Source organism: Salvia hispanica, chromosome 3 (assembly GCF_023119035.1).
Source record: "Salvia hispanica cultivar TCC Black 2014 chromosome 3, UniMelb_Shisp_WGS_1.0, whole genome shotgun sequence".
In the NCBI taxonomy this organism is placed as follows: domain Eukaryota; kingdom Viridiplantae; phylum Streptophyta; class Magnoliopsida; order Lamiales; family Lamiaceae; genus Salvia; species Salvia hispanica.
The window spans coordinates 51,432,942-51,571,834 of NC_062967.1; the positions used below are offsets into that span (position 1 = coordinate 51,432,942).

The 138,893-nt window shown below is 35.6% G+C and overlaps 18 protein-coding genes, 1 long non-coding RNA gene and 2 other non-coding genes across 36 annotated transcripts in view; 15 read left to right on the forward strand and 6 right to left on the reverse strand.

Annotated features, from left to right (window-relative positions):
* Positions 1-834, reverse strand: part of LOC125208914 (germin-like protein subfamily 1 member 11) — a 965-nt gene extending 131 nt beyond the window's left edge. The window contains exons 1-2 of the mRNA XM_048108440.1: positions 676-834; positions 1-566 (exon numbers count right to left, since the gene is read on the reverse strand). The exon at positions 1-566 is cut by the window's left edge and continues 131 nt beyond it. Of these exons, the coding sequence (XP_047964397.1) occupies positions 1-566; positions 676-805 (696 nt within the window). The 5' untranslated portion in view covers positions 806-834. The remainder of the gene's footprint in view (positions 567-675) is intronic.
* A 3,096-nt stretch (positions 835-3,930) lies between these two features.
* Positions 3,931-4,873, forward strand: LOC125217155 (germin-like protein subfamily 1 member 11). The gene is made up of 2 exons (XM_048118990.1): positions 3,931-4,082; positions 4,176-4,873. The coding sequence occupies exons 1-2, from the start codon at positions 3,953-3,955 to the stop codon at positions 4,754-4,756; spliced, it is 711 nt and encodes a 236-aa protein (XP_047974947.1). The 5' UTR covers positions 3,931-3,952; the 3' UTR covers positions 4,757-4,873.
* A 2,481-nt stretch (positions 4,874-7,354) lies between these two features.
* On the forward strand, positions 7,355-17,129 carry LOC125213773 (protein MODIFIED TRANSPORT TO THE VACUOLE 1-like). Of its 2 annotated transcripts, none has more exons than XM_048114505.1 (5): positions 7,355-7,686; positions 8,449-9,201; positions 9,332-9,487; positions 10,015-10,965; positions 16,818-17,129. In XM_048114505.1, the coding sequence occupies exons 1-5, from the start codon at positions 7,480-7,482 to the stop codon at positions 16,836-16,838; spliced, it is 2,088 nt and encodes a 695-aa protein (XP_047970462.1). In that variant the 5' UTR covers positions 7,355-7,479; the 3' UTR covers positions 16,839-17,129. The 2 variants fall into 2 exon arrangements, with proteins under 2 accessions (XP_047970462.1, XP_047970461.1); XM_048114504.1 differs by lacking the exon at positions 16,818-17,129 and adding an exon at positions 12,713-13,492.
* Positions 17,130-25,841: 8,712 nt separating this feature from the next.
* LOC125210454 (phenylalanine N-monooxygenase-like) lies at positions 25,842-27,499 on the forward strand. The gene is made up of 2 exons (XM_048110008.1): positions 25,842-26,750; positions 26,876-27,499. Exons 1-2 carry the CDS (start codon positions 25,842-25,844, stop codon positions 27,497-27,499), a joined length of 1,533 nt encoding a protein of 510 aa, XP_047965965.1.
* A 4,102-nt stretch (positions 27,500-31,601) lies between these two features.
* On the forward strand, positions 31,602-35,905 carry LOC125211066 (protein phosphatase 2C 70). 3 transcript variants are annotated; one of them, XM_048110747.1, is made up of 13 exons: positions 31,602-31,645; positions 31,724-31,938; positions 32,751-32,934; positions 33,017-33,190; positions 33,292-33,467; positions 33,544-33,702; positions 33,838-33,981; positions 34,062-34,123; positions 34,323-34,458; positions 34,678-34,772; positions 35,120-35,235; positions 35,320-35,449; positions 35,530-35,905. In XM_048110747.1, exons 2-13 carry the CDS (start codon positions 31,753-31,755, stop codon positions 35,747-35,749), a joined length of 1,782 nt encoding a protein of 593 aa, XP_047966704.1. In that variant the 5' UTR covers positions 31,602-31,645; positions 31,724-31,752; the 3' UTR covers positions 35,750-35,905. The 3 variants fall into 3 exon arrangements, with proteins under 3 accessions (XP_047966704.1, XP_047966705.1, XP_047966706.1); XM_048110748.1 differs by having other exon boundaries at positions 31,627-31,641; XM_048110749.1 differs by lacking the exon at positions 31,602-31,645 and having other exon boundaries at positions 31,668-31,938; positions 33,053-33,190.
* Positions 35,906-39,646: 3,741 nt separating this feature from the next.
* LOC125212515 lies at positions 39,647-41,685 on the forward strand. Of its 2 annotated transcripts, none has more exons than XM_048112713.1 (3): positions 39,647-40,045; positions 40,369-40,567; positions 41,400-41,685. In XM_048112713.1, the coding sequence occupies exons 1-3, from the start codon at positions 39,854-39,856 to the stop codon at positions 41,570-41,572; spliced, it is 564 nt and encodes a 187-aa protein (XP_047968670.1). In that variant the 5' UTR covers positions 39,647-39,853; the 3' UTR covers positions 41,573-41,685. The 2 variants fall into 2 exon arrangements, with proteins under 2 accessions (XP_047968670.1, XP_047968669.1); XM_048112712.1 differs by having other exon boundaries at positions 39,654-40,045; positions 41,244-41,685.
* A 2,886-nt stretch (positions 41,686-44,571) lies between these two features.
* LOC125209031 (non-lysosomal glucosylceramidase-like) lies at positions 44,572-49,387 on the forward strand. Of its 2 annotated transcripts, none has more exons than XM_048108613.1 (19): positions 44,572-44,686; positions 44,789-44,868; positions 44,931-45,035; positions 45,159-45,215; positions 45,292-45,362; positions 45,438-45,537; positions 45,607-45,677; positions 45,761-45,861; positions 45,947-46,050; positions 46,136-46,189; positions 46,273-46,328; positions 46,397-46,435; positions 46,520-46,667; positions 46,745-46,926; positions 46,997-47,064; positions 47,159-47,231; positions 47,367-47,428; positions 47,516-48,722; positions 48,914-49,387. In XM_048108613.1, exons 2-19 carry the CDS (start codon positions 44,818-44,820, stop codon positions 49,194-49,196), a joined length of 2,832 nt encoding a protein of 943 aa, XP_047964570.1. In that variant the 5' UTR covers positions 44,572-44,686; positions 44,789-44,817; the 3' UTR covers positions 49,197-49,387. The 2 variants fall into 2 exon arrangements, with proteins under 2 accessions (XP_047964570.1, XP_047964572.1); XM_048108615.1 differs by having other exon boundaries at positions 44,615-44,686; positions 44,792-44,868.
* A 3,411-nt stretch (positions 49,388-52,798) lies between these two features.
* On the forward strand, positions 52,799-56,471 carry LOC125214424 (putative methyltransferase C9orf114 homolog). The gene is made up of 10 exons (XM_048115447.1): positions 52,799-53,064; positions 53,410-53,457; positions 53,636-53,812; positions 53,907-53,973; positions 54,988-55,052; positions 55,371-55,449; positions 55,521-55,633; positions 55,710-55,859; positions 55,956-56,033; positions 56,125-56,471. The coding sequence occupies exons 1-10, from the start codon at positions 52,855-52,857 to the stop codon at positions 56,203-56,205; spliced, it is 1,068 nt and encodes a 355-aa protein (XP_047971404.1). The 5' UTR covers positions 52,799-52,854; the 3' UTR covers positions 56,206-56,471.
* Positions 54,320-54,383, forward strand: LOC125217229. The gene has a single exon (XR_007175647.1). It is a non-coding gene; the product is annotated as a small nucleolar RNA snoR101 (small nucleolar RNA).
* Positions 54,588-54,649, forward strand: LOC125217227. The gene has a single exon (XR_007175645.1). It is a non-coding gene; the product is annotated as a small nucleolar RNA snoR101 (small nucleolar RNA).
* Positions 56,472-56,726: 255 nt separating the features above from the next.
* Positions 56,727-58,397, reverse strand: LOC125214425. Of its 2 annotated transcripts, none has more exons than XM_048115448.1 (2): positions 58,341-58,397; positions 56,727-57,355 (listed from the first exon to the last, which is right to left on the reverse strand). In XM_048115448.1, the coding sequence occupies exon 2, from the start codon at positions 57,282-57,284 to the stop codon at positions 56,880-56,882; it is 405 nt and encodes a 134-aa protein (XP_047971405.1). In that variant the 5' UTR covers positions 57,285-57,355; positions 58,341-58,397; the 3' UTR covers positions 56,727-56,879. The 2 variants fall into 2 exon arrangements, with proteins under 2 accessions (XP_047971405.1, XP_047971406.1); XM_048115449.1 differs by having other exon boundaries at positions 56,727-57,427; positions 58,341-58,366.
* A 7,856-nt stretch (positions 58,398-66,253) lies between these two features.
* LOC125214063 (probable aquaporin NIP5-1) lies at positions 66,254-69,728 on the forward strand. Its single transcript, XM_048114932.1, has 2 exons — positions 66,254-67,128; positions 68,849-69,728. Exons 1-2 carry the CDS (start codon positions 66,910-66,912, stop codon positions 69,524-69,526), a joined length of 897 nt encoding a protein of 298 aa, XP_047970889.1. The 5' UTR covers positions 66,254-66,909; the 3' UTR covers positions 69,527-69,728.
* Positions 69,729-71,648: 1,920 nt separating this feature from the next.
* Positions 71,649-79,992, reverse strand: LOC125216268. 3 transcript variants are annotated; one of them, XM_048117940.1, is made up of 13 exons: positions 79,842-79,992; positions 79,236-79,319; positions 78,023-79,106; positions 76,045-76,052; positions 75,484-75,659; positions 74,814-74,874; positions 74,584-74,682; positions 73,790-73,884; positions 73,319-73,432; positions 73,083-73,150; positions 72,586-72,696; positions 72,125-72,347; positions 71,649-71,896 (listed from the first exon to the last, which is right to left on the reverse strand). In XM_048117940.1, the coding sequence occupies exons 2-13, from the start codon at positions 79,297-79,299 to the stop codon at positions 71,786-71,788; spliced, it is 2,214 nt and encodes a 737-aa protein (XP_047973897.1). In that variant the 5' UTR covers positions 79,300-79,319; positions 79,842-79,992; the 3' UTR covers positions 71,649-71,785. The 3 variants fall into 3 exon arrangements, with proteins under 3 accessions (XP_047973897.1, XP_047973896.1, XP_047973895.1); XM_048117939.1 differs by having other exon boundaries at positions 78,023-79,163; XM_048117938.1 differs by having other exon boundaries at positions 78,023-79,319.
* A 104-nt stretch (positions 79,993-80,096) lies between these two features.
* LOC125216269 (membralin-like protein At1g60995) lies at positions 80,097-85,426 on the forward strand. 2 transcript variants are annotated; one of them, XM_048117941.1, is made up of 15 exons: positions 80,097-80,344; positions 80,538-80,600; positions 80,728-81,156; positions 81,315-81,396; positions 81,688-81,749; positions 81,939-82,033; positions 82,617-82,696; positions 83,015-83,098; positions 83,213-83,329; positions 83,617-83,702; positions 83,788-83,894; positions 84,333-84,424; positions 84,505-84,581; positions 84,716-85,175; positions 85,253-85,426. In XM_048117941.1, the coding sequence occupies exons 1-14, from the start codon at positions 80,192-80,194 to the stop codon at positions 85,172-85,174; spliced, it is 1,986 nt and encodes a 661-aa protein (XP_047973898.1). In that variant the 5' UTR covers positions 80,097-80,191; the 3' UTR covers position 85,175; positions 85,253-85,426. The 2 variants fall into 2 exon arrangements, with proteins under 2 accessions (XP_047973898.1, XP_047973899.1); XM_048117942.1 differs by having other exon boundaries at positions 83,282-83,329; positions 84,716-85,426.
* An 18,646-nt stretch (positions 85,427-104,072) lies between these two features.
* On the forward strand, positions 104,073-106,730 carry LOC125211517 (deoxyuridine 5'-triphosphate nucleotidohydrolase). 2 transcript variants are annotated; one of them, XM_048111346.1, is made up of 5 exons: positions 104,073-104,234; positions 105,514-105,556; positions 105,924-106,048; positions 106,147-106,238; positions 106,313-106,730. In XM_048111346.1, the coding sequence occupies exons 3-5, from the start codon at positions 105,945-105,947 to the stop codon at positions 106,555-106,557; spliced, it is 441 nt and encodes a 146-aa protein (XP_047967303.1). In that variant the 5' UTR covers positions 104,073-104,234; positions 105,514-105,556; positions 105,924-105,944; the 3' UTR covers positions 106,558-106,730. The 2 variants fall into 2 exon arrangements, with proteins under 2 accessions (XP_047967303.1, XP_047967302.1); XM_048111345.1 differs by lacking the exon at positions 105,514-105,556 and having other exon boundaries at positions 104,074-104,234.
* Positions 106,731-120,179: 13,449 nt separating this feature from the next.
* Positions 120,180-124,007, reverse strand: LOC125212012. Of its 6 annotated transcripts, none has more exons than XR_007174596.1 (6): positions 123,803-124,007; positions 122,980-123,069; positions 122,755-122,827; positions 121,052-121,109; positions 120,753-120,954; positions 120,180-120,356 (listed from the first exon to the last, which is right to left on the reverse strand). XR_007174596.1 is itself a non-coding variant. In XM_048112013.1 (5 exons), exons 1-5 carry the CDS (start codon positions 123,849-123,851, stop codon positions 120,898-120,900), a joined length of 327 nt encoding a protein of 108 aa, XP_047967970.1. In that variant the 5' UTR covers positions 123,852-124,007; the 3' UTR covers positions 120,531-120,897. The 6 variants fall into 6 exon arrangements, 4 of the variants coding, with proteins under 4 accessions (XP_047967970.1, XP_047967971.1, XP_047967972.1 ...); XR_007174595.1 differs by having other exon boundaries at positions 120,181-120,323; XM_048112013.1 differs by lacking the exon at positions 120,180-120,356 and having other exon boundaries at positions 120,531-120,954.
* A 1,745-nt stretch (positions 124,008-125,752) lies between these two features.
* LOC125210456 (glutathione S-transferase T2-like) lies at positions 125,753-126,772 on the forward strand. Its single transcript, XM_048110010.1, has one exon. The coding sequence runs from the start codon at positions 125,753-125,755 to the stop codon at positions 126,770-126,772; it is 1,020 nt and encodes a 339-aa protein (XP_047965967.1).
* A 4,560-nt stretch (positions 126,773-131,332) lies between these two features.
* LOC125214569 (vesicle transport protein SFT2B-like) lies at positions 131,333-133,522 on the reverse strand. The gene is made up of 6 exons (XM_048115653.1): positions 133,287-133,522; positions 133,137-133,190; positions 132,921-132,994; positions 132,220-132,337; positions 132,058-132,116; positions 131,333-131,645 (listed from the first exon to the last, which is right to left on the reverse strand). The coding sequence occupies exons 1-6, from the start codon at positions 133,470-133,472 to the stop codon at positions 131,567-131,569; spliced, it is 570 nt and encodes a 189-aa protein (XP_047971610.1). The 5' UTR covers positions 133,473-133,522; the 3' UTR covers positions 131,333-131,566.
* Positions 133,523-133,551: 29 nt separating this feature from the next.
* LOC125214571 (caltractin-like) lies at positions 133,552-136,630 on the forward strand. Its single transcript, XM_048115654.1, has 7 exons — positions 133,552-133,682; positions 135,058-135,178; positions 135,267-135,303; positions 135,402-135,429; positions 136,009-136,161; positions 136,235-136,337; positions 136,445-136,630. Exons 1-7 carry the CDS (start codon positions 133,680-133,682, stop codon positions 136,507-136,509), a joined length of 510 nt encoding a protein of 169 aa, XP_047971611.1. The 5' UTR covers positions 133,552-133,679; the 3' UTR covers positions 136,510-136,630.
* A 56-nt stretch (positions 136,631-136,686) lies between these two features.
* Positions 136,687-138,180, reverse strand: LOC125214568 (peroxidase 47-like). Its single transcript, XM_048115652.1, has 4 exons — positions 137,905-138,180; positions 137,626-137,814; positions 137,253-137,415; positions 136,687-137,172 (listed from the first exon to the last, which is right to left on the reverse strand). The coding sequence occupies exons 1-4, from the start codon at positions 138,127-138,129 to the stop codon at positions 136,793-136,795; spliced, it is 957 nt and encodes a 318-aa protein (XP_047971609.1). The 5' UTR covers positions 138,130-138,180; the 3' UTR covers positions 136,687-136,792.
* LOC125214572 lies at positions 137,086-137,715 on the forward strand. Its single transcript, XR_007175137.1, has 3 exons — positions 137,086-137,196; positions 137,280-137,533; positions 137,629-137,715. It is a non-coding gene; the product is annotated as an uncharacterized LOC125214572 (long non-coding RNA).
* Positions 138,181-138,893: the final 713 nt, after the last annotated feature.

Consider the following 138,893-nt stretch of genomic DNA (forward strand, 5'->3'; position numbering starts at 1 on the left):
AGTCCAGGTGAGTGATTGTAGATGCTCAACAAGTTTATCATCATCATCACCAAGTTGGAATGCTTTAGCAAGAATATGAGGAGGAACGGATGGCTCAGATCCGAAGATGGATTTAGCAATAGTCATGACTCCTGGATTTTGGCTATTGAAAGCAGCAATCGCAACTGCTTTGGTTTTCCCAATGTTGTACTGGAAATGAATCATACCCCGAGGGAACACGAAGATGTCACCCGCATTCAAGATCTTGGCGAAGAACGGGTTCTTTCCGTTGGGATCAACCGGGTTTGAGTTGATGAGACCCGCGTAAAGAGTGCCTTCCAACACAAGGAATATTTCAGCTCCACGTGGATGTAGGTGGGGCGGATTGAGGCCTTCGAGATCAAAGTCAAGACGGGCAATTGCGACTCCCTGTGTGTTGAGACCTGATAGAATCTCATCGTAAACTAATGTTATTTTCGACCCCAGTGGATTTGTCACTTGTCTCGACTCGTTCAGCCCTCCCGCATAGTAGAAGTCGTCTGCTGTCACGCTTTTCGGGTCCTTGCATATCTTTCCATTCACAAATACTGCATGCACGACCGGCACAACATACACATATATATTTAGAGACTAGAGTTTGCATTTGATTACATCCCTATATATGAATATATTACTCAAATAAACACAATTGATTACCTGCCGCTTCAGTGTCATCGACTGCAATGCAGAAATCTTGCAATGGGGCAGGGTCGTATGCTTCCACACACAATGAAGCAATAGTAAGAAAGGCGAAAAATAATAAAATCTGAACTCCCGATGTATTCATCTTATAACTCTGTAATTTCTCTTGGTAGATGTTTGTTAGATACTTACTACTAAGATATCTCAGCTCCTATATTTATAGTCAAATGTTTAGACAGAAATTAATGAATAGCGTTTTCCAGTCCAACAAAGCCGTCTCAATTATTATTCGCGGTTTCTATTGGCGAGGTTGGTATTTACACGATTCTGCTCCATAATTGAGATTACCACTTTGAACATATATATGAAATCAAGCACATTTTAAATTCTCTCTATTGATATACCATTTTCTATGTTACGTAGCAAATTTTTGTTTTGTCTCCCACATATTATAGTTCATAAATTAATTAACTTTGTTTTTTATATATTTCATGTAGTTAATAAAATTCACCATCTAATTTTTTATCTAGTTATCAAATTAAGTTTGTTTTTCATCATTTATATTTTATCTGTCATCGTTCTCTAATATATACTTCATCTGTCATAGTTCTCAAATACTCCTTTGAGCTCCTATTCAATGTGTGTGCATGGGGTTGGACCTTGCCGTCCATCCTAAGTCCTAACACGAGAATCCAAAATGCAATCTCGATCTAATCCATTTTAATTTTTATGTTCGAAATTTTATTTTCTAAAACTTTTTGTTTGAGATTAGTTCTAAATGAGATGTTTGTCGGACCATAGTCGAAACAAAGCCACAATGGATTACATCTAGTTTCCTTTTATTTTTGTAGACTTATTTTACTCAATAGAGATAGAAAAACTAACTGAACGGAGAAACTAACTGAACGGAGAAGAAATTAAGAGAAGAAATTAAGAGTTTGTAGACTTGGTTAATATCATTGAGCTCCTATTCAATGTGCGTTCACGGGGGTTGACTCACAAAAAATATCATATCTAGCACCTAAATGTGAAAGTCCAAAATTGCCCTTTATGTCTTGGGGGCATTTTTGGTGCAAAATTGTGATGAATAGTAAAAAAGTACCATAAATGTGATTACACCTTAATTCAATGACTACTCATGATATTTTTAAAGTTCAAGTATCGTTTCCGTGCGAACGCATAGTTCATTAGGATGAAATTATTTCATACTCCCTCTGTCCTATTCAAATAGTCTATATTTAGTTTTTGTTTGTTTCATAGTAATAGTCTATATCTAAATATGTTAACCTTTTTTTTTCTTTCTCTTTTACTTTATCGTTTATGGGCCCCACTATTCAGTATAAAATTTCAATTATTTCTTCTCGTTCTCTCTTACTTTATCAAGTATGCATTAAAACTCGTGTCAACCTAAATGATATATTTCTATACAATGGATGAAGTACTATAATCAATTGAAGGAATACTATTATTTTGCATCTCTCTCCGCAACTCATCATGCACATAATTTCTACTTTAATTTATTTTTATCAATTATCTTTTCAATAAGTTGTTGTCAATTACTTCATCAATTAAACTTAATTATTAATTTGAATTTTCCTTTTTAGAATCATGTTTAAATATTCGCTTAGAAAATTATTTCCAGAGCAATAATAGGAGCATGTTTCCATTAATTCTACATAACAGAAGTGTGAGTACATGATTGTTCAAGGACATTTTATTCTAATATAATGTTAGTGTATGATATAAATGTGATGAAAGATCAATGTGTTGTTCGAGTATATATGCTCACAGTTTTAATAAAGTATCACAAATTTATTATAATAATAAGTCAATTTTTTAGTAGTGGTAGACAAACACAATTCATCTTCTATATATTGGTACCAATAACCATGATGCATATATTTGGTATTTATTAATATTTTTATTTCAAATCGTCTTACCGCTAATATAAGATAGAATGATTATGCAAATTCGATCAACCCAAAGGTAGAATTATTTTTTCAGAAGGAAGTAATACAAGAAACACATATATTACGATAAATAATGTAATAGTAATATAGGGTAGAGTTCTTATTAAAAACTTGGACTCGAATTCTAAAACTTACAAAGTTTGTGTTTTTAACCAAAATTATTTAATTAGTTAATAAATTTGCAAACATACCGAGGATTCAAAATAATCCCTATACCATGTATTATGATAGAATTTGGCAACCAAACATCATCTAAAGGACGAAATATATACTATAGTATTTATGCCATTTTATTTTCTTTTAAGATCCTAGAATTTCCTAACTACTTATAAATAATGAATAAGATTTATGTTAATTAATAGAAAATGAGGACCACAGAAAAAAAACTATCCAAAATAAAAATGGAATATTTTTATGAGATGGACCAAAATTTTAAAAAAAATATTTTTATGGGACAACGAGAGTTTGGATAGGAGCTCAATGATATTAACCAAGTCTACAAACTCTGAATTTCTTCTTCGTTCAGTCAGTTTCTCCGTTCAGTCAGTTTCTCCGTTCAGTTAGTTTTTCTATCTCTATTGAGTATTGGATACTAACTCAATGATATTAACTAAGTCTACAAAAATAAAAGGAAACTAGATGTGATCCATTGTGGCTTTGTTTCGACTATGGTCCGACAAACATCTCATTTAGAACTAATCTCAAACAAAAAGTGTAAGAAAATGACATTTCGAACATTAAAGATAAAATGGATTAGATCGAGATTGCATCTCAGATTCTCGGGTTAGGACTTAGGACGGACGACAAGGTCCAACCCCCATGCATGCACATTCAATCGGAGCTCAATGGAGTATTTTGAGAACTATGACACATGAAATATAGTATTAGAGAACGATGACGGAAAAAATATAAATGATGAAAAACAAAGTTAATTTGATAACTAGATGAAAATTAGAAGGTGGAAAATAAACTTAATTTAATAACTCTACATGAAATATAGATGGTGAAAAACAAAGTTAATTAATATGAACTATAATATGTGGGAGACAAAACAAAAATTTGCTACGTAATATAGAATTTGGTATATCAATAGAGAGAATTTAAAATGTGCTTGATTTCATATATATGTTCAAAGTTATGGAACAGAATCGTGCAAATACCAAACTCACCAATAGAAGCTGGGAATAATAATAGAGACGGCTTTGTTGGACTGGAAAACGCAATTCATTAATTTATGTCTAAACATTTAACTATAAATATAAGAGTTGAGATATCATAGTAGTACCTCACAAACATCTACCAAAAGAAATTAAAATATTAAGATGAATACATCTGGAGTTCAAATTTTGCTATTTTTTGCATTTCTTACTATTGCTTCATTGTCTGTGGAAGCATACGACCCTGATCCATTGCAAGATTTCTGCATTGCAGTTAATGACACTGAAGCCGCAGGTAATCAATTGTGTTTATTTGAGTAATATATATGTAGAGATGTAATCAAATGCAAATTCTAAATACATGTGTACGTAATGCTGGTGCATGCAGTATTTGTGAATGGAAAGATATGCAAGGACCCGAAAAGCGTGACAGCAGACGACTTCTACTACGCGGGAGGGTTGAACGAGTCGAGACAAGTGACAAATCCACTCGGGTCAAAAATAACGTTGGTTTACGATGAGATTCTATCAGGTCTCAACACACAGGGAGTTGCCATTGCTCGTCTTGACTTTGATCTCGAAGGCCTCAATCCGCCCCACCTACATCCACGTGGAGCTGAAATATTCCTTGTGTTGGAAGGCACTCTTTACGCGGGTCTCATCAATTCAAACCCGGCTGATCCCAACGGAAAGAATCCGTTCTTCGCCAAGATCTTGAATGCGGGAGACATCTTCGTGTTCCCTCGGGGTATGATTCATTTCCAGTACAACATTGGGAAAACCAAAGCAGTTGCGATTGCTGCTTTCAATAGCCAAAATCCAGGAGTCATGACTATTGCTAAATCCATCTTCGGATCTGAGCCATCCGTTCCTCCTCATATTCTTGCTAAAGCATTCCAACTTGGTGATGATGATGAAAAACTTGTTGAGCATCTACAATCACTCACCTGGACTGGAAACGTCAATTAGTTTTCTTGTATTTTCTATGCATCCATAAATAAATGTGAGCTTCACATGTGTGCTCAAATCTAATAAAAATTGTTGTAACAAGTCCAATTTTATTTCCCGATAATATTAATTTCCTTTTTTGTGTTTTGCTTTAAATTTATTTATTTGATTTTTTTGGTTTAAGTATTTTTTACAATTTCAAGTTCAAGTTGTAATATTATTATATGAAGAAATAGGATAATTAAATAAAGCAAAAATGATCAGAGACGAACGGTAACTTTTGCTCTCTTTGCGGTCAATAGACTCGTAAAATTGTGGCCATAACTTACACACACTATATTTAGAAGATGTATGCACTTTCAAAGACAAAAGGAAATAGGAATGGACTTGCCATTCAGATCACAGGAGAGAACAACATCAAACACGAAGAAGGCGAGACGACACAGAGTTTAACATGCTTCCATGAAAAAAAACTAAAGAAAACTCTTTGCATTGTTCGTTTTCGCCTTCGATCGATCCTCGTCCCAGATCAAACATGGCAGACAAAGAGAAGAAGAAATCATTGCCAAAGTTTGGATCATGGGATGTCAAGAATCCAGCGGCCGCGGGGCAGTACTCGATGGTATTTGATCGGGCCCGCAACGAGAAGCGGGCGGGCCAGGACAAGCAAGACGCTTCGCCCCGCCTCAGCACCGATAAGGCGTCTTTCGCTAGCAAGGATAGGGCCAATTCGAAGCCTTCTTCTGGCAAGAAGTGGCTATGCTGCTCTAGCATCAATTATGCGGAGTCATGAGATTGGTTTTTGTATTTGTTAATACTCGATCCAAACATGCGTACAATGAATTGATCAAAGGGATCAATTCCTTTGTTTCTTTCTCTTTTTGTGTATATGTCGTGGAATGTTTTAAGAGGTGAATGTTCAGTTCACTGAAAAATAATGATAACATTTTGATGGTTATTCTTTATGTTTTGCTCTTCTTTTTATTCTCTCTATTGATTCAGAGGGAACTTTACCATTTCATAATTTATGGCGTAATAATATATGCCTTTCAATACGATTAAATTATAGAGAGCACCCTAAATGCTCAGGAGATTTGCGAGCACTTTGCAAGCACCGAGTACAATAGCGAGCACAACTGAGTATTCTGTCGCATGACCAATTTGCGAGCATAGTCGTTGTCGTTAAAATGTTTTGGTGCACTCGGTGCTCACAAACGGTTTCTGATAAAAAAAAATAGTGATTCTCGTGCGCTTTGGTCGATATTATCGAGCACTAGTAGTAGCAAATTGATGGTCACTCATTTTTTTTTCATTTTTGCCAAGAGAATAAAAATATTTTACACTGTGGAAGACATTTTTTGGGGCTAATTGGCTAGGTTATCAGTTCGGGATCTCCCTTATTGATGGTCATGGGTTGGATTTAGATGCATTCTTCACTCTTCCATAATACTCCCTCCGTCCCAGAAAGATTGTCCCAGTTCATTTTTTACACTCGTTTTGCAAAAATAATAATAAATAGGTAAAGTTGAAAGAGAATAAAATAAGAGAAAGAATAATGTAGGTAAGACTATTCTCTACATTATCCTATCTTTTAATTTACTCTCTCTTTACTTTAACTATTTATTATTATTTTTGCAAAACGGGTATGAAAAAGAAAATGGGACAATCTTTCTGGGACGGAGGGAGTAATTTTTTTAAAATAAATAATTACTCCCTTATTCTCCATTCAAGTGAATCATTTGTTCTGAGCACAAGATTTAAGAAAAAGATACTCACTCCGTCCCTAATAAACATGAGCATTTGATTTGACATAAATTTTAATATATAATTGGTGCAATAAAAGAGAGGGAAATAAAAGATAGTATAAGTAGTGTTAATGGGAATAAGCTCAACATCGTTAGTAATGTAGTATAACAGCATAAGTTGTAAATAAAATGATTATATGGATAATGTATTGTTTAACAATTCCAAAATTAGAAAGTTCATACTTTAAGGTACATACTAATAAAAAATTAGTTCATACTTTCTAGAAACATACAAAGTATCATTTTTATTTTCAATAGCCCCATAAATATATTCAGTATTCATTTATGGAAAGTTTTTTTCTCCAACACAATCACTCCCTATAACTCTATCCGTCCAAAAAAAATATATAAAATTGTAAATGACACGAATTTTAATGTGCAATTGGTAAAATAAGAGAAATAAGAAATGATAAGAGAGAGAAAAAGGGAAAATGAAATGAGAATAGTGTTAGTAGATCGTGAGATTCTCATTATTAATGATGCGTAATTGATTAAAATCTTTCTTATTTAGGCTTAGTTTAATTTTGGGAAATGTTCTAAAATAATAAAACTAGTCTATTTTTTTTTAGGATAGACGAGTATCTATTTTTATGAAACGAATTGAGATTTTTTAAAATTCGGATAGTTCCTATTTCTAATTTAGCAGAACCACTTACATTTATGTTGGCGCTATTAGCGAAATTAAGCTGTTGGGACATACCGACGGCGCCGCCCAATTATCTGCCACCGCACCCACATGTTTAATTATTCCCATTATTTTTCAATCAGTTAAATTAAAATTAAATTAAATTGAATATTGTGCACATTTCTCATATCATAAAAATTAGTAAAACAAAAACCCAGCCCCATCGATCATCGATTTGTTCAGGAAGACAGAATTCCACCCAAAATTAATTGATTAATTATTGGAGCTGCCGAGTTCTGATCGTGAGGAGGAGAATGAAGCAGAGCAGGAGGGCGGTAGAGTCGTATTGGAGGTCTAGAATGGTGGACGACGCTACCTCCGACGAGGATAAGGTGACTCCGGTTTACAAATTGGAAGAAATTTGCGATTTGCTGAGGTCTTCCCACCCCTCCATCGTTAAGGAAGTCTCACACTTCATTCTCAAGCGCCTTGACCACAAATCGCCAATCGTTAAGCAGAAGGTCTCCATTTATTACTCCCTTTCTTTCTTTCTTTCTCCCCAATTGCTTATTGTTATATTTTTTAGGGAAATTGAAACTTTTCTTTTGGACTGTTGTTTGATCTGCTATAGATGGTAGGTGTTGTTGTGGTATTGGTGCATTTACTTGCGAGTTAGTCTCAGCAAAACACGCTCTTCTGAAAATCAAACCAAATGTAGCTATAATTTTGAGAACTCATCTGTGATAACAACGTATTAGATGTATTGCCTTGAGAGTTTATAAGCTAGAGAGAGAATTGTGAGTTAGAGAGGAAAAGGAAATTAATTGAAGATAGATGATACTGATAGAGTATTTTTTTATTTTAAATAAAAAAGTACTATCAAACTATGTTAGGGTTATTTTTATAAAATAGTTGGTGCTTCTAAGATTATGAAGAAATGAGATGGGGTTAAAGAGTTTAGTTTTAGAGAAGCTTATAAGGTGTTGGAGCTTATTTTTACACCTTATAAGTTGTTTACGGGCTTATTTTGCCAAACTCTTATCAAGATGTGATTTATCTGCATTACTTTTATATGGAACTGAGTAGAGCTGCTAATCTGTGCCCAATATTTCCATTGAATTTCGGTATATTGTTCCTCTTCATGACCTGTATTATACACTTATAGTATACAAATTATAAGTGTCCACATCAATCAGAGTGCCCCTTCTGTAGTTGTTAACTCTTAACTTTATCTTGAAGCATATAAGTTATCTCAGTTTACTTTATGGATATTGTGTTTTCAGGCACTAAGAATCATCAAATATGCAGTAGGGAAGTCAGGTGCTGAGTTCAGACGAGAGATGCAAAGGAATTCTGTTGCCGTACGCCAATTAATCCATTACAGGGGCCAGCCAGATCCTTTGAAAGGGGATGCACTGAACAAGGCTGTTAGGGAAACAGCACAGGAAACACTATCTGCTTTATTCACATCGGATGAGAGCAAAGCTGCACCCATAGAAAGTAAACTTGGTAGTCGAATTCAAGGATTTGGAAATACCAACTATGAATTGCCTTCCGAAGAAAAAAAGTCCTTCATGAATGAAATTGTTGACCTTGGAAGTGCCACAATCAAACATGGACTGAGTAGTTTGGCACAGTCTCCATCTCTTAGAACAAACAATGAAACTGGGAGTTACAGAAGTCCAACTCTTCAGCGATCTTTCAGTCAGGAAAGTGATCACTCTAAAAGACATGAAGCAGTTGATTATAATGCTCAAACGCAAACCTCTTCTCGATTCTCCAAAAATGCTGGTTCTGGAAATTGGGGCCAAGATTTCAGTACGTCCGAGGCAGACACTACTAATGGAGCCTATGAATCAACTTATAGCAAAAAGACTCGTGAGGAGAAACTGTTAGAGACAATTGTAACATCTGGTGGTGTCCGTTTACAGCCTACTCGAGATGCACTTCATGGCTTCTTGAACGATGCTTCAAAGTTAGATGCTTTGTCTTTAGCACATGCAATCGAAACAAAGCTGAAAGTACCTATGTGGCAGGTATGTTACCTTATGTTTCCTTATAAAATACTTTTGGAGCCTTTCTTTCTGTGTGAATTGCATGTATCATATTCTTCCCCAAACAATTCTCATCCAAACTTCAGCTGAACTATTGACACTACTCATTCAGGTTCGCATGAAAGCTATTTGCGTTCTTGAGGCAGTGCTGAGGAAGAAAAATGATGGGAATTTTTATGTCATATCTTCTTATTTTAGCGATAACAGCAATGCAGTGATACAGTGTTCGGAATCTCCCCAAGCATCTCTAAGGGAGAAGGCAAATAAGGTAAGTACATTATTTTTATAGTTGCCTTGTTAGTGGTGAGGAAAGAGTTGTCCAAACTGTTATTAGGAGGTGATCGGTATGCAATAATGTGATACAAATAATATTCCATTCATATTATTAGTTTTGTTTGGGATCGGCAGTCTCCATTCTCGAAGAAATCAATCTTATAGCATAAAGAATTATATTAATTCTCTTCAGGCCAGCCAAATACCCTCTTTTTTGTTTTTAATTTATACACATTATGTTTCACTATCACATGACAGCTACTTATGGATGGGGGCCACTCCAGTTAAAGGTAGCTGTAACCTGCAGATGAAACTATCTTAATCCTGCATAAAAGCCTTAGGAGGATGCATATACTGCAGTAGCATAGATAGATAATCTTTGCTGCTTTACGAATTAAAAAAATAGGTTCTAAATAAATGCTGTAGTTGTTGAGATGCAAGCTTATTTTCTTTATCCTCCAGTTTGGTCCTTGTTTGTTTATATTTCACGTAGAATAAATATTTAATTGAGTGTCCTTGTAGGTATTGAGTCTTCTGAGTGGTGAAAAAGGTGGTGGAGAAAATAATCAAGTTGAAAGATCGGCAAAGACACCCCAGCCTTCAATGATTCCTGACTTGCTAGATACCATTGATTCCCACGATCTTATGGGGGTGGAAGATTCTCAGAAGGCCGAGACCGAGCCTAGTACTTCAACTGCTGGACCTTCTACTGCTCCAATGATTAATGACTTATTGGGGGACAGTTTTGGTGGTGGTGATAGCACCAACGGGCAGAAGGTCGATGATGACCCATTTGCAGATGTCTCCTTCCATACCAGTCTTGATAAGGGCCATGAAAATGATTTCTTCTCTGGTATGGTGATAAACAAGTCGGAAATTAAGGATGCCCGTGTAGCAGCTAGTAGAACTGAATCTGAACCATTTGACCTTTTCAACTCAAGGTCCCAGGAGCTTGAAAATGCTGGAAAAGATTTTAATGACTTGATGGGCGATTTGTCTATACATGGAAACGAACCATTTAAGAAGCAAAATGGAAGTATTACTGAGAAGAGCCCACAACATATTCTTTCAGCATCCAGTATTCCCCAAGAAAACAACGTTCATAACAACATCTTGAATAGGGAATCTGCTTCTCAAGCTGCAGGGATCAATGCAGCTCCCATGTTCCCTATGGGTGCTATGGGTTATAATTTTCCACCAGGGTTGATGTTCAATCCTGCATTAGCTTCTCATGCAATGAATAATGTTTCCATGGAGAATCTCTTTGCTCAACCCCAGTTCCTTGCTGCAATGTCCAACTTTCAGCAGCTAGGGCATCTGCAATCAAGCACAGGTTTTAGTGCTGCTGGGTCGGTTGTAGGAAATTCTTCAGCCTTCCCAGATGTTTTTAATTCTACCATTGCTGCCCAACCTCCGACTTCACTAATGAACGACTCGAAAAGAGAGGACACTAGAGCATTTGATTTTATCTCTGTAAGTTTGCACTTTACTCTCCATTGTTACTTATTGCTTTTTAGTCGAGCAGTTCAAATCTTTGACCTTCTTGGGGTTTACAATCTTTGCCGTATATTCTCTCTTTCAAAGTTACAGTCTTGCTTTGCAAGTGTATGCGTTAAGTACCCACACATCTTCAAATCGCATTCCTTCATTTGTAGCATGTTGGCAGGATTTAGAAATAGCTACTATAATTCTATGAAAACTGGCCATCCTTCCTAATGAAGTTTCTGGTGCACATATGTTTCATACTTTCTATTTTTTATGAAAGTGAGCTTCTGTGAATCTACTTAGAGATGTGTACAAAATTGTTCTGGAACTATCTGATCTTTGATTGGAAATTACTGATAGAGATGGGGTTATTACGGTGGCTTAGCCTAGGATGAGCTTTTCTGCTTTGCTACATGGACTAGCTCGACTTTTCGTTCATAATTATCATGTTGTTTTGCAAATGATGTGAATTGAGGCTAAAGCCAGATCCTTAGTTTCTTGTCATCTTGTTCCCTTTTCCATTCATCCCTTTTCTTTTTATTCCCATTTTCCCTTCTTCCTGAAAGGCCATCAGACAAAGTGTATCTATTGACAATGGCACATTAATATCTTTTCAAGACTGTGAGACAAGATGCGAACTTATTTGAGACTTGATTTGTGGATGTCCTTTACTTTGGACCTACTCATCTAATTATCCAAGATAGAAATTGTGGTTTCTGGCAACAAATTTTAAAAAATTGTCCGAATGCTCAAAAGATGCAAACTTTTGCATCCAGCTGCAGCAACCTTTAATTTGCTTGTGGTGCAAGCTGTGTGCCAGTGAGCACATAGGCCACAATTAATAGTTTTGTTAAGAAATTGATGTCAGGACATGTTAGAGATTCTTGTAAAATGAAGGCTATCTAATATTCAAACAGGTATAGTTGACATGACCTTGATGACAGCTTAGAGATCTAATCGACTTGCTTGAGGTAGCTCATTGTTTGAAATTCTAATTCACATCCAGCTCAAGAAACATAAAAAAAAAAGATATATTTTGTGTTGGATCAATCAGTGTTCAGCTCATGGAGCTGAATCATCCAACTGTAGCACTATTAGAACTTGCAAAAACCTTTATCTTGGGAAACTTGTTGAGAACATATTAAAAATGACTAAAAAGTGAAAATTAACAAAGTTAAATAAATGGTTTCCCTTATAATTGGTAAAAGATGCATCTTTAGAAATATCTTTGTTAGATGAGGAGAGCACTCGAACTTCATGTTATTACTTTTGGGTAGTATCAAATGATGGCCTGTGATAACAATAATTTAGATGAATTTTTTTCACATCTTAGTGGTGTGGAGTAATTCATGATATTTGAAACTTTCATAAAGTTGTAGGGTTCTTAGAGTAGAGCGTGCTACGATGATGACACTGGTTTTAGTTTCATTAAGCTAGCTTTTATTATTTGATGAGAGTTCACTATGGATGATAGATTATACTCATAATACATAAGATTAAGTATTCGAGGGATTACATGTTCAAACATAAGCCAAATATTATTCTAACTATTAGAGTATGTAGTGGGCCATCTATTTTTACTTTTTGTCTAAGCCATCTATCACCCAAAGTAAATACCCCCTTATACTTTGATAAATACTAGTATGATTGTACATGACATTCTTCACATTAAATATTATGCATCTAGTTCAGAGTTGATGGTGTAATGCGGGGTAGCCTTTTGTTCATATTGCAGGATCATCTGGCTGCAGCTCGTGACCCCAAGCATGTAAATTAAGCATTTCTGTTACTGTCTCACATTGGTACAGTCTGGAATGGAGTAATCATTGATGTGGTTAATCTTGAAATTTGAATTGAGAAAAATAGTGGAGATGTTTCTACTTTTGGTAAAAGGTCACGGTCAGAATGTGGGTGAAATCTTGCTAGCGTATAGCAGGTGGAAAAGTTCACTGGCAGCAACCTGCAACGTTCAATGGAAATACGAAAAGGTTTTGGTAACTTTGCAAGATGTGCTTTTATGTTCCTTGTTTTTGAAAAAACGGAGTAAAATTCCAATGAGTTGCTCTCTCCGATTGCGATTCCTGAGTTTTTCCAAGGTAAAAAGCCGTTACTGTGTGATACACATTCTTCTCTCGAGAATGGATAAATCATGGGACAATTATTGGAGGCTCCAAAATTTCTGATTTATTGATGTCATATGGCCTGACCATTTCGTGTATGTTTGCCCGAGTTTGAAAGTGCTTCCATGATGGTACATTACATTCCCTTCTCCTGTCTTGCACTATGTCTGGAATCCAGATCAAGGTAAACAGGTTGTTCATACATTTTTCCATTTGAAATGCTGTTATTTTCTAAATTGGTATTGAATTTTATCACTGCATACAAGTTGCAAGGATATTCGGCACCTTAGGTAGGACTGGGATTGGTTTAGAATGCTTATATTTTCCCCCATTACCTGCATATTTGTGTTATAAACATCATTTTGTGACAGAGTTATATGAGGCTTTTTTGTTCATGCAAAAGTGTGTGTAAGTTCACGATTCATCGCTATGCTAATTATGTTGTTTTAATCTTATGATGTAATAATATGGAAGTTAGATGATACCTCATGTCTTCTTCTCTGCGACCCCCCCATTCACCCACCCCTTCTCTCGAACATGCCGCCCCTTACTCCAATGGAGCGCACCGCCTTCCCCCCTTCCTATTGCGGATGCCCTAAGGGATTTATTATTTTATTTTATTTATTTTTTATTTATTTATTGCTAGCATGGGTTTTGTGGATATTTTTCTTTAATACTGTCTCCATTTTTGCTGGTTGCATGGGCGGATAGGATATAGTGGGGCAAATGTCTATCCTAAAAAATTTGCATCTATATTAATTTTTCTTCAAATTTGAATATTTATTTGAATTCCTTCTTAAACGCTCCTTCTCAATTCTTCAAATTATTTGCTTATGTTTTTGCCCCTCCAGAGTTTAATTCTAAGCTCTGCCCCGGCTGGCCGTAATTGTTCAAAATGGAATTATTTTCATTGCAACATCTTTTTCAATTCCCCATGTCCACAAAGAGTGCCCTTGTATATTGTTATTTTTGTTCGTTCACTAAAATTGTAAGTATGGTGTTTTCATTTTAGAAAATAACTTTATATGATGAGTTAATACCAAACTATTTATTACAAATCCCTCCGTCTCACAAAAATATACGTTTTGGGTTGGATATGAGTTTTAATGCACAATTGATAAAATAAGAGAGATATAGAAAGAAAAAGTAATTCAAGTATTGTTAGTGGAGAATGAGTTTCACCTCAATGCATTTTGGGTTGGGTACGAGTTTTAAATAGTTATAAATTACATATCTATGCACATAGTATGTTCCCGGAGCAAGTTCATCTATCGTGCTTCAAAGCACATCATTAGATGTACACAAAATACAATATTAAATGAATATAACTATCTTCATTTAAATTATTTTTATACAGTGTATGTCAAATTAAAGATAATTTTATGAGGATTTCAATAAGATCCAACATGTATATGTTTTGAGGTCAAAGTTTGATAAAATTTTCATAATCGTTCATATATTTTGTAAAGCAGTCTTATATCAATACAACTTACATAATATGTCGATAAAATGCTTATGCAATGTCAATATGAAATTGTGTTGACATTGTCGTGTGTTCATGTTGATATATTTAACAGAGAAAAGATATGCTGCATAATGAATATGGGCGATTGTGAGCGACTAAATCACACGTAGGTCCACTTTCCTTACTTTTAGAAATTTACTAACAAAATATAATTTCCTTTCATCTATTTCCATGTCAGCAAAATTATTTATTTTCTTTAATAGCTTTTCTTTATGGATTCGTCCCTTTTCATTATTTATCTTTCTACCAGCGCATGAATACTATTTCTAATTAACTTTCTTCTTCACCTAAACTAGACTATGTCATGGTTAGTTTCTGTTCAAATAAAATAGCTTCGTTTTTTTTGTTTTACTCTTTAGTTTTGATGATCTTAAAAAATAGTGCTACATTTTTTTAATTTAATAATTTAAATGAGATTTAATTTCTCAATGTAAAACTACGTTTCCAATTACTTTTAACTAGTATTTCAAAAGTTTTGGAAGAAAATCATTAAGGACTCAGATTTTGAATACAATAGGCTTTGAAAGGATGAAATTAATTAGATGCACGAAGTACTATGAAAAAAATAAGATGTATTCTTATAAAATCTGTTTCAAAACAATAAAACCATCAAAAGATTAAAATATTGTCATAGCAACACTAAGCGAACAGAATTAAAAAAATCACTAGCTATGGACATCAAGCTTTTTCATTTTTCGTTGATGTCGTGATGGTCATCTGCAACTGATCTGAAATATAAAGATGAGAGCAAAAACAGTAAATTAAATTTATTGGTCATTAAAACAACTAAACAATGTAAATAATGGGTCCTAACAATAATTCACATACCTGTCTTGCAACTTTGGGCAATTACGTTTATCATGTGATGCACCACGTAGTCCACAGCCACGACAAGCCCTAGTCTTTAAAATTGACTTCTCTTTTGATGATAACATTCGCTTACCACATCCTTTTGATCTTATCTTAGAAGGATCACCAATGTTTTTGGTTTTATCTAAGCTCTTCCTTGTTTGACTTCCGTGCATAGTTGTTGGACTAATATCCATCTCCTTGATTTTACCATGTATGTAATCAAGTTGTTCATCCAAAAACTTTGTCCCCTCGTCAGTCAAAGATGCATAATCAATTAGTGTTGAGGCCTTATAAGATAACTTGGCTCGTCGTGAGATCAAAAATCTTGTTGGATCATCATTGCAGTTTTCATCATCTAATATATAAGCAACACCACTCTTTGCTTCTCGTGTCCATCGCTTAAGGATATACTTATCAGGTAGTTCAAATATTTGGTTGACACGGAAGAAAGCTAGCATATGTCTGCACGGAATACCATCAAACTCAAATTTCCCACAATTACATGAGATATGGTCACTATTTTTATCATGCATCAGTAGCCTTGGTTTTGAGGACGAACTACTTTGGAAACTCATCACATTGTAAATCACAATATCATCTCTGATAGAGGTCTGTTGCACAAAGTAACCATGACTTCGACTCATTTCATCTTGAAATTCCGTCCATTTTTTTCGTGTACACTTTAACCATTTGAGCTTCCATCGGCCAATTTGTTTTGATTTTTGGTTGCTCATTCATGTCAACATGGTCTGCAACTAACTCATTGTGTCTTTGGCGTCTTAGTGCCCGATTGAATCGTGTGATAAAATCCATCAATGAGTTCTTGTGAGAGACATACTTTTAAAAAAATTAATGCGAACTCTCTGATCTCTGACTACTTGACATCCCTGCAAAAAAAACATGACTAAAATATGTCGGAACCCACTTATGCCGCAGTCCATACATCAACAATATCCAACTATTTTGTTCCAAGTTAGCACATCTAATAACCTCTTTCCATCCATTCTCAAATTCCTCAGGAGATGTTGAATTTTTAATAACATTCCTTATGCTCTGATAATGATCTCGGAAAGTCACTGGAGAAATCTTCTCTGGAAATTTGTTCAATATGTGTCACAAACAATAACGATGCACTGTTTCTGGCAGAACTTGTGCAAGTGCTTTCGTCATAGCAGGATCTTGATCAGTAATGATTGCTTTTGGTGCATCACTTGGCATAGCTTCCATAAACTTATTAAGCAACCAAATATATGATTCTGTCTTTGATAAGGCTAATTTCATGCATCGGTAATGTGCAAAAAAATGTTATAAATTGCTGAGGTCTAACACGTTTCCTAAGCCAGGTGTGTGAAGAAAATCGCTAGATCAAGGAAGTAAGGAAGGAGATGGTCTAGCGAAAGAAAAGGACGAAATGAGCAGGATTTACAAGGAAAATTGGCGTGACGGGGGAGTCTACAGCTGAGGACAACAAAGTCATTATCAATACCTCGCTGGACCCACTAAAGCGCCTATAAATAGAGAGGAGCATGCAGCGTAATGGATATAGTTTTCACTCTTCTTAGCTCATACATTTTACACACACTTGGGAAACATTCTGGGGGATAATCGTGATAGGGGGGGTACTTTCTAGAGATCTCGAGTTTGGTAACACCGTCCCAGTGAGGGCGAAGATACATTTGTTTTAATTTCAGTTGTTTTTGCTAGTTTCCACCGTCGAACTTCACTTTTGGGAGTCGACTTTGATGTTGATGATGTTTAACTGTTTATCGCTCATGGATCTGAGTTTAGCTGTTTAATTTCAAGTTACTTTTGCTTAGATCTCTCTACTGTTAGCGTAATTCTTAAATTGCTATGTCGATCTCTGTTTATTTCGTTATTGAGGTGTTTGATGTGGAATTGGGTGACAGATCTGTGGTTGATTGAGTGTTCGGAGCTTAAATTTGTAAATCTGACGTGATGGAGAATTTCTTCTGTTTGGAGTCCGTGTCGGACGCTTGGATCCGGAGTGGATTTAGCGTCTGAAGTTGGTTTTGGCGTGTGAAAGAAACAGTAGTGGATAGACTTGTTTTATTTCCTTTGTTTTCTATTTCCCTTCGTCTAGGTATGCAGATCTGTAAGTTTTTCGTTATTTATGCATAGATTTGATTCCAAGTTAGTAGCTCTGTGTTTTATTTGCTTATGTGTTTTCCCAAGAAGTTTTATGCGAATGTGGTTGTAGAAGACGATGTCACTGTCAGTTAGTACTAGAGTTAGTTATTCTGCCACTTTCCAGTCGTACTCTGCTTTTTTTTAGAGGTGGTCCCATCGTAGAATTATTTCCTAGGTCTAGCTGTTAGGTTAAGTTTCTTTCTAATATTCCCAAGTCAAGTTAATTTTAATTTTTCCTCAACCCAAGAAAATGCGTGGCAGCAGCCAACACCAAAAATACTCCCAAATCCTTGATTACGATTCTTACGCATCCTTCTCTGTGGGATCGATCCCTACTTCCCTATACTAGGTTTAGTAAAGTGGTTGAGGGTTTTTGAAGCGGGGAAGTACTTGTGTGTCCGACGACCGGGATTCCACGCAACCTACGAGTTCCTAGACCAAGTGATCTAGTGGACTTGCTGGATCTGGGGAACCTGCCTTATTTGAATATCGCAACACTGCACACACACCACACTTGTACTGTCACAACCAAGAGATAGGTAGCTTCAGTCTTCTCATCACTTAGAAATCCACATCCAAAAACTATCGTTTGATGATGATGATTAACCCCTACGAAAGGTGTAAAAATCATTCCGTACTTATTAGTGTTATAAGTGGAATCAAACACAACAACATCACCAAATGCTCCATAAGCCCTCCTTGATTTAGGATCTGCCCAAAAACATCTTTTGAATATATTCTCTGAATCTTGTCTCATAGTCAAAGAAAAATGATGAATTTTTCTCCTTCTCGGAAGTAAAGAATTCTATAAGAGTTTCAGCATCAATCCCCTTTTGTTCATCCCTTAATTCTCTCTCTAAATTCCTGATATCTCTTTCTGTGCAACCTACACTTTCGGGCCCCCCAGACTCCATCTCCAATAGTTGCATTTGTTGACAGGTTGGTATATTAGCTTCTGAAAATTGTTGAGTCAACAATCTCTTCACAGCAGAAACACTACGGTGTGATCGGAGTAAATGCACCTTTGACGGAGTAGAGAGTCCATGATTATGACCTTCCATAAAGACGCTAACACTCCAGTCAGATCCAGTTTGTTGCTTGACAATGGAGATCTTTGCCTTACAATTAGTTCTAACTTCACCACGAGCTCTTATTTGAATTGGGCCACCAGGTGGTGCTCGATTTTTTGAACGAGCTTCATCAGTTTGACCAGCTTTAAAGCATACAAATTGTTTCCAAACAACTTCATTTGTCATCTTATTCTTTCTACTATTGCTATATCTTGCACTAAAACCAGCTTCACGTGCATACTGATTGTAGAATTCAAACGCATCATCTATTGATCCAAATTTCATTCCAATTTCCGGCTTTCGATCATTTGCAACTTCAGGAATATATAATTGATCGTTCATATTTTCACTCAAAACACTAAGAAAATACATTCAAAATATTAATATAAGCAAACAAAATAATAGAAATAATTAAAAAATACAAATTGATAATTTTATGATAAGCCGGAGGTTCTTAATTGGAGGTTCTTAATTGGTATTATTACAAGTATAGATTCAGTCAAGAGACTATTAAAACACGAAATTATTTTTAAAAAATTAATCAAGCATATAATATAAACAAGTAAAACTAAAAAACATGTAAATTATGTAAGAAATTCCAAGCATATATGAAGATTAAGGCTTAAAACTAACCTTATGCTAGCACTCCTTGAGAGAGACGGCACTTTGAAAGTTGTGGAGAAATAAAAACCTAGGAGAAAACATGTAGTATATAAAACAAACAAAGATACGATAACTAAAAAGAGAAAAAAGGAAAGTTAAAAAAGAAAATAAATAATATTGCTGACATGGAGATAGATGAAAGGGAATTATATTCGGTTAGTAAATTTCTAAAAATAAGGAAAGTGGCCTACGTGTGATTTAATCGCTCACAATCGCCCATATTCATTATGCAGCAGATCTTTTCTCATATTTAACATAGTACTAAATTAAAAATGTGTTCCTAACTCTAAATTTGATCATTGTCAGAATATTAAAAAATAAATAATTAAATTACTTATGGCAATTTATAGACCATTCATCTTTAAAATCATATGGTCTTAAATTAGTTATAGTTAGTAATTAATGAGTAAGTTAGCAATTGATCAAGCAATCTACTATACATAAGCAAGCAAGTCTGCCACGTGGCAGACTAAGATTGAATCTGCTCCGAAATCTAATGGTTGTCTTTGATGATACGGTGTCATCTTAAATGGTGTTGTCATTTTAACACAAATCAATATATATACGGAGGATAATGGTTATCACCAAAAAAATGATAGTGATGTGATTATAAAGTCTCTATAAGCCAAATGTGGTTATACATTTTATTTTAGTGTAGTTAGATTTTATTGCTGGTTGAATAAATAAATCAATAACTATTTAAATTCGGAATATTATATATTAAATTTAAATATAATAGGAAAATAACTTTTTTTTTATAAATTTAGTGATATTAGACGTTAATATCCCAAATTATAAAGCTGTGAATTAACCCTATCTCATAATAATATAGATACAAGCAGTTGGATTTAAAACTAGTAAAATATTTTGGGAACTGTGATTGGAAGAAAATGATTTCTTTGTAGTTAGAAGACGTGTCCCATTTTTGCTACACTAAATAAGACTAATGTATTCAGAAAAAGGTATGGGTATTGAATCTTTGCGCATTAAGTCGGTTGCTGCATTTTAAAAAGGAAGTAGATGGTAGAGAGACTGATTTCAAATAAATATATATACATGAAACTAAAAGAATGGAGAGAGATCAGAGAAGTCCAACAGATAGCAATCGAGAACTCCAATGAGGTTAGTCGAAATCCACTAATATGCCCAAAGCACACACCCTTTTGTATTAAGTACTAATACTAGTTTTTGCACTAATTATTTACTTTGATACTAATGCATTTGTTTATGGACTTGGATCCCCTGCTGTGGCAAAATGCACGGTAGGGGATGTTGTGCACATCATCACCCTTTATTTGTTTTTATGAAGTTATACAATTTTCTTTTATTCACAAATCAATAGTGGTAATATGCACAGCATCCCCTGCTGTGCATTTTGTCACAGCAGGGGATCATGCACAGCAGGGGATCCAAATCCATTTGTTTATATACATTCATGTTAGTTTGCAGTACGTGAGTATTTTTTTTTCTGAACATAAATAAGATATGTTAATCGAATCTATATGTTGATACAGGAAAGAGTGTAATCAAATGTAGTAAATTATACTACCTCCGTCCCAAGGAAGATGATCCATTTCTTGGGCGGCACGAGATTTTATGCAGTTATATTTTATGTGTTAAGAGGGAAGAGTAAAGTAAAAGGTGTTTCTAATGGGTCATCTTAGTTGGGACAAACTAAAAAGGAAAGTGGGTCATCTTCAATGGGACGGAGGAAGTAATATACAAAACTTTAAACTATAATCTAGATAATTAGATGTTGTGATTTAACGTCAATAAATAAGAAATAACGTCAATAAAAAAATATTTGTCAATACGTTGGGTTGACAATTTTTATTGATGTCATTTGTCATCTATTAACATCAAATAAGAAAATCTAATGGTTCATATGTTAATTTGTACTACCTTCGTCCCACTCAAGATGTCCACATTCTTGACTGACACAGAGTTTTAGGAGAAATTATTTTAAGTAATAAAGCGGAGAAAGAAAAAATAGTTGAGTGTTTTAATAAAGAGAAATGGGAGAGGAATTTGTTTCCAAATACGGAAAATAGACATCTTTAAGTGAGACAAACTAAAAATGAAAGATGGATATCATGAATGAGACCGACAGAGTAGTTTTTAGTGGTATTGGGAAATCACTACTTGAATGTATAACTAGATATCAAAACACTGAGTTCCCTATATGAGCGTCTTAATTTACTATAAAGACATTTTAATTCATTAACATGAATTTAAAAATATGGAATGGGGCCAGAACACCATTATAATAAAGTATTTAGGATTTAGTTCACTATAAGAATGTTTTAGTTTACTATAAACATGTTTAGTTCATTACACGGATTTAAAAACTTAAAGTGAATCAAACCGTCATCATAGGAAACTTGTGTTTTCAATTCATATATTCTCATCCTTCGATTTTTCAGTATATGTAATTGAGATTTAATCTTTAACTATGCATTAAAAATTTGTTATACATTAGTCATCATTTTTCTGTTTACTTATATAAAAATATTGTATAAGCCAAAAGCTTAATTATAATTATACGTATAATATAGTTATGCATTACTTACGCTGTAACTAACCTAGAATTCTTAATAAAACAAAGAAATGGTAAGTAGGCCTCTCCTTCTACTAACTCATTTTACTCACATTTTATAATAAAAAAATTAATGTACAAAAGTAAGACTTATATTCCACTATCTTTCTCAACCAATTTTCCTTTATATTACTTAAACTCATACCGAAATCAAAATGATAATTATTAGGGTACAGAAGGTGTACATAGGATCAAGGGTTAGTAGCTCGATAAACAACTAACAAAGAATGTGAACTTGACCAAATTACCTATCATATATTATCAGTGTTTATAAATTATATTTTTAATTTTATATGAACTGTGCAATTCTTAGCTATGTGTTTATTAATTATATATGAATTATTAGGGCACGGAGGGAGTACATAGGATCAAGGGTAGTAGCTCGAGAAACAAGAATGTGAACTTGACCAAATTACCTATTATAAATTATATTTTTAATTGATTCTTAGCTATGTGTTTATTAAGTGAATCAATAAACTACTTCCTCCGTCCCGGATAAATTATATTTTTAATTGATTCTTAGCTATGTGTTTATTAAGTGAATCAATAAACTACTCCCTCCGTCCCGATTAAGATGAAATATTTTTAGACCGGCATGGAATTTTAGGAGTTATTGGTAAAAGTGTGTAATTGATGAGTAACGACAGACCCAGGTGGGGTCGCCCGAGGTCGGCCGACCCCACCGCATGTCCATGAATGTCACCGTGAAGCTCAAGAATCGGCCACCAACTGAGGGCAACTCCGCCTCCCGACCCCACGAAAAGTAGCTTCATCTCCATTGAAGAGAAATGAGGAAGAGTGTAACTGGAGAAAATTAAAGAAAATAGAAAGGAGATGAGAGAAATACAGAGAAAGTATTATTGTGGAAGTGAAAAAGAAGAATAAATTTGAAGAGAAAGATAAATTCAAGAGAAGAGCTTGATGAGAAAGAGTTGCAGAATTAGGGAAAGACAATTGTATAAGAAGATAGGGAGCCGCTGTTTTGTGGCATTGGATTTTATTTATTAATTTAATTTATGTTATGACTAGGAGTACTATATTTAGTGGAGTATGTGCTAATTTAATTTTTGTGTAGTTAATTTGTAGATCTCGTGTAAAATATTTTAAAAACTTTAGTTAGTGTAGTTAACAGATATTTTTTTTATTTTTAGTTGTAGTTAAAAGCAATAATAATATTTGTAAAATAACAAATAAATTAAATAATATGCACAACATATCAGAAATTAAAAATAAATTGAAATATTAAAAAGTTTAGCACACACTAAATAATTAAATTATACGAAGTTGTATGATGTGTTCATTATTTCAACATACATATTTATTATTATAATTATTTTAAAAAATAGTAGGAGTAGTATATATTTATTAATAATAATAATTTAAATATTATATACTATATATTATAAATTCTTTTATTCGACCCCACGAATTCTATTTTTTGGGTCTGTCATTGTTTGTGAGAGAAAATGTGGGTGGAAGTATTAAAATGGAGAGAGAAAAAGAGATGAATATTTTAATTGGAGTGAAAAAAAGTGGCTGATCTGGAGAGAGAAAGTTTCTAGAAATGTGTCGTCTTATTTGGGACAGACTTAAAAGGAAAACGTATCATCTTAGCTACGATGGAGGGAGTATAATGTCAATCTAATAGGATTATGTGTGATTCAATTGATATGTATTCACATGGTATTAAAATTATTTAAATCATTAGTTTAGTGAGGCTCTGTTGCAGTTTTACTTTGGATCTGATATCATTGGTCATATAAAATGAAAATAGACCTTCGAGTTAAAGAAAAAAAATGCAAAGATGGAGCTCTGTGGAAAGCTCAAATCAGTGAGGAACCTTTTGTGAAACAAATGACATATTATACAGTGAAACATATGCCATATTATTCAAAGAGGGGTCTTTGAATACCTTCATCTTCGTCTTATTGCAGGACACAAAACATGGCTGTGGTTTGTAACGGATATGAGGATGGGATGTTGGCGTCAAAAAATAGTGCTAGTTCTGGATGACGGTACTATCATTGTACAAACTAGAAGGTGCGTAAACAAAGCTAAATCCTTATGTTCGAGTTAAGAATATTGAACCCTATCTGCAACGCTCTTAATATAGACTCATTATCATCCAGCATATCATTTCCATAGAGTAGTAAATTGCAAACCTATCTGCAATGCTCTTAATATAGACCCATTATCATCCAGCATATCACTTCCATAGAGTAGTAAATTGCAAAATTCTTACCGCAGAATAAAGATAAAGGTCAATTTTGGTCCTAAACATATGATCAAAATATGAATTTGGTACAAAACATTCACTTTTTGAATAACATGTCCATAACAAACGAAAATGTCGTCGAAGTAGTCCTTTTTTCAACAGTTCCGTAAAAAAACTAATGGTCATCACTAATTGCACAGTGGCATGACCGTTAGTTTTTTTACGGAACTGACAAAAAAGGACCACTCCGACAAGAATTTCATTTGTTGTGGACCTATTTTTTTAAAAGTGAATGTTTTAGATCAAATTCGTATTTTGGTCATATGTTTATGATCAAAATTGACCTTTACTCTAAAATAAATTACCAAAAGTCGGAATTTAAATAGATAAATTAATCAAAACAATTAAAATATATGGTTTTCGCACGAATCTCAAACAGACAGTAAATTCCAAGGTTAACTAATCTTTTTTTTTTTAATTAAAAATTTCACAGCATATCATATGGACGTTTTCAAGTTCAAAACTATTGTAAAGTGAGCAGTTGAGACAAAGAACAATATTTACCTTGGTACTAGATAACAAGAGATGATCAAATGGGAAAACCAAAACCCTGTTCGAATCCAATCACTAAAGAAAACAAAATATATATAATGCAAAAATTTATATTAAATACTTGTAAGTTTTCATTAAAAAAAGCTTTAGTAAGGGCTTCAGCCACTTGAAGTAGTCACTTGAGCTTGTCAATAAGTATAGACTAAAATACGTTTGAATAAGTAATGGCCACATATGATTTATTCTATTGAAAACATTATTTATTGGAAATCTCAAACACAATCAAATGATTATTTATAACCAAATTCTAAGTTTATGAGAAAATCTTATAGTTCGTGGTATTAATGACCAATAGTCCTATATCAAATTAAAATTATTTATACTTCATAAATTAAGGGCTTGTTTGCTTTGCTAGTTATGTCAAGAAAATAAGTTTTAGATGAATTTTACACGTGTTTAATTTGCAAGTTATAATTTCTAATGGCCCTTATAAGCAACTTAAGTCTGAGAATTTGTCATATACTAATTCATAGTTAGCATTTCTCACTAAAAAGATAAGTTTATATACTCCAAACATAGTCATAAAATCTATCCATATCTATCTAGTCATTCAAAGTTTACATACACCGACAGTCCACAACTCTTCAATAAATGTTGTAACGCATGTTTACAAATTAAAGAGTGATAGTCTAGGTTTAACAATCTTTTTTCCTTTTTCTTTAAAATGGCAAAGATAAGTGATAAGTCGTCCATTGACTCCATTCCTCCACTATAATTAACTCCTCTTGGATAAATCTTGTAAAATTTATTCACCCACAACAACTCTTTAATAAATGTTGTCATCCACAACTCTTGTAAAAGTTCCCTTTTCCTTCAAATGGCAAATATATGTCATCCATAGCCCCCACTAAAGGTAAAACACTTGGATAAGCCAAGTCAAACAAGTTTCCTATATAAAAATTGGTAATTTAGCTTTAACAATTTTTTTTCCTTTGTTTTGAATTGGCAATGAAACGTAGTCCATTCCTCCCACTATAAAAACCAACTCGATATCACATTCTTCAATCTACTAATTTGATTTCAATCATATTCAAAAAAGAAAAAAACAAATATTTTCTCAGGCATGGCGAATGAACTCATAATACTAGGGTTTGCTCTATTAACAATCTTGTTGCACAAATGGAGTCGAAGAATAAGAAAGCACCCTCTTCCACCGGGCCCGACGGCCTACCCGATCGTCGGCTGCCTTCCACAGATGATGAGAAACAAGCCAGCATTCCGGTGGATGCACAACTACATGCAAACATTCAAAACCGAAATCGCATGCTTCCGCCTTGGCAACGTCCACGTCATCACCGTCACCTCTCCTCAGCTTGCTCGAGAGTTCTTCAAGGAGCATGATGCCATTTTCTCCTCGAGGCCGGAGACCATGTCGACGAGACTCACAACTAACGGCTACCTCACGGCGGTTCTCACCCCTGCCGGTGATCAGTGGAAGAAGATGAAGAGAATAGTAGTTTCTGAGGTGCTCAAGAATGATGTCTACCAATCATTCCATTCAAAGAGATGCGAAGAGGCTGATCACCTCGTTCGATATGTCCACAACCGGAGCCAGGGCAATGGGGTTTTGAATGTGAGGGAGACGGCGCAGCTCTACTGTGGCGGCCTGATTAGGAAGCTGGTGTTTGGGGAGAGGTTTTTCGGGTGTGGGATGGAGGACGGAGGGCAGGGAGTGGAAGAGTCGAAACACATGGATGCGTTATGGACTGTTCTTATGCACACTTATGGATTTGCAATTAGTGATTTTGTTCCTTTCTTGGAGGTGTTTGATTTGGATGGACATAAAAAGATTGTTACAAATGCACTTGCTTGCATGAAAAAGTATCAAGATCCAAGAATTGATAAAAGGGTTGAGATGTGGAGGAATGGTAGTAGATACACCAAAGAAGATATTCTTGATATTTTGATTAACCTCAAAGACTCCAACGACGATCCGTTGCTATCTAAGCAAGAGATCAAAGCTCAGGTTAATGTAAGTACGAGAGTGTCTTTCAGTCTGTCTGACCTAAAATATGTGTTCTTAATTCTTATCATGCTTTATTTATCTTTTCTACCAAACTGTCCCGCTACTAACATTAGTTGTTGATTTGATGATAGGAAATAATCCTTGCGGCGATTGACAATCCAGCAAGTGCAGTTGAGTGGGCCCTGGCAGAGATGATGATTGAGCCCAGTCTTCTTGATTTGGCCGCAAAGGAGCTAGATGAAGTCGTGGGGCGAAACAGACTAGTCCAAGAATCGGATTTGCCTCAACTTAACTTTATAAAGGCTTGTGTGAAGGAGGCATTTAGATTGCACCCTGTGACGGCTTTCAACCTTCCGCATGTATCGACCGTTGATAGTGTTGTAGGCGGTTATCACATACCGAAAGGAAGCCATGTCATGTTAAGTCGTCCTGGCCTAGGACGGAACCCTAACACATGGGACGAGCCGCTTAAGTTTAAACCCCAGCGCCACACGGGACAAGTAGTGCTTCATGATCCTCAACTACAAATCTTGTCATTTAGTACAGGGTTACGAGGTTGTCCAGCTGTTAAGCTTGGTTCTACTATGGTAACCATGCTTTTAGCTAGACTTATTCAGGGTTTTACTTGGACTCCATCGTCTCATACCTCCCTTGATCATCTCATCGAGGCAGATTCTCATATCTTATTGGCTCAACCATTGATTGCTCATGTCACACCGCGCTTGGACCCACAACTTTATCATCAAATTGCCTAAAATGTAAGTTATCATATCAAAATATTTATGCTTTTTTTTTCTTAAAAAGCAAGATCAATAATAGTTACATTTCTTATCTTACTCAAATCTATAATATAGTATTAATTGAAATGGAAACATTTAATTAGATTGTACTTCATCGTTATATGATGCAGGTGCAGCAAATGAAGCCCATGCAAGAAGAGACTTTGTTTGGTTACTTTAATTTCAATATGTTTTCATGTTTATTTATTAATAATACATTGTAATTTTGAGCATATTATAAGCTTCCTGCCTAATTTTCTTTGTCAGTTCTTTCCTGGGTTGTAATAATAAAGTTGAACAGCATAAAATCTAAAGAATATTGGGAAGAAAATATAATTTTATTATCCTAGAACTCTTATCTTTCTCGCTCACGATCCACAATAGGAGTCACATTTGGTGTGGGCACGAGTTTTATAAAATGTAAAGAATAGTGGGTTGGAAAAGTTTGTGAAATATGAGTCCACTTTTTTATATTTGTTTTATAATAGAATGTGAATGAGACGAGTTAGTGGAATGTGAGACTTACTTACCATTTATGGTAAAAGTAAAAATGTGACTCTTATTATGGGACGGGCCGAAATTGAACAATGTGACTCAAAATGTGTCTCACATCATTAGGGAGACAAAACTTACTGTAAATAGACAATTTTTGCGGATGACACAAAATGAAAAAACATGACTATTTTTTTTGAACGGATGTAGTATATATAAAAGTGAAACTGACATTTCATTATTTTTTTTAATCTTATTTCTTCATATTTTTAAAAATGTGTGTGAATCCTAAATCAGATAATTAATGGCATATGTTAATAATAATTGAACATTGAAGAATTTATATACTTTAAAATGAAATAATAATGTAATTAGACAAACTCAATCAACCACAACATAGTCAATTTTTAAATTAAAAAAATACATGTATTAAAATAATTTTCTAAGTATTATAATTAGATTGATAAATTCTAATTATAAATTAATAAAAAAACACAAAACTTTGTGAAAGTTTAAGTATAATCTTTTAAAGTTTTAATGGGATGTATGTGATATGGGCCTTCCTTCGATTGATCCATCACCTGATCGTCAAACGAAGATTAGTGACTTTATTGGAAAGTAAGATAGGAGATATTTGGAGATAAGTTTGACAAAAATTTTATCTTAGTTCAACAAAAATTTCATTGTTTATGCGTGATGAATGATATGCTACATATCTTATATGAGTATCACTCTCGTATAACACACGTGTAATGTTGTTCATTTTGATTTATATATTCATTTTTATTCTAATTCATTAAAAAATGTTATTGATAAAAATTTTAATTTCACAAAATTCATAAAAAAAACAAAGCTTAATTTGCTCGTTTTCTCCATAATTTCAAATAAATTAATAAAATAAGAAATCAATCTTTGATTTTTATGATTTTTATGATTTTTGTGAAATTAAAATTTTCAACAACATTTTATAGTGTATTAGAATCAAACTAAATATAAATCAAAACGAATAACATTAAATGTGCGTCAAATGAGAATGATGCTCCCATAAGATATATAGAATATCATTTCTATTTTTCATACAGAGTTGAAGATATTATTGTTAGTTCCACAATTGTGTGGGTACTCCGTATAAAAAAATTATTAATTGCTGCAAAAACTTTCACACAACTTTGAGATTTTAATAAGATATTTGAAATTTTGTAATAATGTGATTATATATCTTTTAAATAATTTAAAATTTAATACATTTGACATTATGATCATTGTACACAATACCAAAGGGATTGAAGGTTATGCGGCCTCACATTGTTATTGTTGTTGTCATTTATGTGATGGACATATTTGAATTCTGTATGGTTTTAGAGGATAATTTTATATTTTTTCGTCTCATTTAAATTGTTCGCCTTTTCTTTTTAGTTTCTCTCATTCAAGATGTCCATTTTTTATTTTTAAAAATAGATATCTCTCTCATTGAAATATTCAATCACCTCTTTTTACTCTATTTTGTCACACTCAACTACTCCACATAAAATCTCGTGCCATTCAAGAATGTTCGACATCTTGAATGCGGCGGAGGGAGTATGAATTTGATCATATTTTGTCTATTATTGGCGTGTTTATATATATTATTATGTTGGTACTTTGACCATTTTGTAAAGAAGGTGTAGAAAGGTACAAAATATGTGGATGTGCAGCAGTCTTGGTTCAAGATAATATTTTTGGCGATTTTGAAGTCCAATTAGTCGTTAATACATATCATTCTCTTCCTCTCGAAAGAGCTTGGCGTGGGTATCTTAAAAGCCAATTGAAGTCCCGTAGAATAAGTTATAGTCGTTAGACGAACATTGCACTGTCCAGAAAATCCCAAAGTGAAAAAAAAATGAACAGCACTTAGATAATATGCACTCGAGAGAGGGGATAGGAAGGGCTTGGGTGTTTTGTTTCTTGGAGTTAATCTAGACATATTAGAAGAAGACTTCAATATTAAGGGTTAATCAACATGGTGAGTGCACTCGAGAGAGGACTCAACCTAGACTAGCGACTTTCCTAGTAATCCTAGAGACGTAAAATGAGTAATTGAAGTTGTTGAATTAATTGCATGATGTTTCCATTGTAGGTGGATTCACAACTCTACATTTTTCTTTCTGATACATTTCTATTGTGATATATTTCATATTTGTTACTTTTAATTCTCTTTGTTTATGCTTTGAGTATTTCATACTCCCTCCGTCCCATTAAAGATGACTCACTTTCCTTTTTAGTTTGTCTCAACTAAGATGACCCATTACTTAAAATGGAAACACATTTATCTCTACTTTATTCCCTCTCTCTTACTTTACTCTCTCCTCTCAACACACAAAATAAATTTGCATAAAATCCCGTGCCGCCCAAGAAAGGAGTCATCTTCCTTGGGACGGAGGGAGTATTTGATTTGTCTAGATAGTAGTTAAAATTTGTTTGTGATACTTAAGTTGATACAAATTTGTCTCTGTGGAATACAATACTCTTGCTTGCTATTGACTATAGTAGTCTCGTACACTTGTGGATATATTTGTATTTAAAACAAGTTGAGTCAATAACACCAATGGCAATGCTGCATGCCACATCAACTATCATAATTTATAGGACTATCAAAATGGATACTGGATACCCGATATTCAAACTTGAAAAATCGGATAATTAGATACTCGATATCCGATTTTTTGGATTTGGGATCAGGTTCGGGTATGGAATTTTTGGATTATCGGGTACCGGGTTACCCGATCAGTATATTATTGAATTTTTGAATTTTTTTAAAATTTAATAAATTATGCATTTACTTTGTTATTTAAAAAAACAAATAATTATTCTCAAAACCCTTAACTCTTAAGTCACATTTAGGGTTAATGTATAAATTGTGATGTTTATTATGGATGGATGATATAACTTATAAATTTTGTATTTCTAAAGTTTGTAGTTATTTTTTCTTCTTTTTTTTTTCATCGAACACCTTCATGGTGGAGGGTTGAGTAGGACCCTCATCCCATATATATCATGTCAAAAAAAGTTAGTACAATCCGGCTCACCCAAAAGTGGAAAGCCCAAAATCAAGAGTATTACAAAATCCTACTCTCTCTGAAATCCCTCTATGCTATCACAACCAGAAAAAAAAGAAAAAGCAATCAGCCAAAACTAAAATTAGGCATGCCCATTTGATCTAGTCTAGCCAAAGCTTGTATTTCTAAAAGCTTGTCGTTAATTTTCTTTAAAACTTTTAAATCGGAATTGGATATCCAAGTCGGGTATTTGGGTACCCAAAATTATTTTCAAATCAAGTATCGGGTATCGGGTATTAAGTTTTGGAAAATTTTGGATCGGGTACCCGAAATTTTAGATCATAAATCGCATAAGTTACACGAGTAACAAAAAAAATTAAGGTTTAATTTTTCCATTAGTTAAAATTTAAATTAATTGTAATATTTCAAATGTCATGTTAGAACAACAAAATAAATAAAATTATCCCATCTAAACTTTGTGTTTGTTTATTATGATAGATTTGGAAGAGAAAATAAGAAGAAGAAAAGATGCGACCATTTCAAGCGGCCTTCTCGCAGAGGGTATACAGAAACAGACACGAAGTATTGTTGGTTGGTATGGTTGGTTGCAAATCCAATTCCCATTAAAAATAATAATGAAAATGTCTTAATTTTCTCTCCCATCGATTTCTAGTGAGAGAAAGCCATCTCAGTAACACTCCGATGGAGAAGGCGATGCGCTTTACCAGCATTTTCTTATCGTCATCGGCGTTGCCTATTGCTTTGCTCATTCTTATGCTTTTGCTCGTCCTAATCCTCATCTTCATAGCCTGCAAGTTCCGACCATGGACCCGCTTCCTCTCCGCCTCCACCGCCGCTGCCCGCCGCCGTGCTCCGGCCTCGATCAGGGTCTGCCTCGGGATTGATCTTATGTGTGTTTTCGGATTTGATTTGTCAGCAAGATTGTATTTTATTTTCCTGATTAGGTTTTTCCATGGGGATTGATTGTTAGTTGTGCTTCTTCGTGATTGGATTTCGATTTTAGTTTTTAAGGATTTGCGTTATTTTGCAGATCGGATTGTTTTATTTCATTATGATGCCTCATTTTCCTGTGCGATTGTGTGAATTTGTATTGGCGTGGAGAATTTTTTAGCTTATTTCACTTTGTTGTTGCTAAGTTTCCCCCATTTTCTGATGAATGTGAGTGTTGAAAATGGATCGAGTAATCAGCTCTGATTTTAGGGCAAGTTTTTCACACATTTAAAGTGGATTGTAGTGAACTTCTGATGTTTTGGGGGTTCATTTACCTTTTTTTTAATTTATGTAGCTATCATGATATTTGTTTTTGCTTTTCTTTCAGCTTAGCACTGGAGTTTAGTCAAAAAAATTTTCTAGTTTTCTCTTAAATTTGAAAATGGATAGTCATGTTTTTTACTCTCATGGTGCCCCGGGTTTGAACTCGATAGATGTCGAAAGTTCGAATCATTCTAGCATTTCAGTGACTCTGAATTATGGATCTGAAATGTCTTGCTGCTTGGCAAAACCTATGCTAAGTAATTGTTTGTGGATTTGGTTTCGTAGTGAATGGCAATTTGAATTCCAAATGGTTGATCTAGAAATATACTATCTGCATTTACCAGCAATTCGATGTTCCTGCTTTCGATTCTTAAGTATCTGTGATTTCTGTTATGTACCCTTTAACCGTTCTGTTCCAAATGTAGGTTGATGACATTGAACGCCCTCTTGTTTCGGGAGATCTTAGTTCTGTTGAAAGTGACGAGTCTACGTTATGCCATCCCAATGAGCAGGCTGCTCGTCAAACTCAGGGTAGTTATACTTCATCACATGCTATTTTGGCAACACCAAAACAAAGGCTCCCACCAGCATCCTCCCAGCTGACCCACGGTAAATAGATTCTACTGCTCTTCATGTTTATAGTTTCCTGTGAATCTTAGGAGAAGAAAATCTTACTGATTGCTTGTTCCAGATGATATTATTGTTCTTGACATTCCAAATACTTCAGAGAATCCTTTGGTGGACCAGACGCTTCAGCATCCTCATTTCCCTGAAGACCGGAGAAATGAAAAAAGAGGAGATAATTATAACCAGAAATACAGTACAAATATCAGAGAGCCTATTCCCAGTTACACTGCAAACCAGGGTAATACTCTTCTTGTCGATTGCATGATGTTAATATTTTTGACATCTGTTATCTGCTGAATATGTAAAACGTGTGATCATGTTTTCCTCTTAGTAGTGCAGGAAGTATTCTCAAGCTGGAGGTAGTATCTGGCCCTGCTCGCGGGCTTCAGTATTCTGTAAAGTCGACCAACACAACAGAGCTTCCAGTGACTATTGGGAGAGTGTCACCTGGTGATTTAATACTTAAGGACTCGGAGGTCTCTGGAAAGCACGCAATGATAAATTGGAATGCTAATGTAAGTTTTGAACTATATTATGCAATACTGTATATGCAACTTATCCTTTATGCTATCTAACTTCATATTGTTGTAGAAATTAAAGTGGGAGCTCGTCGACATGGGTAGCTTGAACGGAACAATGTTGAACTCCCAGGCAGTCCTTCCAGCCCAATCAGGAAATAGGCATTGGAGTAACCCAGTTGAGCTCTCAAGTGGTGACACAGTAACATTTGGCACAAGTTCAAAAATTTCGGTACATAAAAGCAACTTTGTGGAATTTCAGTGCACCCAGTGGGTTACTTTGCTGCGTGATCCCCATCTACATGTTTGCTGATACTGCAGTTATTGTGTAAAATTCTGATTGCTAATCCCTCGTCTAACGTGGCAGGTTAATATTACATCACAAACAGAATGCAAGATCCCTTTCAGGATCGGTATAGCATCAGATCCTATGGCTTTGCGTCGAGGAGGGAAAAAGTTGGCCATGGAAGATGTCTGCTATTACCAGTGGCCTCTTCATGGACTAGATCAGGTTTTGAACTGCAACCATGTCTTAATTGTCGACGTGTGTATCTGAGATGCATAAAAGGTTTTTGAATATTTATTTTGCAGTTTGGGATGTTCGGTATATGTGATGGACATGGAGGAGCAGATGCGGCCACATCTGTTAGCAAGTTAGTTTTTGACGTGTATTAATCTAAAATGGTCGTTTCGTTTTACAAAACCCAGGATAATGTTTCTGTCCCACGACCTTGTTCGAATACTATATGGACCTAGATTTTACTTCTGATATTCCCATTCTTAATTGTTAATTCCAAGATTCTTCACCTGCTGCTCTAACACAATACTTACCTAGCTCTGTTTACTATCCAGAATAATGCCTGAAGTAATTACTGGAATCTTGTCAGATTCATTCAGACGAGAGAAAGTTCTGTCTCAGTGCGACGCTTCTGAGGTCCTCAGAGAAGCATTTTACCAGACAGAGGCGCGCATTAACCATTACTATGAGGTTAACACTCGTAATTCCTTTCCTAGTTTTGGTTTCTTCATAGAAGCCATATAATTTTGACCAATATATGCTGAATTATATACTGTATAGATCAGGTTGTTTTGGTAGTCTAGTAAAAAAAATATGAAGTTCATTAAAATGGCTCGGCACTGATGTTCCTTATACTGTTACTCATCACTTGTGATATTTGGAAAATTCATATACGATTAATTATTTCAGGGCTGTACTGCGACACTGCTACTGGTGTGGGCTGATGGTCATCAAAATTTCTATGCACAATGTGCAAATGTTGGAGACTCGGCTTGTGTTGCAAAGTAGGTCCTGATATACCATACTTATTTTGTATTGGATATCTGCAGCATATCATTTCTAAGAAGCTCCATAACCGTTACCCTATTGGTGTTTTTAATACTATTGATAGTAATTATCCCCAATTTTCTTATTGAAGATTACCACTACTATATCTATAATGCTAATGCGATAATTTTGTGCAATTTACCATGATAGGTCTACATATTGGATTCTCTTACAATTTAGCATAATTTGTCTTTTCTTGAGTATCTTCATGTCAGATTATAATTTAAAAAGCTATACATCCATTTCTTTAATTTTGTGAAATCCATTTCTCTGCATTTGCCTGATTCAAACTTTATTTTGCCAGTATTGGTGGAAAGCAGATAAAGATGACCGAAGACCACAGGGTAACTAGTCAATCCGAAAGGCTCCGTATTCAGGCAATAGGAACGCCTCTGAGAGATGGGGAAAGTCGGATATGTGGTAAGGTTGCAATTTGTCACTGATAGTTTCCTCTCAAGTCCCAACTCGTGTGCTCTCATATGTTGGAAAACTGTCTCTATCCAGGTATTAACCTGGCCAGAATGCTCGGGGATAAATTTTTGAAGGAGCAGGATGCTCGTTTCAGCGCAGAACCTTATATTAGTGAAGTCGTATGCATAGACCAATCAAGTGAGGGCTTTGCCCTTCTAGCCAGGTTAGTTTGCTTCTTCTAACTTCATACAATTCATGAAGTTATTGCTACGTTGTGCTAACGTGATGTGATTTTGTATGCAGTGATGGTTTCTGGGATGTAATTAATATGAAGAAGGCATTTCAGCTTGTGCATCAGGCAATGGAGAGGAATGCGATGGAGAGAGAGAGCTCCGCGGAGAAGATAGCTAAGTATTTGTTGAGTGAGGCAAGAACACTGCGTACAAAAGATAACACATCGATAATTTTCCTAGATTTTACCAACAGCAGCAGCCATGGCGGATCGTGTAAAGCTGACAGCTAGAGATGAAAGAAATTTGTTAGTTAGGCTTCAACGTATACAAACATTCTATTATTTTTGTTTCCATCATTTGAAGGTCAAGTGCAAGTGGGATTTGGTGTCCCCTTTGCTTGTGTTATGCTGAATCTTGATGATAATGTACAGAAATTGTTGCCATGAGCTGATTAATATTAGAATATATTTGTAGTTGAAAATGTGCTGATGTTATGCTGAATCTTGATGATAATGTTCGTTGGGCGAAAGTGTGGTTAGGCCACGATTAATCTAGCTCGACTGACGAGGAGGAGAGGTTGAATTCCGTATGCCCTTGTCTCCGATGAGTAGTCAGCATCCGAGAGCCTGGCCGGGCCAACGATTTTGATTCCAAATCTTCACTGAACTGCCTTATTTGGATTTATTTTCTCTTTTGCTCACATGATCGCCTGATCGCCTCCCCCATCCACGTGGCCCGTGCCGCACAATCACAGTTATTACCACACCCTCACCACAACATGTTTGAGGAATATGCTGAGAAAATTAAGGTACATGTTGCATCAATTTTATTTGGTTGAATGGGAAACTCATGTAGTATTTCACACAGGGCAAATGCAAGTGTATTTGATTCGGAGGCAAAAAGAGCATAGTGCCTTACTTGTCATATATAGGGATATCAATCGGGCAGGCCCAGCAGGTTTCGGCCAACCCTACTGGAGTTGCAGGTCAATCGGGTTGTATTTTTTCGGGTTATAAAAATTCAACCTTAACCTAAAATGTCGGGTTTCGGACTAGCCCAACGGGTTAATCGGGTTGCTAACGATAAAATTAACATGCGACCAATCTAATAAATAATGATGAAAATTAGTTATATTTATAAAATGTAAAACATTTAATTATGATAAATTTGAGATATATGCTTAAACTCAACGTAAACATGATCAATAATATTTAAGATTTGTGAAAATCAACATAATCATATTTCGAGGAATTTTTAAGCATGTGTTAAAAATTGAAATATTTTTCTTAGTAAAATTGAAGTTTCTAATTTATTTATCTATCATTATATTAATAAAAATTTAATATAATTTTCATAAAATTGAAATTTATTTTTTAGTTATTTATATTATAAAAATAATCAATGAAGTGTCGTATTATGAATCAAACAAATAGAACAATAGAAATTTTATCGGTTTTCGGGCCAGCCCATCCGATTTTCGGATTTTGCCCTAACGGGTTATAATTTTATCGGGCTAGAAATTTTCAGCCCTAACCCTATAAATTTGGTGGGCTTTTTCGGGCCAACCTACGGATTGCGGGCTGCATTGATATCGATAAAGAATGTTGTACGAATGTTGCGATGTCTAAAATTTTATTTTTTAATATTTTAATTAATTTGTATAATCTTATTTATGTATAATTATATTTTCGAATATTCTTCTTGAGCACTAATCACATTACTATTTTTGAGATATATCCAAAAAACTTGTTGACATGTGATAAAAGTCAGCCGGAGCTAGAGCAGAATGACACGATAAGTGATGAGTGAAGACGAAGAGGAAGAAACGACACCTTCGGAGACAGAAGAACCCATTGTCTGGAGGACATGGGCCGTTTTTTTGTTTAATTAGTGTTAATACATGTATTTCATTTTAAGTTGACTTGGACCTAAAAGCTCCATCCAGTTTTTTTTTTTACGTTTTTTTCCCAGATCAAATAGGAGGTCGAACCGTTAGGATAGGTTATAAATAATACTTCATCCGTCCCCAATAATAGACTAGTTACACTAGACCAAGTCTAAATTTGAATTTTTTTTTAACCAATTACATACCACTAATAATGTGATCACACAATTCACTAACACTACAATTTTCTCTCTCTTTTATTTTTTTCTCATCTCTATCTTACTTTACCAATTGCATATTAAAACTCGTGTCATTTATAAGTTTGTTCATTTTTTAAGGATGAATGGAATACTTTTAGTTTCATTGTTTGTCTAGAAATCTAATAAGAGTACTATAAAGATATAATCAAAAGTCAGCCGTGAAAACCTAAAATTTGGGGAGGCCGAACTGAAATAGGACTCAAATGGAAATCCAACAGTAGAGAGAGTAAGTACCAAACAAGAATGATTATATGAGAAGAAGATATGATATCTTTTTTAATCTAACACTATAGCAAATATGGTCTCTATTTATAAATGATGAAAAATATGAGTTTTGGTGTAATTTTTTAAAAAATTTAATATAATACTCCCTCCGTCCCAAGAGAGATGATCCCTTCCTTAAGTGGCACAATATTTTATGCAATTTTATTTTATGTGTTAGGTAGAGAGAATAAAGTAAGAAAGATAGAATAAAATATAGATTTTTTTTATTAAGGAGAAATACTCAAACCAAAAAAATGACGAGCCAAAAAAGTACGTTAAAAAGACAAAGGACCAAATAAAATAAAGGAAACAAACACAACAACACCAACCCCCACAACTCACAAACACTCCCCAAAGTCACGAGATCCATATTCCTACCGAAACCACAAAACACAACACCTAACTCCCTCAACTCACCAACACTCCCCAAAGTCACAAGCTCCATATTCCTACCGAAACCACAAAACACAACACCCAACTCCCTCAACGGCTCAACCCATACAACTATACCTAAAAATAAAAACAAACAAACAACCAACACTAGTCCACACAGAGCGCACAAAAAGAAAAGCTAGAAAACATGCCAACACCTCAAGCGGCGGGAGGGAGTATATAAAAGATATACTCCATCCGTTCCATAGTAGTGGAGATATTTCTTTTTGGCACGCGATTAAAGAAAAATTGTGATAAGTAAATTAAGTAAATGAAAAATAAAGTAGGAAATGAAAAAGGTAGAGAATACTTTTTTCCTTTCTACTTTATCCCACATTGCAAACCTATCACACATCGGACGAGTGAGAGAAGTTGGATTTGTGTGTTCCCGATGTGGTCTCGGTTTGAGGAGAGGTTTGTTGGGTGCAAACCTATCCCACATTGCAAACCTATCACACATCGGACGAGTGAGAGAAGTTGGATTTGTGTGTTCCCGATGTGGTCTCGGTTTGAGGGGAGGTTTGTTGGGTGCAAACCTATCCCACATTGCAAACCTATCACACATCGGACGAGTGAGAAAAGTTGGATTAGTATGTAAGTGCTATTCATCCCTAATTAGTTTTTAGGGGTGAACCAAAAATAAATCCGTGCGGACTTGGCTCGACCGAAAGCGGTAACATCAAACTAATGTGCAGTCGGCGATCCCAACAAGATATGTGTTACATGAGTTAAGGGTAAAGAGAATAAAATAAAGAGATGAATAGAGAATAAAGTAAAAGAAATTAGATATATTATTATTTTATCTAAAAAGGAAATTACCCAGCCGCTATAATAGGAACATCTAAGAATAAATACGACTCAGTGAGATGGAACGATGGATTACCGTTTATATATTCTCAGATAGTACTACAACTAGATTATGGACGGCCATGATTGTATGATGTTTTCATCAGTTGGCAAAATATAATTTAATGGATGAGAACACAGTAGATTTCTGACCTCAAAACTATTTTGATATTGACAATGAGATATATGCGTAATAAAAATCATGCAAGTTTAGTCAATTCTGATTGTGAATGATGATATATTCTTTCGTGGTCACACAAAAGACGATTGTGATATGTGGCATATGAGACCACATAAATTATTATAATATCTCCTTATTTACTAAATTTGAAATAATTTTATCATTTTTACTGTACTTAAGATAACACGCATATACGTGACATTATTATGCCATTAATTGGCAGAAAAAGATGGCTCAATGATATTATATACAAATACATTTGATTAAAGGTATATATGATACATTAATTTGATGAAAGTAATTACATCTATGATCTTTATATGGCCTAGACAACTCAGAGATAAGAAACACTAAATCACACACAAAATACCAATATATGTCGTTTTCATATCAATTGTGAGGGAGAGAGTGTTATACCATACATAGATATTACAAAAATGAAAGAAGCTATGTAAGTATACTTATATAGCTTTTTTTGTAGTGGTAGTAGAGAGGTAACAAATTAATAGTGTGTGATCTTCCAATTATGGGGGCGGAGAGATTTTTGGGGTGCAGGGTTGATCGGAAGAGTGGCGAGGACGAAGATGATGATTTTAGTTTGGAAGGATTTCATCATGAGCTGGATGATGAGCAAGAGGATCCAATTTCCGACGACGACTGTGGCGGCGAGGCGGAGGAGCGAAGAATATACTGGGAATCACAACACTTGTTGCTTCAGGTACCACCGACGCTTCAAAAAATGTCCTTATTGTTGGTGTTCCAATTAAAATTAGAGGTCGTCGGTCGCAAATGAAAGTGTCCTAGAAAAAGCAAAGATTTAATTAATCTGCCCTTAATTTAGAGATTCTTTCTTTTGGATTATAAATTGTTGTTATTTTTAAATATTTTTCAACGCAAGTAACTGCGTCTCAATTTTTATGTCCAAAAAATGATGGTCTAGCTAGAGTTAATCTTGTTCTGTGTTGTTAGTTTTTTTTTTCCAAAAAGAAGTAGGTAGAGTATTTACAATGTTATTGTATTATGGAATGTTTAAATGGGCAGGAAATAGTGGAGCAATATAACGCAGTTGGATGGAAGCTGAGGGAAGAAATGAAGAGACAAATAGAGATAGCAAGAGAGAGTAGCAGAAGCACATTATTATGCAGCCTAAGGCGAGCAGCTGTGAATCAGCTTTGCAGCAAGGGCCTCAATGCAGCCCTCTGTTTATCCCACTGGAAGCCAACTCACAACACTCCAGCAGGTATATATTGGGCTCAATTTTGTTTTGGCGTTGGGCCGGGCCGCTACTATCTAATCTTTATTTATAATAAGCCTAGTTAGTGTCAATGCATTCATATCTTAACTCTAAATATATGCAAAACACAAAACACATGTCAGTACATTGAATCTTATTTCTAACAGTTAGTTAGATTAATTAATGTGATGTGTCATCTAATAATATACTCCGTCCGTTCTTTAGTAATGAAGACATTTCTTTTTGGCACGAAGTTTAAAAAAAAAATATGTGTAATGTATTAAATAAAAAGATAATAAAGTTCAAAAGAGAAAAAAGTAGAGAGAATAAGATAAGAAAGGGAAAAATAAGTGATAAGAAATGTGTTTACTTTTACTAAAAGGGGAACGTACACCAAAATAACAACATGACACCAAAATGACACTAAAAAGAGAACGTACATCAAAATAACAAAATGATTCCATTACTATGGAAATGATGAAGTTGATTTTTAGTCTAATAATACACTAGTAGATTTTTATTCTAATAATGTAGATTTTTTTAGCTAGTTTAATAATGTAGCTCGACTATTATTATCACAATCATCCAATTCAAGGATCCAAAAACTATGATTTGTGTTGTGTTTTACACTAAGAAGGTTTAAGGACCCTATTACACCCCCTGACGTATATAATATGTCCAGGGTGGCACGAGTACATAGAGGTGAGGGTGAACACACAGGGAAAGAAGAAGCAGATCCCATTTGTAGTAGAAGTAGGGTTTAGGGAAGAGTTTAGAATGGCAAAAGCCAGTGAGGAATACAAGAAACTAATAAAGCAAGTGCCGGAGATGTATATAGGCAAGTGGGAGCATATGAAGGCCATCATCCGCCTGTTGTGCGAAGCCGCCAAGAAATCAGCGCAGGAGCAGAACATCCACATCGGTCCATGGAGGAACAAGACTTTCATGCAGATGAAATGGTCTCCTTCTTCCTCTTCCAACCACTTGCCAACAACTTCCAAGCTTGCTTAGTCTTTTTCAATATTATGGACCATAGATTTTTGTACAAGAGAGTATATTGTAGTATGCTTTTATGCAACAATTAAATAATACCAAGTTCAATAATAATTTGTTCCTGATGTTCACCTTTGTTTCATATTATACATTGTATAATGTTTTTGAAATTTGCATAAATCACATTAAATTAAAGTTTCATACGCGTTTCAGTTCAATACATTCCATCATATGGCTAGCTAGATAACATCCAAGTGAACTTTAACTTGATATTCTTCTATTTCATCGTTCGATTGTTACAATAGCAACTTTTGGACTTGTTGATGTGTTATATGTTGGTTTCTGGATTACAAAAGATAAAACCAGGCGTAAAACAATCCAAAAGAAGGAATACAGAAGAAAAGACTGCAACTTAATTACAAGGAAAATTGAAACAATAAACCGTAAAGAGTAGTTTAGCCGAGTCGATGAGTCCTCTTTCTGCAAGACGAGATACGCCCCGATAGTGCTATCGGATTGACGTTTCGTCCACAAAGATAAAACGGCTACGTCTCTGATGAAGCAACACCGCTATCAGCAGATCTCAGGCGAATTGGATGGAGGAGGGGGCAGAGCTTTCAACAGAAAAAACAATGCACAGAGGGAGAGAGCTTATGATGCAGAATGCTTGTGAAATGGTGTGGATAATGCATGGAATGACTAGCCTATTTATAGACTCAGTCCACTGTAGGGGTCAACCAGCCATAATGTCTGTCATCATTGCGAGGCTGTACGTGGAAACGGTGGTACTGGTCTAAAAAGAACTAGACCAGCCTCGGGTCGAACCCCACGACCAGGCCCAAAGACCAATTGCCAAGGACACGGGCTCGGGCTTGCAGCGGCGGCGCGCGCGTGTGGGTTCTACCGCCCATCTTAGTCCATTATACTCCCTCCGTCCCAGATAATTTGGGACACTTTGACCCGGCACATGTTTTAAGAAATGTAATGGAAAGTGAGTTGAAAAAGTTGGTGGGATGTGAGTCCTACTTTTAAAGTATTAGTTTTATAATAAAATGTGAGTAAGAATGAGTTAGTGGAATATGGGGTCCACTACCAAAAATGGAAAAAGTGAAATGGGACAAATTATGTGGGACGGCCCGAAATGGAATACTGGGTCGAATTATCTCAGACGGAGGGAGTAATTATTACATGTAATAATCATTCTTATTAAATACTCCCTCCGTCCTACAAAAGATGTCACACTTTCCTTTTTAGTTTGTCCCACAAAAGATGTCACATTTTCCTTTTTGGAAAAAGTTCTCTCTCACATGAATATAAAAATTATATTTTCTCTCTCCATTTAACACACAAAACAAAATCTCCTAAAATCTCATGCCGTCTCACAAGTGTGACATCTTTTGTGGGACGGGGGGAATACTTATTTAATAAGGTTGTTATTTTCAATGTCAGATAATTAACTCTCTTAATTACTCTCATGACTTCTCTCATAGCTCATTCAATTAGTTCGCAATTTTGCACTAACTCTAATCCATTATTTCTCACTCACTAGGAATCGGATTTGAGAAAATGAATATACTACGGTCATCTACTCCAAACGTAGATCAACGCTATATCATTTAATTTCACAAAATTAAATATCTTATTGAAATTATTCTTGGTCAAAATCTTCTGATCGGCCATGAGATTCCAACATTATAGAGACTATAGGATTATTGCCGTCCATCATATGTTAAACTAACAAAATGGTTGCTATCTAAGCAAGCTCAAGCATTTAAAACAAATATAGTTGGTGATGTTACAAAAATAAATAATATAGTACGTACTAATCACTTTACTGTATTCATTGTCTGCCACCCATATTTTTAAATCTTATCGCTCTACCAACTTCTTTGGTTATTTTAATATATATTCATCCGTTATTAAAAGTTTCATTTATAGGCGGCAAGGATTTTAAGAAATATTAAAAAAATGGATGAAGAAAAGTTAATGGGATAGAGGTCTCACTTGTATATACGAAGTATTAGTTTTAAATAAAATGTGAGTAGAATGAGTTAGTGGAATGTGTGACCCTATTATCATATATGATAAAAGTGAATCAGGACTCCTATTCGCGGATGGGCTAAAATGAAAAAACGAAATTCATATTCGCAGACAGAGTGAGTAAAAATGTACTCCCTCCGTCCCATAAAGATTGTCTCACTTTGACTGACACGGAGTTTTAAGAAATATAATAGAAAGTGAGCTGAAAAAGTCAGTGGAACGAGAATCCTACTTTTATATATTAGTTTTATAATAAAATGTGAATATGAATGAGTTACTAAAATATGAGATATAGTGATATACTATCAAAAATGATAAAAAATGAAATGAGATAAATTTTATGGACGGATAAAAATGAAAAAAATGGGATAATCTTTATGGATCAGGGAGTAATGCATAGTAAATTTGTTGTATACGCGAAATTCGACTTTTCTACCCAACCCAAATGGACATGCTAGTTGCCACACCTACAGTAAACAAGGAATTTCGAAATGATCTTGCACACAGTCAATCACCGTTAATTGGTGTAATTGTAACAAAAAAAAATTACTCCATACTATAAATTTTAGATCTTTTTTCGACCCAAATTAAATATATACGTGTCTCGTAATGGTTATTGGTTAATAATATGTCCATCTATCGTTTCACTTAGCATTTTTTATTTTAGATCGTAAATTTGTGATTATTTATTTAATAATTAAATTAGCATTTTAAGTGTAATAAAAAATTATTTAATAAAAAAATACTTAATTAATTATAATACAGTATATAAATTAAATATCGTAATTCTTATTTCAAATATAAATAATATAAGTAATTTGAGATGAGTCAAAATAGGAAAGTATGAGTAACATGGGCCGGAGAGAGTACTGGTGTTTGAAAATTTATCACAAAAGTCATACAAATGCTGCGACAAATAGAGTAGGTTAAATGTGATTAATTACGACAAAATAGTGATTAATGTAAAAAACTTTGACTTTGATAAACACGTTTTATAAGTTAGGTGCAACTTTCCTATCAAGGCAAGTGATCATTTCCCTAAATCAACTTATTAGCAGGAGCTTACATGAGTTTGGTGGTGTTTTTGTGCTGGTTAGTTATGTTGTCTGAATCAAATATTCTGTCCCACTTAAAGAAAAAGGTTCTTGATTGATATCTCTTTGAATGATCATGAACACATAGTTTTGTTTGCAGTAGTTTCTTTGAGTTGCTGAGATAGCTTGATGATGGAGAATGATGAGGGAAAAGGGATTCATTCTGATTCACCAGAAAAGGTATAGTAATAAAAAATGATTCTTGATTTCCAAACACAAAAAATTCTCATTTATACTTTTAGGGTGCTACTGGAAAACCTCCTGAGCTGACGTGGCAGAGGAAGCTCAATCACACTTCTCCTCTACCCAAAGAGTACTCTGTTAGAATTGGAGAGATTTTGAATTTGGTGAGTATCATTTACTTTCCTCACACTAGCTAGTGTTTGTACACTTAGAATTAAGATATTATTGCATTTGCAAAATGTTGTTTGGTATGTTTATTAAGAGTTGATTTGTGTACTTGTGATAAGCTTCCGTTGGGAGTGAGGTTGTTCCGGCATATTAAGGAAGAAGCAGACAAGGGAACGGTATAACTCGTCTAGTAATTTGCTATGCCTTTGATTACTACTTTGTTAGTGATTAGCTTCTTCTTTGTCCATCCAGCCTTCAGTAGTTGATCCTTATCATAAGCGCCTGCTCACGTGTTGCCACGGTGTTCCTTTAGGTGGCATTGGGTAAATCTTGTTCCTGAATTAACAAGATTAATGCTGTAGTTGGTGTTCAATGTAGCTTCTTTTTACCTACTTTAGGTGTGGAAGCATTGGGAGAAGCTTGAGAGGCGAGTTCCAACGCTTTCAGCTCTTCCCGACAGTATGTGAAGACACCCCAATTCTAGCAAACCAGTTTTCAGTAAGTACTTCTCATCATTCTTTAGTACTCCATATGTTTACTTGATGTCTGACGTTGGCTTTGTTCTAGGCTTTCATTTCACGCTCGAATGGACGCCAATGTAGCACAGTTTTGTGCTCCACAAGTCCAACTATCAAGGGGTGAGCCTAAGCCATACAGTTTACACCATTACTTCATCGAATTTTGTTGTGTCGAGTTAGCTTATAGCAAGTGATGGGTTCAGAAAGGAGAAAGGAGAGGGCATTGAATCATGGGACTGGAACCTTGATGGAGAGAAATGCACCTATCATGCTTTATTTCCAAGAGCTTGGACAATATATGATGGTATATATCTATCTATCTATCTATCTATCTAGCTTCCAAATTTCATTATTTTTATCCTCCGGTTTTGATTCTAATACGCGTATAGGTTTACCTGATCCTGAGATCAGCATCACCTGCCGTCAGATCTCACCATTTATACCACATAACTATAGAGACAGCAGCTTCCCTGTTGCTGTATTTACATTTACGGTATGTAAAAGCCTCCTCCAATCCAGTCCGTACACTAGACTATTGTTTTTGAAATTATAGTAATGTTGTGGTAATGTTTTTTCAGATCAAAAACTCAGGGACGACTTCCGCTGATGCAACGCTGCTTTTCACATGGGCCGTATGTTATCGCATTTCGTAATAAACTCCATCACAATATGACGAATTGCTTTTCTAATTTAACTTATTGCATCTGTTGTGCAGAACTCAGTGGGTGGAGATTCCGGATCTAGTGGTGGCCATCTTAATGAATGCAGCATGTATAAAGTTTTCAAATTTGTATATATACTCGTGTCATATTGTCGTGACTGTTGAGAATTTCTTGCAGGATGGAACGAGGTGTGCATAGTGTGCTTCTGCATCACAAGTAAGTTATGTTCTACTTCTACTACTATAATAATTTTACTCGGACAGACTTTGTAATGCGTACAACATGGTGTGATTATTTCAGCACATCCGACCAACGCCCTCCCGTGACTTTTGCTATTGCTGCTCAGGAGACAAATGAGGTTCATGTGTCGGAATACCCTTGTTTTCTGATATCAGGGACTACTTCACAGATAATGACAGCAAAAAGAGTTTGGGAAAATATTAAAGAGGTCTGTTGTTGTGATGAGCCTAAGCAAGAGTGCATAATCTAACTCATTCATTCAACTATAATTTCCTTTTTTTGCAGCATGGTTCCTTAGACAGAATTAAAGATGATGCGAAACAATTACCTTCCCAAGTAGGTTCATCCATTGGAGCTGCCCTATCGGCTTCTGTGAATGTCCCACCAAGCTCGTCTAGAGTTGTAACGTTTTCTTTGGCATGGGATTGCCCTGAAGTAAGATTTTCAAGTGGAAAGACTTACCACAGGTTAGCAAAATAAACAAGATAATCCAAATATTCGCTCTTTCTCGCTGAAATTTGTGTTGGTGGTCTGCAGAAGGTATACAAAGTTTTACGGTGCAAATGGTGATGCTGCAGCGAGAATCGCATCAGATGCTATTCTAGGTAACATCTGATCTTAATTGGTCGAGTTCTGCTTGAAATATTAATATTCCAAGTATATGATGTTCTTGATCCAATCTAATTTGTCTTGAACTAGAACATACAAAGTGGGAGCACCAGATTGAAGAATGGCAAAGACCAATCTTGGAAGATAAAAGGCTTCCAGAATGGTAAAATGAAACTTATTTTATATACTGCTTTATTGCGTATGAAACATGTATGCGCGTATAAAACACGATTATTCGCAATAGTATCGATGGATATTTTTTCATGATAGTTACTAGAAAAGTGAACTCACACTACAGGTACCCAATCACTCTTTTCAATGAGCTCTACTATCTTAATGCAGGGAGCACAATCTGGACAGGTATTTACATATATGAGTAAATCGAAATCCTTGTCTATAGATACATCGTCTCTTGAATCATCCGCATTCCACTTTTGTTCTTGCCAGATGGATCCTTACCAATCCAAAACCTCTCCTGCATTCTGCAACAGAGATTTTCCATAGGCAAAGAATCTGTGGAGTTTAGCCATAAAAAAGATGAAGATATGTCAAGTAATATTCTTGAAAGAATGAGAGCTATTGTCGAGGATGTGCAACCTCCGTTGACATCAAATTCTGCTTTTGGACCTTGTTTGCTGGCGCCCGAAGAAGAGAACGTAGGGCAGTTTTTATATCTGGAAGGGATAGAGTATCACATGTGGAATACTTACGATGTCCATTTCTATTCATCTTTCGCTATGCTGATGCTGTTCCCGAAGCTGGAGCTGAGCATCCAGAGAGACTTTGCCATGGCAGTGATGATGCATGATCCGCGCAAGATGAAGATAATGAGTGATGGCACATGGGTTCCGAAGAAAGTTCTTGGTGCTGTCCCACATGATATTGGGCTTAACGATCCATGGTTTGAAGTGAACGCGTATAACCTCTTTAACACAGACAGATGGAAAGATTTGAACTCCAAATTTGTTCTTCAAGTGTACAGAGATATGGTTGCGACCGGAGATAAAAGTTTTGCAAAGGCTGTTTGGCCTGCAGTGTTTGTGGCCATAGCCTTCATGGATCAATTTGATAAAGACGGTGATGGAATGATTGAGAACGAAGGCTTCCCCGACATGACATATGATGCTTGGACTGTTACAGGAGTGAGCTCGTATTGTGGAGGGCTCTGGGCTGCAGCACTTGAAGCTGCCTCAGAAATGGCGCGCGAGCTTGGCGATGAGCCATCTGCTGAATTCTTGTGGTTCAAGTTTGAGAAGGCGAAATCTGCGTACGAAAAGCTATGGAATGGTTCCTACTTCAGTTATGACAGTGGTGCAACCAAAAGTAGCGCGTCGATTCAAGCAGACCAGCTGGCTGGGCAGTGGTACGCTAGGGCGTGTGGGCTTTCGCCTATAGCGGATGAGCAAAAGGTGAGAAGTGCCCTTCGGAAAATATACGAGTTCAACGTTATGAAAGTGAAAGGAGGCACGCGTGGCGCTGTGAATGGAATGAGGCCTAATGGAGAAGTGGACACATCAGCTTTGCAGTCTAGGGAGATTTGGACAGGGGTTACTTATTCAGTTGCTGCTGCTATGTTGCAAGAGGGCATGTCTGATATGGCATTTAAGACAGCATTTGGTATCTATGAATCTGCATGGTCTGAAAAAGGTTTTGGGTAAGTCACAACACTGATAGACACCAACAGGAGAACTCAGTCCAAAAGACTAGCATGTTAGGAGAGATAGCCCATTTAGTCTATATACCCCACACCAGTTGTTCTCACACCTTGGGACAATGAGTCCGTAACACACACACACACTAATAAGTAACATGTACAAGTGAACTAATTTGTTAGTAATTTGGCAGGTTTTCATTCCAAACTCCGGAGGGATGGGATGCGGGGGGAGAATACCGGTCGTTGTGTTACATGAGGCCGTTGGCGATATGGAGCATGCAATGGGCCTTGTCGACTCATCAAGGGCCGGGTAAGAGGGTCGGGATGAGTGGTGATAATAAAATAAAGAGGCATGCTGGATTTGAAAGGGTTGCAAAGCAGCTCATGTTGCCCAAACAAGAGCCTTCCAAGAGTTGGACACAATTGTTCCATGAGTTTCTTTGCAGAAAAGTGTTTGTGTATCTTCCATCATAAGATATGCATTATAGATATGCATGCTGCTGAGCTCTCTCTAATTATGAAAAACTAATTGTTCCTCTTGCATACCAACCATGTACACAAATAATTGAGTTATATAAATTGCTGAGACAAATTGCAAAGGGTAGTTATATAATATTGTTAAAAAACTACTCCCTTCGTCCAATAATAATTGTCACTCTTTTCCATTTCGGTTCGTCCGACAATAAGTGTCACACTTTTTACCATAAATGTTAAGCAGGTCTCACATTCTACTAACTCACTTCACTCACTTTTTATTATAAAACCAATATAAAAAAGTGGATCTCACATTCCACAAACTTTTTCAACCAATTTTTTTTTACGTTTCTTTATTCCCGTGCCCATAATAAAAGTGACAATTATTGTAGAACGAAGGGAGTATTATATTACACGTATTATGAAGGGATGTCAATATAAACTAATAATGATATCACAAAAAGTAGAAGAATGTACAACAAAAATGGTTTCTGGAAAATGTGGTACATCGTATCTGGACAAAAGTTTTAAATCATTTGAGCTATATTTAACTTAGAGCATTCACCCATTCACGAGACAGACGAAAATTAAAAGAGTGTCTATTTTTATAAGACAAAGGGAGTATATTTTAAAAAAGAATTTAAAAATATGTCCCATTTTACAAGATTAAATTTATAGTACTAGTAGATATTTTCAAAGGTACATTAAAACTTAAAATAGAATAGGCAATTAGCTCCAATGATACTCCAAAACCAGTCTCATTTTTTGTATTTGGGTAAAATATACACACACTTATTTTTAGATTTTACACTAAAATAAATCCAAATTATTTTTTCAAATTTTGTGGGTAAAAAAGTACTCCCTCCGTCTCAATGCCACACTTTCCTTTTTAGTTTGTCCCACAAAAGATTTCACATTTCCTTTTTTGGATAAAATTTCCTCTCACATTAATATAAATATACTATTATTTTCTCTCTCCACCTAACACACTAAACTACATTACCTAAAATCTCATGCCAATCTCCAAGTGTGTCATCTATTATGGGACGGAAGGAGTAGTAAATATTCTTTTGAAGTTTCACTTTAATATAAATAAATGGTAAAATTTCTGATTGATGCTACATTTATACTAAAATGATGGTAAATGTTTGAAGTAAAATTACTAAACCACGAGAAATGTCTTAGAGCATCCGCTATGGCGGATGTCCCGGAGGATGTCGGACCGCCGTCCCGACGTCTGCGCGGACGTCCGCCATTAGGCTATCAAGGGACGGACACGGACGTTAGGTGTGGACATCGGATATCCGCGGCGTTCCCGGGACGTCCGTCGGGATATCCGCGCGACGTCCGCCATTGCGGAGAACCGACAGACGTCCCGATTTCTTAATTTAATTTAACAAAAAAAAACTCTATATATACGGCTCGTTGAAGTTCATTCCATTCACACCACCTGTTTTACTAAACGAGTTTCTCTCTCTCTACGTTTCTTTTATTTTTAGTATATCCAAAATGGCCAGTGGTAGTGGTAGTGGTAGTGGTGCGGGTGGTAGTGGAGGGGGTGATGATGACGTACGCCGACGAATGAAAGAACAGTTGCGGGCCATTACATTGAGGGAGATAAATCGCGTGTTACAAGCGGCCTTACAGCGGTAGCAGCAGCCGGCGGTACCTCGACCCATCCATCGTCGATCTATAGTCCCCCGGGACCACATCACTGGACACCATCAGTTGTACGAGGACTACTTCGCACCGGAGCCGCGGTTTGGGGGGAACATGTTCCGGCGACGTTTTAGGATGCGTCGTTCGTTTTCCTGTGTATCGTGGGCGCTTTGGAGCGTCGATACAAATGTTTCAGGATCAGAGAGGATGCGGTTGGTAAACCCGACTACACACCCATATAGAAGTGCACTGCCGCAATCAGGCAGCTCGCATACGGAGGTACGGCCGACATGTTCGGCGAATACCTCCACATCCGCGAGACAAGTGCCTGCGATTGCCTGAAGTATTTTTGTCAGGGTGTTAGGGAGATATTCGGTGATGAGTATCTTCGGAAGCCTACCTCCGAAGACTCCAGGCCCTGATGGATATGCACGGGACTTAGCACGGGTTCCGGGAATGTTGGGCAGAATAGATTGTATGCATTAGGAGTGGAAGAACTGTCCTGCCGCCTGAAAAGGGATGTACACTACCGGTTTCAAGGGCAAGAATCTCACGATGATCCTTGAAGCGGTAGCTGACTACCGGCTGTGGATTTGACATGCGTACTTTGGAGTAACCGGTTCGAACAACGATATCAACGTCCTCCAGTCGTCGCCCCTTTTCAACGACCAGTGCTTGGGCGTCGGTCCCACTGACAGTTTCGTCGTCAACGGCAATCAGCATGACATGGGCTATTATTTGGCGGATGGGATATACCCTATGTGGCCCGTCTTCGTAAAGACGATCAGATGCGCAACAGAAGAAAAGAAGATCTATTTTGCGAGTCGTCAGGAGCGCTCAAGGATGTGGAGCGGGCATTTGGTGTGCTCCAGGCTCGATGGCGGCAGTGAAGGATCCATCACGGCTATGGTATATTGACTGCATCACTGATGTCATGTACGCATGCATTATCATGCACAACATGATTGTTGAAGATGAAGGTGAAGTCCTGACTGATTGGGCCAGTGATGATGTTGATGTTGTCGGTCCAAGCCACGGTGTGGCCACGCCAATGTACGTATGGGGGTACCCCATGGAGACGCCAATCGGATCTGTGCATTTGCCGACATGCGCCAACGACAAGCCCATATTTGACTCCAGAATGATATAATTGAAGAGCTATGGACGTGGAGGGGTCGTCGTTATTAATATTTATAATGTAATTTGTTTAGTAACCTTTTGATTTTGAAATGTACTTTTTTTTTTTAATGAAATTATCATTGTTGAAATTTATCCGTTCGTATTCGTGTCGAAAATTAAATTCCGTAAAATTTATTAAATTATGTAAATTGATTAATTTGGTGAATTGGTGAATTTTTATTGTGGATGTCCGCGCGGGTAGGGGTGGGTCGATACGATATATCGTATCGAAAACGTTGTATCGTGTATCGTATCGAAAATATCGATATGAAAGAATTTCATATCGTTATCGTATCGAAAGTTTCGATATATCGAACTTTTGATATAAAAAAATTTCATATCGTTATCGTATCGATATTTCGATATATCGTACCGAAATTCGATATATAGTTAAATATCGATATATATCGAAAATAAAATATCGAAAATAAAATATCGATATATCGAAAATTTTCGATATATATCGTATTTTCGATATAAAACGATATATCGCGACATAAGAAATTCATATCGTTATCGTATCGTATCGAAAATTACGATATATCGAAAATTCGATAATTTTTCGATATTTTTCAATACGATACGAGCGATATATCATTTTTTCGGTATTTTTCCCCAGTCCTACGCGCCGGACATGTGCAGTGCCGCAGTGGGATGTCCGCGTGCAGTGGAATGTTCTTATGACGTGGCAGTAAGGTGTTCGGTCCTTATGACATGGCAAAAATTTCATAATTACCGATATACTCTTGCAACAAAACCCTAATTGCTTCAAACTATAATTAAAGGTGAAGAATAGAGTCGAAGGCCAACTTTGAGTGAGATGGGGAAGAAGATGAAGACCGAGAGAGCTGAAAACACAGAGGCCTTGCAAAACGGCGGTCTCGAATCAAGCGAAAAGCGTTCCAAAAAGAAGAGGAAAAACGTAGGTGAAGTTGTAGATCAGCCATCGCCTACTGAAACACCCACCATTACCGTAGCTCTTCCCGGCTCCATAATCAATAATACCCAATCCCTCGAACTCGCTACTCGTGTAATCTTCTTTTATTCCTTCAAAGCTTACTTGTTTTTATATAATCTGTTAATGAACTCATTGTTTTTTGGTTCAAACTCTTGTTTCTAATTGAGGCTGCTTATTCTATTAAGCTTTTTACTCTTTGATTAACTGATTATATTGATTGAGTTGAATGAGAGAATTAATGCGGGTTTTTTTGGGATTTGCTGTTCCATTTTTAATGATTGCATTCCTTTGTTTTGCACTATGTATGTTTATCGAGATGAAATTCGATGGAAGTGATTCACAACATTTTATTTACAATTAAATGGAAATGTATTTGTGTTGCCTCTCTTCTGATTTTGAGTTTTTACTTCCTTGCAGTTGGCTGGGCAGGTTGCGCGAGCTGCTGCGATCTTCCGAATCGATGAGGTTCGTCTCTGCTTGTTTCTCTATAGTGAAATCAAGTTATTGTTTAAGGCCCCTTTTGAATTTTATACCTATTTTGTGGATTTTGTTTTTCTTTTAATGACTGAAGTCTCGGAAATGCCCAGACAGGTCTTGAAATGTGCTTCCAACTGCAACATTTTTGTTCTTGCTTTGTTAACAGGTGGTTGTTTTTGATAGCAAGAATACATCGGAGGATACTTCAATTGACATGATCGGAGATGGTTCAGACAAGAATGATAGTGATGCTGCTTTCCTTATGAGAATATTGAGGTATCTCGAGACACCACAGTATCTGAGGAAGAGCCTTTTCCCAATGCATAGCAGTTTAAGAGTTGTGGTGAGTATCTTCTAGCATTATGTTCTTCTGGGGAAAACAGTATACTCTTCTGGTGCTCATTAATACTTATAAACATCTTTTTGTGTTTCTGCAGGGTTTGTTGCCCCCACTTGACGCCCCACATCATTTGCGCAAGCACGAATGGGCTACATACAGGGAAGGTAGCATGCTATAATCCTCTATAAAAGTTGATTTTTTGCACACTGCTTGCCTGCTAGTTTGACTAGTATAGTTGATGTGGTTTTGCAATGTAGTTGTGACATTGAAATTATTTTGAATTTTTCTGATAGCTTGCTACTCATATTTGCTCTTTATCTCATTTTGATGCTAATTTTGATGGTTCCATAATGTGGAGTCTGTGGACGACCGTAAATGTTTGTGTATGTGAAACATATAGGCCCTACTATGTTTCGATTTCACGGCTCTTGTAGTCACTGTAGTAAATCATCTTTCTATACGGTATATACAAATGATTCACCTGTTTGGTGCAAAGTTTGGGCATATGATGCCTTACACTTGATCTCTGAAATCTCAGGTAAGTTTCCTGTAGACATCTTGAATTGCTGATGCCCACAACTTTGCACCCTCTAAGCTGTTCAGGAATTGGATGTCAACAATTTGATTGTTCTATGACCAATAGAAGTAATTATCATCCACATGTTTGCATATAGTTGAACAGATTTAAATGCATTGATATGTGTTCATCGAGTTACACTTATACCTTTAGCCATGTCTGCCTTTATTTTTTTAAACAATTTTGAGTTGGGCAAATGATGGCTTACACTTGATCTCTGAACTTCAGGTAAGTTTTATGTCGACAATCAATTTCCTGATGCCCTCGGTTCCTTTTTTTTGGTACCTGGATATGTGTTCTCATCCTTATTGTGTTCTCCCCATTTTTCTCCAGGAATCCTAACATTTTTCTGATAAAAAGTGTAACTTCGTAGATTGTTCTCTTTCATTAATCACTAGCAGTGCCAATAATAGCAGTTTTATCTCTTTGCAATAAATTGTTAGTCTTGGGAGTATCCTTTTGTAATTCATAACTGCACTCTTTGAACATCTATTTCTTTAATAGTCAAGATTTATTTTATTTTCTTTGTGTGTTCATCACTTGGGACAGAAAATCTTAAATGCTTATTTTGTTTAACTAGAGAGTGCACGTATCTTTGTAGGTATTGCACGAGAAAAACTAGAGCAAGGTTCTGCGGGGACGCTCGTTGATGTGGGTCTAAGCAAGGTATAATTCATTTGTTGATAACCATTCCACCTTTCTTGAATCCCCATTTCCATTTCCACTTAGAGGTTTATTCACCACAAGAGTAATTTCTTTAATTTGAGGCCTTGGTATTATAGGAGTATATGTTTCCTGCAAGGTCTTTAATCATTTAAAATTTATAATCACAAACTCTACTTCATCATTTCAAATGAATATTCCCTGTTGTGAGACAACACACGTAGAAGGATTAAATGACTAAGCTTTTTCACTACAAAAGTAGCTTAATTTACTGGCTTATTGGATCCATATTGGTTGTAATTTAGAGACCCTATTCTGCAGAATATCAAGGTTGATCAAGTTCTTGAACCTGGAACGAGAGTAACTGTAGAGATGGGAACAGACCGTAATCTGGATGCAGGTCAGTGAAACCTTTCTAATTCGGACAAATTCATGCAAGAACAATGAGTTCTATGGAACAAAAATTTTCAGGTCCACGGAAAGTCGTCCCTTCTTCAAGGCCTCGAGATGAAGGAATGTATTGGGGATATAAAGTGCGATATGCTCCAAACATCAGTTCTGTGTTTAAGAACTGTCCATACCAGGTTCTGTTTTTGTTTCAATCACCTTTAGATTTGTCTAGAGAGTTAGATTGACTGAACTTTTTACTCTCCTTAACAGGGAGGATATGATCATCGGATTGGTACCTCTGAACATGGTTTAGTTATCAATTCTTCGGAGCTCACTCTACCATCATTCAGGCACCTGCTGATCGCCTTTGGTGGACTTGCGGGACTGGAAGAATGTGTTGAAGAAGATGCAACTTTGAAGGTATTTTCAAGCTCTGGGCTCAATTCTTTACCTTCTTTATACCCGCATTCACAATTTTGATGGATTGGTAAGACGAATGGTGCTGTATGATTTTAGGGAAAAACTGTGAGGGACATATTTGACTCTTATCTAAATACTTGCCCTCATCAAGGAAGCCGCACTATCCGGACAGAGGTACGTACACCCTACCATTCCTCGCTTCCCTCTGAGCTGTTCGCCCTCCCATCTATTACGCCTACCCCTAAAATTGCTCGTCTGAAAGCAGGAAGCTATCCTTATATCACTCCAATATTTTCAAGAGCCGATAAATCGGGTTTCACAGAAATATCAACAGCGAACCCAATAATTTGAACTCGGCAAAGACAGCAAAATGGCGAGAGTCTCAATGTATCTACAGACTTCTACAACAAGTTGCTAAGCCTTTTCATTGTTGAAGTTGGCCTTTTGTACAGAGTCGCACCTCTACTTTGCTGCTGTAACCAAATTGACTAGTCTGTTATCAATTGTACTGTAACTTGTAAGAACCTCATTATTAGCTGGTATTATCATTAAATATTTGTCAGGAAAATTCAATTTAAGAAAAATTAAAGGTTTTTTGCATTTATTTACTAATTTAAAATGTTGTACTCCCTCCAACCCATAAGAACAAAAGTGAGTACCAGGTACAGGAGAATGGGGTTTGAGACTGAATAGATTATGGTACTGTTGTTATTTATTTAATGCTGTTTCATACAGCATCCTACAAGTGTTCAACTTAATGAAAGCATAAGTGCATGAATAAATTAGTGTTGCTCCAAGACTTTTGACCTCTTCAACGTAACATAGCATCGCATGGTTTAATAGTGCTAACATAATAATCATGGCTACTGAATCATAAAACTAAATCATGTTCAGAAATGCTAACCTTGTAAATGTACAGCAGATCCACATTAAACCAACTAGGCTACTGTAAGAGTAGATATCTAAACATGACCATCTATAATGCAGTACTAAATCAGCTGACACTAGTTCACATCATAGTCAGGCTGATGAACTTGTAGATGCTCTAAATTTCCCCTGCATCCATGCTAACCGCCTCTCGCTTTTAAGCGATATGAAAGTTTCTCTTGCTGAAGGATTTTCGAATAAATCCAAAGCAAAAAAGTATACATTTTGATCAACACCTTGCATCTCGTCCAATATTCTTATACACTTGCTTATGGTGAATCGTTCCTCAGTTCTCATGATTGCAGCAGCTCTCATCTTTGAGGCTGCAGCGATCTCCAGCATAGCATCCACAATAGCATCCCCTGTTGCCTTACGGCTTCTCTTGTGCCTCCCTGAATGGGGAACAGTATGGTGTTTATTATGGCCATCTAACATGTTTGCTTCCTCGCCAGACCCAGAAGAAACGTCCCCATCAACGAAAGTCCGGTCACCAGACATACTTGACTTCACAACAAGCCAAATGAGGGAGGAATAAGGTTCCAGTTGCCTTCCAGAATAGCTAAGATGACCTGGATCAGAGCAATGGTAGAATCCTCTTAAATGAAAGCACCAGAGCACAACAGACAATAGCAGCAATTGACCTAATTAAAGGAATATCACATGTATTCGGTCAAAACTTGAACATACTTATTTTGTTTCAAAGGAGTAATACATCCTATCTATAACCCCATCAGAACTAAATGCAGACATATATGCATGGTTAATCCCAATTACACTAAAAAGGGAAGAGAAGGATACTGGATGTATGTTGATGGAGATGGCATTATGTGGAATTGATGGCTAAAATAAGCACGAAGGCTTCATACATGGACAGGCTCCAAATGAGAATGCTATCCGAATATCAGTAAGTAGATATACACTCAATTTTTCTCGGTTGGGACATGCATATTCCAAATGTTCTCAGAATTTAAGCACTTGAGAAACACTCATCTCAACAGAAGTAGTAAAACAAAATACAAAAACACAAGAGATAGATCATTTAAGCACAGAATTCAAAAGAATGAATACTAAAGCATCTCAATTGGAATTAACAGCCAGGAAAAGTGCCAATTCATATAAAAATTAAACATTTTTTGAGCAAGGAGGAGCCTAAGCCTAAACAAGTTCCGATCTCGAAGTGTGAGATGCAGCAACAACAATAATGATTGTAAAATAGAATAAACATAGAATGAAAGTAGATAGAGTCGGGGTTTCCAGCTGCACATATACATGTAATTTTCGGTTAATTAATCCTGGAGTGAAGATCGAGAACTACGCCATAGGCTATGAGTTAAGCTCACGCCTCAAAGTCATATGCAAACAATAATCAAATACAGAGACACATTCACAAAAAAGAGAAGATTGGGTGAAAATTGAAAATCAGAAAGAGCAGTTGCATAATGAAATCGACCATATAAAATTAATTCAGAAGAAACGAGTATGATCAGACACAGAAAATATGCATGAAAAAGTGAAGCGTAGAAAGGATTCAATAATTATTAACCGGGAGAAAACCTGAGAGAATGAAACACCACAGTCAGAACTGGAAGAAGAAGAAGAAGAAGATTAAATGAATTAAAAGGGGCCTATTATTATTTGAATACTACTCCCTCCGTCCCCGATTAAGAGTCACACTTTTCCATTTCGATCCATCCCCGATTAAGAGTCACACTTTTCTATTTTGGTCCGTTCCTGATTAAGAGTCACACTTCATTTTTACCATAAATAGTAATTAGGTCTCATATTCCACTAACTCAATTCACTCACATTTTATTACAAAACCAATATAAAAAAATGGGTAACACATTCCACTAACTTTTTCAACCAACTTTTCTTTACATTTCTTAAAATTCGTGCCCGGTCAAAATGTGACTCCTAATAGGGGACGGAGGGAGTATTAAAATTACTTGTTTCTTTGTTAATGAGCGGAGGTTGTAAACTGGTAGGCCCAACCCAAAGCCCATCTTCTTGGTCACCAATTGTTGTATTTTGATTGGGCCTTATGGGACTTCCGATATTTCACAATTGTCATTCTATTAATAGGCTTTAATATTCAACAAGATACTACTCCTAGTAGTAGTTATTGCACTAGTATTTATTAGGGACGACACTCTTACTCCTTTTGAATAAAATAAATAAATAAATTTTCACATGACATCATTTTAAGTAATTATCATCTTGCTGATATTTAGTTTTTGTTACAGTATTTAGATCCTAGTTGCTATTCCTTCTTAGGGGCTAAAATGAGACTCTTCTATTATAGTGGAGTAAAAAATGAGGAAGGGGACTTTTGAAATGACATGGGTTTTAATGCAAAATTAGTAAAATATGAGAGAGATAGATAGAAAAATATGTTAGTGGAAAATGAGTGTCACCTCATTAGAGAGAAAGAAAATTTCCTTAAATAGAAAGTTTCTATTTTCTGGGACGCACCAAAAAGGAAAGAGATTTTTATTTTTAGGGGACGGATGAATATAATAAAGTATGGAGAAAAAAGAGAATGAAATAGAATAAACTAAAAGAGAGAATGAAGTTAATTATTGCCGGAAAATGAGATGTCTCGCTTAGTTCGGAACATCTCGAAAAGATATAGGTCTTACTTAGTATAGGATGGAGAGAGTATTCGATTACGTTTCATATTCTATCTTTGTTCATAAAAAAAGTACTACTAGTTGACAATAGAGTCTTAATACAAATTGGATAAAGTGAGACAGATTGAGATCATGACATGTATCGTACACAGTACTGAAAAATGAGACCCATTTGTCAGATTAAAATTTATCATAAATATAGAGACTAATTTTGATAGATAGACCAAATTAAATTGAATATCATATGTATTTTTCATGGATGTGCAGTGTTACTATATATTTTCTTCTTTTCGTTTCCGCTCTTTATACTTTGTATCATTACAATTCCTCCATCCATTTTTTTGGGGAGGGATTAGTAATAATCAAAGCACTAATTAATGAACTAAGACAGTATTATTATATGGAGTGTCATTAATTATGATCATGAATGATAGTGCATCTTAAGCATTGATTTGTCATTATTAATATTGGAAATGAAGAGGTGAATGGAAGCGAAGGTTCTGGACGAAAGAATGATTGAAAAGAAGAGCCATTAGAAATGCAAAAGAATGGTCGAAATTAAGTGAGCGGTGAAGCTCAACTGGAAAGCAAAATTATAATCATGCATGTCTAGTAGTGATGGATCATGTTTGACTATGATTGTGGGGAAGATGCACCTTACATTCACACAAATATTCAAATATTCTTTCAAGTACAAAAAGTGCAAATTAAATATAAAATAATTATTCGAAAATTTTGATAATAAAACATCGAAACTGAGCTATAGGATGCTTCCTTTCCTCTTCTTCAAACATTTCGTGACTTGGATGAATGATGTACACAAATTAAAAGTAAAATCAATTGCATAGTGGTGATCATTACAATTCCAATCGATACAATGAATTTTATTAATGTGCACAACCTACTCACTACTAGTCTCTATATGGCCATGTTAGCATCGAGTATAGACTTAATTAGTTTATTTCTTACACAATTAAGCATTTTCAATTTATTAAAGTTAATAAAAATCATATACTAATGAAGCAGACTATTGATGAAAAAAATGAATAAAATTATTCTTGGCTGCTAGTTATATATACTCCATATTTTACCATGTGATGTGTGAATAAATTCTAAAACACTAGTATGAATTTAAATTCGTTGGGTGTTTGTGGAATGTCATCGTCCAGTCCTGTTAATTTGCTGTTTGTGAGTCCACTGCTTTACACTCCACTCCAAATCTCCCATATTTTCAACCCTTCAATTCTCATCATTACTCCCACTCCAATTTCTTCGATTCATTTCATCTCCACATATCAAATCTCTCTATATAATCATTTTTACTTTTAGGGCAATTTATGTCCTCATTTTCTTTATAAGCTAACTTCAGAAATCGGAATAGAATTCTTCGATCTTCGCACAAATTCCAGACTTTAATTAGTATTTAATTTGTGTGTTGGAGAGTGTGCAACTATGTGCATGTGTTTAATTAACTTGGGAGGCAGGCATTCTCTATGATGGCATGTGATTATATGCTAATTCCTTGTTGCTTCCGCTTAACTTGGAATAATTCAAGTCAGAAACTCTAATAACTAAACTTGGATGTTAATTAAAGTTCATAAAACTATACTAAGCCGACGTCATTATATTTTTAATTGTTAATTAAATTAAAATCCCAATTTATTACCTAAATAACGTGGTTTTATTGTCATATAATATTTAATTTTGTCACATCAGTTTCGATTTTGACCTATCATAGGACATTTGTGAAAAAATGAAATATTATGATTTTATATTTTAATTTCAAAAGATGTGGAATTAATCAAAAGTCAACACAAAGTTGTTAGTATTAAATGACAATTATTACATATTTATTAAGTTATATTCAATTTCTCTGATCATGCATCCATATATATTCGGCAATACTACAATATTACTCAATTGGTTATATGGCTAGCTGCATCCACTAGAATGGGGCTGTTATTATATTTCTTTAATCCAATTAATATATGTTAATCGACATGATGTAAAGCTAAGCAAACTCCACCAATGCATGTTTGGCAACACTATTTATTGTATTCTATATTTACTATAGATTCTACCTTGTATAACCACTAAAGTTTGGTGAAGAGATTCTTCCCCTCTATAAAATACATTAACTTAATTTCCACTTTTTAATGATCAAACCACTAAAGTTTATAAAATATAATAAACAAAACGCTATTGTATATTGCTTTTTGTAATTACTGATTTTATTACTTTATTTTATATTGAGATCGATCCTATAATTAACAGATCGAATTCAGCTACTCATCATCATGCATTAGAAATATTGAAATTGGTGTAGCCACATATATTTGTTTTTTGTCATAATTGTAGATGGACTCATGCATGCTTGGAAAGCGAGCGCAATGAAAGGGAATCATAATTATAGTACTTACTTTACAAAATACAATCTTTTTGTAGTATAGCACAATAAAATGTTCACACTCTTCACATTTACTTGATCACCGAATGACATTAGTGAACATACAATAATTCTTATGTAAATATGTAATGATATATAGCTCGCTAATTATACTGATTAATGATTATATACACTGCTTTTGACCTTACTTTAATTAATTTCTTTAAAATTTATTGATTAAATAACTGTATGTTTAAATACAGAAGCCTTAAGTAATTATTAAAATCTATGCATACTTAATGATCTGATGAAAAAAACAAAAATAAACATATGTAGTAATTAGCATTAAAGTGGTAAAACTCAATTTAGACACATATTCATGCTTTAGGTGTTTATCATATAATCCTACCGTTTAATTTTGTTTGAGTTGATATAATCTTACCACTGAATTAAGAGTCGCGGATAGTTAACTTGGCAACTTTTAGTTTAACCACAAATGAATCTGGTAAGTTCCTATTTTGCAAAAAATGGGGACGTAGTGGATCCCTTATGTTTTCAACGACATAACCTAATGCTGCTTTATTTCAATGATAGAAACAAATCCTACAATATTAAAAATAAAATAAAATAATATAAGATGGCCACTACACTTTTGATTGATGGCAAGTATACTAGTACCTCACATGGTATGGATTGAATAGACAAATATATATATATATCTTAGGTTCATCAAATTAACACACATCTCTTTTTCGTACGTATTTTGAAAAAAATCATAATAAATAGTTTACAGTGGAGAAAAAACAAAATAAAAAAGAGAATAATATAGATAAAACACTCCTGTACATTATCTCTCTTATTAAATTTTCCTTTCATTTTGACTATTTATTTCTATGATTTTTTCGAAACACATGCGAAAAAGTAACATGGGAGTATTAATCAATTCCACAACAAAAGAAAACCTATATCCATGCAATTTAATGATTTTTTATAGAACATGCGAGAATAATACATACTGCCAATATAAATAGATTACTAGGTGTAGTATATATTAATATATATAGTCGGTAGTTTGATGATTATTTTAATGAATTATTATTGTACTTGTAGGGGCCGGGTTTGGGAGGGGGGGTGATTTTTTATTAATATCTTGTAAGTTGAAAAATACATAAAAAGACGTTACATATTAAGTAGTATAGTATACTACAAGATATATATTCAAGGCAGATGGGTTGTAGCAGCACGTCTCTTCCACCAAATAATTACGCCTTACACATTTCATTATCAACATAATTATGTGTTCGTGTCGCTTTTCTAATACTATACAATTGTATTTGTAGATGAAATTACTTGCTTAATAACTTATATATGTACAAGTAATAGTAAAATCTTTTCAAAGGGTCAATTCCGGCTTATAGATTGATAAATCTATGTGATATTTCATGAGGACCTTCTTCAATCTCAACAATTTTTTTATGCCAAAATATTTATTTGCGCATTGTGAGACACAATTGTGAAGCTGCAAGTTTATAAAAATTGGGATGCTGAAATCTGAATATATATTCAGTGATTCTAAGTTAGTAGTTGCTTAAGACTAGGCTATTAATTAATGCAAGTTATGCATAAAATAACGAATGCAAAAAATATGATCACAACTAAAAAAAATAAACTCATGCTGTTAAAAACTAATTAGTTTGACTCACTAATCCTCCTTTTTCTCTCTCTGAGTTATATATGTTATTTAAATTAAGGCCTAAGGGGCATCACATATAAATATGTTAGTGGTTTGACTTTATAAACTGGAGACAGTATGATTCGTTGAATATATATGGTCCTATACTCCTATCTATAATCAATGCAATATTTGAGAGGAGAAAAAAGAATAATTAAACATATAGTAACAAATATACATTGAATGAAAAATAGAAATGGTAGACAAATTAATCAAGAGGGGGTGGATTGGGAATAAGCAATATTTATCAATATATTATTTAAACAGTTTATGAAACATCAAAATATAAAATATTCAATATATAGTATATCATGCATGTGGCTGCAATATTAACCTCGTTGTTATAATCTGAAGATCATGTAGTTTATAAATGAACACATTACTAAACAACACACATAATTAATGAATACATCAAATATAAGGACAACTTAAATGAAACATCAATGTAAATAGTTCAACATCAATTAATGTCATACATAATTTACATATGTAGTTTTTATATTATTAAATTGTTTGACACATATTTGATGTGAACCCAATTCCATTGATGTTAATGCTGTAGCAGTACCTTAACTTTTGTTAATGAGTGATGTAGGAGAAACTATTTTGTTTTCAACTTTGTTCTGAAAAAATCAATTAATGATTTTAATAAGGGTTTTTGGCCTTTTAAACCAAAACATTTTCCCAAATTCCGGTTTTTCCCATGAACTATGAGATTTGTTTCTAAAATCACAAACTTTCATTTCGTTAGGATTTTCCCCCGGCGGGTCATCGACGAAACCCGGGTTGTCTACGTGTCAATTTTAATCCTATTTGTCACTAAATTGATTACTTGGATCCTATTTGGCACAATAAATTATTACATAACAAATGACAACTTTTGAATAAACAAAACACCACTTTAACATTTTGAATTATGCTATTCGGGTCGGAAATGTGCTATTCGGGTCGGGTCGGGAAAATCCTAGCGAAAGGAAAGTTCGTGGTTTTAAAAACAAATCTCATAGTTCATGGAAAAAACCAGAATTCGGGGAAAGGTTTTGGTTTAAAAAGCCAAAAACCCTTTTAAAAACTAGTACTACTTCGTACGTCTCTATTCCTGATGGGTTGTATTCTTTTTTAGATCGTCTAATTATAATGGGTCGTATTCTTTTTTTAGATCGTCTGGATATAGCTGAGTCATTTTATTTTTCGAAAAAATCCAACACACTTAATCCGTGTTACTTTACTCTCATTGTGAACTTGATATCAAAAAGAAATGTTTATATTACTAATAGGACAAAAGGAGTAATTAGTTTGATAATCCTTCTCTTTCCCTTCGTTTCTCTCTCCGAGTTAAGTGAAGGCCTATGAGGTCATTCATATATGAATAAGTTAGCGGTTTGACTTTATAAACTACAAACATGATTCGTTGAATAATGTATATGGTCCTATCTATAATCAATGGAGGAAAGCAATTAATATTGAAAGGAGAAAAAAGAATAATTAATCATGTAACAAATTAAATAGAGTGAAAGAAAATAGAAATGGTGGACAAATTGATGAGGGGGGTGGGAGGGAGGTGGGTTAGGAATAAGCAGTAGGCTAGATAACATGTAATAATGCATAAAGTAGAATAAAATAATTCAGCTTGGCTGGTCATTGACTTTCTTTTTATTATTTTAATTTCCTGACGTTTTGTTTTATTAAATGATTAATACTAAAATATAAATTTGGTCCTATACAGTGACTCTAAAAAACTTTTAGGTCCTTTACATTACATTTATTATCTTTTTACATTTATTATCTTTTGATCCTAAACAATATATCTTAGTCAAAATTAACATTTTTTTCGTTAAATGTAACGATCAATTATAATTTGACCAAATTAGTGACTTAATTATAATCCAACTAACCGATTAACCTAAATAATTCAATATTAAAAATTTTAAAATATTTTTCACTTATATCAAAATATATTAATAATCATAAATGTTTAATACAAATTTAATAACATTAAAATTGAATTATAATTTATAAAATATTCAAAAAATTAATAATACTCCATTTGTCCCAAGAGTCCTGTTTTGCCATTTCGATCAGTCCCACAATAAGAGTCTTATTTCAATTTTACCATAAATGGTAGGTAGGCCCCACATTCCACCAACTTATTCCACTCACATTTTATTATAAAACGAATATATATAAGTCGGACTCATATTCCACTAACTTATTCAACCCACTTTTCTTTACATTTCTTAAAACCCGTGCCATAACCAACTATTCCGGGACGGATGGAGTATTAAAATTTATTAAATATTTTTTTACCTATAATAAAAATTAAATTAAATTAAATTTTCACAAATTTTATTTTTATTATAGGTAAATATTTCATAAGTTTTAATTTAATTAAATTTTTATCAAATACTTTATATATTGTAAGTTAATTTTTATTATAGGTAAAAATATTTATAAATTTTAATATTAAATTAATTAGATTAATCTAACTAATTAGATTTAAAATTAAGTTATTTTTTTTTTGTTAAATTATTTTCGACCGTTAAGTTAAACAAAAAAATGTTAATTTTGGATGAAAAAAATATTATTTAGGTCCAAAAATAACAAACTTAATATAAATAATCAAAAAGTTTTTTAAGGAAATGTAAAGGAGCAAATTTAAATATTAGTGAATGATTAATAATGAAGCCACGAACACACCCTCTCGCTTTCTACCTCGTTATATTCAGTTGCATTTCCCCTCCCTTCTTCACTCACTCCATCTCAAACAAATTTCTCATTCCTCTCTCTTTCTCTCATAGCTATTCATATCATCACCATCATCATCATCTTCTTCGTCGATTAATCCTGGATCAATTTCTCGGATTTTCAATTCCTTAATCCTACTTTTATAAAAACCTTTCCGAGTATGTAATCTTGTGTTTTTCAGGTTTCTAGCTTCAAAATTCTCTTACCAAAAAAAAGAAAAAAAATTCATTTCTACTGAATTCTATGCATCCATCTCTTATTTGCTAGTTGCAGATTAAGCTGGATTTGTTATCTCCTATTCCGTAGCTGCACCTTTAAAAAAACCTTCCAATTATGTAACTTCACCTTTCTTCAATCAAACCTTCATCCTCTCCAAAAAAAAAAAAAAAAAAAAAAAAAAAAAAAAAAAATCAAAAAAACAAAAGTCTGGTATGCTGAATCTGTGAGTAGTGATCGCGATCGATCTGGATACAACACAGCATCTCGTGTAGCTCCAACTTTAAAAAAACCTACACAGCATGTAACTGTAGCCGTATCCATCTTCACCTCGCGTTTTCCGCTACTTTTTTTTATTTAAAAAAAAAACAAAAAAAAAAAGAGATAGATCGAGATCGAGATCGAGATTTGAGAATGAGCGGGGACTACGAAGCTGGAAACACGGCGATCTCTGCACCGGCGACGCCGGGGACGCCGACGCCGCTGATGCCATCGCTGAGGGTGGACTCGATGTCGTACGATCGGAAGTCAATGCCTCGGTGCAAGTGCCTGCCCGTTGATGCGCCCACTTGGGGCGCCCCTCACACATGCCTCACCGACTTCTCTGTGCCTGATATCTCACTCACTCGCAAGGTATTTTTTTTCATTTTTTTAAACGCAATGATATTCGTGTGATTGCTTTCGTCTTTTTCTGTTGTGTGGGGTCCCACCTTTTTTTTCAACGAACTAGAGCAGCTGCATTAGTATTACCACATAAATGGTGAAACAAATGGCTCCACCAATTCTATAGCTAAGCCTCAATTATTTAATTGCGGATTAATCAAGGTTTTATTTTGACTAATAAAACATAGTTATCGGGATTGGATCTTGTCTAATGAAGTTGGTAAATGTATTTGTTTCATATGGAGAATTGAGTAATTATATATTGAGAATAATTGAGAGAGGTGAAAAAGCAGATTGATGCTTTTTGTTTTGGTATTATTTGATTAAATGGTGATGTGCCACAAGCCTGTCACCTATTTTTTGACTCTTATGTATATCACTGTCTGTTATGTTACTCGCGAATTGATGTGACGCCTTTCCTTTTCACATTTCCATCATACTCCTTTCCGCAATGTTTTTTTCTATTACAAAGCCAAAAGCAAGGGTGGACTATAACTCATTACTTTAGCACTCATCAGAGCATTCATAGTAGGCGGACTATACCATTGTTTGGCTATAGTATGCTATTGTAGATGGTCACCCTAATCCCCACTCATGGTTTAGGGTGGGGCTTAGGATGACCATATACGGTGGCATACTATCCTCCGCAACTATGGGGTGAGGTTTAGGGTGACCATTTATAGTGACTGACTATAGCCCGAACATTGCTACAATCATGAGCTATAGTCCCCCCTATGAATGGTTCCATCCACCGCAGGCATTTGGACTATAGTCCGGACTATAACTTTTTATTAAAAATTTTTCTTTATCTTGTTTTTCACTTTATAAATACACCACATTTTACTAATTTTCTCATGCCTTCCAATCTCTTAGTTTTTAGTACTCCCTCCGTCGATCGATGAACCACTTTTCTTTTTGGTTTGTCCCAACAAAGATGTCACATTACTAAAATGGAAACATTTTTTTTCTACTTTATTCCCCTCACTTACTTTACTCTCTCCACTTAATGTACAATTTTTGGTAATGTACTTCATATTCCACTAACTTATTCCCTATTCATATTTTATTAGTATAAAATTAATATTTCATTTGTCCTAATAAAAATGAAATGTTTTTCATTCAAGTTGTTCCATTCAAAATAAAATGTTTATTAAAATAAAAGCATCATCTCTATTTTTCTCCCTCTTTTACTTTAGTCTCCTTTAACTAATTCACAAAAGTAGTACTCCCTTCGTCCCACAAAGATTGTCTCATTTTTTCATTTCCATCCGCCCTACAAAGTTTGTCTCATTTCACTTTTACCATTTTTGGTAGTGGACCTCATATTCCACTAACTCATTCCTACTCACATTTTATTATAAAACTAATACTTTAAAAGTAGAACCCACATTCCACCAACTTTTTCAAACTCACTTTTCATTACATTTCTTAAAACCCGTGTTGGGTCAAAGTGGGACTATCTTTGTGGGACGGAGGGAGTATCAATTAATGACCAAAATAAAATGTTCTTCTCTCTTGCACAAAATAAAATGGAAACAGCACCAACATTTTCAAACGCACTTGATATTACATTTCTTAAAATGTAGTAGTAACAATTAATGACGGAGTAGTATCAATAATTTTAGAAAAGAGACATTAGGAGCAACTTGGTAGAGTGGATAACAATGTGTGTTCTTATTGTGTTGTGCAGCTGGGAGCAGAGTTCGTAGGCACATTCATCCTGATATTCGCAGCGACGGCGGGGCCGATCGTGAACGAGAAGTACAACGGGGTGGAGAGCCTGATCGGGAACGCAGCGTGCGCGGGGCTGGCGGTGATGATCGTGATCCTGTCGACGGGCCACATCTCCGGTGCACATCTGAACCCGTCCCTCACCATCGCCTTCGCCGCCCTCCGCCACTTCCCCTGGGTCCAAGTCCCCGCCTACATCGCCGCCCAGGTGTCCGCCTCCATCTGCGCCTCCTTCGCCCTCAAGGGCGTCTTCCACCCCTTCCTCTCCGGCGGCGTCACCGTCCCCTCCGTCGCCACCGGACAGGCCTTCGCCCTCGAGTTCCTCATCACCTTCAACCTCCTCTTCGTCGTCACCGCCGTCGCCACCGACACCCGCGCGGTCGGGGAGTTGGCGGGAATAGCGGTTGGGGCCACGGTGATGCTTAACATCCTGGTGGCGGGCCCGTCCAGCGGCGGGTCGATGAATCCGGTAAGGACGCTGGGGCCCGCGGTGGCGTCAGGGAACTACAAGTCCATATGGATATATCTGGTGGCGCCTACTCTCGGGGCGGTTGCGGGGGCGGCTATCTACACGCTTGTTAAGCTCCGTGGGGAAGAAGAGGAAGCGCCCCGCCCGGTCAGGAGCTTCCGCCGCTGATTCGTGTCTGCCACTTTCCGATTATGAATGTTATGGTTTGATGAAATAAAGGCCGGGGACGACGAGACAATATTTATTGATTATGACAATCGCCCTGAGTGAGTGATGAACTAATGTGTGTGTTTGTGTGCTTGGACAACTTTGTAATATTTTCTTCTGTTTCACTACTTCGTGCTATACATATACAGTTGTTGTGTGCTAAGTTCTTTGATTTGCTTTTAAATTCATGGTCGTCCTATATTCTGATATAAGGTGTGATATTAGAATTATACATATAGTTATATAAGGTGTGAGTCAAATTAAAGACAATATGTTTTGGTTTAGAGTTAGTTATTTAATTTCATAAATTAGAGTTGATTATTTTGTTTCCATAGTTGGTATAGTAGTGGTAGGGATGTCAATGTAGCCCGCAACCTGTGGGCCGACCCGAATAACCCGCCAAATTTACAGGGTTAGGGCTGAAAATTTGTAGCCCGATAAAATTACAGCCCGATTAGCCCGCACCCGATTAACCCGCAACCCGTTAGGGCCAGACCCGAAAACCCGATAAAATTTCTATCGTTCTATTTGTTTGACTCTAATTCGACACTTTATTGGTTATTTTATAATATAGATTACCAAAAAATAACTATCAATTTTATATATTAAATATATAAATTATATATTAAATTTCTATTAACATAATAATAGATATATAAATTAAAAACTTCAAATTCACTAAAAAATATATTTAAAATTCTAAAACATGCTTTAAAATTTCTTGATGTTTATGTTTTATTTTGCATAAATCTCAAATATTAGTATTTGATCATGTTTATGTTTGAGTTTAAGCATATATTTCAAATTTATCATAATTAAATATTTTACATTTTATAAATATAACTATTTTTCACCATTATTTATTGGATTGAACACATGTTAATTTTATCAGTAGCAACCCGATTAGCCCGCTAGGCTAGCCTGAAACCCGAGCTTTTAGGGTTAGGGTTGAACTTTCATAACCCGAAAAAATCACAGCCCGATTAGCCCGCACCCGATTGACCCGCAACCCGAATAGGGCTGGCCCGATCGACATCCCTAATTAGTGGTATAGTTAATGGCGTATTGCTAGTTCATGTTGCACGTTTCTCTATAAATAGTTGTAATCCTTTGTGGCATTAAATCAGGGAAGGATAGACCGCCATATTTACCTTTTCCTTAGTTTATCAAGGCTTCTTAAATTTCCGTAAGTATAATTATTTTATTGGAGTTGGAAATTAGAATCCACTTCAAGGATTCAAGTTCATAACAGAAAACACCACCAACGTGAATCATCACAATTTATTGCAATTCAACTAATGCAACTATATAGTAGTACTCCTACCTTATTTGGTTATAAGATATGGACGAATGGAGCCGCATCTCATCCTTTTGAAAAAAGAATTCTCGTTTTGCGTGATTGTAGAAAAAAAAAAGTTATCCAATTGAAATTTTTAATTTTTATAAAAGAAAAATAAGTCAATATTATTTGCGTGTATAAAAAGAAATATACCAATGCTATTAAGGTTTTCAAGAGAAGACCGGGCCTTACACGCTAATGATATTGACGTGTTCAAATTTTAAATGAAACACGTCAATTGCATTAGCGTGTCTTTCTTTAAACACGACATGACATTAATGCTTTGTCGTGCTATTCTTTCATAGATCTTAAAAATTTCTCTTCCAAGTAACCTTTTTTCAACAAAATCCCTTAGTATTGGCAAACACAATAAGGAAAAGCGAAGGCGCTCAAGCACTACCAAAAGTAATTTTTGCTTGTTTTTCTTTCTTCCAAAATTTTCAAAAACTACTTTTTGCCCTTACCAAGGTTATGTCGTGGAAGAATAAATCGTCGAGTGTTGAATAATAAGAAGTGGCTTAATTTGAGATTATAAAATTGCAGAGGACAAAAATGGTAGCCACTATATGTCAGAAAGAAGAAGAATGACTGGCAATAAAAATGAAATAATAGAATATTACTACTATTAGACCTTTTATGGCTTTCTTTAAAATCTAAAAATTATAAAAAGTGATGTGACTAGTGACTAGTACTTCAATCATGTATGCAACTTATGCTTTGATAAAGCTGAACACTTGAAGGGCATTGAATCAAACAGCATGAATTAAAATAACAAGAGTAACATAGTCTCAAACCACATTCAGTATTTTGTTAGTTCTCCTTCCATAAATTCCCTAAGAAACAGGAATGCCTGTTTGCCACATCCATAGACATCACCGCGTCTAACTTTGGGGAATAAAATGCGCACGAGCAATATGGTAATCTCTTCCAGCAATCCAAGCACCAGTTTGCGTCCATGTTATATCGTCCCACTCGATATTATCGTCCATAACCTGGCCAGTTTAAGAGAGCAGGTACAAATTAGCAGCATTATAGCATGTTATCCTGACCAAATATGGCAAGACTGAATTTCGCATATGCAATCTAGAAAAGATCCAACTTGAAAATCAAAAGGATCTCATCCCCCCGCATTCTATCGAAAGTAGCAAGGATGTGATTTTTGAGAAACAAGGTAAAGACATGAGTCCTAAGAAAAGTACCAGCATGCATGGATGTATTACCTCTACATGTTCAAGGGGCAATGGAATTCCAATACTCTGCATACTTGTCTGGGGAAGGGGGCGCTTAACCCGTGACCATCGGAATACATCCACGACAGTGTTTTCACCATCCACAGCACTTCGTTCACCATTAATGGAATGTGCATTGTTAATTTGAGCTCTTCCAGTTTCAGATGCTGTTCCAGTTTTTACTACCTTCTCTTGATTAAAGCATAGTTCATACCTATAGATAGCTCATTAAAAATAAAAAATACTCATCCCCCACAACTAGTAAACTGAAGAGAACATGATATACTGTACAGCCCCAAGAGTTATTTCTATGATCATGTATAGCACATGAATGACAAAAAGAGTTGAGAATTATTATAATAAAATCATCTACTCCTACTTGGTAAGGAAATCAAACTACAAAGTAGAAAATCTGCTTATAATTTGATTTAAATTTAACCCAAAATATATACCTGCAATAATGAGTCTCTACATATAGCACTTCTCCCTTCTTTAAGCGTGCCGATGTAAAGTGGGACTTTTTTGGACCTTTGTCAGCAACCGCACTCATGCTGTATTTCAGCCTAAATAAACCAGAAATCAAAAATAAGGGAAAAGTCACAGGTAGAAATAAAAAGGAGTACAGCAATTGGTATACCATCCCTTTTTTAGCTTATTAGATACTTCACCAGGATCATTGTTGATAATAACAAAAACAGTGATCACTTCAGAATATCATGACCAGGATTTATGACAAATAATTGTTACACGAAAAAGCAATATAGAATTTGATGGAGTTTAACCTTAACTTAACTAGCCGAGGTAGAATATATTTGCACAATCCACATATCCAGTCATTCATAAAGATAATGCTAATTAAACGGGACTAATAATGATGGTCATAAAAAAAATTTAATGCGAAAACCCGTATAAGAGTTCAAATAGTACAGTTGAAGAGCGCATAACATACCAAGGCTCCATGCAGAAGTTGAATAGAGTTGTTACTTCACGGACAAACTTTTGTTGGCGTAATGCATTCTGGAAAAACAGATGTAAACTTATTTACTTTATGTTTTTATTTATTGAGGGAGTGGGTGTTAGGTTAAGCTATTCACAGGACAGAGAAGGTAACGTATTCCTTATCAATAACAAAAGATGTGTGTGCTTGGATATGATAGAGTAGATAGAACATCACGATGCAATTACCGAAGCTGCAGCTCTAGTAGTCATTTTGCGCTCCAAAGTAACTGGAATACAAGTAGGCTCCACAGTTGATGATTGCGTAAGACAAGGTTTAAGATCAACAATCACATCTTCTTTCTGATAAAGAAACCAGATCAATATAAGTAAATGAGTTAATACTCTCTCTGTCCCAAAGCGTCGTGAATTTCTTTCCATTTTGGTATGCCTCACAACAGCATTCATTTTCCATTTTTGGGCTCTAACCCACTACAAACCTTTTATCTTTTACCCTTACTTTACCAACTTATTCACAATATCACCAACCATGGCCCACCACTAACTTTCTCCACTAACCACTCATTACCTACAATTTTTTACTCATGCCATAAAAAGTGATTAATGTTTCTCTAGGACGGAGGGAGTAGTAAATAGCTGTGTGTGAGAGAGAGAGAGAGAGCAAAGGCAAACATGAAAATACATAGCAAGTCTAACAACCTTTACAAAGCAACATCGCTCAACACGATAACTGCAACCAATGGCTGCACCCCATGCACGGGAACGGACATTATTCCTCAGTGAAGAAATATAACCTGGCAGATTTAATGAAATAGAGTCAATTATCACAAAGCGTAGAACCCACAGAGAAATGGATGTAATGCTTTCCTAGAAAGATACTACTTAGCAAAGCATCAACTTTTTAATGGAAAAGGTACAGACCAATTAGTGACTATAGCTGGGTTCTGTTCTTCGGTAATGAAGTCTAACATGGAAAGGAAAACATACATGTAAAGCAATAGAGAAACATATACTCCACTACTCAATATTATGTATACTACTTCAACAGTTACACAAAATACTAAGGTCCAACTACTCACATTTGCCTGTGAATATACTTCGGGTATAACAACAGATGATGATAATAATAATAATAATAATAATAATAATAATAATAATAATAATAATAATAACAACAATAATAATAATAACAACAATAATAATAATACTCCTAGACTCCTAGTAGATAAAGTTATGTAAATTGAGGTAATGGAAGCATCAAGAGGTTAGCCGACAATTCACTAGCCACAAGTGCTATAGTCCAGGCAAACTATGTTATGAGCAGGCATTCTCTCTCCTACCCTCTTTTCCTCGTACTGATATTTCTATTGACCCAGTGTGAAAGAACGTTTTACATTGACATGCACTACATTTAACTATCAAAAGTCAGGACTTATGGAAACATCTGCTTAAAGAGCATGAATAATTTATGACTGGTTATATATTGAACATACTATCTTGTGGTGGCAGCACTGTGATAGTAGCCCTTAACTCCTGAGTAGTAGATGAAGGGGGAGAAGCTGTTGGGCGACAATATCCTGTATGCATCAGAACTAAACGAGAGTGTTTAATGTTAGTCGAAGTAGCATCAAGTACCTCTTGATTGTGCAACATAAAGAAGCTGAAATCCAACCAAAAAGTAAGAACAGAAAGAGAAAGCTGCAATATATGACACTGAGCATACCAGCCACCAAATCAGAGTCCACCGTATACACATCAGTCCCCCAAAGCTGACCACATTTCACCTGCACAGGAATGAGGGTAAAGTATAAAAGAAATGTGTCACAAGAAGGAAAGTTAAGAAGTGTGCTCTGTTTTGTGGGACACCCTAAAATGGCTATGTGTACACTATTTTCTGGGATGGAGGGAATACCTTTATTAGTCATCATTTGGAGCACAAGATGCAGAATTTAAGCTACTAAGCATTTATTATTTTTTGGTCTGAAGATATAAAAACCGAGTGCTACCCACAATTAAGTTAAGTCCTTGATTTTGAAGCCTCGCAAACTTACTAAAGCATGTATCTCATGCTTATACTACAGTTTGTACTTTGTAATGCATATAGTAATATGAACTAGAGAAAATTTAGTCTGCTTTTATTTTGAATATTAAGCTATAATAAAGTAGTTCATTTAAAGGTGTAAAAGAGCCAGACATATAAAAGAAATGAGTTTTTAATGCTGGAAATGGGCAAAAGCTTGGTAAATTAATAAGGCATGAACATCTCAGGATGCAAAAGTATGAATTACCTATAGATAGGAGATTCAGAAATACAAGTGGAATCTATAAAGTTCAATCAGTGACTGGGGCCACATAAGAAGTATGAGCATCAGGAAAACATATAATCATCTTACTTGCCGATTAGTAGCAGCAACATGTTCTGCTGGTATGCAAATTTCTAAAGTTAGGCCATTTTGAGCGCCATCACATGCTTTATCAGCTTGCAATGATTCATATTCCTTCCACAATTTTATGAGTTCTTGCATGCACTCACCAATTCTATAAACAACACGGGACACACCAGTTTTACCTGCAAATGGACATCATGGATTCAAGATAAACACTATGATGTATCAGGAAATCTCATATAAAATCACAAAGAGTGCAGCATGGTATGTTCGATGCCCTAGGTAGTATCAGAAACTATGGGAGAAAAAAGCAAATAGCCAGAGGAAACCCAGAATATTATGTAGGAACTCCGGCTATTTAAGATACCATGAATTCGCTGCATTATAGTATTCATTGAAGCAAAGTTCAAGAAAATTTAGCCCTACTGCTAAATGCTTTGATCAGGTACTTCTCATGGCCATGTTAATCATGAAGTACTCCTCTAAGAGAAATGAAAAGCAAACCAGAAATCCAAGTTAATTATGCAAATGGAAGGTTACAATCATCCAGTCCAATTCGAGCATTACCTTGTGACCTGCAGAAAGGTCAAAACAAACAAACATAACAGAGAAGAGTTAGGAACATCTCTGCAAGAGAAGTGAAACAAGAAAATCAAGTAGTAAGTGCACACATCATTAAACTGTAGATACAGGATACAACAAACAAAGGAACTCATGATAAGCAAGTAAATAAATCACCATGTTACTCAATTACTCATGCTTAATCATACCACAGAAAATTATGATGCGCAGAATTACATGGAATCACCTGCACAACCAGGGCAGGGATGGAAGGAATGAAAAAGAGACGTGAATCCTATAGTAAATCTGTCTCTTCTACGGGAAGGGGTTAATATCATTTTAATTAATGAAGATGAAGTTCAAGTTGTCGTATTTAGGTGGTTGCGGAGTTGGGGGGTCTACAAGTAACCAAATAATGTTCTATAGTGTGGCACACGAACTTTGGTAACAAAGCAATGTATATGAAGGCTTCCTGGTACATTAATTTCATCTTGAATATTTCTTTAGCTGGTTGAATGCGGATTAATTCTATCCAAGAGTTCCCTCACGAGAAGGCAATTGGGAGCACAAAATTCTTTGTTAATTGGAAGGTAACTACAAATTGTTCTCTCATTTTACCGATGAGTATCTTATCTTTTATCTCACTTATCTAACAAACAATTCTTACAATCATATCTCTCTCCAGTGACTTGGCAACAGTGGGGAGCATTGAATTTTAAAAATACATTACCATTAAGTCTCTCGCCTCCATTTAAGAAAATGCGTATCTCGACAAAAGTGCATAAGCATTAATTAGTACACAAATTCTAAGAGGCCGATTTCATACAAACTGCAAAAAATACGAAATTAATCTAATTTAGGCAAAGAAGTTTAAATCTACTTATCGGAACATATGTTACCGCTGAGAAGAAGATAGTTTTTGATAGAGAGAGAAAGAGAGTTCAATGAAATTTCTGTCAAGGGAACTGCCAAGCCTATTTTACTTTCTTCGGGATTGGGAAATGTTTTTGTTTAACTAGAATTGGGTTAAGATTGCTGGTCATAAATCATTAAATGGAAAAAAGGAGGGAATTGTTTAAAAGTGTTACTAAAACTGAACACTGGCCATTTAGTGCAGACATAAATGCTTTTTCATGATACAAAATTTGTGCCCCCACACCACACCCCTAATATTGTTCCCCCGCCCATGCACATAAAATTAAATCAATTGTAGTATATGTTAGCATGACTATCATAGTATATATACAAATTCAGGGTATGGTTCTCACAAAAACGTATTCTTGTGAGAACTACGATAGAACTCTTACACTAACCTATTAATCATTTCGCAATATTTGCACAGTGAATAGTTCATTTATAGGTTCGGTGCAACAGTTCTCTTACATATAAGGTTTGGTGTCTACATGATCTTAAATTTTGATAATTGTATAGGTTTATTCCCATGGTATCAACTCTACAATTTTACAAAGCTGCTTGTATCAAATAATGGAGAAGAATTGACAAATTGGCACAGATCTAGGAGTAATTTTTTGACACGCTAGTCTATTAAATATTAGGGCTTCCTCCAAACAACACCAACCAATATTGATTGGCTTCAATTTTGGCACCAAGTCCATACAGCTCTAGTTATTCATTCAAACCAACTCTGGACTTCATTTTATCCCCATTTTTACCTTCGCATCTCCCCATCATCTTAAATATTTTATGTTTAGTAACTGTTAGCATTTGTGATAAGCATATTTGAAATAGTCAATAAATGAAAAGTGTAAAGGTAACATCCATTTATGGGGAAAAAATGAACTTGAGGGGTTGGTGATGGTTTACAGATCTAAAAGCTGTCATAGTGAAAAGGGCTAAAAAGCTCCCTTTCTCAAAGGGTTGGGGATGGTTTCTCAAAGGGCTAAAAAGGTCCCACCTCCATGCCACAAATGCACTCGGAATTAAAAGCTGTCATAGTGAAAAGGGAAAGATAATAAAATCATACCCTTCATTATCATTGGCACCAGATCTAAAACGTGAATCATGATTCCCCAATTGAGGACTACCTCTTGGCAGCAGCATTATTTTTCTCTGCTGAACCCCACAATGTTCTCTTTCTCGTTCAGGGCCTCCTTCAACTTGCATACTGTCTTCTAGTTCATTTTCATGATACCTAATGCGTTTATCGGGTCTATCTGATTCTAAATCAACATCCCTTTCCTTCTTTTTGTCTCTTGCCTCCCGGTCAACATTTTTCCAATTGTCATGATCTTTCTTCTTCAGTTCTAAAGAGAAGTTTTCCTGTTTACTAAATTTTCCAGGAACCTTCTCATTCTGAGGAGCCTCTTTTTCTGATCCATTCCAAAACTCCTTCACATTATCTTTTTCCTTTTCTGGCTCTTTCTTTTCAATTCCCCCCCTCTCATACTCTCTTTCCTCCTTTCCCATATCTTTGTTCTCATTAATGTTATTATCATGCTGCAAGGTGTTCTGGCGATCACTTCTTTCTTTTTCTCTTTCCCCCAAATCCCTGTGCTTCACTTCTTTACGCTTTCTATCTTTGTCTTTTAGCTTGTCATCAACTTTTTTATCGACCTTGTTCTCCCCAACTGCTTCACGAGCTTGAGTAAAGTCCTTATCATCAACATGCAAAACTTCATTACCAGCATCTGTTGGGCCATGCAAGCTACCTCGCGATGTTTTCCCGGTTTCGGCATTTCCTCCTGGGACATCAGGATATTGTTTCAGTCGGTGTTGTTCTTTCACATCTTTCAAATTCAACTGGCTGTTGGATCCTCTACAACCATCCTTATCTAGCTTCTGATTGCCCTTAGGTTCAGAATATGTGTCTCTTTCATGTTTTGATTCTTTACTATCATCACATCTGCCATCATGTTTATCAGATTTGGCAGTCTGTGGCAAATCCCTGGATACAGACTTCATGTTGCTATTCTCGACTTTAACCTCTTTGATGCTGTCTTTTGAATCCGTGAACTCCATCCTGCTCTCTGAACCTACATGATCCAAGCGTGAATCATTTGGTGTTGGCACCCTGGGTAACATATTAGGAAGCAACGGCGATCTCCGATCTGCATCACGAGACTCATTGTTACGCGGTGCAATCTTAGGTGCAACAACCTTCCCACCTACACCAGAATATGTTCCCTGGTCATCATGTGGATTCTTTAAAACAGAAGCGTGACTGTGATTGACATTACCACCAGCAATGCCGCTGCCATTGCCCCCATCTTCATGAGGCCTTCTATTAGGAGTTCCACTCATCTTTCAGTCAAATGAGTAACCTAAATAAAAGAGAGCAACATAGTCACAGCAATTGATGGCCGACGCGTGCTTTACAACAAAAAATCTGGCAGCATATTAGCAACAGTCATTAAATTCCATCGTATATTTTTCATAGAAATCCCTCTTTTGTGGACTTACAGTGGGCCCTTATGCATTTACAATCGCATTCAAGGTTACCTTCAAAATCTTATTTTAGCAGATTAACCCAACACTTAATAAATTTGGCAAACACAAGTCATTGAACCAAGCAACTTAGCAGATTTAGCTCGAATTTTAGGAAAAGATGCTTCGATCGTTTGAATGTTAACCGAGCAACGGAGTTTTAAAAAATACAGTGATGAAAGCAAGGTTGAGAAAATTAGTGAAAAATATCAAGCCCTTCCAACGACCAATTATATAAAAAGACTAAATTAGGGCATGGAAACACTAACGAATTCAAACATTCCAGCAAAAACGGTATGCATATTACATTTTTTGTATTGAAACGACAATGAAAAGGAGCAAATTTAGGTAAAACATACCTCCGCAGCGGGGAAGAAGGAATTGAATTGGTTTGAGGAGCAAGTGCTTTTCTTCAGTCTGTGATAGATTTGAGAGGTTTCGTGGATTGTTAAAAGAGATTGAAGAACCTCGTCGTCTACAAAATTTATAAGAGAGACATGAACGACAGTGAGGATCCGTTGCATAATATTTAATGCACAGTATTTTATTTTTTTATAGAATTACGCCAACACGTGAGAAAATAAATAAAATAAAATAATATGTTAGGCGGCTAAAGGTCTGACCAAAATCAAAATCCCTAACAATGGAAGCTGCAGATGAGAAATTCGCCGGATAATTGGTCTTCGTCTTCCTCCTCCGGCAATTGAAAATGGATCCAGAGCAGACCTTTATTCGGGTGCAGGAGCGCTTTTCTGAGATGCTCACCCCCAATATCAGAGCTAAGCTCGAGTACTTTTTCCTCTTATTGGCAATTACCCTCTTCTCTATCCTCGTTGTTATGCACGCCAATTATGTTCAGCAGGTTTCCTCCTTTATCACTCTCTTCTTCTTCTTCTTCTTCTTCTTTTCTAATTCCACTAAAATTGTGTTTTGGTGTTGTTTCATTATCAAATTATTTTTTCATCTTTTCAGTTCCATGTTTGCATCTTTTCCCCTTTTAATACTACTCTATTATGATGGAAATTTTACTGTATAATTATGATTGAATGCTGCAGCCTGGCTGTTCCAGTGAGTTCCCTAGTGCCAATATGTCTGATGCCCAGCTTATTCAGATTAAGGTATGAAATGATCCTTCTTTTTTTTTAATCGAAATCATGCTCTTCTCCAAAAGTCTTTGTCCAACGTGCTAAACTTTCTTGTTCAACTGATTATGACGGCTTCTTAGTTTTATTTGCTCTCTTTCAGATCACCAGCGCTGGCTTGTGGTCACATAATGAGCCCATTAATCACGAGATAGACGCCTGTGTTAAAGAAACTGGCGCTGAAAGTGAAGAACCCACCAATGTGGATGGCGACGGTTCACCTCATTTGGCCGCAGTTTCGTGGTTGAGCTGGATAAGCTCTGATGCAAACATGGTGAAATCTCGACTACAATTTTGGAAGACTGACAGTGATGTATTAGAATCCCAAAGAGAAATTTCTATCAGCAGTGAAAGGTTTAAGCCACCATCTGATGATGTGATAATGAAAGTCAGTAAAGATGTGCCTCGGAATAAGTTTTTCGTTTCGCCAAAAGAATCTCTTAGGGCGGCTATATTTCATATTGGTAGAAAGTGGCATGGCCGTTTGTCTTTCTTTCTCAGATTAGCAAGGCGAACTCTTGGAGGTTTATGGGTCAGACTATGATGATATATTTCTTCCTTTCCCTTTCTGTGAATTGGTTTCCAATGATGTCAGGAATCTATATACATCTTTTCTATGAGAGATTATTTAATGCAGCAGACATACTTTGCAAAACAGCTCTAATTAACCGTAGCCGCACATCCATGCAGGACATTGCTGGTATTAATTTGAATTTTGATATTCCCAAGTGGCTAAAGATCTTACATTTGGACAGGTTCAACTCCTATGCAGGTAGATGCTTTCACTGCTCATATATTTACTAGATTTTTGGTGACATTTAATGCATGGTTCCCGTCCATTCAACCTCGAATAATGAGATTTTAGCTCTTTTGTTTTGCAATCCCATGGAATTCGATATCACTTCTCTATGTAACCTAATTTGTAATATGTTAGATTATCCTAAATCCTAGCATGCTTTTGTTTCAAAGTTTTCCTAAACTTTGGTTGACATTCTGAGAGTGCTGCCTTGTAGACATTGTAAGTTCTCATGCAACCTTATTGTACTTTTTATTAATATCTCAGTGCAGTGTCTAGAGAAGAGAAGCAAGGCATTTGAACCAGCTTATTTGTATACCATGGAAAAGGTTTATTTATAAGTTCATTTGATTTTCTTGTTTACTTTTCTGCATCGAGCTATTCCCTGTTGTGGTGAATAATATTGGTAATTTACATTTTGCCTCTGGAAATTTTCAAGATTTACCCTCCAGGAGGCAGAGCCTCATTTACCCTTCTCTCTCACTGTCGGCTTTTTTTTTACGTGATGCTTTGTGTAGGGTTATTTTTTGTTGCCTGAAGAAGCTAGATCAAGGCATGGAATTCATGCAGTTAATATCAGTATTTCAGCTCGACATAATTGCTTTGGCAATCGGTAATATAGTTTTTCTTTTTCTTGCATTCTAAATGAAAAGACTGCTCGTTTAATTGATATTTTCTTTTTGCATAGTTTGAGCTAAGGTTTCAAAGTCTTTTATCTACATTGTACATGAATAGGTTATCTTTTCTCGTTATAAAAAAAAGGCTATAATTTATGCTGTTACTACACAGTCCCTTTCACTCAGATATTCATTGACACTTTTACTGGGCTAGCTGTGGGGAGTGGTATGATTCTTTGAATTAGACATATCTGCTTGATTTTAGCAATGTGATAGTAGTAGCTAACTACTCACTTAGTACATGTATAGAGCACATTTGATATTAAACTAGAATTCAAATTTCAAAACAAATAAATTTACATGCAGACCTTTCTACCAAAGTTGTTCACAGTTCACAATACATGAATTGGAGTAGAAGATAGCAAGTTAACTTGATATATGTATTCTGCTTCCAGTAAAATTTATTTACTTGAAATGAAATCAAGTACTGCGGATAATTATGCCATTAGCACATTAAGACAACTAACCTATTATGTTTCTAGCTACTAACGTTAAATTGATATGGTGGTTTTTGTTCAGGTGGCAGCAGTTGTTGATAAACAGGGTAGTAGGATATGACACTATTTTGATGAATAGTTTATTGAATTCACCTGGCCAAGGTATCAAGTTCCTGTGCTCTTAGTTATTGTTCAAGCTTGAAAATTTCTTGGATTTTTGCTCTTCCATAAAACCACACTGATTATTGCATAACAGACGGCCATCTCCTACTTAATTCTTGCACTGCTCTTCTGCCACATAACTATCTGTGAGTTAATGGGTTTTGTCAAATCAACCAATTTATGGTGTAAATTTATTACTCGTAACCTTTAATATACTTTTTTCATACTTAATATGATTTTGCTATCTTAATCAATAGCCTAGAGTACTATCACTATGTGTTTCCTTCCATTATACTAGATGTTTTGCAATTTGGGCAGGTTACCTTTACAATTACCAAACAAAGGAGTTCTATAACCTTACCTATGCTCACGAGCAGCCTGAAAGTTCTGCAAAATTCGGAGGTTAATGTTTTGCCATTTCCTCACTAGATTCAGACATATCTAAGCTGTCTTTTAAAAATTAAATGTCACATGATAATTAAACATGACATGCTCTTCTTCTGCTGTCCTTTGAAGACTATCTTGTGACCAAGTGCGGCGTATTAATGATGTCACTATTTGTTTTCTTCACTACCACAATGTCAGTTTCGTTTACATTGAGAGAGACACAAACGCGTATGCTGAAGTTTACAGGTTTGTTTTGACAAATGAGCTAGTATTATTTAAATGATCGTCCTCGTCTTTCATTATGCCATGCAAGACTTTCATAAAAGAAAAACATTATTGATTAAGTCAACTTGAGTCTTATGCTGTCACCACAAAAGTTCCATGGTTGAAGATATAGTGTGACACAACTTGTTGTTAATATACAGTATATTTGATTTTGACTTGATTGCTGAATGGCGTATCATAATGTTTTTTTTTTTCTCTCCTCTATATCTATATTGTCTTTACTTGTCATATCTGTATCCTTATTTCAGTGCAGCTCCAGCATCATGCTCGACACAGGCTTCCAACCTTTCAACTGATTTTTGTGCATGTAATAGAATCGCTTGTTTTTGTGCCGGTAAGCATGCAACTACTTTTAGTGATCTTTTGCTCCTTGTACCCCTTTTTAAGTGAACTGACACGTCTCCTTATTTTGCATCCAGATAATGATTGGAATACTATTTTTTCTATTTGAGTTTTATGATGATCAGCTTTTGGCTTTCATGGTCTTGATTCTTGTCTGGATCTGTGAACTCTTCACGCTTATCAGGTGGTCCCCTTTCCTTAGCTTCTACCAAACAACAAAAGTATGAAAAAAGCAATAGAAGCAAATTCTTATTAAAATATTAACAATATTATATATCTATAAAACCAAACATTTTGAATGATATTTTACAGCTGAATGGCTTTTGATGAAATTAATTTGCCTAACCTTGTGGATAAGATGTCTGACTTCTAAGGAAAGCCACCAGATGCCAATGTCTCTACTATCCATATGTGTAGGGTTGTTGTAGACTATCATGTGTGATCCACAGCATTAAAGCCTGATAACACACTAATCAGACCTTCCCTGCTAATTTATATACGATGTTTGGTATAAATGCAGATATAAAGCACTTAGACCTATTATTTCGGTTTATGATTCTATGCGCGACTAATTCTTGAGCATTCTATTTACTGACATAGTTGTTTCTTGTATTGCCTGCAGTGTCCGTACACCTATATCAATGAAGTTCTTTCCTCGGTTCTTTTTGCTCTACTTTTTAGTGTTTCACATATACTTTTTCTCCTATACATATGGTAATATTCGTGTACCTCAGCATCAGATGATCATATTATCCAAGTCATTATTCTCTGACATGCCAATTTTGTGCATGCAGGGTTTTCTTATTTAGCTCTCTCAACTTCTGCTGCATTTATGCAGCACCTTGTCCTCTATTTCTGGAATAGATTTGAGGTACATGCTTCAATTACTATATGTATGTAAGGTATAATGCAGTATGGAAAACAATGTGAAGATGCTATTATTCTTCATGTCCTCCCATTGTTATAGTCAGTTAGGGATCGATTCCTAATAGAATATCCTGCCAGGTTCCTGCTTTGCAGAGGTTTATGCAAAATCGTCGTTCACATTTCCAGCAACATCCAGATTTTCATATCACATCTTCTACTATTCTGGCATCAACGCTACGCATCACAAGATTAAACACAAGGAACCCTGGAGCTGTAAACTCAGATATGGCCGCTGGACCTGTACCTCGAGGTGGGGGAACTCCAAGAAATGCTCCAGCTGGTCCTGAGGAACAGCCCCCTAATAGGTTAGGCAATCCTCTGAATCTTGGCGAACAACCTGTCCTTCGTCAGCCAGAGGGTGGAGGGAATCCTGGGGCCATGAGTTCGTTTAGTTCACTGCTGTTGTGGATCCTTGGGGGAGCTTCATCAGAGAGCCTCAACTCTTTCCTGTCCATATTTCGAGACTTCAGAGATCAAGGTCAAGTTTATGCAGAACCTCCGCAGCAAGAAAATCGTGCACCACAGAACAATGAATGAGGTATCCCTGGATACCTAGTTTGCTCTCTATTCAGTAAAGTAAAACTGCTGATGCGCCCTCGGATCAATTCATCACAGCTACAGTTTGTATGATACTGTCAAGACGGGATTAACAATCAACACATGGAGCCAAAATTTGATGAGAGCAATGTACCCTAATACATATGCTATTCTACTGTAATAACATGTACATAGGCAAATGGCCAATTTCAGAATTTCCAAGTAAAGCAAAATCCTACTCAGTTTTGTGCAGCGACTTTTATCTCATTCGTTCCTATAAATACTTCACTTCATTCGCACCTCAAAATATTCTCTTGCTATCTTAATTATAGAACTATTTATCATAATTGATGTTAAGCGTAAGTTTATACTCCAGATTTTTTTTTCAACTTTATACAAGCACCAATGCTTAGTAAGAAACCTCATAGCTAAATAAGTTTAAAAAAACATGGGGAAGGAAACGGCGCGATCCCCCTCAAGGGGTGCACCGCCGACCGACCTTGATCTTCTGAGAAGGGTTCGAGTGAGCATATCTGTCGGGAGCCGAAAGATGCTGAACGGAATTAACCAGACAAATCGCTCCACCAACCACGATCGACCATGCACCACCACCCATAGAATCAAGGAAGAGACAACTCTATGGAATTAATATTCCATGGAGGTGCTGCCTATTGCGTCCATGCGCGCATGGGTGTGTGGCTCGCCAGCCTTCGGACCCGCGTCTCTTTCGGGCCTTCGGGCCCGTGCAGCCTCGGGCCTCCCCCTGGGCCTTCGGGCCCACGGTGTCTCCCATCGGGCCTGGTGTCCAACGGGCCTCGGCCTGGAATCATGCCCCATGCATGTGCTTCCCGTCGGGCCTCCGAGCCCGGTGCCTTAACGGAGCTCGGCCCGGAATCATGCCTCGTGCATGTGCTTCACGTCGGGTCTCCGGGCCCGGTGCCTAAAACGGGCCTCGGCCTGGAATCATGCCTCGTGCATGTGCTTCACGTCGGGCCTCCGGGCCCTTCAGCAATTCCATCGGGACTCCGGGCCTGGTGCCTAACCTAGAAAAAATACCTCAATGCCGGAGAGGTAGGGCCTCCATACGTGTACGGGCACGCGGTGGTACGGGCCCACCGTAGAACGATGCAGGAGGGGGTTCCTGGGGTGTGTGTATGTGTGTCCCGTCAGTTAAGTCGAAACATGACTCCCAAAAAATCCTACAACAAGGGCTTCTTTAGTGGGCCTGTACCCAGTGGCGGACGCAGGATTTTTACGATGGGGGTTCCAAACCAATATTCCTTACCGTGATAATTTTTAGCGCCGATGACTAAGAGAATCAATTATAAAAGTTAGAGGTACGTGTAAGGAGATTGTTAATAGATGCAAGGTCAACGTAAAAGAAAAAGCCAACTTAATTTGAGAAAAGAGTTTTTAAAAAAATAAAACAAAATATAAATCATTGAAGAAAAAATGAGTTAAACTGAATTCTTAATATTAGCAATGTAACATGTAGAATAAAAAGTGATATAAATAGTCACACATAGAATATAAAATAAATAAAAAACCAATGTAAAATAAAAGAAACTATAGTAATTGTTCTTATAGTAAGAATCAAACTCTCAAATGCATATAATAAAAAATATAATCTTTGTGTAAGAATCCTACTCAAGTCATTAAATAAGAAAAATAAGGACATTTATAGATGTAAGGAGAATTAGTAAAAATAGAATGAATAAGTTCTTAATCTAAAGCTTAAAATGTGAAACAAATAAAGCTGCTAGAGCTGGGAATCAAACTCAAACCATACTCCACGTTGAAGGCAAAGAAAGAAGCCATCTGCGCTGCTGCCTTGTTTTGTTTGAAGTGTCAATATATATATACTAATACAAAAAATGTTTGGGGGTTCCATGGGACCCCCATGGCACTGAATAGGTCCGCCACTGCCTGTACCGATTAGGGTTTCTGGAGTAAGGGGCCCTTCGCGGTGGGTCCGTGCGACTATAAATATTGTTTACCCATACTTTAGTTTTTAAGGAGCACCATTGGCCTACTGGCAATTGGCGCTAACTCCTTACCCGTCCATGAGGTCAGTGGTTCGATCCTCAATGGAGACAACTTGTGGAGATTTTATGTCCATAAGGTTTCTGCCTCTTGCGTGCATGCGCGCATGGCAGTGTTTCTCGTGGGCCTTCGAACCCTCGGTGTCTCCCAACGGGCCTTCGGGCCTGGTGTCTAACGGGCCTCGACCCGGAATCGTGCTTCGCACATGTGCCTCCCGTCGGGCCCCCGTGCCCTTCGGCGTCTAATCCCTAAGGGCCCCCGTGCCCTTCGGTGTCTCATCCCTTAGGGCCTCGCGCCCTTCGGTGTCTATCTCGGCTTCCGTCGTGTCAATCTTGCCTTCGGGCATGTCCTATCACGGAGGGCCTTGTGCCCTTCGGCGTCCCGCCAATGCCTTCGGGTGTTGAAGAGTCGAAATGTGACTCCCAAAAAATCCTACGACACGGGCTTCCTTAGTGGGCTTGTACCGACTAGGGTTTCTAGAGTAAGGGGCCCTTCGGGGTGGGTCCGTGCGACTATAAATATTGTTTACCCATACTTAGTTTTTAAGGAATACCATTGGCCTACTGGCAAATGGTGCTAACTCCTTACCCGTCCATGAGGTCAGTGGTTCGATCCTCAATGGAGACAACTTGTGGGGATTTTATTCCCATGAGGTTTCCGCCTCTTGTGCTTGCACATGGGTGTGTTTCTCGTGGGCCTTCGGGCTCTCGTCTCTCTCGGGCTGCTGGCTCGTGTCTCTCGTGTGACTTCGGGCTCGCTTCCTTCGGGCCTTCGGCCCGTCCATCACTTGGGCCTCCGGGCCCTCGGTGTCTCTCTTGGGCCTTCGGGCTCGCGTCCCTCTCGGGCCTCCGAGCTCGAGTCTTTCAGGCCTCCGGGCCCGTGCCGCCTTCGGGCCGCTCCCTTTGGCCTTCTGGCCCTCGACGTCTCCCATCGGGCCTTCGGGCTTGGTGTCTAACGGGCCTCGGCCCAGAATCATGCTTCGCGCATGTGCTTCCCGTCGATCCTCGTGCCCTTCGGCGTCCAATCCCTTAGGGCCTTCATGCCCTTCGGTGTCTAATCCCTTAGGGCCTCGTGCTCTTCGGTGTCTCTCGCGGCCTCGCGCCGTGTCCTTCGTGCCTTCGGGTGCAAGAACGTGACTCCCAAAAAACCCTACGACACGGGCTTCCTTAGTGGGCCTGTACCGATTAAGGTTTCTGGAGTAAGGGGCCCTTCGGGGTGGGTCCGTGCGACTATAAATATTGTTTACCCATACTTTAGTTTTAAGGGTTGAGTTTTTTGCTCTCTAGAAGTCTCATCCGATTCTCTCTAGACTCCCTTTTTCACCTCCCTCACTATACTAGGGTTAGGGTTTCAGATTGGCGGCGCCGTCAACCCTGTAGGGTTTCTTAGCCGCTTTCCTCATATTCTACTCCGTTGTTGCCGTTCCCTCACCGGATTATCTACCCCATGGTGGCTTATTACACAGCTGATTGGCGGAAACAAGTGTGTTTCACACACCTCCCCTCCTCTCGATCGATAGGAGAGGGGAGGCCCCTTATCGATCATTGAGATTAACCATCCCGACGATCTGTTCGCCGTTCCTTTCTTCTAACCATTCGAATGTGGTGAGGAATCCAAGCAATCCCGTCGCCCTCAGCGCAATGCTCTCTTCAGAGGAAGGCTGTCATACGTGGCGCCGCCTACCGGATCAAGAGAGGGCGGTTTCTTTGAGGTATCACGAACGGAAATCGATTGGTACACTCTCGCCTACTCGTTTTCTATCTACTTGAGTTTTGTTCGTTGTGTTTGTGCTGGTTTGTTATTTAACTAGTATTGTCAGCATCCTTCAACTTTGATCGATCAAGGATTGGATATAGGATAGTTGGTTCTTGTTTTAGCAGATCTGATCATTTTAGAATATGGATCCTCACCCTACGATGAGGAAACATAAACACTTCACCCATCTCTGCAAAGTGGGTGGTGCGCAGTATAATCTAGCTTCTCTAGTTGAGCATTTCAAGATCTCCCTTCAATCCACGGATAATGGAGTGACTAGAAACAAGACAGAAGATGAGCTAATGAGTGAAGTTGACTATCAACTTCAGCTAAAGTGTAATAGTGCGTGGCTTGCTGAAAATCAATCTTCAAAGCCGGACTCAAGCCTTGCAGCACGAACACTGATTCCTGTGGAAGGTATAACCATTGACCCTACTAGTATTTCACTAACTCAGGATGATATCCTACCCATCAGGGTAGGATGGGGTCCGTCGTTGTGTGGAAAATTTGCAGGTAGGTTTCCCGGGAAAGCTGTAGTCTATAACTTGGTACAAACATGGGGCGTACCAACGAATGTAGCCTATCATAGCAAAGGGTGGATTTTGTTCAGCTTCAGGACATACTCGGATCTCGAAAGGGTTCCAAATAAGGGCCCTTATGCAGTTTTTGGTGTTCCACTCATCCTGGAAGATAACGTCAGGCTTCAAGTTCCTGTCTGGATTCGCATTCAGACCTTCCTCTCACGCTATGGACAAAATCGGTTGTGGAGAAAATTGCATCTTCTATAGGCATGCCTGTGGCCCTCGAGTGCAAATCATCCTTGATATGAAGAAAGATCCCCGGGATAGCATCGATTTAGTTCTCCCCGACGGTTCCTCGCTACATCAACGCATAATCTTTGAGCACTTACCAAAGATATGCCATACATGCCATAAGCAATAAGCAAGTCTACAGGAACGTAGACCCGCTCTGATACCATTCTGTAACGCCCCCATACCTAATTAATGGGAAACGCTACTAAAAAAAAACTAAACAATAAATATAAATTTCATCTTTAAACTAAAATAAATGATTTGATCAACTATAAAAGAAAATATAAAATGACCATCAATTTAGCTTAGTTCATGCAAGGATTTTTCAAATAATATCTACAAGATAAATTCCCCAACATCGAATGTACCTATTTTAGCAAAAGATGGTTTTTGTAAAGTTTAACCTTCTATTAAGCTATCCAAAAGTTAAGGCCTTGCCTAGTCGGGTCACAACCTGAAACTACGCTGATCACTGACAAAACTATGAATACAGGGTCACTGCCCACACAAAATAGCCATAAGCAGTTACATAATTCCAAATATAAAGGCATCAACGTTCTTTCTTTAAAAAAAAAAAGAAAGCCCAAAAGGATGTCTACTAGTCAAAATAGGGAAGTCTGTGGATCACGTTGACTGCTGCCCCATCACCGACTCCTTATTCAACGTTCTATTAAACATAAGCTTTAACACCTACACCATTTCATTCAACTCAAAACACACTCCATATTAATTAACTACAACAATAAACCAAAACAAACCATCAATAATAAAAGCTGTCAAACTTACTACTCATATGACCTACTGAAAATAATTCAGAAGATATTACAGATCAGTTTTATACATTTCCAAGTAAAATCGTACATCTTCCCTATAATATTCTTTATAGCATCTCTCAAGTTCATAATCATCCAACACCAAAAGGATACCCAAAAAAATTAACTAAATCACTTTCACTATTCTCGGTTACTATTCACAGCAGATTACTATTCACAGCATATCTATTCTTACTCTAAAATTTCACAAAAAATGCTAAACATGCTTGGAAAAAAAATCATATAAATTCACATATTGCTAATTAAACATCTCTAAACATAATCATGTAATCAATTCATCTAATAATAATCATAATCATACAAAATAACAAAAAAAAAACCCAATTCTAGAGTAATAGTAAAAAAATCGCCACTATCTCACATTCTCAATAAAAACACTTTTCTTCCAATCAAACCCACAATTGCTAGCTTGGAAGATGATAGAATCAAAAGAAATGTCAGATTTACCTTGTCTCACAATAAAATCAAATTTTTGGAGGAGAAGCTTCAAGCTTGGATCATGCTTTAATGGAGGTTAGAGAAGTGGAGAAGAAGAAGCCATGAGCAAAGAGAGGAAGGTGAGCTGATGATGGCTAATCTCGCCGCCGGAGAGGCAATGGACGGCGGCTGACGGAAACGATGAGTGTGTGAGCCTAATAGTGTGTAGGGTATTCTAGAAGTGTCGATGGGTGGGTATTTAGAAAGTAGGATAGATATTTTATTTTTTATAATCATTTCAACACAATTCATACACTTACATACATTATTTAAAACACACACACACAAGCACAGAAAGGCATTAAACTATTGCTCTAAAATTCCTAATTTCATTTCAAGTTCTAATACTACTAATTTTACAGATAGATAAAAAAAAACAAACAATTAGACCTTATTAAATTTGCTAGGGCGCATCCTCCGTCTAAGTCGGACAACCTGGAAAATATTTGAAAATCAAAATCATCAATTAAAAACCATAAAAAAATATTAATTCAAAAATTATAAAATATTTTTGAAAAGATAAATTATTCTCTATAATATGGTTAATAAACTCAAAGATATGGGGTATTACAATCCCAAGTAGAGTTAAAGTGACTCCACTTTTCTAAAACCCAAGACACTTCTAACACTTTATTTTCTCCTTTAACTCACTTTCCAATCCTTTGATTATATATTTTTTTTCTTTCACAACCTTTCACACTTTTTCTTCTTTTCCCTTTTTTTTTCTTTTTCTTTCTTACATATCCCTTCCTTTCTTTTCATCAAGCACATATTTGGAATTTTTCTCAATTTCACAACTTGTACTTTCTTTACATTAAGCACACTACTTTTTATACTTTTACCTTATCTCTCCAATTCCTTTACAAAATAAGATAGTAAAAACTAACTAACCCAAGGAATTGTCCCCATTATGTTGGCTTCCAAAGAATAGGCTTAAAAGCTCAAAATTGGCTCCAAAGGGAAAAAATTTCAAATTTGAGAGAGTCAAAACTTTTGGATAAAAGTAGGCTAGAAAAGATGGCCTAACATCCTCCTAAATCAACTTAAACACTATGTAGACTTGGGCAAGACTAGGAGCAAGTTCTAGAAACAAATACATGAATGCAGATAAATCACACAAGAATGAAATTTAGGCTCAAATCCTCCCAATGTATAAAGCAAGATTCAAGGTGAACAAACAATTCACTAATTATGCACCTTTTCACCAAACCATCAAATCAAAACGTTAAGCCACACTTAAACATAGATGGAATGTAATATCATTGGCAACTCGGTCTAAAGTGTGTCCCTAAGTATGCGTGTTTTTAAGTTCTTCATGTTAAGTTCACGACATGGATTCAAGAAAATATTTTTAGAACACAAAATTCTCCTACGGGGTTTTGAAAAACAAAAACAAAAACTTTAAAACAAAAAGAAAACCCTAAAATAAAAACTTAAGCTCACGGTCCACCACTTCATCCCCCCAAACTTATTTACAACAAAGTGTAAAATAAGTTTGTAGAGTCGGTAGGGACGTGAGTGAATTACTGGAAAAAAAAACGTACCTTGAAAAATTTCGCGTCGAGGCCTGACGGGGCGAAAATAAAAAAAAACGTACCTTGAAAAATTTCGCGCTGGAAATTGCGCCCAGGTGGCGGCTCGCCGCGGCATGTCCGGCGGTCGCCGCGCAGCAACAGATCGTTCCAGCGAGCAGGTGGTGGACCGCCGCAGCACATGCAGCTGTCGCCACGAAGAGGTCAGACCCCGTGAAAAAATTTCAACGCACAAAAATTAAACTAAAACCAAAAATACTTAAAATTAAAATAAAAATTGTCAAAAACATAAAAAGAAATTGTCTTAAAATATCCAAAAACATGGTACAAATGCTCATTAAAGTCATTGAGCTTGACTTCTTCAATCTTGAGGAGGAGGAGGGAAACGGGCGTTGAGGTCGTCGAATGCACCAATAAGATAGGCGATGTCGCCACTCATTGTTTAGCGCTCTTGTCGAGCCTCGGCGGCCATCCTATGGAGCTCTTCAATTTCACGACGGCGATGCACGTCTTCTAACCTTTGTTGCTCCCAAAATTGTTGCTCCGCCGTGCACCAATCGCCTTGAGCCGTCCATCCTTGGCGGTTGTAGGCGTTCTCCCTTTGTTGCTCCGCCCAACGGGTGTCCCAAGTGTTGGACACATTTTGCATGTAGGAGTAAATATCTCTTAGTTGGGCCGAGGTGTTTGCTTGAAACTCATCCTCGGGGTTCGGCCTTCTGCGGCGGCGGTTTGCTCTAGTCCGGCGGCGATGGCCCTCTACTTCCTCCTCTTCTTCTTCTTGGCGACGTTGGGGCGGTGGTGGCGGCGATACTTGACTCTCTTGGGCGTGCGAGTGCTCCCCTTCTTCAGTGTAGTGATCAATAGCATCGAAGGCGGAGTCATCATCGGCCTCGAAGATGGGGATGCGAGCCGGTATATTCCTCTTCCTAAATTCCCCATTTATGGGGTTAGCCTCATTGGCTCTTCGGTGCGCCGGGGTGTCGAGCTTCCAATTGACCTGGTTTGCCCAAACATCGACCTTAGTCAACTGCGGGATGGGAACGGGGAAGTGATCCCCCGCCACTTGTAAGAAAAATCCTTGACCCCAATAATCGGCCGTTAACAACCCCACCGAAAAGAGCACCTCATAAGTGATAAAGCGCTCCCCACCATCTTCTGTCAAACCGACAAAAGAAACCTTCAAGTGCTCGGCGATCGCCGTGATCAAACCCTTACAACATATAATGCCTTCATCCTTCTTTGTGATCCGATCCACATAGATAGTGAAAAGGGTTCCATAATCGAATCCCTTCTTGTTGAGGAGGCACCATATCACATTCAACTCCGTTTGGGAGACACTCCCCCCATCGACCCTAGCAAACATAAGTTGGGTCATAGCTCGGTGGAGGTACCTCAAAACCGGGTTGCGGATCGAAGAAGACTTGGCATAACCCGCGGCGTGCTCGTGCTCATTCGTCATCGCACCCCAAATCTCATCAAAGTCATATTCATTGTCGGTCTCGGGGTTGGGATCGAAACAATGGAAGATTCCGCAAAGCTCCTCCATGGTAAGCGAGTGCTACCGGTTGCCTAGGCGGAAGTCGATGCTAAGCGGGATGTTTTGCCGGCGGTCCTTGGTGACCTTCAACGAGCTTAGGAACTCAAGAGTATACTTCCTAAAAGACGGCCACTTCCTCTCGAACATGTATCGAAGGCCGTTCCCGTCACCCACGTCACACAATGCCCAAAAGTCCTCCGCGATCCCCAAAGTTTGAAGAGGGTAATCGTGGGGGTACCTTGAGGGCGCCATCTCTCGCGCCAACAACTTCTTCCACATAGCCTTTGCTCGTCCGATGCAAGGATAATGCCATAGTTCTTCACATTTTCGGGCTTTCCCTTTGATCCCATTTTCCTATAAAAGAAAAATGCAATATTAAAAATGTATGCCAACAATGGGAAATCAAAGGTTCCCCCAAACTTGCACTCTTATAAGCATTACCAAAGAATATACATATAGGTGCAAGCTAGGTGGTCATATATTCCTAGATGGTAGCATGGAAACATGTAGAACAGAAACATCCAAACTAGGAAACAAAAACCATCCCCCAACGTGAATTCATCCCCCATGCAGAGACGTATCAACAATAAATCAATACATATCAATAATCTCTATGAAATACTCAAGTATTGCAATTCATGGAAGTAATAATAGCCTTACAATGCTATGAACATGATTGCAACATATGAACAAGTATAAACAAGAAGGAGTCACTATTCACAAAGCTTCAAACTATCACCAAAACACAATATCACCATGGAAATCCAAAAAGTAAGTATACACAATCATCCCACATCGTAAAATAAGAGTTTTCACTGAACAATTCATCAAAAACATGCCCAAATCCACGAAAGAAGTGAAGCAAAGCTCAGAAATTGAGTAAGGATTCATACCTTGTGTTGATTGAGAATTGGAGAAGAAGAACTCAAATTTTGGAGAGAATTTGAGAGAATGATAGTGTGGGTGTGTGAAATTGGTGATTTATAAAGGTGGGGGTTGTGTGCAAGGAAGGGATTTGAGAAGGAATGGGAAAAGGAATGGAAAACATACCTTTTAAAAGAATTTTCCCGTCTCTGGACTGCGTGCGTTGGTCGCCGCATGCTGCGTGGCGGGCCGCCGCACGGGGCGTTTAAAAACCGCACTTCCTGGCAGCCCGTCGCGGCCTATCCAGTGGTTCCTCCGGCCCGCCCTAAGCCTGCCCTAAGCCCAACCTATCCTGCACATGTGAAAACACGTGTGGCGACCACCGTGTTAAGTGCGGCGACCGCCACGCGTTAAATATATATATATTTTTTTAATAGAAAAATGAAAATAAAGAAAGAAAAGAACAAAACTAAAGAATTTGGGTTGTCTCCCAACAAGCGCTTTTATTTTTAGTCGTTAGCTCGACTTGAAGTAGCCCACTACTTGGGCGGATCAGCGACTCGAGTGCTGAAAATTGGCATTGGGAGCAACTTGGTCCCTAGCTTCTTCCACCACTTGTATTTCCCCTTATTGGTTTTGATAACATATATCTCGGGGTCCTCTTTGGGTGCTTTCTTCCTCTTTTGTTTCTTATTCTGCGGGATAGAGGTAGAGGAGTTAGTATCGTCCTTTTTAGGGGAACGTGTTACCTCGTTGACAATGTAAATAGTGGAGGTAGTAGGATCCTCTACTTCAAAGGGGTCTTGGGGTTTGGTCAAATCTGTGACCATGATTGCCCTACGCTGCCGTTCCATTTTCGCCCGCTTTGCTTCCTCAGACTTGAGCATCTCGCTCTCGATCTCGCATAGGGCCTTGTCAACCTTTCCCTCTCCAATCCGGCATCGGATAATGAATTGGCCCGGATCTCTCTGTTTCACTGCCTTTTCCTTTTGGATGATCTCGCTGCAATGATGCGGTAGCTTAAGGTCGGTTTTTGTTGGCTTTCTCTTCCTCATCACCGCCTCCCTTAGTAGCTTTGCATACTTAGGTATCTCCTGCAACGATTCAACTAGAGGAATGTTAGTATGAACTTTACAACACATGTTCAAAAAATGTTTGAACTGCTCTTCGAGCTTAAACTTCCTCTTTGGTTGGAAAGGTAGCACAATCCCATTGTGCCGCACGAGTCCTTGCTGAGTGGGTGCTTCTGCCTTGTCTGTGGCGGCCCACCGCGGGGTGTGCGGCGGTCCGCTGACGGCTGGGTAGACTCCAATCGGTACTTCAGCAGCAGGCCGCTGCAGCAGTTGTGGCGGCCCGCGGGCGACTGGGCAGTCCCCAGTTTTCTGCTTTGCCACCCACTTCTTGTTGATGTCATCCACTCGTGCGGCTGCCTTTGCCCTGTCCTCATCCAACTTCTTTTGGATTTGCTCCATTTGAGTGTTGATGTTGGCTATGGCAGTTGAGATCGTGTTCATTCCTTGATCGAGGTTGTTTATTCTAGCTTCTACCACTCCGATCTTGGTGTCATTAACTTTCCTATCTTGTGTGATTACTTCCAAGATCCTTGTGATTCCTTGGTCATACTTCTCCTCCTTCTTGGTTGTTTCAACTACTCCTCCTTTACCAACGTTAAATCTTGTGGGGGGTTGCAAGTAATTATTGTTAGAATAAGAGAGATTAGGATGAGGTCGGTTTCCATTAAAATTATTGAAATTACCGCCCCTCTGATTAGGGAGATAATTGTTATTGTAGTTTCTGTTGGAACCGCCTCCTTGCATGTAGTTGATCTCTTCCACTATCGGGGCAGGAGTTTCGGGTTTAGAGACCGCTATGATGGAGGTCGGTGGAATCGGATCCTCCTTCCTTGATGTATCCATTTGGTCCACCCTAACTCTGAGTTCGGCCAATTCCTTCGCAAAAGAACTTTCCTCGGCCTCTTCAATTGCAGCTATCCTCTTCATGCTATGCCTTTCTTTCGACCACCCCCTGCTGTTGGTGGCGAATTCCCCTATTACCGCCATGGCTTCTTCACTCGACTTTCTTAAGAATCCTCCATTTGCACCTGAATCAAGCATAACACAAATCTTCTCGTTAAATCCATTATAGAGGATTCCTACCTGATGATCCACGGTGAAACCATGGTTAGGGCACTTTCGGAGAAGAGCTTTGAAGCGAGCAAACGCCTCCTAGAGGGACTCGTCATGGCCTTGGATGAATTGGAAGATCTCGCTTTTGAGCTTCAAGATTGTGCTTGGCGGATAGTACTTGTCGAGGAAGGCAGCTACAATGTCATTCCATGCGGAGACCTTTTCTATGGGCATGCATTCAAACTACTCTTTAGCAGAATCAGTTAATGAAAAGGGGAAGAGTCTTACCCATACGGCATCGTCATCGACACCGTTTAACTTGAGAGTGTTTGAGATCTCCACAAATTTAGAGCGATGGCGATTGGCATCCTCTGTAGCCCTACCTGCAAAAGGAGTTTGCTCGACCCTTTGGATAAAGGGCATGCGTAACTCGAAATTGTTAGCATCAATACGAGGTCCTTCGGGAAAAGTAATCATATTCCCATGATTGAACATGTTCATCACGAGTTGTATTTCATTGTTCTTCTTTTCCAAAGCCTCGCGGGCTGCCCTTTCCGCATCTCTCTCGTCCATCAGCAGCTTCACCATTTCTTGCAGCTTCTCGATGTCTGTTCGGTCACCCATTGTTCCTGATCCTTTTCACTTCTTATTTTCCTACGAGTTCTTTCAAGTTCTAAATCGAACGGTTCTAGGCTGTCCTTCCCAGAGCGCGTTCACATACAAAACCTGCAAAAATAAAAAACAAAAACAAATTAAAAAATAAAAATAAAAACTAAAAGCAATTAAATTCCAAAGTAGTAAAATTATGCATTTGAAGATATCACTCCAAAGTGAATTGTCTTCCCTGGCAACGGCGCCAAAAACTTGATGCACTATTTTTTAGCACTAAATAAACCTGCAAGTATATAGAGTATATATAGTATAGCCAAAGGTCAGTACCGGATATCGAACATGGGGAAGACAAACACAAAGTGTCTATCCTCTACTAAGAGTCAATTACTATCTGGAAAAGCAGTGGGTTTTGGAAAACTTTTGAAAACTAAAAACAATAAAAAGCATATAACAACTAAATAAGAATAAAACACGGAGATAATCGATAGAGATAAGGGAATTCCAGGGATGTGCGTTCACAGTTATGGTTATACAAGTTTCAAACTACAATACCCTAGCACAGTTTATACTTTGAAAGGACAAGTCACCTAGCTTATGCTCATGCGATGCAAACGTTGATTACAACATTATGGTTGTCAATCCTAACACGTAACTCCAAAAAGCTCCTAAGACCCTTGAAAAGTCCCCACTCTCAATTAACAGCGTCGTTTTAAGGGAAGCTAACTGTAGCGTCTACTTAGTGAATCTAACTCGCTAGAACTCTGTCACAGTTATGAAGCAAGCTATATTAAATCGTACACGATTGTGTCACTCAATCATGTAGCATCAGAACTACTTAGGGAAGAAACAAAGTAAAAACAAAACGGATATTAAATAAAAAAAGGCATTGTATAACCAAAGTCGTTACTAACACATCCCTAGAATCCTATGAGTTTAGTTACACATGATGAAATAAGCTAAACACATAGATTGAAGGGAAGACAATTTGAACATAAAACTAAAGCAAATAAAACCCATAGGTTGAATCCTTGTTGTTCTTGATGTTCTTGAAATCCTTCTCCAACTCCTTGCACAAGTGAAGTACTCTAGCTCTTGATCTCTATGAATATTTTTCAAGTAGAAGCTCCCTCTATTTGATGAAGCTTGAGGTCTTATTTATAGGGGAAAGCCAATCCTTGTTGTAGAAGGAAAAGATCTCCAAAATATGGTAAATCTTGGAGCAAATCTAGGGCATCTCGGATTCGCCGCCTTTCTCCGGCGGGCCGCCGCACCTTGGGCGGCGGTCGCCGTGTTGGAGTCCAGAGAGTCTGTTCCCTCGGCGGCGGACCGCCGCACGACTTCCGGCGGTCGCCGGGCGAGACTTCTCTTCCAAGCGTATTTTTTCCGAGGCGGACCGCTGCATTGATCTGCCCGCCGGACACCGACCGCCGCGGATACGCCGTCTCGACTCAGATTTCCGGACTTTGCGTTTTGGCTCCCTTTTTCGGCTCAATTATGTACGTTTCTCACAAAACACGTCAAAATACCAAAATAGACAAAATATGCAAATAATGGACGTGTAGAGTGACTTTGACATTAAAAACGGACCAAATAACGGTCTTAAAATAGTGCAAAATCCAAGCGTATCAAGGGTCCCACTCGATCTTTGGTATTCCACTTGTGTTGGAGCCAACCCTGGAAGACTTCGATCTAAAGAGGGAAATGAAGGTTAATGTCCCTATTTGGATCAAAATCCCTAATCTCTCGTTGACCCTATGGAATAAGTCGATAATTGAAAAGATTACCACATCTGTTGGAACCCCGGTGATGGTGGATGAATGCACTATACTGAGGGAAACACTCGATAGCGCCAGAGTCCAAGTCATCATTAACGTGTTGGATGAGCCTCGAAAAAACGTTGAAATCATCTTACCGGGAGGAGAGAAATTTACTCAGGAATTTGTGTATGAATCTCTCCCCAAGTATTGTCGAACGTGCCAAGAATTTGGCCACTACGGTGTGGGTTGTCTGGGTCCCGAGGAGAGAGAAAGAATTAGGCGTGCTAACCTTAGCCGCTACAAATCAAAGGGACGTGATCCTTCAAGGACCCGCGACCCTTCAAGAGGAAGGGACCCTTCACGTGGCCGAGATAAGTCTGTTACTGGCTCTACAAATAGCAAGCCAATGCCTAAGCAAAACGTCCCTGTTCAGGACAACGCTAGGCCGAAAAAGGCGGACCCGAGAGCCGCGCAGATTGACCCTAAAGTCTGGTAGCCATCTGAGAAATTCAAGGGAAATGGTGTGAGAAAAGATCAGACAAAGCCCCATGTTGCTACGTCTAACCAATTTGAAGCCCTTGAACTGGAAAATGCTCCCAATGAAGAGCATATAGCCCCTCAGCTCAAGCCTCGGCAAGAGTTATCAGAAGCGAAGTATCCCATACATGATACAACTCGTACCCCAAAGGCATCAGTCTTGGACCGTATTAGCTTAGAAAATAAGCAAAAGGATGGAGGGAAAAAGTCTAAGTCTGGGCAAAGAACTGAAGAGGCAGCCCAAGACCTTGAGAGGGCTGGTTACACAGATGTTGCCCATGAACTTATGATGGCAGGATACACGAATGTCCAAGACAAACCCCACCCTCGTTCCCCGCACACGAGGACAAGGTAGTGCCCTTGCCCTTGCCCTTGCCCTTGCCCTTGCCCTTGCCCTTGCCCTGCTTCTGCATCCTCCTGAGTGGGAGACTCCCTGATCGGAGATTGCCCCAACTCCTCAAAAGAAAAAGTCTCGATGCCGATGAACTGAGTCTCCAGAGGAGTACTCTGGGTGAAATCACTAGACAATAAATCCATATAGGGGTGATAAACATTGTCCCCAGGTGATTGGGGAACCCCCTGCCTACTCCCTCGCCACGGTAGGGGTCCCTGCATCATCCCGGGCATTTGGGGCATCCCTGGCATCACGGCACTCATCTCCGGCATTTGGGGCATCATCCCACCCATCTATGCACACCAAGGGGGGTACATATTGTAGTAACCGGGCATCATCCCCGCCATTTGGGGTTGCTGCATCATCGGCGCCATTTCGGGCATCATCCCGGACATCGGTGCACTTCCGCCCGCATTTCCCCCAACTCTAACGGGAAAAGTCGGCGTTTGTGACTCGCTCGTAGCGGGGGAATCACTATCGTGGTGCTCCATTTATCTTTAAAAGAAATGAAAGTAGAGAGAAACTTGTTATAACAAGTGGTGCGAATGAAATGAAATTAAACAAGCCATATATATAGAGTTTCTTTTTTTAAAAAATTAAAAATCGGGACGTCCGTTGGTGACGTCCATCGGTCCGATGCAATGGCGGACTTCACGACAGACGTCGTTGGAATGCCGCGAAACTCCGGTGTCCGCAAGCGATGTCTGCGTCCGCTTCCTTGCTGCCTAATGGCGAACGTCCCGCGCGGACGTCCGACACGCTGGTCCGACGTCCGCCAGGACGGCCGCCGTTGCTGATGCTCTTTGGCTTCTTCAAATTCCAACTTTTTTGGGTAGATAGTTACTGTAATTGCAGCTTTTCTTGGTTGGGCCATTTTCTAAACAATGTGTCTGTTACTACCTGAAGGGAGGTTAGACAATGGAATCATTCGTTAAACTGAATTCAAGTGTTTATGAACTAGAACGTATATTTCATAGTTCAATTGGCTAGCATATTGTTTGTTACCAAAAGATAGCCTTCATTCCAAGGGCATGATTTCTTTCTCTAACAGACTACATGGCTCCTCGTCATAACCTCTTTCACTTTCGCAATATCATCCATCTTGAACTAAATTAAACCATTGAAAAATTATTTTCATCAGCTATAAAAAATTCGTTGTAACTCAACCAAGAATTCAATATGTTTTTCTTTTTTTTCATCTTTCTATTGATATGAGAGGTGTTTATGCTACACAAAAAGACCATTATCTGATTGTCATACGCAACGCATCCCACGGTCCCACCAAAACCCTTTGCACAGCTATTTCACTCCCGACAAGTTTATTTGAAGCAGTTGGCGGCACTGGCGGATGCAAATAAGAATAAAGGGGTATGAGTGTACCCCAAAAGATGCAAGTAGCCTAATGGCAAGATGCTCTATTTTCACAGTGGCCACCAGGCTTTGAAACCTTTGTGTTTTTAGCTATTTTTACTCAGTTAGAGGCATATTGCATGATACCTAACTCATGTTTGCTAAATATAATTATTTACTTTATTTTCTCATTTGTTTTATACTCCACAACAAAGCATGTATGGTTGTAATAATCTTTATTATTTATGGTTTTCAATTATACTCATCATACTATTTAAGATTATATAGAAAACAAGATGTGCTTTGTTTTAATTTAAATATTTAAAACGTACTCCAAACTAAAATAAACTCTTTGTTATATAAATATTTAATACTCTCTCCGTCCCACATTTATAGTCACATTTAGTTATGACACGAGTTTTAAGAAATTGGTAGAGTGTGTAATTAATGAAGTGTGATGGTGGAGTGTGTAATAAATGAAGTGAGATGGAAGAGTGAGATGATGGAGTGTGTAATAAATTAAATGAGTTGGTTGAAGGTGGGTCCCTTGTTGACTTTTTGGTTTTTTATTTTTGTTTTGGTTTATTTTTGTGTTGATAATGTCATTTGGGTGTAATTTTAGTGAATAATGGGGTAAAATTTTATGTCCAAATATGGAAAATTCTACATGTGACTATAAATATGGGACGGACTTTTATGGCAAAATGTGACTATAAAACGGGGACAGAGGGAGTAACTTATAATTTTTTATAGTTATAAGTTTTCTAATAATAATGCCTAAATAAACACAACGAAGGGGACTCATTGCAAAAAAAAATATTGAGATAACCAAGGAAAAAAGATCGATTGAATTTTAAATTTTTAAGTCAAATAATTCTTTATCGTACCCCCAATATGAAATTCTTGGATTCGCTACTGGTTGGCGGCCATTAACAGGCATTGTCCAGTGAGATGTTGTTGGTTCCAACACTACGTTCGCTAGACAGGCGACGATTTCATTTCGTGGTTCTTTTTTTTTCTAGCATGGAATCGGCAACTTGTAATTGGCGTGGGTTATAATTTAACTGGAATGTAATTGTAGGGACTTTCAATTGTTTGCTTTATATGCTCTAGTTAAAGTTGTTCGGTGGAGAAGCGAATTGACTCAATTACATGAGCATTTTTATCTGAATTTAATTGCTGAAGAAAGAGTCATACTTGGTAGTAATTTTAATTTTTTTACGGAGTATATAGTTTCTAGTATTATGTTTTCTTCTAGCGGCGGACCCAGGGGCAGAAGTGGGCGATTGCCCCTCGGCGACCAGTTTCCATGGGGCTGGACGTAAATTTTTCATGATCGCCCTCTCTCTGTTTGCTTCCGACGTCACTCCGAGTAAAAAATATTCCCTTCGTCCCATTAAAAATGCAATGTTTACTTTTGCACAATTGTTCTGAAAAAATTATAATAAATAACTAAAGTGGTGAAAAAATAAAGTAAGAGAGATAACAATGTAGAGGAGAGTCTCCTTTATATTATTCTTCTTTTTACTTTATTTTAATTATTTTTTATTATTTTTTTAAAATATGTGTGAAAAAATAAACGTTTCATTTCTAATGGGACGGAGGAAATAAATCTCGTTATGCTTTTTCTTTATTATGTCGACTTGTTGCATATTAAATTATAAACCCAACACTATAAAGCCCAAATTAGGGGTGGTAAATCGTGCGTGTTATGTCGTTATCGTGTCGGTAAATCGTGCGTGTTGTGTCGTTATCGTGTCGACACGATAACGACACGACACGATAACAACAAACACGAACACGAACACGAACACGAACACGAACCGCCACCCTCAGACACGCGACACGAACCCATTAATGACACGAACCATTCGAGTCAACACGACACGATAACAACACATATATGACACAACACGATAACAACACTATAATAATAATATTATAATATATTAATATTATTTCTAATATGAAAATTTTAATTTTAATTTTAAATTTTAAAATTTAAAATTTTTAAAATAAATAAAAATAAAATTAATGTTATATATATACTTAACGTGTAACACGAACACGACACGAACACGACACGAAATTTTCGTGTGGTTATTGTGTCGACACGATAAGGACACGAACCCAATAAGCTTTGACACATACCCATTAATTTTGTGCGGGTTCGTGTCGTGTTATTGTCGTGCCAAAAAATCGTCAGCCCTAGCCCAAATTGCCAATGGAAGTAAGTCAATGCATGAGCGAAAAATAGAGTGCATTTTGCAAATAGATTACAGACTACTAGCCCTATGCATCGGACCCTAACCAAATCAGAATTGAACCTCTCCACTCTCACTCACTCGCCCAATCTATCTTCTTCTGCTGCCCCGTTTAACGCCTGAACGGACGGTGACCCACTCCGCCGCAGCCGCTTAAATCCTAAAAGGTAACTTCTCAATTCTTCTCTTCCCCATTTGCTGAATTATCGTGGTCTGTGGCAATTGTTGTCAAAGATAGAGTTGGGATGAAAGAAATTATTTGTGGTGAATTAGGATAAAGATGGAGTTAGGATTCCGGAATTGGGATGATTGGCAATGGTATTCATTTAAATAGAAAGGAAATGGTGTGGTGTCGTGGGGTTCCATTTAAGTATTTTTATTTGCTTAATTATTGAATTTGTGTGGCTTGAAGTCTCAAAGTCTTTATATTCATGCCGACATTGCTATGTAACTGCACTTAGCAGTCTCAAAATCTTTTGCCTTTTGTGGTTGGCTTGAAATCTTTAATGTTCATGTTTATTACTGTATTGTTGTGGCTCCAATTGTGGTTTGTTGTAGATGATTCTTGTGAATGCAATTTAAATTGTTTTTAGGCGATTGTGTCAAAATTTTGACTCAGATCTAATCTCTACTTGTTTCGTTTGTGGAACAAGTTATTTTTCAATGATTTTATGTTTTTCTTGTCTTTAAGCGTGGACAATTTTTTGAGAAAGGGAAATTAAATAACTGTATATTTTGCAGGATTTTGTGTATTTTAACTGAGACGTGTTATTAGGTTAGTTTGTAGAGCCAGTAGTTTAGTTAATTAGTTTTAGACATAAATAGCTTAGGTTTGTGCCCAGCTTTAAGGACTGAAGATTGTCGTCTTGATTGCTTGATATGCTTAGTATGTTCAAGTCACAGTATTCAATTTCTAGTTCTTTTTGGATGTTTGGCATAGACTTTATGATTGAAAGATCTAACTAATTCGCTCCGGGCCTCAGTGGGCCGAGATGGGCTTTGATGGCCTAACATGGACCTATTTTATCTACCAAACAGCCAAATTACCCGTATAACTCATATATCTTGGTCTTATCTAGGCTGCCAACAAGCACTTCGAAAATACCTTCTCATTGATCCACATTTTTTTTAGTCCACTCCAGATGATTGATAAGATTTGTCCAAGGTAATAGAGTATGCTATTATGTCTTAGAAATGAAGTATGTTCTCTCAATGGTTTTAGTTTTTGGGCTTGTAGCTTGTCAAACAAAGAGTAATGGTGTTACTGGTTTGTGACCATATGGCCATGTTGATGAAGCATAACTCTGGTTTGTAACCATATGAATATGGCCATGAAGATAAATAACATGCGTCTGATAATTGATTGATGGTAGTTCATAATTCATCTATAATAAGTTAATAACTCTAGTTGTATAATGTGGTTGACTTTGAGAGTCTGTTGTACAGTTTTGAAGAGTTGGGCACATTTCTTGGTATTGCTTCTCAAAAGGTTCTCTTCTATCTTCAACCAAAAATGACGCCACTACTTTGTTGAATTAGAGATCTAAAGGAATAGGCAAATTCCTTTCATATCTCAATTTGTTGACTGTGACATTTTATCTTGTCTGCTTCATCCTGAGTGTTTTTTCTGCATTTAGTTCTATTTTTAATATCATATGCTTAGGGAAAAATAGTGACTTGCTAAGCCTAAATTCTACCACATTGAAATCAACCGGTTTTGCAACACTCAAGCCATAACTAATTTATACCTTTTCTTAATTTCACAGTTCACATCCCTATGTTTCTCTAAATCTTGCTAAAGGGTTGGAGAATTTATAGCAATAGTAGTATTTACTAAAGCTTCAATCTTTTTGCAGGGTGAGAAAATAGCTTCTAGAATGATCCAGGAAGTTGTGCCGTTTCTCCGAGTGAAAAGACTCTCAGAGAAAGCCATTTTGCCATCTAGGGGTTCCCCTCTTTCAGCTGGCTACGATCTCTCTAGGTTTGTATATATTCATATAGTTCCTTTTCCCCACGAACCAGTTTCCTGTTTTTCCTTCCCCTGTTTCCAGAATCTTATATTGTCCATGAATTCAATAGTGCCGTGGAGACGAAGGTTCCAGCTAGAGGAAAAGCTCTGGTGCCAACGGATCTCAGCATCGCTGTTCCTGAAGGAACGTATGCTCGAATTGGTAATTTTGAACATATTTTTTGTGTTTCTTCAATGAAAAAATGCACAACTGTAAGAAGATTTTCTTAACTGCAGCACCGAGGTCTGGGCTGGCGTGGAAGCACTCGATCGATGTGGGGGCGGGAGTGGTGGATGCTGACTACCGGGGGCCGGTTGGGGTGATCCTTTTTAACCATTCCGATGTTGACTTTGAAGTGAAGGCCGGAGATAGAATCGCACAGTTGATCATCGAGCAGATTGTGACCCCGGAAGTGGCTGAGGTTGATGATCTTGATTCCACGGCTCGCGGCTCCGGTGGGTTTGGATCTACTGGTGTCTAAGAACTTGATGTTTCTCGTCATTGGTAAGTTATTATGGTAGATAATGGTGAAGGATGATACAATTGAAATATCGGATTTGGGATTTCTGTCCTGGTTCAGTCTATTTGGTGTAAGCAATTTCGGCCGTCCTCGTATTAACATGGAAATTGAGTTACTATTAGTTGTTTCACTGAGCCAGAGATCCCACAATCTTAATTTGTATCTTCTGTCTAGCTGCATTTCATCAACTGAATATCATCTTTGCATCAAAACCACTTTTTTGTAGTTGTGAGATTAGGTTTTAGGGTCCAGTGAAAACAAGAAAGCCTTCAAGATGGGGTTTATGATGCATCCTTGAATTTAAAGAGAGAAAGCTCATCGAGAGCTGCTCCAAATCGGTCGGTTCAAAAAATGTGTCTCTCCACAATCATCTCCAGCATCGATCTTTTGAAGTCTTGGTAGGGATCAGCTGACAAAATTCTCATTCACCTGCATATGCTCTAGCTTTTCCGTCTGCTCAGCTATGTTGCTGTCTTTCCAATCTTTCGAACCATAACGTTTGGACCTGCGTGTTCGCCTCCCAGATTTCTCATTTGTGTTGAGAATTGTTTACACAGCTTAGAATAGAAGAAGAAGAGCTGTTATCGTTTCCAGCCATAGAAGCTTTTGGATTCTTCGTCGTGATTCCCTCTTTTTTGTTTCTTTGTATAAGGTGCCCATCACGGTGTGAAGAATGATAACCGAATAATGAGGTTTATTCTCTAAGGAGTTTTTTTTAAAGAGTGAACTACATAAATGGTACCCGATCTTTCACTTTCGCACGTAAATGGTACCTGATCTTTATTTTATATCGGTTTTGGTATCTATAAATCACATTTTTAGTACCTGATATATTTTTCTTCCCAAAATGCCCTTTAAACAAATATATTTTCTTATTTATGTCATAGATAATATTTTGTGCATACATAAAATTAGTACCAAAAGTGATATTATAATATCTTCTTTCATTTTCCTCACTCTTTATACTAGTATTATTATTTATCAATATTAATATTGTTATTTTGATGTTATAAATTAATAATTCATTCATTTTTAATATCATTAAATATATTTAAACATAATTATATTTAATTATTATAATAATATTATTGTTATAGTACTAAAAATTGATAGTAATTAATAAATAATTGTAATATAATTATATAAATTATGAGTCACATAATATTATGTAATAATAATAATAATAATAATTATTATTATTATTATTATTATTATTATTATTATTATTATTATTATTATTATTATTATTTTACATTTAATTAGTAACTAATCAATATAGCCATAATAAAAATTTAACATTGTGAATTGTATTCTCTATAATGATATAAAATGTTGAATATTTTTAGTTAGGTGTTTCAACCTTTAAATGAGTATAAAACAATTTAATAAAAAATATTCAATTGAGTTAATTACTTTAAGTAATTAATTTAATTAGGCATTTTATTTTTTATTTATATTATGAATGCAATTAGATGTATGTATAAAACACTAAAAGGAAAGAAGAAAAAGAAGAGAAAAGAAAAAAAGGAAGAAGAAACATAAACTAAGGAGAAAAAAGAAAAAAGAGAGGAAGATAAGAAAAAAGAAAGAAGAAGAAACTAAAGAAGAAAAAGAGAAATAAGAAAGGAAGAAAAAACAATCACATATTTGGTACTCCCTCCGTCCGCGATTAGGAGTCCCGGTCACTTTTGCGCACCCGTTTTATAAAAATAATAAAAAATAGCTAAAGTGTACAAATGGTAAAGTAAGAGAGATAATAATGTTGACAAGAGTCTTCTCAACATTATTTTGTTTTTTATTTTACCATTTCTCCACTTTAACTATTTTTTATCATTTTTATAAAATAGGTGTGCAAAAGTGACCGTGACTCCTAATCGCGGACGGAGGGAGTACTATTTAATTGAAATTTCCAAAAAGATCTTCCATGAAAAAAAATCACATGTTTGGTACCTAAGGTTATTTTTATCACAAGGTACCAAAAACGTATAAAATAAAAATCAGGTATCATTTACGTGCGAAAGTGAAAGATCAAGTACCATTTACGTAGTTCACTTTTTTTTTAAAAAGGGAAAAGAAGAAAGTCCAAAGTTCAATAAAATGACAATGAGAATGAAATGGAATGAGGTTAGGAAAGCAATGAAAAATCGCTTGAGAGATGCAATCGCTTCTTAGACACAAAATACAAAAATAAAGGAATGCAACAAATCGGAATATAAATTAAGGGATGCCAAAACATTTGATCCAAAAAAAAATTGTAGTACTGTCAATTAGAGGAATGGAATGCAAGTAAAAATAATCATTCGATTCCCAAGGTTGCACAATTCTGCAATGCAAGTAAATTATTAATTTTTTACTTAATAACTAAAAGAGGATAAAATAATATAAATTATAATTAAAAATTATAAGGATACACAATGATACATTACAATAATAAAGGATAACATATTACAATGTTGGTCATAAAATTAGGGATATAATAGGTGAACCTATATTTTTAGAACAAGTATCTCTTGTAGTAATGGTTATAGATAAAATATTTGTATAGATTTCGTCTCAATTGTCAATGCTTTATACTTTGGTATTTTATGCAATAATATTAGTTATTTTTATTTAACTTTGTTGGATTTTAGCAAAAATTGTTAATGTTCTATTTTATTACTATATTTTCTTTATTAAGTCAATTACATAAATGGTACCTGATCTTTCACCTTCGCACATAAATGGTATCTGATCTTTATTTTATATCGTTTTTGGTATCTATAAATCACATTTTTGGTACCTGATGCAACTTTCACCCCAAAATATCCTCTAAACAAATTCATTTTTCTATTTATGTCATAAAGGATATTTTGGGCATTGACAAAATTGTTCCGAAAGCGATATTATAATATCTTCTCTCATTCTCCTCACTCTTTATACTATTATTATTAGAGTGAACTACAAAAATAGTCCCTGGACTATGCATTTATCTCGCCAGACAATCTTGGACTTTAAAAATATCCCCACACAACCCTGGACTAAGCGTTTATCTCAAAATTTGTCCTTTTTCACTGTTTCGTACCGAAACTACCCTTTTAGGGGTTTGGGCATTTTCGGAAGTTCTAAAAATTCACTTTTTCAGTTGTCAGCACATTTAATGATTGTGCAGGTTGTCTCATTATATTAATAACTCTCTCCTTCTCTCTCTCACCTTCTCTCCTCCATCTCTCTTCCCTTCTTCTTCCTCCCCTTCCTTCCTTCTGCAGAAGTCGAGAAAACATCTCGACTCAAGAAAGAAATCAAAATGTCTTCGATGTCTGTACAAAATCCAGTGATAGAGGAGGTGGGACTGGTTGTAGGTGGCTCCGATTTGAGTACAAAAATTGTTTGTGCCGGCAAAGAACGATTACCAAAATCTAATGGAATGTTGTATTTCGTTTGCGAGAAAAAGGGCATCCCAAGTGTGTGGATTTTGAAAGTTGCAATTACTTGGTTGAGCATGGTGGGCATGAAGACGAAGTTGGAAGACAAGATGAAGTTGATTCTGAATTATTTCCAAATCGTGTTGAAGGTGGAAGTAAAGTTAAAGATTGTATTTTGGTGTTTTGGTTGATTGTTTCATTTGTAGCCATTATGGTGAGTTTGATGAAGTAGGTTTTCACCCATAGATTGCAGTTTGTGGGGAAAAAAAATTGGTGAAGTAGTGCGTGAAACTTGGGAAGAATTGTAGTGTTCCAATTCAATGTAATTTGATTTTGATGTATGTGTTCTAATTAATGAGTACTAATTTTTGAAGTTTCATGTTTGTTTCAGATATTGTGATTGCAGTTTGTGGGAAAAAAATTTGGTGACGTAGTTAGTGAAAGTAGGGAAGAATTGTAGTGTACAAATCAATGTAATTTGATTTTGATTTATGTGCTCTAAGTACCGAGTCTTAATTTTTGAAGTTTCAAGTTTGTTTCAGATATTTCTAAATTGAGTAATGAAATTAACCATGGCATGAGTGAATGGGTTTTTCTTCGATGGGTATGAAATGGATACGACATATACACATCGGGAAAAAAAACTGTTCACTAGTTAGAGAATGGAATGAGCAGGAGATGTTACTGAAATGAATCTTGTTGAAATAATATCGGATGTAGTACTCGACTTAATCAACACAAATAATATCATATGAAGTACTAGGACAATAAGCAATAAATAATATCATATTTGATACCTGGTAGTTATATCCGGTGTAGTCCCAAATTTTAATATTATATTGGGTTTGAAGAAATATCAATTGCAGTCCCTAGTAGAGTACTATACATTTTAGACTGTTGAAAATTTTAACTTTTTCAATCTGTCAGCCTCACCCGGATTTGCATGTACTATCAAATATACAAATATACCAAATATGATATTAATTAATAAAGATGATATTATTTTCCAAACCAAATATGATATATTAGTTTCGAACTGATATGTCTAATTCGATCAGTACCCAATGATCATCCAAATACACGTTCAAATCATCCAACTTCCAACGAACTCATTCAACTCATTGAACCCTACATTATCAACCAATATAAACACCTACACAATCCAATACATATGCCTAAACACAACAAAATGGAGAAAAACGGAAATCCAAACACACACATTAGTGGAAAATAGTCTGGAGAAAAGCTGAGAAGTATTTTTCCAAGGTTAAAGCGCCCCCAAAATGCAAACGAAACTAGATTTCCGGAATTGATTAATTACCAGACGTTGGACATTTCGAGTGAAAATGCTTATTTCATACTTCTACTTCGGACAGAGTGATTTTCATATCCTTTTTTTTTATTCAGAGAAAGAATCGAAATCTTTTTTTTTCAATCAAAATACAACATCACAACCTTCAAACCTTCAAAATTAATAAAATTCCTAACTTACACCTTACAAACACATAATCAAATAAAATTCACGCCAATAAAAGATTCCCCAAAACTCACTAACTGCAGTCTATCTAACAAATCAACTTCGTCCGGCCTTTCCCTCAACCCCACCTTCGCGCCGAATCTGCCAAACCAAGTTAAAATCTACACAATTCGGATAACACCACTGAAATTAAACCTTTGCCCTTTTTCTCGCAATAATCCATTTCAGTCGAGATGTTGCGTCGACTTTTGCAGAATAAGAGAGATGGAGGAGAGAAGGTGAGAGAGAGATGGAGGAGCTAGATACTTCAGAATCAATATCGTCTTCTATTCCAACTTCGTCTTCACGCCCACCTTGCTCAATCAAGTAATTGCAGCCTTCAAAATCCACACACTTGGGATGACACCACCGAAAATACTTGCAGCCTCCAACCAACCTTACCCTTTTGCTCGCAAAAGGGATACAACATTCCATTTGATTCCTTTCTTCAGTTGAGATGTTTTCTCGACTTTTGCAGAAGGAAAGAAGGGGAGGAAGAAGAAGGGAAGAGAAGAGAGATGGAGGAGAGGTGAGAGAGAGAATGAGAGAGTTATTAATATATTGAGACAACCTGCACAATCATTAAATGTGCTGACAACTAAAAAAGTGAATTTTTTGAACTTCCGAAAATGCCCAAACCCCTAAAAGGGTAGTTTCGGTACGAAACAGTGAAAAATGACCAATCTTGAGATAAACGCTTAGTCTAGGGTTGTCTGGGGATATTTTTAAATTCCAGGGTTGTCTGGCGAGATAAATGCATAGTCCAGGGACTATTTTTGTAGTTCACTCTTATTATTAATCAATTTTAATATTGTTATTTTGATGTTATAAATTAATAATTAATTTATTTTTTAATATCATTTAAATATACTTAATCATAATTATAGTTATAATTATATTTATTTATTATAATAATAGTATTGTTGTAATAGTAAAAACTAGTAGTAATTAATAAAAAATTATTATTATTTTATATTAAATTAATAGTTAATCAATATAATTTTAATCAAAATTTAAAATTGTGAATTGTATTCATAATGATAAAGAGTTGAATATTTTTAGTTAGCTGTTTCAATCCTAAAATGAGTATAAATAATTTAATTAGAAATATTCAATTGATATAAGTACTTTAAATAATTAATTTATTTAGGTGTTTTGTTATTGATTTATATTACGAATGCAATTAGATGGGTGTATAAAACACTAAAAAGAAAGAAGAAAAACAAGAAAAATGAAAAAAAGATGAGACATAAACTAAGGAGAAAAAAAAAAGAAGAAAGGAAGATAAAATACTAAAAAGAAAGAGCATAATGAAGAAAAAAAAAGAAGAATAAACTTAAGAAGAAAAAAAGAAAAAAGAAATGAAGAAAAATAATCACATATTTGGTTCTATTTAATTGAAATTTCCAAAAATATCCTCTGTAACAAAAAAATCACATGTTGGGTATCTGGAGTTATTTTTGTCATGAGGTACAAAAGACGATATAAAATAAAAATCAGGTATCATTTATGTGCGAAAGTGAAAGATATCACCAGTAGTTCCTGGACTAAGGGTTAATATAAAAAATGGTCCTTTTGCAATGTTTCGAGACGAAAATGCCCTTTTGAGGGGTTTTGGGGGGTTTGGGCAATTTGGTCTTTTTACACTTTTAACATTTTAAATCTAATATTATTTCAAAATTATCATTCTTCTTCCATTTTGCTATCCTTCACTTTGTTTCTTTATTTCAATATTAGATTTAATTTTATAAAATTAAATTTTAAATTTCAAGACTCATTTAACCACTTAAAACAAACATAACAATCAATAGTCTTGGTTAATCCACTCATTTTATATTAAGAGGGTGAGACTTCAGGGTGATTGATAATAAATTATTGGGAAATGTTTTAGAGACATAATGACAATGCCTTAGTGAGGGGTAAATGGTAATTTTTTATTATATTTAATTTCTTATTAAATTTTGGATTTGTACATGTACATTCTTGCCCCTAAAACCGTTATATTTTCTAATCAAAGTGAATAAGATTTGCTATCCCTATAATTATGACATACTTCTAATATTCCCTCAATTAACTAATTAGTTACAATAGATCTAAATTTATTTAAAAGTTAATAGTGATTCATATAGGATTCACAAATGATGACAACTTCAATGAACTGATTTTTGATTTAATATTATTAATGAAACTTATACTAATATTAAAAATATAAATACAAAATAGTCAAACATTTAATAATAAATTGATTGAAGATATACATGAAAACTGAGATAAATTAAAAATTACATGCTGCTCATGATTTTTTTTTCATCAAAATAATTGAACATCGATATTATATGTTCTCAAATCATTAATTAAGTTTATGGTTTTAGTTTTATGAATCTCATAATTTTAATTTGAATTTTGTTTACAAATTTAATTTTACTAATTTCTAATTTTTTATTTCAATTCTTTAATTTTCTAAATTTCAATTTCTTTATATTAATTCATTTAATATTATAATCGGTTATCGATAAATAAAATAGACCTCTTGGCTCCACTCACTATGCAATAAATAAAAATTTTGATATATAATATTACTAATTAGTTCAGTGCTTTTATTTTAAGAATTTATAATTTTAATTCTTTACTTTTAAAAATTTTAGTTTCTTTAAAAATCTTAATTTTTGAAACATTGCATCCAATCTCAATAAAAAATAATCACATATTCTTAACTCATTTATTTAATAGTACAAAGATACATACTTAATGTTTTCTATTTTTTTTAACAAAATATTAGGGTTATTGGCTCATTCACTATATTATGCAACAAATTAAAATTTGATAATCATACAGATTGAGTATGCGGATTTGATACTAATACTTCAGGTTCTGAAATTTAAATTTATTTAAATTCTTAATTTTTAGAACGCTACAATCAGACATCAATATAAAAATAATCATGTGTTCTTAAAAGTTTGTTTAATGTTTTTAAGTTTTATAGTTAATACTTTCTCTTTTTCTAGTATAAATATGTAGTATAATTCTTAGCTCAGTTCGCTATATCATGCAACAAATTAAAATTGATCGTATATGATATGGAGTATTAATACTGGTTGAGTTTGCAGTTTTGATTTTAAAATTTTCATAATTTTAATTTTAATTTTTCACGTTTCAAAAATTTTAATTTCTTTAATTTTTTAATTTTTTAATATTACAACTCAGATCTTATATCATATGTTGTAAAAATTTTAAAGCTATTTTAGAATTTTGTTCCTAACTCTTTAAATATAGATAATATTAATAAAATGAGTTTATGATTATTTATATTCTTAATTTTAAATCTCAATTAGCTGATATATGATACAATAAAATAGTAATGTAAAACGTGAGCAGTAGTCTCATCCAATTATTTTCATAGTATTAAACCATTCCTAAAATTATGAAATACAATCTTATTTTTTGGAAGCAATAATAATAGTATATATCTTGATATATTGATGATGGGAACAAAATAGTGCAAATTTCATGGTATTATTAATGGTAGGGTAAATAGTCTCAATTTAAAAAATAGTTATGGCAAAAAAATATTGAGGTATTATGGCATGAAGACATTATGTCTCTAAATCACTACCCTTAATTATTTCAATTTGCAGTTAGACTTTTTTTGAACCTAACTTTTCATTCAATGCAAAATTAATTCTAATAACAAATTTACTAATAATAAATTGATTCGTATACATCCCAACTATAGTTAAGTAGTTGTTATTAAATTCACTCCTATCCATCCAAGTCAAGACAAGTTAATCATAACTTTTTAACATAAATGCACCTTATTTTCACTACTATATAAATGAAGAAACTAAGCCTATGGAAATCATCAATCCAAGACTAAAATTTACAAAAAGAATATCACAATTTATTCAATATGTATCAAAGCAAAGCTACAATTGTGGTGCTTGTATTGATGTTAATATTTGCAGGGCAAGCATGTGCAACAACTAGCTTCAAGGAATGCTTTGCCAAATGTGTTCTTGGTTGTGTTTTTAAACTAGACAAACATGTTTGTCTTGCAGAATGTTTAGGCAAATGTGTCCTTAAGAAAGAGTCTAATTCTTCAAGCCAGACCTGCAATTACGGTTGTGCATTGGATCAATGTGCCAAATTTGGCGATGGTATGTACCACTTAATTAATAGCATCTTGTACATACATATGTTCTTGCAACTGTCTATCTCTTAGCTGCACTCATTTATTTTATTGTCTCATAAAAAATTTCAAAACAAATCACGAAATTTGGTATGTTCCATGATATAAAACCAGTCAGAAAAATCATAGGGTATGGAATTTTTCGCATACTCATGGAATTTTATTATTGAACTAGTGTCTGGTGTTAATTGTAGAGAAACCATACGTGGATGTTGCCACCATTGAGCTACATGATGTAATTTATTCTTAAAGAAAATAGTACGAGTTGTTTCGATGAAACATATCAACGACATATAAACATGTTCTTTCAATTAAATTTCAGGACGGGCCAGAATTTGACCAAATTGTATTATTTTTCCGGCAATTTACCCAATTATATATTATTATCCTCAATATTTGTGCTCGTATTTTGTAATGAACTGAAGGTATATTATGCTTATTCAGTTGATCTTATCATATTTCAGATGTGACGAAGGTTGATGAATGTGTGACCAATTGCGAGACTGTAAAATGCGGCGGCACTGCTCCTCCATCTCCATCTACACTCCCAAGAAATTAAAGAAAATTAGATAAATAAAAAGAATCAATAGCTATCAACAGTTTAGTTATATATCTTTGTTCGTTTATTAGTTCACATATATAATAACATCTGGATTGATAACTTGATCTTACATAGTTTTATATTATGCATGGTTTAATATAAATTTCATAAGGAAATAATTGTTAATTTATTTTTTTATAGATGTAAAATTTAATCATGTTTATGAATAATTTATATCCATAGGGAGAAAAGATGAAACTGTTAAAAATATTTTGCAGCAAATATTTAGTTGATCTGTAAAATATTGATATGATTAAGTAGTCTACTATTTCTTTGAGCTTCATAATAATAAAATAAAGTGATGAATGTAGAATAAATTATTCATAAGCCCTAAATAGACCCAACTGCGATCTAACCCAACTATTAATTAATCTTGATTATTAAATAATGAATTAGGGATAGAAATAATCAAATAATGGTCGATCAGTCATAATGAATCTTTCAATAAATATTTGAACAAGACTTTAAAATTTTGTCCATATTTTATCACACTTATTAATAGAGTTAAAGATAGAGTATATATTAACAAATAAAAGCAAAAAGTTATCAATGAAAATGAAATAATATTACGCAACTTTGGTTGTGAAATGTGATCTATGTGCCAAATTTAGTGATGGTATGCTCTTATTATAAAGAAATACTCATATTCTGCAATTTTGGTTGTGAAAAGTGATCTATGTGCAAATTTGGTGATGCTATGTTCTTATTATTTAAATTTACTTTTACTCGTTCGATTCCTAAAGTAAATTCATTTTATTATACGTAAAAAAAATGTCTATTTCTGTTTTTATGTAGTACAAATTACATAAAATAAGGTAGTTTTGAAATGCAAGAGTTTAATGCACAATTGTCAAAGTAAGATAGAAAAGAGAAAAAATAGTTGGGTCCTCCTTGAGAAAAGTTATCTAATTTGTAACCGTGATCTAATTTTAGTGGACATGCTAAAATGACAAAAATAGTTTAGTTTTATGGGACTAATGGAATATCTGATATTGCTGGTGAGAGATTATACATAGACATGACCGTCGGTGAATTAGAAGATGTCATTATGTATAAAGTCATTTGATTGAAAAACATCACGTGTAGGCAATCTATTTTTTCGGTCGTGAAATAATTCCGAACAATGACAAATTTTGTATTTTTCCTCCCTAATTTTTAAAATACCTGGATGAAACAGGATTTGACTAAATTTCATAATTTTTCGTAGCAATTTGCAATGCATACATATACTGTAACGATGTTATCCTAAATAATTGTCATTTTGTTTTGAGATGAAAATACATTATGCTAATTCAATTAATCTTATATTAATATTTTGCGGGTGTGACGAAAGTTGGTGGGTGTGCCAGTGTGTGAGCATTATATATGGTACTTAAAAATGGCGTTTCTCTTCCAATCTCATGAATTTAAAGAAAATTTGAAAGTAGTATAGCTATAAGTCTATAACATTTTATTTTATTTGCCATCAAAATTTTAATTGCGATTTCTTATGTTTCTTCTATTATACTTCCTATGTTTCCGAATTGTTGGGGCAAAATTTTTTGGCATAGAATTTAAGAAAAGTATGTTGAGTGTGTTAAATAAATAGATAAAAAAGTAAGATGGAGAAAAAGGTAGAGAGAGTAAATTATAAAGTAAGTAGAGAGAATAAAATAAGAGAGAACAAAAGTAAGAAAAAGAAAAAAATTCCTACAATATAGATAAATGACTCAAGTATGAGGGATCTTTTCAAAAATTGAAAAATAACTCAACTATGAAGAAACGGAGGGAGTAATATTTTTCCATCTGCTAATTTTACTAACTAGGAAATAATAAAACTCAAAAAATAATTAGCTTAGTCTTCAAAGTCTTATCTTTGTAATTGCATCACAGAGTCTCTTTCCATTTCTTCCTTTTTCTTTGGGAACTTCATGGTGGTAAAAATAAGATCATGATGAGGCTAAAAATGAAAACCAAATGACAGAAACTAAAATCAAAATTATTAGTCTGAAGTTGTATTAAAGGAACTAATGGGATCACCGCAACTGAAAACAAAATTTTATCATTGATGATGCAAAATTACTACAAAAACAATGTTAATGGAATATTTCAAATCTATCATTAAACAAAACTATTCAGGCACAAGTATATTGCATTTATAATCATTTAACAAGTTTTGTGCTGCAATAGTAACAACCTATGAATTGTTTACGATAATGAAGCATGAAATAATCGTTGATACAATCTGAACTAATTAAAAATTAGATTCAGTGACTGAAAAAAACTTTTAGCTTTAAAGTTCATTCAAAGACACAGAATAAAACTTAAATGGTCAAGCAGAATATTAGAAACATATAAAGCAAAATATTTTGTTTTTGGCACGAGATTTTACATAATGTTATTTTATCAGGAGAGGTGAGCAGATATTAAAATAAAGATGATGGTATTTCCATTATAGAAAAATATGTTCCTTTAAGTGAAACATTCTAAAAAAAATGTACTCCTAGCACTTTATATGGAACAAAGCAGTATGTTCCAAAAATTGATATTTTTCGTTGAACACAATATCATATTTACCGAAGTCCAATATCATCCTCCTTAATATATATTTAGTCTTGGTTGATGATTTGCAAAGGCTTATTTGCTTCGAATATGTTTAATAAGTTAGTAATGTCTAGATATAGATACTTATATGACTTTTTCCAAGTGTTTGATATCATAATTAAACTATTAATTAATGAATCACGCCCTATATTTTGTATCCTCTATTTCTGTTTTTATGTAATGCAAATTACCTAAAATAAGGTAATTTTGAAACGCAAGAGTTTAATGCACAATTGTCAAAGTAAGATAGAAAAGAGAAAAAATAGTTGGGTCCTCATTATTATATAGAGAAAAGTTATCTAATTTAAAACCGTGATCTAATTTTAATGGACGTGCTAAAATGACAAAAAATAGTTCAATTTTATGGGACTAATGGAATATCTGGTATGGTTGGTGAGAAGATTATACATAAACATCACCGCCGGTGAATTAGAAGATGTCATTATGTATAAAGTCATTCGATTGAAAAACATTAAGCAATCTATTTTTTCAGTCGTGAAATAATTGCGAGAAATGACAAATTTTGTAATTTTTTCTCCCTAATTTTTAAAATACCTCGATGAAATAGGATTCGATTAATTTTTACTCCCTCCGTCCCATTAAATATGCAACATTTGGGAATCAGCACGGATTTTTATGTAATGTTGTTTTGTGAGTTAATGAAGAGAGAGTAAAATAAGACAGATGAAAAAGTAGAGATAGAGATGTTTCCATTTTAGGAAACGTTTCATTTTTAGTTAGACAAACTAAAAAGAAAAATGTTTCATTTCTAATAGGACAGGAATATAATTTTTCGTAGCAATTTGCCGTTGCATATACTGTAACGATGTTATCCTAAATAATTGTCATTTTGTTTTGAGAAGAAAATACATTATGCTAATTTAGTTAATCTTATATTAATATTTTGCAGATGTGACGAAAGTTGGTGGGCGTGTCAGTGTGTGAGCATGGTACTTAAAAATGGTGCTTCTCTTCCAATCTAATGAAATTTACGACAAATTGAAAGTATTACTATAACATTTTGTTTTATTTGCCATCAAAATTTTAATTGCAATTTCTTACGTTTCTTCTATCATACTGCCTATGTTTCCTAATAGTTGAGGCCAACTTTTTGGTACGGAGTTTAAAAAGGGGATGTTGAGTGTGTTAAATGAATAGATAAAAAAGGTAGAGAGAGTAAATTAGAAAGTGAATAAAGTAGAGAAAATAAAATAAGAGAGAATAAAGTAAGAAAAAAAAAGTTACTACTATGAGGGATCTTCCCAAAAATTGAAAAATGACTCAACTATGAGGGAACGGGGAGAGTAATATTTTTCCATCTACTAATTTTACTAACTAGAAAATATATAAACTCAAAAAATAATTTGCTTAGCCTCCAAGTCTTGTCTTCTATAACTGCATCACACAATCTCTTTCTACTTCTTCCTTTTTCTTTGGGAACTTCATGGTGGGAAAAATAAGATCAAGATGAGGCTAAAGATGAAAACCAAATGGCAGAAAATAAAATCAAAATTATTAGTCTGAAGCTGTATTAAAGGAACTAATGGGATCACCGCAACTGAAAACAAAATCTTATCATCGATGATGCAAAATCACTACAAAAACAATGTTAATGGAATACTTCAAATCTATCATAAAACAAAAATATCCAGGCACAAGTAAAATGCATTTATAATCATTTAACAACTTCTGTGCTGCAATAGTAACAACCTAAGAATTGTTTACGATAATGAAGTATGAAATAATCGTTGATACAATCTGAACTAATTAAAAATAAGATTCAGTGACTGACAAAACCTTTAGCTTTAAAGTTCATTCAAATAGAGAGGCTGAAACTTAAAATGGCCAAGCAGAATCAGTGAATCTGACCTTTTACATCATCACAAATGCATAATTTCTTGAGTGGGATCAAGAGGACATAAGACGAGTTGATCTTTTGAAGTCTGGAAATGAGAAAGTAGATACATTTGAATTGCTTGAGCACATTTTCAGTTGTCTGCTGCTAAAACACGACTCAGATGGTAATGCACACTAGTATCCGATGACAGAAGCTATACGTCAATGCAGGTGCCTAAACAAAAAAAGAAAGGACATAAAATTGGATGAGAAAAAAATAAACAAAACTATCAAAATAAAAACATGCAGTTAGAATGATAAATATGACATACATTACTGAGTTTCCCATATAATAAAGCATGTTGGTCGTTCAAGGGGACTTTGCAGTGCCTAAATATATACTAGTCAAATTACGACATATCCAGTTGAAGCCATTATCTGAAGATGCAGTCACTCTATATGTTCTAAAGATTTAAAGAATCAACAAGAAAACAACTATTAGAATAAGAAATGCAGTTAGCATGAAAACATTGAGCTTCCCATTAAAAAACATGTGGGTAATGCAAGGGGAATTTGTAGAGCCTAAATAGCACCAATCAGTTATACAAGGTTTTAAATGGCATTTTAAGCCTCAAGGTGTATTCCATTCGCCCTGCAAGGCATATGCCTCAAGGCAGTCGGCAGTCCGAGGTGTAGGCCTGAGCTATAAATAAAAAAACACATGAAAATCATACCAAGTACTCCCTCCGTCCCAAGGAAGATGACCCCTTCCTTGGGAGGCACGGGACTTTATGCAGCTTTATTTTGTGTATTAAGTGGATGGAGTAAAGTGAGAGTGAAGGAAAAAAGTAGAGATAAAAGATGTTTTTAATTTTAGTAATGGGCCATCTTGGTTGGGACAATCCAAAAAGAAAAGTGGGTCATCTTCAATGGACAGAGGGAGTACTATAGAAAATATAAAAACAGAAAGTATAATACTAAAACACAACAAAACACAACTTTTACAATTTATAAGATGCGTCACCAGAGAGGGAGAGGGCAGGGTGGAAGAGAGAGTGGAGCGGGAGGGGGCAGACTGTGACTGTGTAGGTTTTTCTCCTTATTTTAGAGTTGATTTTTCTTTTATTTTCTTCATTAAGGCTTTATAAAAACAGTCTGCTTCAAATAGGGCTTAACCTTCAAGCCTATATTCTAAAGAGTAACCCGAAAAAGAAAGAATATAGTGGGACAAACCTTCAGCATAGAAAATATCAGTTTTTGTGCTACACACCCGATGATTTAGAAAGATACATGCATAATTGTAAAACAACAAACTAAGCCTCCATCCCGCTATAATATTCATATCTTCAGTCAAACATACACTTGCACTTGAAACAGTGAAATTAAAGAGCCATGGACCTTGCAAATGCATCACTGACTAAAAGGCAAGACTTCCACCAAATTAAGAAACAAACAATATTGATGCTGGACAGGAGAAGAAGGGCCAACCATTTCATAGAACATCTCTCGATTTGGTTTTAATCACTACTTAAGGGAAATGAGAATTCAAACGTCTAGTCAAATTTTAATGTATCCAGAACCAAATTCATATAGTAGGTTCTTTTTTATGTGTTTCTCCTTGATTTTAACATGCTCAATACAAATGAACAGAGAAAAGACTGTCTACCTGCTTTCTTAAGTACTACTACTATATTAGTAGCACAATCAAATTATACATCAATACTTGTAACCACTGCAAAGAGTAGCATCGGTAAATCATTCTTCCTTTCCTAATAATTGTGTGGTTTTAGCTTCTCAACCACATAATGACCTTGTGATCGATGATTAGCAAACATGCTGACAAATCATGGAAAAACTAGAAAACTACTAAGTACAAAATAAACAAATTTGCTAACTTCATTCATGGAACGAACTGTTTAATTCAAAAAAACAAAAATCATGCTAACCAAAAGCTACAAAACGTAACAAGCACCTAAAAAAACCGAAAAGATAATATGATCTAAAAACCATGGATAAACAAGATTTAAAAGCTCACCTTTTGCAGAAATCAGTTACGTATCTCGAAGTGTTGTAGAAGATAAACCACATCAGCACAAGAACAAGTGTATCTTTCCAATATTTAAGGCCCACGAAGATCAAATGAACAACAAATTAAGATATATACCCATCAAACAGAAACCCAAATCTTCATCTATCTATTCAGAACAAATCAAATAAAAAATGACAAAAAAGTATTTGAATTAGAAAGAGTAAAGGATACTGAAAAGATAGCGCTCCCACCAATCGAGCATGTAGAGACCGAAGGTGACGTTGTAAAGATAAATCTTGCGTTGAACACAATTCATGGCTTCTGAAAATATATTCGGAGAGAAAGAATCCCAGATTCAAAATTTGTTGGGTAATACTATTTGATTGCTCTCTATATATTGTTTAATTAATACTTACTAGTAATTTGTTAGATCAAACCGTACATGTCCAAAAAAAAACTGAATCCAGAATTTAGATTCTATTCAGCATGAGAAAAGAGCGAAAATTGAAATACAGAGTTACTAAGATTCAACAATGTCAAACTAAAAAAGGCCAATTTTGATGAAATTGAAACGAAATATGGTGGTTTTAAATTGAAAAGCTAAGTTATAAGAAGAGAAGAACCAGAGAAAGAGGGAGGTGACGTCAAGCTGGCAGGGAGTTCACAGCGGTGGCGTGTTCAGCAAGTGGCAGCACAGCGATGGAGAGGGAGGCAGAAAAATCAAACTAATATCGATTCGGTGGAAACCGGGTCGTAGCTTCCGGTTTAAGACGAATTTTCAACAAAGGAACTCAATATTTTCTTTCAAATTTAAACTTTTTCACCCAATTGTGGTTTATAAATAGCCATCGTTTTCATTCTCAAATAACACATGTTGTATTAGGGTTAGAGTGATGTGAGGATGAGATGGTTCAAGGGCTCAAAGGCACTAACTTTATAAAAAAAAAAAAGATGAAGACCACTTCCAGATGTGTCGATAGTCGGAGAAGAGAACAATGAGGAAAAAACAGGAAGCAACAAATGAAAATAAGAGGGTACGGAGAAGAATGTGAACCTTTGGTGATGAAATTAGGGCGAGAATCAAAGTGAGTCTTGTCAGCCATTGATGATCGAGGTGGGAGAGAGAGATGCCGAAAACCCTTTTGATTGACTGCTGCACAGAATAGACGAAGGCGGGTGAAGTGTGTTGTACTTCGGGCTGGATCATCTACGTCTTTTACTCGACCATCCCCCTATTTCACCCCTCACAAAAATAAATATGGATCCACCATTATATTTTATGTTTATGAGAGCAACTCCAATGGGAGAAGGTAAATGAAATGGATATATGATGTTTATAGCTTCTGAAAAATGCAATATACATTTTTATAATTCAATCAACTCCGGCCATTTGATAAGTTAGTAATGCCTAGATATAGATACTTATATGACTATTTCTAAGTGTTTGGTATCATAGTTAACATATTATGTCAGCCCGTGGTTTTCTCTATGGTCCATCCAAGCCCGCAAATTTTTCCTTAAAATACAAAGATATGTATCTCACAAATTTGGTCGGATAGCATTTCCTATCTCATTTATTATGATTTATTAATACAAAATCTAGATAATTTCTTGTCTACCAAACAACAACGAAAAAACCTTCATCCAAACTTATCTTGACACAAAGCCTGCATTTCTTGTCTTATTTAACAAATCTTGTTCTATCTCATCTTTCTTATCAAACGAATTCTAAGGATAAAAGGTATATAGAAAGGTATATCATTTAAAAAAATATATAATAGCACAAAAACATTAAAAAAAACATAAAGTGTAATACCTTCACAAATACCTTCCCCCTTGGAGAATGATTTTTTATGAAAAGAAGGTAAATATGGTGGTTATATGATTGTACCTCTCCATCAATGGAGAGGTAAAGATACCTCTTCAAAATGGAAAAAGGTATAATACCTTCTCAAATACCTCTCCCCTTGGAGAATGTTTTTTCATGAATAAAAGGTAAATATGATAGTTATATTAGTTTACCTCTCCATTTACCTCTCCTCTTGAAGATGCTCTGAGGGGTGGAGTAGGAGGTGGTATAGAAATATCCCACAATAATTGTCATCTTTTCCATTTAGGCCGGTCTCGCTTTATTTTTACCATAAGTAAGTAGGTCCAACATTCCATTAACTCATTTCACTCAAATTTTATTATAAACTAATACTTCATCCGTCTAAAAAAAATAGAACACAATTATCATTTTTGGCCGTCCACAAAAAATTAGAGCACATGAAAAGTTTTCAACAAATAATAACTCTACACAACATTCTACTAACGCTACTTCTCACTTATTTTTTCTCCCTTCTCTCTTACTTTACCAATTCTACATTAAAACTTGTGTCATATATAAATTGCTCTATTTTTTGTGAACGAGGGGAGTATAAAAAAGTACTCCCTCCGTCCCAATATAAGTGACCTACTTCTTTTGGGCATGGGATTTAAGGAATGATATTTAAATAAGTTAAAGTGGAGAGAGTAAAGTATGAGAGAGGGAAAAGTAGAGGAGAGAAGAGAGAATAAAGTAGGTGGAGAATAAAGTAAGAGAGATGACTTTTTGCTAAAAATGGAAATAGGTCACTTAGACTATGTTTATCGGTGGGGTGGTCGACCGCCACCTCACCCCACATTTATAAAAAAAAATGAAATAAAATGCATTTTCACTACCAGACCGCGGTCTCTCTCATGTCCAAAGCCAACCAGGCGGTCTCCATTCATCATCCAATGAGATTGTGCCAAATGGCACAATCTCATTGGTTGATATATATATACTTTTAAATTAATATATCTTTAATATAAAATATTATAAAATTATAAAAATTATATCAAAATTCATAATTTTTCTTCCTCTATAAATAGAGACCACATTTGCTATAGTTTGCACACAAAAAAAAATATCTCTTTCCTCCTCCTATAATCTTCTTGTTTGATAAAATTTCATATTTTTAAGCTTACTTTGTTGCTAACTATGGATGATGATGAGAATAATATATTCTCCGATTCCCCAAATTTCTATCCTTCCCAAAACTACAACCCTTCCCAAAATTTTAATTCTTCTCAAGATTATTTCCCTAGTTTTGATGATTTTCCAAATTCTGATCAATTCCAAAATTCATTTCAAAACCAACATTCAAGCCAAGCCATATCATCAACCAACTTGAGTGCTTCAAACACTCCACATGATTGGAGTGAGCAAGAAGACATGTCATTAATGTCTGCTTATTGTTTCGTGAGCAGGGATGCAGTTGTTGGCACCAACCAAACTAATGCCCATCTATGGCAAAAGGTTCTTGATCAATATGAGGAAGCAAGAAAAGAAAATCCAGGAATGGGCCAACAAAGAAGTTTAGAGTCATTGAGACAACGCTACAAACGACTCAACACAAATGTCACAAAGTGGATTGGTGCATACAAAAAAGCGCATGATCGAGCTACGAGTGGCCAGTCTAAAGAGGACATTGAGAAAACCGCTCAACAACTGTATGGTAAGAGAAAATTTACTCACCATAAGGTGTTTGAGGAGGTGATGAGATACAATCCTAAGTGGGAATTGAAATTGAATAGTACTGGTTCAACGCGTTTCCAGCCAGATGAAGATAGTCTTGAAGAAAGTCGTGGGAGCTCAAAAAGGTCGAGGACTAGTGAGGAAGGAGGACCTCAAATTGACTCCATTCCTGAGAGTCGTTCTTCAACATTGCAACGTCCTACCGGAAGAGATCAAGCTAAGAGTAAGGCTAAAAGAAGAGGCAAAGAAGTTGCAACGTCTTCATATACAATCCCTAATGATTTCACTGCAGCACTGCGTGAAATGAGAGTTACACGTGAAAGGGAATGTGATATTCAAGAACGGAAGATCAAAGCAGCTAGTGATATTCAGGAACGGAACATCAAGGCAGCTATCCTTACTCCGCTGATGGCTAGGAGGGACTTAACTCCAGAAGAAGAAACGTTGAAACGCAATCTAATAGCAGAATTATTTGGGAATTGATCGTAGTTTATCTGTTTTCAATGTATGTTTCTTATTATGCAAATTTCAACTTCTGTTGCTTAGTGTGTAATCTTCAATTTCTGTTGCTTAGTATGTAATCTTTAATTTATGTTGCTTATGTAATTTCAGTTTATGTGATAAGCCCTTCAATCAAAGTATGACTACATGACATCACAAGTGGGGGTGGAATCTAATGACATCCCATGTGATCAAGAAAATCAAAGTATGATTACATGACAAGTCATTTCTATCACAAGTGGTGGTGGAATCCAATGATAACCCATGTGATCACGAAAACCAAAGTATGACTATATGACAAGTCATTTTCTATCAAGTGGTGGTGGAATCTAATGACAACCCATGTGATCACGAAAATCAAAGTATGGCTACATGACAAGGCATTTTCTATCACAAGTGGTGGTGGAATCCAATGACAACCCATGTGATCACGAAAATCAAAGTATGATTACATGACAAGTCATTTTCTATCACAAGTGGTGGTGGAATCCAAGGACAACCCATGTGATCACAAATGATAGTAGTGGAATCCTATGCTCAACAATAGTGGAAGACGAAAGAAGCACATATTCGAACTATTGTGATCCAGCAGAATTTATTCAAGATCGACTTGGACAAAATGAAGATGGAGATATTTCATATATTCTACGAATAGGATTGCGAGTCTAGCTTCTTACATGAAAAACAAAGCCCAACTTCAAAACAGAGAAGCTCACAAAGCTCTGCGAGACGATTTAGTTGAGCATATATGGGCAAAATTCGGCAATTGCAATTGAATGTCTAGTTTTCATCTTATGTATGAGCACCAATTATGTATTTTAAATTTCATATTTCAATTATTGTAATGTATTTTTTTTTGTTTGTTTTTATAATTTTTAGTTTGTCATTTATTACGTTTTTCTATAAATTTACAATAATAAGTATTTCATGTATTAATAATATTATTAAAAAATAATATAAAAATAAATATATAATAGTGTGGTTGGGTGGTTGGGGTGGTCATTGATAAACCATGAAAATGTGGGTGGTTGGGTTGGATGAATATTGATGATGTGAAAGATGATGTGGAGGAGATAGAAATGAATTAAATATTGAAAAAGTGGTTGGTTGGGTTGGGTTGGGTGGTTGCTGATAAACATAGTCTTATAGTGGGACACCCCAAAAAGGAATACAAGTCACTTATCTTGGGACGTAGGGAGTATATCACATTCCACTAACTTTTCTAATCAACTTTTATTTACATTTCTTAAAATTTGTGCCTACAATAAATGTGACAATTATTGTAAAATGAATGGGGTATTTACTAACAATTGGTGCATGGTCCAATCCATTCAACTTCGAATAATGAGATTTTAGCACTTTTGTTTTGCAATCCCATGGAATTCAATATCGCTTATCTATGTAACCTAATTTGTAATATTCCTTTCGTTTTACGAGAGTATGCATTTTTAGTTGGACATAAGTTTTAATGTAAATTGGTAAAATAAGATATATTCAAAAAAAAGGTAATTAAAAATATTGTTAATGAGTTATGGATCTCACCCCAAAAGAGTTTCTAAATTTAGAATGTGCATACCCTTGTGTAGCGGAGCAGAAGGGATCACTCAGACATAACATAATACATTTTATAATACACCACTAAATATCGGACACCGGAAGGGATCACCTCATACATAGCATAATACATTTTATAATACACTACTAAATATTTGACAAGTGTATACCATTTTATGGTAAAAAAGTAATTTCTAAAAATTATTTCCTTAACTTTCTCACTGCTACTATATCTAATTAAAATAAATTTATTAACTATTGTTAAAAAAATATCGCATGTCAAATTTTACCCTTTTAAAAAGATTTATATAAAAAAGTGTAACTTTTACTAATTCCAAAAAATGTAAAAAATTTCCCTTTTTATTTCTTTTTTATTTTATTATGATGATTTACTTTTTAATATTATCACTAAAGAACGTTAGTCGCTCTTATATAAAATTGTAATAAATAAAGCTTGACCAAATACTATGTTTTTTATATAGCTACTATCTCTATATAAAATAATATAAAATTTTATTATATATATTCTATAAAAATAATTGCAAAATTTTAATAAGTTAAAAAAGGTTGACATAATTAATTAGTTGACTAGGTTTTTCTAAAATTCGGTCTCATTATAATAGAATCTAACTTATTATGTCAAACTTTTATTAACAATTAAAATTTTGAAATTATTTCTATGGAGTACTATATTTTGTATGCACATTATTTTATATTTTGATAATAGTTATATTAAACATGAAATTTGGTCAAATTCTAGTTAATTACATCTTTTACAGATATTAACAATTAAATAATCTCAATAAAATTAGAAAAGAAATAAAAAGGAAAATTTTTAATTTTGTTGGAATACATTCAAAAATTTAATCTTTTTATATAAATATTTTGAAGTAAATAAAATTTGACTTATTAAATATTTTTAACAACATACGTGACCTCTTTGATTAATATAATAAGCAAAAGTGCATGAAATAACAAAAGTATTTTAATTAGATATAGTAGTGAGAAAGTTAAGGAAATAATTTTTAGAAATAACTTTTTTACCATAAAATGGTATACACTTGTCAAATCGGAAGTGATCACCTCAGACATAACATAATACATTTTATAATACACTACTAAATATTTGACAAGTGTATCCTATTTTATGGTAAAAAAGTTATTTTTAAAAATTATTTCCTTAACTTTCTCACTACTATATCTAATTAAAATACTTTTGTTATTTCATGCACTTTTGCTTATTATATTAATCAAAGAGGTTACGTATGTTGTTAAAAATATTTAATAAGTCAAATTTTATTTACTTCAAAATATTTATATAAAAAGATTAAATTTTTTAATGTATTCCAACAAAATTAAAAATTTTCCTTTTTATTTCTTTTCTAATTTTATTGAGATTATTTAATTGTTAATATCCGTAAAAGATGTAATTAACTAGAATTTGACCAAATTTCATGTTTTATATAAATATTATCAAAATATAAAATAATATACATACAAAATATAGTACTCCATAGAAATAATTTCAAAATTTTAATTGTTAATAAAAGTTTGACATAATAAGTTAGATTCTATTATAATGAGACCGAATTTTAGAAAAACATAGTCAACTAATTAATTATGTCAACCTTTTCTAACTTATTAAAATTTTGCAATTATTTTTATAGAATATATATAATAAAATGTTATATTATTTTATATAGAGATAGTAGCTATATAAAAAACATAGTATTTGGTCAAGCTTTATTTATTACAATTTTATATAAGAGCGACTAATGTTCTTTAGTGATAATATTAAAAAGTAAATCATCGTAATAAAATAAAAAAGAAATAAAAAGGGAAATTTTTTACATTTTTATATTTTTTGGAATTCGTAAAAATTACACTTTTCTATATAAATCTTTTTAAAAGGGTAAAATTTGACCTGCGATATTTTTTTAACAATAGTTAATAAATTTATTTTAATTAGATATAGTAGCAGTGAGAAAGTTAAGGAAATAATTTTTAGAAATAACTTTTTTACCATAAAATGGTATACACTTGTCAAATATTTAGTAGTGTATTATAAAATGTATTATGCTATGTATGAGGTGAACCCTTCCGACAACCGGAGGGAGCATTATCCTAAATCCCAGCATGCTTTTGTTTCAAAATTTTCCTAAACTTTGGTAAAGGTTCTTACATGAGTTCTTGAATGTGTATTGCTTCAGAGAGTTCTGCCTTGTGGACATTTTTAGAGTATAAGAAAACATTCATCTCATTTCATGCAACCTGATTGTACTTTTTATTAGAGATATTGACATCTAATATCATGAAACTTTTAAAAAGTTAGATTTTTCCTACGAACTTTGAAATTGACAAATAATATCACAAACTTTACCTTGAGTTTGTTATTTTTCCACCAATGAAAAAATTCATGGGAAAAACTAATTTTTTAAAAGTTCTATGATATTAGGTGTCAATATCCCTTTTTATTAATATCTCAGTGCAAATAAAAATAAACCTTTTCCATGGTATACAAATAAGTTGGTTCATACCTTATAACCAGCTTATTGTATACCATGGAAAAGGTTTATTTTTATTTGTTCATTTGATTTTCTTGTTTACTTTTCTGCATCGTGCTACTCCCAGTTGTGGGAATAATATTGGTAATTTACATTTTGCCGCTGGAATAGCACATATGCTATTCTAGTGTTATCACATGTACATTAGCAAATTGCCAACTTCAGAATTTCCAAGTAAAGCAAAATCCTAGTCAGTTTTGTGCAGCGACTTTTATCTCGTTCCTTCCTGTAAATACTTCACTTCATTCCCACCTCAAAATAATCTTCTTCAAACATATTCTCTTGCTATCTTAATTACAGACTTATTTATCATAATTAATGTTAATCGTAACTTTATACTCCATTACTTTGTTTTCTTCATATAATTTGGCATGGTTTGAAGTCAATGATGATAGTAAATGTTTGTTCATGATTACTCTCTTCGTCCCACAATAAGAGTCTTATTTTTTTCATTTCGGTCTGTCCCACAATAAGAGTCCTATTTCACTTTTCAAAACATTCAGTTCGGTTATTAGAAATGCTAATCACCCCATTACATTCTACTTTGCAAAGAGTTATCAGAACAACCTCAACAAATTCCATTTCTCCAGTGAACCACTTGGCTCCCCATCCATTCTGTAGCTGCAAGTTGTGAGCCTGTTGCAGGGACTGCCGTGACTTAGAACTCAGTGTCGAAGCATGCTAACATAAGTTTTGAAACCATGGCCCTCGCAAATGGAATGTAGCTTGCACTATACCTGTACATGAAAGATTTGGGTATCAGCAATCAGGCTGAAGAAGTCACTACCTTACCACAACGAACGACAAAATATTGCGCTCTATAGCAACTATAGCTTCTTGTACGGTGATATTAGTGTTGCTGGGGATGACTGAAGGAGACATTTTTTACTTATCAATCGCATTCGCAGAAATCAAGGCCTCTATTTCTCCATCTACCTACCAATATCTCTAGAGAACATTTCGCCAAAGCATTTCAACACATGCATGAACCATGGCCTTCCTTAAAATTGTCAATGAACCTTGTTCCATATTCTATAAATATTCTTCAACATGTTTCCAAGTACGGAGCATATGCTAAAGCAACTCAAGGTTTCATTTTGCATGATGGAAAACCATTAACCACAAATTATACAAATACATCAGACATACCAAATAAGAGCACCAAACTCCAGAACAATTGCTAGAAGCGTCAATAGCTTGTTCCGGACCTGTGACATTTAAATGAGAAACACTTAGGGTCAAGGAGAAGGAAAGATTGGTGAAGTTACAAATTGATGGCATAAAAACATCTACTTCATATAAGAAACTCACATATACAGCACAAAAAAGAGCAATTATGATGCTAGCAATATATATTGATGTAGCATATATGCGGACTGGGTCAAGCATCATTGAAACTTGTCTTTTAGGGCCAATAAGAAATGCTGTGCTGCCACCAAAAACATCAAAGTCAGCATTTAAAATTTACTTCTGATGGACTTGAAAATGACCATAGAAAGTTTAATGGAATCAGAAACTGTGACATAAGTGGATATTATATTATTGTATGATCAAGAGCAAGCATGGAATGAGAACGAAAAAGACAGAGAAATGTCAATCTCATGTGACAAAACTTTATGGTCCTCCAATGATTACAAAAATCAAAGAAAGTAGGCGAGAATGCGTTGTCTAAAATGGCTTCATTGCCGGCACTGCCGTATATTAGTTCAGCACCACAATTAATAACTACGTGGAAAGAGCTACATCATATCTTGGTAGATCCACAAATGAATGAAATGCAGTTGATCGTCCATGAAATGAAAAACTAGAAATGTTCTAATATCAATTAATCTCCGTATCATCTTATGCAAATTTCTTAATAGGAACTCTCTTGTAGTATAAATCAAGACATACAGAAACACAATGTCTAACAATACACCACGGCAACTGTTTAAAAGCTGAGATCATAACAAAAAGCATGTGATTGCGAATGCCAAAATGTAAAGAGGAGGTAGCTCATAGTATTCACGGACCTTCCAAGAGCAAGCAGATTGCCTAAAGAGAATGTTATCCCAAATTTGACAGGATGGAAGAAAACAAGCATCGACTGTCAGGCATAAAACAAAAATACAAACTTGTTAATTTTCTGTTGGGAGACAAAATTGACATAAAACTATGCCCAATCATATGCATAAAGAGATAGTTGCATCATCTTCAATTCAGATAATCAAAATGATTTGGAAACTTACCAAGAGCGTGCAAGTTATACCAGCAGATAAGCAAATTGCAAAACCGTACAGTCTCTGCAAAAGGAAGTAGAAGAAGCTCACCACACTACGATTTGCAATTGCAAATTCCAGAAAAAAAAAAAATAATAAAAAATCAATGAGTGGTTTCACCTGTTTGGTGGACAAAGTGCAGTTGCGATTGAAATCATCCATGTAAGAAGACTCCTGTTGCTGCAGCTGCTCTTCATCTTCAACTTCCATACCCACCAGCATTTTCATCCTCTCAAATGCTTGATTCATCTTCTCCATTTCTCTCGAATTAATTTTTGAAATCGATTTCCAAATCAACTGTGACATAAATGAGCTTCTGAATTTGTAATCTAGTCCCCATCCAAATTACACTTAGACCCCCCAAATTCATATAAACTTCTTTATAACCCCTGGAGTTTCGCTTTATCTAAAATCTTTGTACCTTTTTTACTCTCCATTTTCTCTTCAAAGTTCAAACGATAAAACCTTCATTCAGGAGCTGGGGATCAAGTTCGTCTTCCTTTGCAAATCGATATGGTAACGGTTCCAGTTCTTTCAATCAATCAGTCATTCATTACTTATCAATTTTCATGGTTTTCTCTAATTTCCCTTCCTTTAAGCGTGTGTGTTTGATTGGATTGAATTTGATTATGATAATTGAGCGCCGTCTCTTGATGAATTGTAGTATGTTGTTTCAGTCGTTTTCCTTATGCCCATGATTTTTGTAAAAAATGTTATTTCATGAATCAAGATCGACCTTTTCAATTTCTTGTAAACGAAGATGGAGAGCCGTATATTGGGAAATACTATGAAACATACATTTTCTGGATTTCCATGATACGAGCGTCTAGGTCAACCAAGTCAACATCTGGAAATTTCTCTTTTATATGGTTCGCGATTTTGCTGATTGTGAGTATTAGGCTTCTTCAGTTTCCAACTTTTTGGGTAGATAGTTCCTGTAATTGCAGCTTTTCTTGGTTGGGCCATTTTCTAAACAATGTGTGTCTGTTACCACCTGAAGGGAGGTTAGACAATGGAATCATTGGTTAAACTGAATGCAATTGTGTATGAACTAGAACATATTTTTCGTAGTTCAATTGGCTAACATATTGTTTGTTACCAAAAGATAGTCTTCATTCCAAGGGCATGGTTTCTTTATCTAGCAGACTACATGGCTCCCTGTCATAACCTCTTTCAGTTTCGCAATATCATCCATCTTGAGCTTAATTAAACCATTGAAAAATTATTTTGATCACCTATAAAAAATTCGCTGTAACTAAATCCAGAATTCAGCTTGTTTTACTTTTTTTTGCCATCTTTCTATTGATATGAGAGGTGTTTATGTTAATGTGGCTGCTGGTATTTATTCGGTGATATTGTTGAGTCGTTTGTTGTATGCATAATCAAGTTCTTATGAGCAAAGATATTTGTTTAGTTATTGCCTACTTATTTTAGTGGCAAATATTTGAATAAAACATAATTCAACTAAAACTACAGCTGGAAAAGGAACTTATTTTAGCAGTCAAATCTTATTATTTGTAGTATGTCCTGCTTTAGCTTTAACATTTATCATTCGGAAATCAGAAGTAGATAAAAATTGATTCTACTGACAAAAAGAGTTAAATGAAGTTCATGTATTTGAGCAAAAATGGGGATGAAAGCACTTGAGTATGTGGTTGGAGATTGGATAAAGTAAGAGAATTCATGGAAGTTGGATCGTGTTGACTTCTTAGATTATTTTTTACTTTCGTAAGTAGAAGTGGATACAATGGGATTTAGAAGTACAGATTTTGAGCATATATGATCCCTATCATTCTAGAATCCTAGAAATCTCTCCCTTCTTGTTCTTTCTTTCTGGTTTTGTCCTTCTCCAGACCCTTGTATGATTCTATTTGACATTCACCTATCGCAGTCTGCTCTTTACCGAGGGATGTCCAGGAGAGACAAACCTAGAGGACGCCAGCAGGGGTTAACTCAACAGAAAAAGCAGGAGATTAAAGAAGCTTTCGAACTTTTTGATACTGATGGATCTGGTAATGGCAGTTCCAGAGCAAATGAATTTGTCATCAATACAGTTATCCATTCTTAATGGTTGTATTTCTTCAACTTCATTGCACGCAGGAACAATTGATGCAAAAGAGTTGAACGTTGCAATGAGGTATTCTTCCTTCTTTTTATTTGTGTGGGGGGAGTGGAGTTTAAGATGTAATTTTAAGTTGATGAGTTATTACTTACCATGATGTTGTGACTTTACAGGGCTCTTGGTTTTGAAATGTCTGAAGAGGTAATGACTTATTTTTAAAATCTGTGCTACTGTTAAATTCTCTAAAGTGCTATGAGTTATGTGCATATACTTTAGGAGTAGAGCATAATATACAGTTTTGCTTCAACAATATAGTCCATAAATGCTGCCCTTTTATCAGCAATTTGACCAAGGAAATGCAGGAGCTTGTATATTTTCTGTAGTGGCACAAGCGTACTTCAAGGATTAAGTTTTTATCGTCCTTTTATGAACCATCAGAGAGGCTCAGTGGCTATCTAATACATTTAAGACTTTGATCTTTATATTCTTTATCTTAATTATCCAAGAATTTCTGATGATCGAATCATTTAGCTGACTGTATCTTGCCATCTTGGTCGTAGTGGGGTGCTTTGTAATGCTTAATAATTTGTAATTGATACATTTCACCTAAAAGTTACTTAGCATATTTATCTTTTTCACCCCTGATATTGGATGGAATGAACCAAATGATAAAGGTAATGACCAGTTCTTCTATCTGTGATTGTAGTATAACAATTATCATGTTACTTGTCCAGGATGAAAATGTCCTATTGTCTGAAAATTTCTTGCTTTTTACCACAGGAAATTACTCGAATGATAGCTGAAGTTGACAAGGATGGCAGTGGTGCAATTGACTTTGATGAATTTTGTCACATGATGACAGCCAAGTTTGGAGAAAGGGATACCAAAGAAGAACTCATGAAAGCTTTTCACATTATTGACCAAGATAAAAGTGTGAGTTTCTCGGGTGTCTTAAATTTCATTCAGTCTTTATCCTCATGAATAGGTGTTCATCGTCTGAGTGCAGGGCAAGATCTCTACTGCAGATATTCAGCGCATAGCCAAAGAGTTGGGTGAAAATTTCACCGAGAAAGAGATACAGGACATGATTGATGAAGCAGATCGTGATCGTAAGTTTGCTCTCTAAATATTTTCCTCCAGCTAGACATGAGATGCTACTTGTATTTCTTTTGAATTTAGGTGGTTAATTGTGATCATTCTCCCATGATTTTCGCAGGTGATGGTGAAGTAAATGCCGATGAATTCATGAGGATGATGAGGAGAACGTCATATGGTTACTAGATTCTTTATAGGTAATTTGTTGCTGGTGGATGTTATGTGTTGTAATATATGATGACAAACAAGAAATTTGAATTCCAAGTTTGGTTATAGTACTACAGTTATTTGAAATGAGTTGCTATAATTGTTGTTTGTCATTTGGAGTCCTTTAATTTTAGTTAGCTGAATGACATGCTCGAAGAAAGCTAGAAACCTGTAATCTTGACTATAGATACATATGCATTACATTGCACAGAACATAGGAGGAAACTAAGATGTTCTTGTTTGGTCGAATATATAGATGAATTTAATTGATGATGCGACAGTTACTTCTGATCTCTCCCTCGGAACCTTCCTTGACATCTAACTGTCCCATTTTAATCATGGCTCGCTGGAAATCCATGTTAAACAAGGCTCGGTTGAAGGCGTACTTATTCACGAGTCCTCGAGTTGCTGCAGATTCAAACAGCGTCTGGTCAGAGAAGAGGACTCCTGCCCGCCTCTGCAGGGCGCTGAAGTAGTCAGTGTCAAAGGTGTTTCTGGTCGAATCAAAGGGCTGCTCCGCGTCATCCCCAGTGGCGCACGTCTTGGACAGGGTCTTGGCGAAGGAAGTCTCAATAGTGGGGTCCGCTGCATCCAGCCGGGACTTGAAAGACGAACATTTTGCCACACCCAGCGTGTGCCCTCCTGTAAGACAAGAATTTGTATGAGGTCTGCCTCAGCATATAAATATCTAACAAAATAGTACTCCGTTGTTATGAATTTACCTGATAAAGCAACCATATCCTGGGCAGTGAAGCCACGGTTGCCGAAGAAGGTGATAAGTTGGGAAGAGTTTAAGGTTGGTGAGGGTAGATTGATGGTGTCTTCTATCTTTGATCTTGTTCCATCTCTTCTTCCTTTAGGAATCTCATAAAATGGACCACTAGCCTGCACAGTTCATAATCATATTATTCCTCCGTTTTCTAAAAATAGAAATTCTTTCCTTTTTGGACCGTTTCCTAATAGCTAGAAACAGTCCATTTTAGGAAAGTTCTTTCTCTACGAGGTACGTGTCATTTTCTACTAGCATAATTTTTCTTTCTCTCTATCACTTTATCAATTCTACATTAAATGATGATTAGAAAAAAAAATGCATACCAGGAAAACAGCATCTCTTGCAGCCATGGCAACAATATCAGCACAAGAAACAACACCAGGGCATTGTTTCTCCAATTCTTCTTTAGCGGCATCGATTATTTCGTACCCTCTCAGGCTTAAATTCGCGGGTGAGTCTTTCTCTGCCGTGTTGCTCTTTGTCGAATCGATCAGTACTGATCCATCACACCCCTGCACCATACGCCAGAGAAAGAAAACGTTTTACCAACTAAGTGAGCATAGCTAATTAATGAACGAGTGAAAAAGAGTTAAGAGAGTGACCTGTACAAAGCAGTCATGGAAATGCATCCTAACAAGGGCAGCAGCAAAAGTAGGATCAGATTGGAGAGCTGTTTGGACAGCATTCCTTATGATAATATCAGCAGTTGGGCATGTCATGAGGTAGTAGTTCATGCTCAACCCATTTGCCATCCCATAAATCCATCCATTTACAATCATGTACTTCATTACAAATATAACCCCAAATACTAGATTGAGACTCACCATTTTCGAATTGAAAACAAGCAAGATTATTAATTAATGGTTACACCTCTACATATACATGCATGTCATCGATATATATAGAATATAGTAGAACCCGGAGCTAGTGCGCATGGACATGCATGTGAAAAGTTGATTGGACGCCCAAAAAGATTTTGAGCACTAATTCCAATTACAAAATCTTAATTGCTTCACTAGTTGCCTCCATGGCATAGTCATTTCATAATGATTGGAAATGAAAATGCACAATAGACTAGGTATGACAATCGTGCAAGTTGGGTCGTTATCGGGTCAACATGATATCGATTCAAACCAATATCGACCCAATCCATTAAGGCATAATCCAAATCCAACTCAAAATTATTGGATTTATATTCAGTCGACCCAATAAGATCACCAGTAAGGCTTCACACGAACCAGTTAATTTCGCATGTTCGTGTCATGTCGAAAATTTTCAGCTCTATCAATAAAGATACGATACAATTCGAGTTAACACGACTCTGGAACTACAGAACCTAATATTACACAATTAAAACTTGATAGACAATAAAATCTTATAGTATCATACAATTAAAATATGATATAATATGATTAACATTGTATTATGATTTGAATCTAAATAAAAAATTAAAGCTTAATGTTTTGAAAATAATAATATCATTACTTAATGGGTTATCCTAACTCAATCCGAAATCATCGAATTATTATTGGGTCGATTCGATAAAGACCCAAATTCATAAACCTTGATCTAAACTCACTAATTTTATACG

What these genes read in the sequence shown, in the direction of transcription:
- LOC125216268 (XM_048117938.1), bottom strand. Translation starts at nt 79,299, where the DNA reads ATGAGTGGAACTCCTAATAGAAGGCCTCATGAAGATGGGGGCAATGGC. An exon ending in TTGCTGCTACTAATCGGCAA is followed by an intron (nt 74,875 to 75,483) that starts GTAAGATGATTA and finishes ATTCCTGTGCAG; the next exon opens with GTGAAATGTGGTCAGCTTTG. An exon ending in AGCGATGTTGCTTTGTAAAG is followed by an intron (nt 73,433 to 73,789) that starts GTTGTTAGACTT and finishes TTTCTTTATCAG; the next exon opens with AAAGAAGATGTGATTGTTGA.
- LOC125214063 (XM_048114932.1), top strand. Translation starts at nt 66,910, where the DNA reads ATGAGCGGGGACTACGAAGCTGGAAACACGGCGATCTCTGCACCGGCG. An exon ending in ATATCTCACTCACTCGCAAG is followed by an intron (nt 67,129 to 68,848) that starts GTATTTTTTTTC and finishes TGTGTTGTGCAG; the next exon opens with CTGGGAGCAGAGTTCGTAGG.
- LOC125210456 (XM_048110010.1), top strand. Translation starts at nt 125,753, where the DNA reads ATGGATGATGATGAGAATAATATATTCTCCGATTCCCCAAATTTCTAT.
- LOC125209031 (XM_048108613.1), top strand. Translation starts at nt 44,818, where the DNA reads ATGATGGAGAATGATGAGGGAAAAGGGATTCATTCTGATTCACCAGAA. An exon ending in ACAAGTCCAACTATCAAGGG is followed by an intron (nt 45,678 to 45,760) that starts GTGAGCCTAAGC and finishes TGATGGGTTCAG; the next exon opens with AAAGGAGAAAGGAGAGGGCA. An exon ending in TGGTCTGAAAAAGGTTTTGG is followed by an intron (nt 48,723 to 48,913) that starts GTAAGTCACAAC and finishes GTAATTTGGCAG; the next exon opens with GTTTTCATTCCAAACTCCGG.
- LOC125210454 (XM_048110008.1), top strand. Translation starts at nt 25,842, where the DNA reads ATGGCGAATGAACTCATAATACTAGGGTTTGCTCTATTAACAATCTTG. An exon ending in AGATCAAAGCTCAGGTTAAT is followed by an intron (nt 26,751 to 26,875) that starts GTAAGTACGAGA and finishes ATTTGATGATAG; the next exon opens with GAAATAATCCTTGCGGCGAT.
- LOC125214571 (XM_048115654.1), top strand. An exon ending in TTATTGACCAAGATAAAAGT is followed by an intron (nt 136,162 to 136,234) that starts GTGAGTTTCTCG and finishes GTCTGAGTGCAG; the next exon opens with GGCAAGATCTCTACTGCAGA. An exon ending in TGATGAAGCAGATCGTGATC is followed by an intron (nt 136,338 to 136,444) that starts GTAAGTTTGCTC and finishes TGATTTTCGCAG; the next exon opens with GTGATGGTGAAGTAAATGCC.
- LOC125216269 (XM_048117941.1), top strand. Translation starts at nt 80,192, where the DNA reads ATGGATCCAGAGCAGACCTTTATTCGGGTGCAGGAGCGCTTTTCTGAG. An exon ending in GAACTCTTCACGCTTATCAG is followed by an intron (nt 83,895 to 84,332) that starts GTGGTCCCCTTT and finishes TATTGCCTGCAG; the next exon opens with TGTCCGTACACCTATATCAA. An exon ending in CTTTTTCTCCTATACATATG is followed by an intron (nt 84,425 to 84,504) that starts GTAATATTCGTG and finishes TTGTGCATGCAG; the next exon opens with GGTTTTCTTATTTAGCTCTC.
- LOC125212012 (XM_048112013.1), bottom strand. Translation starts at nt 123,851, where the DNA reads ATGGCTGACAAGACTCACTTTGATTCTCGCCCTAATTTCATCACCAAA. An exon ending in GTAACTGATTTCTGCAAAAG is followed by an intron (nt 121,110 to 122,754) that starts GTGAGCTTTTAA and finishes GTATATATTTAG; the next exon opens with GCACTGCAAAGTCCCCTTGA. An exon ending in TATATGGGAAACTCAGTAAT is followed by an intron (nt 120,955 to 121,051) that starts GTATGTCATATT and finishes TTTTTTGTTTAG; the next exon opens with GCACCTGCATTGACGTATAG.
- LOC125214424 (XM_048115447.1), top strand. Translation starts at nt 52,855, where the DNA reads ATGGGGAAGAAGATGAAGACCGAGAGAGCTGAAAACACAGAGGCCTTG. An exon ending in AGACCGTAATCTGGATGCAG is followed by an intron (nt 55,450 to 55,520) that starts GTCAGTGAAACC and finishes AAAAATTTTCAG; the next exon opens with GTCCACGGAAAGTCGTCCCT. An exon ending in TTAAGAACTGTCCATACCAG is followed by an intron (nt 55,634 to 55,709) that starts GTTCTGTTTTTG and finishes TCTCCTTAACAG; the next exon opens with GGAGGATATGATCATCGGAT.
- LOC125214425 (XM_048115448.1), bottom strand. Translation starts at nt 57,284, where the DNA reads ATGTCTGGTGACCGGACTTTCGTTGATGGGGACGTTTCTTCTGGGTCT.
- LOC125213773 (XM_048114504.1), top strand. Translation starts at nt 7,480, where the DNA reads ATGAAGCAGAGCAGGAGGGCGGTAGAGTCGTATTGGAGGTCTAGAATG. An exon ending in CGCCAATCGTTAAGCAGAAG is followed by an intron (nt 7,687 to 8,448) that starts GTCTCCATTTAT and finishes TTGTGTTTTCAG; the next exon opens with GCACTAAGAATCATCAAATA. An exon ending in TGAAAGTACCTATGTGGCAG is followed by an intron (nt 9,202 to 9,331) that starts GTATGTTACCTT and finishes CTACTCATTCAG; the next exon opens with GTTCGCATGAAAGCTATTTG.
- LOC125211517 (XM_048111346.1), top strand. Translation starts at nt 105,945, where the DNA reads ATGATCCAGGAAGTTGTGCCGTTTCTCCGAGTGAAAAGACTCTCAGAG. An exon ending in GCTGGCTACGATCTCTCTAG is followed by an intron (nt 106,049 to 106,146) that starts GTTTGTATATAT and finishes TGAATTCAATAG; the next exon opens with TGCCGTGGAGACGAAGGTTC. An exon ending in AGGAACGTATGCTCGAATTG is followed by an intron (nt 106,239 to 106,312) that starts GTAATTTTGAAC and finishes TCTTAACTGCAG; the next exon opens with CACCGAGGTCTGGGCTGGCG.
- LOC125214568 (XM_048115652.1), bottom strand. Translation starts at nt 138,129, where the DNA reads ATGGTGAGTCTCAATCTAGTATTTGGGGTTATATTTGTAATGAAGTAC. An exon ending in CAAGAGATGCTGTTTTCCTG is followed by an intron (nt 137,416 to 137,625) that starts GTATGCATTTTT and finishes TGAACTGTGCAG; the next exon opens with GCTAGTGGTCCATTTTATGA. An exon ending in GGATATGGTTGCTTTATCAG is followed by an intron (nt 137,173 to 137,252) that starts GTAAATTCATAA and finishes CTTGTCTTACAG; the next exon opens with GAGGGCACACGCTGGGTGTG.
- LOC125217155 (XM_048118990.1), top strand. Translation starts at nt 3,953, where the DNA reads ATGAATACATCTGGAGTTCAAATTTTGCTATTTTTTGCATTTCTTACT. An exon ending in TAATGACACTGAAGCCGCAG is followed by an intron (nt 4,083 to 4,175) that starts GTAATCAATTGT and finishes TGGTGCATGCAG; the next exon opens with TATTTGTGAATGGAAAGATA.
- LOC125211066 (XM_048110747.1), top strand. Translation starts at nt 31,753, where the DNA reads ATGGAGAAGGCGATGCGCTTTACCAGCATTTTCTTATCGTCATCGGCG. An exon ending in GTGCTCCGGCCTCGATCAGG is followed by an intron (nt 31,939 to 32,750) that starts GTCTGCCTCGGG and finishes TTCCAAATGTAG; the next exon opens with GTTGATGACATTGAACGCCC. An exon ending in ATCCTCCCAGCTGACCCACG is followed by an intron (nt 32,935 to 33,016) that starts GTAAATAGATTC and finishes TGCTTGTTCCAG; the next exon opens with ATGATATTATTGTTCTTGAC.
- LOC125212515 (XM_048112712.1), top strand. Translation starts at nt 39,854, where the DNA reads ATGGGGGCGGAGAGATTTTTGGGGTGCAGGGTTGATCGGAAGAGTGGC. An exon ending in CACAACACTTGTTGCTTCAG is followed by an intron (nt 40,046 to 40,368) that starts GTACCACCGACG and finishes TTAAATGGGCAG; the next exon opens with GAAATAGTGGAGCAATATAA. An exon ending in AACTCACAACACTCCAGCAG is followed by an intron (nt 40,568 to 41,243) that starts GTATATATTGGG and finishes TAATATGTCCAG; the next exon opens with GGTGGCACGAGTACATAGAG.
- LOC125214569 (XM_048115653.1), bottom strand. Translation starts at nt 133,472, where the DNA reads ATGTCACAGTTGATTTGGAAATCGATTTCAAAAATTAATTCGAGAGAA. An exon ending in GTATAACTTGCACGCTCTTG is followed by an intron (nt 132,995 to 133,136) that starts GTAAGTTTCCAA and finishes TATGCCTGACAG; the next exon opens with TCGATGCTTGTTTTCTTCCA. An exon ending in GAGTTTGGTGCTCTTATTTG is followed by an intron (nt 131,646 to 132,057) that starts GTATGTCTGATG and finishes TTTCATGTACAG; the next exon opens with GTATAGTGCAAGCTACATTC.